Source organism: Jaculus jaculus, chromosome 13, assembly GCF_020740685.1.
Source record: "Jaculus jaculus isolate mJacJac1 chromosome 13, mJacJac1.mat.Y.cur, whole genome shotgun sequence".
In the NCBI taxonomy this organism is placed as follows: domain Eukaryota; kingdom Metazoa; phylum Chordata; class Mammalia; order Rodentia; family Dipodidae; genus Jaculus; species Jaculus jaculus.
Genome location: NC_059114.1, coordinates 1,044,555 through 1,187,914, shown reverse-complemented (window position 1 = coordinate 1,187,914; position 143,360 = coordinate 1,044,555). Strand labels below are relative to the sequence as shown.

At 45.3% G+C, this 143,360-nt stretch overlaps 3 protein-coding genes across 13 annotated transcripts in view; all 3 read right to left on the bottom strand.

Moving 5' to 3' along the window:
• Mapk1 (mitogen-activated protein kinase 1) overlaps window positions 1-47,017 on the bottom strand; it is a 70,883-nt gene extending 23,866 nt beyond the window's left edge. The window contains exons 1-6 of the mRNA XM_004670774.3: window positions 46,677-47,017; window positions 21,305-21,487; window positions 18,187-18,376; window positions 11,620-11,736; window positions 843-957; window positions 313-444 (exon numbers count right to left, since the gene is read on the bottom strand). Coding sequence (XP_004670831.1) covers window positions 313-444; window positions 843-957; window positions 11,620-11,736; window positions 18,187-18,376; window positions 21,305-21,487; window positions 46,677-46,795 — 856 coding nt within the window. The 5' untranslated portion in view covers window positions 46,796-47,017. The remainder of the gene's footprint in view (window positions 1-312; window positions 445-842; window positions 958-11,619; window positions 11,737-18,186; window positions 18,377-21,304; window positions 21,488-46,676) is intronic.
• Window positions 47,018-73,675: 26,658 nt separating this feature from the next.
• Ppm1f (protein phosphatase, Mg2+/Mn2+ dependent 1F) lies at window positions 73,676-115,854 on the bottom strand. Of its 4 annotated transcripts, XM_045132473.1 has the most exons (9): window positions 115,751-115,816; window positions 115,079-115,107; window positions 107,534-107,802; window positions 100,604-100,737; window positions 92,216-92,418; window positions 90,454-90,642; window positions 87,269-87,412; window positions 80,434-80,527; window positions 73,676-77,538 (listed from the first exon to the last, which is right to left on the bottom strand). In XM_045132473.1, exons 3-9 carry the CDS (start codon window positions 107,734-107,736, stop codon window positions 77,165-77,167), a joined length of 1,341 nt encoding a protein of 446 aa, XP_044988408.1. In that variant the 5' UTR covers window positions 107,737-107,802; window positions 115,079-115,107; window positions 115,751-115,816; the 3' UTR covers window positions 73,676-77,164. The 4 variants fall into 4 exon arrangements, with proteins under 4 accessions (XP_044988408.1, XP_004670907.1, XP_044988407.1 ...); XM_004670850.2 differs by lacking the exon at window positions 115,079-115,107 and having other exon boundaries at window positions 107,534-107,769; window positions 115,751-115,854; XM_045132472.1 differs by lacking the exon at window positions 115,079-115,107 and having other exon boundaries at window positions 115,751-115,841.
• Window positions 115,855-121,212: 5,358 nt separating this feature from the next.
• Window positions 121,213-142,769, bottom strand: Top3b (DNA topoisomerase III beta). 8 transcript variants are annotated; one of them, XM_045132765.1, is made up of 19 exons: window positions 142,729-142,769; window positions 141,304-141,418; window positions 137,572-137,753; window positions 136,677-136,808; window positions 136,324-136,430; window positions 135,346-135,420; window positions 133,849-134,045; window positions 133,038-133,194; window positions 132,103-132,216; window positions 129,788-129,878; window positions 128,346-128,500; window positions 128,105-128,210; window positions 126,924-127,070; window positions 126,644-126,817; window positions 124,633-124,761; window positions 123,591-123,740; window positions 123,162-123,262; window positions 122,558-122,759; window positions 121,213-121,781 (listed from the first exon to the last, which is right to left on the bottom strand). In XM_045132765.1, exons 3-19 carry the CDS (start codon window positions 137,639-137,641, stop codon window positions 121,300-121,302), a joined length of 2,589 nt encoding a protein of 862 aa, XP_044988700.1. In that variant the 5' UTR covers window positions 137,642-137,753; window positions 141,304-141,418; window positions 142,729-142,769; the 3' UTR covers window positions 121,213-121,299. The 8 variants fall into 8 exon arrangements, with proteins under 8 accessions (XP_044988700.1, XP_044988701.1, XP_044988699.1 ...); XM_045132766.1 differs by having other exon boundaries at window positions 142,735-142,768; XM_045132764.1 differs by lacking the exon at window positions 142,729-142,769 and adding an exon at window positions 142,490-142,694.
• Window positions 142,770-143,360: the final 591 nt, after the last annotated feature.

Sequence of the window (143,360 nt, the reverse complement as noted above, 5' to 3'; positions counted from 1 at the left end):
GTAGAAACTAGAGTCATTCATAGACTCTTCTACTCTTTAGTCAACAGTCTCAAATAAAAAGCGAGGGCAGGGGGATGGCTCAGAAGTAAACCACATGGCTAAGCATGCACTGGAGACCTGGGCATTGTCCTTAGCACTGAACAAAAGAAAAAGACCAATAAAGAAGAGACTGAGCACGCTTTGAATAAAATACTACTCAACAGTTACAGCTGACCTGCTATGTTCAGGCGAATGATCTAATAACTTAACAAATACAGCGCACAAACACAAAACTAAACCTATGAAAAATATCCTCAATGAAATACAATTTACCTTTGGAGTCAGCATTTGGGAACAGTCTATTCCATGGCACCTTATTTTTGTGCGGAAGAGAAAGCAAATAGTTCCTAGCTTTTAAATTTATTATACAATTCAGATCTTCTTGTGATGGTGATCCAAGAATACCTATTAGATAAAATATTAGCTGTTAATTATCAAGACAAAGGTAGGTAACTACACACCAAGTATGGGAGAGAATGAACTCTTATACTTAATATCTCACCACCACACCATGCTTACCTTTTGTTTTGTTTTTCAAGGTTGGGTCTTGCTTTAGTCCAGGCTAACCTGGAATTTACTATGTACTCTCAAGCTGGCCTCGAACTCACAGCAATCCTCCTACCTCTGCCTCCCGAGTGCTGGGATTAAAGGTGTGCGCCAGCACACCTGGCTTATAACAACTTTTAACAAAAAAGTCTTTAATATTTTAAATAAGAAAATCAAAATTTATGCTTACAAAGTTATTAGAACTTTTTACCATTTAATTATGTAATTCTGATATAAACCACTCTCAGGAACCTTACCCAGAATGTGATTCAGCTGGTCAAGATAATGCTTTCCTGGGAAGATGGGCCTGTTGGACAGCATCTCTGCCAGGATGCAGCCCACAGACCAAATATCAATGGACTTGGTATAGCCCTGCAGCAGAAAGAGAAGACAGACAACAGCATCTGGTTTACATGACAACCTGACAAGATCTTTGTACATGACAGACAGGTAGGATGATGGGAGTTGGAGCTTCTCCTTTGACTCTTTATCATTCAGAAACACAAAGACAATATGGAGAAACAGTAATTTGGATTTTTTTGGGCTTTTTCCCCCCCCCAAAGAAGGGTCTTATTTTAGCTCAGGCTGACCTGGGATTCACTATGTAGTCTCAGGCTGGCCTCAAACTCACAGTGCCCCCCCCAACTGCTGTGATAAAAGGCATGTATAACCACGCCCGGCTTCAAATTGTAATTTTTTTTTTTTTTTTTTCGAGGTAGGGTCTCACTCTAGCCCAGGCTGACCTGGAATTCACTATGGAGTCTCAGGGTGGCCTCAAACTCACAGTGATCCTCCTACTTCTGCCTCCCGAGTGCTGGGATTAGAGGCATGCACCACCACGCCTGGCTTCAAATTATAATTTCTAAAGTGTACTTTAGTTCTCTTCTAAATAACTCAAGATTTAGAATTACAAAGGTACTAATATCCATTGCTTTAGGACACCGTGACCCACTTTACTCATTTTTAGAACCCTGGAAATCAACTCACAGGGACACTGCAATGCGTCCAGATTATCTTTAAAATCTGTGCTACAGAGATGGCTTAGTGGTTAAGGTACTTGCTTGCAAAGCTTAAAGACCCAGGTTCAATTCTTCAATAACTACATAAGCCAGATGTACAAGGTACATGCAACTGAAGTTCATATGCAGTGGCTAGAAGGCCATGTGTGCCAATTCTCTCTATATGCCACCCTTCTCTCTCTCAAAAAAATAAGTAAATAAAAATTTTAAAATTTAATTATTAAAGGGGGGTGAGAAGAGACAGAGAGACAAAGGGAGAAGAGGGCAGAGAGGGACGGAGAAGAGGGGAGAGGGAATGAATGAATGAATATGGGCATGCCAAAGCCTCTTGTTACTGCAAAGGAACTCCAGATATGGCTACTTTTGTGACTCTGACTTTGTGTGGGTACTGGAGAATTGAATCCAGGTCAACAGGCTTTGCAAATAAGCACCTGTACCCACCGAGCCATCTTCTCGGCCCTTTCAGAATATCTTTATCAATCTTATAAATACTTTTCAAAAAAAAAAAAAAAGTAAAACAAAAATCAGGCCAAGCCAGAAATGGTAGCTCATGCCTTTAACCCTAACACTTAAAGGCTAAAGTAGGAGCACTGTGTGAAGGTCTGCCTGGGGCTACATTCTAAGACACTGCCTCAAAACAAACAAAAAAAGCTAGGTGAGATGGTGGGCATTTATAATTCTGGCAATGGGGAGATTTTCTAGGGCCCAGTGGAGTCTAGTCTAGTCTAGTCTTGGCAAGTTCCATGTCAATGAGAAACATGGCCTCAAAAATGGTAAGATGAGCCAGATGTGGCAGAGCATTCCTTTAATCCCAGCACTTGGGAGGCAGAGGCAGAAGGACCACTGTGATTTCAAGGCCACCCTGAGACTACATAGCGAAATCCAGGTCAGCCTGGGATAGAGTGAAACCCTACTTAAAAAAAAAAAAAAAAAGAAGACAGTGACTGAGTCTTGACACTCAAGATTGTTGTCTGGTCTCCACATGCATTCACATACTTGCATCCATGCACAAACACACACACAAAAAAAACAAAATTAAATGACAACAAAAAATATATTTGAGTCAACTGATACAATTTAGAAGAGTGAAATATTTTAGAAATCCTAAGAACCAGTGACTGGATCTGCAGTTATGATAAAATGGGTTGATTTTACAATAATTTTTTCTATAACCCTTGTAGTCTAAAATAGTTTGCTTTTGTTTAAAGTTAAGAAAACCACTGAAAACACACGTCCTGGAAGAAGAAATTACTGTTTAGGTCTGGGACAGTATACACGAGTCTGGAGCACTTAATGCCTGCCAGCAGGGAAGTGCTCCATACTATTGAGACATGTCCAATGTGACTCTCCAGCCAAATCCAGTACAAAATGGATTGTAAGTTATAGAAGAAACTAATGGTGAAGGTTGGAAACACAAGAGTTATGAAATCACCAATGTATGATGTGGTAGTTTGAATAGATGGCCCCCAATATATTCAGTGTTTTATTAGTTTGTAATTTGGATCTAAAGATATGCAAAGCGCATAGTTCCACCAGGAGTTCCTGAAGTGTGCTGTGTGGCTTCTAGCTCCTGTCTCTGCTTGCTCCTGTAAGAGCAGGCCAGCTGCTTCTGCCATTATGGAACTTCCCCTGGATCTATAAGCTTCAATAAATAACCCTTCCTCCGTAACTATGCCTCATCTGGAAGTTTATCTCAGCAGACCTGCAACTGTCTGCTACATATGGTCAGGAAAGTAAGAGTGAAGGTTTGATGAAAATAACTTATACAGTTTAATAGTTAATAATGTTTACTGGACAGGAATCACCTATGAGACAAACCTCTGTGCATGCCTATGAGGAAGTTTACGCACCAGGTTAATGAGGTAAAGGTGGTCCACCCTAAATGTGGGCAGCACCATTCTATGGGCTAGGATCCTGGACTGAGTACAAAGGAGAAAGTGAGCAGAACACCACTTCTCTCTGTTTCTTGACTATGGATATGATGGGACCAGCTGTCTCATTCTCTTGCCACCATGCCTTCCCCCATTATGATGGACTATACCCTCAAACTGTGAGTCTAAATAAAAGTTTCTTTCTGTAAGTTGTTTTTTTCTTGTATTTTATCTCAACAACAAGAAAAATCAATACAGAATATTGATACCGAAAGTATGACTATTGTGATAAACCTGATCAGGTGTTTCTTTAGCCTTGGAACTGGTTTATGAGAGGAATGTGAAAGACCAGAATGATGGAAGAAATGTGGACAGTGGAGGCCTAAGTTATGAAGTTCCAGAGGAAGCTAGGTTAAAGGCCATTCATGATATATTCATGATATAGTCTAGCAAAGAAACTGGCTGCTGGGCTGGGGAGATGAATCAGTGGTTAAACACTCGTTTTGAAAGCTTGCTGCCCCTGGTTTGATTTCCTAGTACTCAGGTAAAGACAAATGCACAAAGTGAGAAATGCATCTGGAATTTGTTTGCAGTGGCAAGAGGCCCTGGTGCAACCCCACTGACATTGTAAATAAATAAACATTTTTTTTTTTTTTAAAGGAAGCTGGCTGAATTCTGTCAGTATTCTGAGAGTTTGAGACTGATTTCAAGAGTAATGGGGGGCTGGGAAGATGGCTCAGATGTTAAAAGTGCTTGGTTGCAAAGCCTACATGCCCAAGTTCAATTCCCATGCTGCCCATATAAAACCAGATGCAAAAGGGTGGCGGGGCTAGAGAAATGGCTCAGAGGTTAAGGTGCTTGCTTGCAAAGTCTAACAAACGAGTTTGATTCCCAGTACCCACATAAAGACAAATGCACAAAGTGGCACATGTGTCTGGAGTCCACGTACAGTAGCTAGGGGCCATGGCACACCCATTCTCTCTGTCTCCCTTTTAACTCTCTCAGCTTGCAAATAAATTTTGTTTTGTTTTGTGTTTTTTTTTTTTTTTTGAGGTAGGTTCTCACCCCAGCCCAGGCTGACCTGGAATTCACTATGTAGTCTCAGGGTGACCTCAAACTCACAGCGATCCTCCTACCTCTGCCTCCCAAGTGCTGGGATTAAAGATGTGCACTATTGTGCACTATCACACCCGGCTAAGAAATACAAATTTTAAAATAATGTATTGATCTGTTTGGTAGAGGAAGTCTAAAGATAGGCTAGCATTCAAGTTGTGTTGTTATTGCTAACTGCTCTTATGCAGATCTGCAGTGACAGACAAGTGGAGAAGAAAGAAAAACATACCATTAGGAGTGGAAAGAAAGGAGTGAAGTTGCAGACAAGGTAGGTAGGTACTGATAAAGCAGCTGTAATTGTTAGAAAGAACCCTACTGGTTTGTTCTGGGTCAATATGAAAGGTACCCTGGCCAGGCATGGTGGCACACACCTTTAATCCCAGCACCCTGGAGGCAGAGGTAGGAGGATTGCCATGAGTTTGAGCCCACCCTGTGAACAGAGTGAATTCTAGGTCAGCCTGGACTAGAGTGGACCCTACCTAGAAAAAAAAAAAAAAATACTGGGCTGGAGAGATGGCTTAGTGGTTAAGAGCTTGCCTGTGAAGCCTAAAGACCCCGGTTGGAGGCTCAATTCCCTAAGACATTAGGCAGATGCACAAGGGGGTGCATGTGTCTGGAGGCCCTGGTGTGCCCATTCTCTCTACTTGCTTCTTTCTCTCTCTGTTGCTCTCAAATAAATAAACAAAATAAATTTTAAAAAATACTGATTGAGGGGGGAGGGGATATGATGGAGAGTGGAATTTCAAAGGGGAAAGTGGGGGGGAGAAGGGAAGGAATTACCATAGGATATTGTTTACAATCATGGAAATTGTCAGTAAAAGAAAACTGAAGGGAGAAAAAAAAAAAAAAAAAAAAAAAAGGCCAGGTGTGGTGGGGCACACCTTTAATCCCAGCACTAGGGAGGCAGAGGTAGGAGTTTGCCATGAGTTTGAGGCCACCTTGAAACCACATAGTGAATTCCAGGTCAGCCTGGGCTAGTGAGACCCTACCTCAGGGGGAAAAAAAAAAAGGTACCCTGAAGGCAAGATCCCACCCATAGAAGGCTCCATCTTGTGAAAATTTAAATTCACTTGAAAGGAGGGAGCCTAAACTGAGAATGCCACTGAAGAGATTACCTACTTGAAAATAGCCATTTAGAGGACTACTTCATCAGCCATAGCCTGGAAGGCACACAGAGGCAGATGAAATTGTGGGTATCTTTCTGCATGTGGTACTGTTTTTGCAGACATGAAAGATCCAAGAGTGAAGAGGTCATAGAGGTTTACAGCAAGGGTTCTGAGAGCTGCTGAGGACAGGAATGTGTGACAGGGTTAAAGGCCCTAGGAGGCCATCGTGTGACACTGTGCAGGTAAAGTCTAGGTTGTAATGGAGATCCCAGACAATGGGACATCCACTGAAGAAAGCTGCATGCATGCAGTGTAGCTGGCTCAACGAGAGGCTATGTGAATTCAAGGGGTACAACTACTGAAGCCTTTTGGAGACCAGATGATTTCATCAGGAGCCCTACATACCATAAATGGAGCTACAGGATTTGGTATTTGCTTTGCTGGGTTTTAGTCTTGCTTTGTTCCAATGTTTTGTTGATGTGTTCCCATTCTTATTTTTTGTGTCATTCATTGTATGTTCTAAATTTTCTTTTCAATTTTTTAAAAATGTTTTTATTTTTAGAGGCTCAAAGTTGAGAGGCTGACCGTGTCTCAAAAAAGACTCTGCAATTACAGTTTTGAACAGTGTTGAAATATTAAAAGCCTGTGAGTATTAAGGAAGACCATGTATTCAATGTTTCCAGATTATAATAGTTTAGATGGAATATAATCAATGTATCTATAAGAGATGTAAATGTACATAGGAATTAAAGTGAAGCAATAGGTGTTGCACTTGCCTCCTCTGAAAGTGAAGCAGGGGAGAGTCCTCTGATGGTAGTTAACAAGAACTCGGTGACTCTGAGCCTGACTCCTTTGGACAATGTATCTCATGAGACAGCTGCCTGTATTTAATCTTATTTGACAGAACCCTACACTTATAGATGTAAATCTTTCCCCTCTCCAAGTGGGAGAATTCAAAGGATTGTAGAAGGTATACAAGTCTAGCACAATCTGAGTTCAGCGCCTCTGTCAGGCTTTTGGCATGAACCAGCAGAGGTCCATGCGTGAATAAAGGCTCTCTCCCTCTCTCTGAAGTGGATTTTGCCTGATTATTCTCATTGACTCATTAATTCCTGTAACATGAGGACTTGGGGAACTAACCCTAGTCAGCAGACTTTGAAAGCAAGTGCCTTTAACTGTTGAATCATATCTCCAGAGGACTTTTGAAGTTGGAATGAATACATTTTGCATTATAAGATAACAGTGAAACTTGGGGGACAAAGAGAGGAAGGTTATGGCATAAAAGTGCATAGGTCTGGGGCTGGAGAGATGGCTTAGTGGCTAAGGCTCTTGCCTACAAAGCCAAATGATCCAGGTTCAATTCTCTAGGATCCACATAAAGCCAGATGCACAAGTTGGCACATGTTTCTGGAGTTAGGCTGATGGCCTTGGCATGCCCATTCTATCTGCCTTAATCTTTCTCTCAAATAAATAAATTACTAAAAAATAAAAGTGGCCTGGAGAAGATGGCTTAACAGTTAAGGCATTTGCCTGCAAAGCCAAAGGACCCCAGTTCGATTCCCTAGGACCCATGCAAGCCATATGCATAAGGTGGTACATGCATCTGAAGTTCATTTGCAGTGGCTGAAGGCCCTGTCGTGCCCATTCTCTCTCTCTCCCTTCCTCTCTCTCTCTCTCTCAAATAAAATGAAATAAAATTTATTTAAAAAGGGAAAAAAGGGCTGGAGAGATGGCTTAGCGGTTAAACGCTTGCCTGTGAAGGCTAACGACTCCAGTTCGAGGCTCGATTCCTCAGGACCCACGTTAGCCAGTTGCACAAGGGGGCGCACGTGTCTGGAGTTCGTTTGCAGTGGCTGGAAGCCCTGGTGCGCCCATTCTCTATCTGCCTCTTTCTCTCTCTCTGTCACTCTCAAATAAATAAATAAAAATGAAACAAAAAATATTAAAAACAAAATAAAAAGGGAAAAAATGGGCTGGAGAAATGGCTTAGCAGTTAAGGTGCTTGCCTGCAAAGCCAAAGGATCCGGGTTCGACTCTCCAGGACCCACATAAGCTAGATGCACAAGGGAGTGTATGCATCTGTAGTTTGCCTACAGTGGCTGTAAGCCCAGGCACACCCATTCTCTCTGTCAAATAAATAAATAAATAAATAAATAAATAAATGATATATATGTTTTTTAAAAAGTGAAAAAATAAAGTGTATTGGACTGGATGTCAAGCTAACAAGTGGTGGACTTGTGATGGTTAATCTCTGTTGTCAATCTGATTGGATCTAGATGAATCAAGAATCATTTACAAGGGCTGGAGAGATGGCTTAGCAGTTAAGGAAATTATTGCCTGTGAAGCCTAAGGACCTAGTTTTGATTCTGCAGTACCCACATATGCCAGATGCACAAGGTGGCACATGCATCTGGAGCTTGTTTGCAGTGGCTGGAGGCCCTGGGGCAACCATTCTCTCTCTGTCTCAAATAAAAAATATATATATATTAAAAAAAGAAGCATTCAGGAGACAAACCTCTGGGCTCATCTCTGATTGAGTTTCTACAATGGATTAATTGAAATGGGAAGAACAACCCTAAATGTGGGTGGTACTATTCCATGGGCTTGGATACTGATTTGGAAGCCAAAATAAACCCTTTTTTAGTTGCTTTTGTCAGACAGTCTGTTATAGCAACAAGAAAAGTAGTAATCCAATACTCAAAACTATTTTCTCTCAAATTCTATTAGTTATAAGGGTCAGGAAATGGTAATCAGAAGATCAGTGTGAACATATGCAGTTAACAGTATGAAATAGCTTTGTTTCTGATGCACAGTTCTAAGAATGAAAAATCTTTTTTGTAGTAATCATGCTAAAAAATGGATGACATGCTGGGCATGGTGGCACATGCCTTTGTTCATAGCACTTGGGAGGCGGAGGTAGGAGGATCGCTGAGTTCAAGGCCACCCTGAGACTACATAGTGAATTCCAGGTCAGCCTGCCTGGACTACTGTGAAACCCTACCTTGAAAAACCAGAAAAAAAAAAAGACAAAATTGAAGGGCATACTGCAAAATAAATGACCTGCAATCTTCAAAAACAGCACTTTGCATGTAAAAGCATGAAGGTCTCTTGGGCCAGTGACTACCAAATTCAACTCCCTAGAACCTATATTAAAAATGCTTTGTGAACTGGACATAGTGGCACATGCATTCCAGCACTGGGGAGGCAGAGGCAGGAGGATCACCGTGAATTCAAGGTCACCCTGAGACTATATAGTAAATTCCAGGTCAGCCTGGACTAGAGTAAGACCCTACCTCAAAAAAAAAGCTGTGTGTAGGGTTGGAGAGATGGCTTAGCAGTTAAGGCACATGAATGTGAAGCCTAAGGACCCAGGTTCAATTCTCCATATCCCACGTACGCCAGATGCACATGGTGGTGCATGTGTCTAGAGTTCATTTGCAGTGGCTAGAGGCCCTGGCGTGCCAGTCTCTCTCTTTCTTTCTCTGTCAAACAAATAAATAAAAATAAAATAAATAAATAAAAATGAATCTTAAAAAAAAATCAAGTGTTGGGCTGGAGAGAGAAGGCTCTTGCCTGCAAAACCAAAAGACTCAGGTTTGATTTCCCAGGATCCACATACGCCAGATGCATGAGGTGATAGTCATTCTGGAATTTGTTTGCAGTGGCTGAATGCCCTGGTGCGCCCATTCTCTCTCTCTACCCCCTCTCCCTCTTTCCCCCTCTTGAGTAAATAAAAATAAAAATTATTTTAAAAAAATGTTCTGTGTGGGAGCCAGGAATGGTGGTGCATGCCTTTAATCCCAGCACTTGGGAGGCACAGGTAGGACTGTTGTGAGTTTGAGGCCACCTTGAGACTACATAGTGAATTTCAGGTCAGCTTGAGCTAGAGTGAGACCCTACCTACCTTGAAAACAAAACAAAAATGTTGTGTGTGCCAGGTGTGGTGGTGCACTCCTTTACTTCCAGCATTCGGGAGGCAGAGGTAGGATCATTGAGTTCAAGGCCACTCTGAGACTATTCAGGTTGAATAGTCTGAACTAGAATGAAACCCTACCTTACAAACAAACAAAAAAAAAAGTGTTTGTGTCCCAGGCCCCAGTGCAGGTAGGGGAATTGGGACTCACTGATAGCAGCTCCGGGTTCAGGGTGACCCTGTCTCAAGGAAATACATGGATAAGCTATAAGAGAACATCTGATGCTCTCTGGCCTCTACATGTACACCTAAGAGGCATGTGCATCTGCACATACAAGAATACATCACATCACTTTCACACTCAAAAAAAAGGGGGGGGATAGGCATGAAGCCTAGGGAGATATGGCTCAGTGCATAAAGTGTTCTCCACCCAACCTAGAAACACCCAAGTTTGAACCCAAAATCCCATATAAAAAGCTGGAAGTGGGGTTGGAGAGATGCCTTAGTGGTTAAGCACTTGCCTGTGAAGTCTAAGGATCCAGATTCAAGGCTTGATTCCCCATTACCCACATAAGCCAGATGCACAAGGTGGTGCATGTGTCTGGAGTTAGCAGTGGCTGGAGGCCCTGATGTGCCCATTCTCTCTCTCTCTGCCTCTTTCTCTCTCTCTGTCTGTTGCTCTCAAATAAATAAATAAAAAGAAAACAAACAAAAAGCTGGAAGCAATAGTGGGCATTTGTAACCCCAGCATGCTGATGGCAAGATGGGAGATAGAGGCAGAAAAATTTCCCAGCATGTAGCAAGCCCAACAAAGAACAGTAAAGGAAAAATGCCTCAAATGAGGGGGAAAGGACCAACCTCAAAATTGTTCTCTCATTTTCACATACTTGCTATGACACAAGCACCCACATGCATAAATATCACACATGAACATGCATGCATGCATATACACAAAAGCAAACAAAAATAAGCAAGTGAATATACTGCAGAAGTAACATTCTCAAGTTAGAACTACTACAAATTAAGATTTTATATTCAGTTTTCATTACATAACTGTGGAAGTAGAAGGGAACAATAGACACCTGGAAGAATGTATAGCTACCCTCCCTCTACATCCCCCTGGAACACAACCAATGAAAGCAGTGGGAACGTATCAGCCAAGAGGCTATCAGAATAAAAGACCCATCACATCCTGCTTACAGCCAGCATTGCATACTTGCATGCCTATATTCCTTGTCTAGAATGGCTCTCATGTGGACCAGGATTTATTTACAATACAGAATTATAAAAATTAAAACAATATATATATATAAAATGCTTCCTATTCTTTCCATATCCATTTTTTGCCAAGTACAACTCTCTCTATATATATAGAATACATATTGTAATAAATATATAATATTATATTAAATTTTTTGTTTTTTTCAAAGTAGAGTCTCACTCTATTCTAGGCTGACGTAGAACTCACTTTGTAGCTCCAGACTAGCTTTAAACTCATAACCACCCTCCTACCTCTGCCTCTTTTCCTTTTTGAGAAATTTTATTTTAACTTTGTTGAAGAGATATTCATTGTAAGATAAAATCTGACCTTTGTAGAACAGTGTTGGTCGATGTGTAAAGAAGTATGTATTACTGGCAACTATTACCACTAAAACAGCCTTCAACCAACAGCAGGTATGGAATTTTCCACAGGCAGGATCTTAGGAGGGACACAGACCATTTATGGTCATTGTCACTGGAGATGCTAAGTAAAATGAAGATGGTACCCTGGCTCTGGCCAGATGGACCAGAGTGAAGACTAAAGTTTGCGGAGAGAGGTTTACAGCTACCATTTAGAAGCTTTTTTTACTTCCTAGTTTCCTTTCATTCCTTGCTGCCTCCCCTGTCTCCCCCCCACACTTCAGGCTGACCTGGAACTTACTCTGTAGTTTTAGGCAGGCCTCCTACCTCTACCTCCCAAGTACTGGGAGTCAAGGTGTGTGTCACCACGCCCATTAGTTTCCTTTTCTTACCTTGGAATTCAACATAATTTCTGGAGCCCTATACCAACGTGTGGCTACATACTCAGTCAGGAACCCTGTATGATCATGATCCGGATCTGCAACACGGGCCAGGCCAAAGTCACAGATCTAAGGGAGAAAAAATTGGGAAAGCTTACTATCAAAACATCATGAATGGCAACAACAGTAATAAGGACAAGCAACTACTACCGTTATGTCAGATCCTTTTACAAATGCATTATTTAATCCTCCCAACAACTAAAAAAGCAGTGATGACAATTCACATGCTAGAGATGAGAAAAAAGACTAAAGGGCCTCCTTCTCAGATCCATTCCACTGGAGCACCTGGGAAGAGCCTATTTCTCTGACTCCCCTTCAGCCAAGAAGGTCTGTGGGTTTGTTTATTTGTTTGCTTTTGTTTCTTTGTTGGAGGTAGGGTCTTGCTCTAGCCCAGGCTGACCTGGAATTCACTCTGTAGTCTCAGGGTGGCCTTGCACTCACTGTGATCCTCCTATCTTCTTTAAAAATATCCAGCTTCTAGCCGGGCATGGTGGCACACCCCTTTAATTCCAGGACTTGGAAGGCAGAGGTAGGTGGATTACCATGAGTTCCAGGCCACCCTGAGACTACAGAGTGAATTCTAGGTCAGCCGGAGCTAGAGTGAAACCCTAACAAAACAACAAAAAAAATCCAGCTTCTCATATTCTTTGGACTTTCATCAGAAGTACCTCCTAGGCTTTTATCACCTGGCCATCTATACTGTGGTGCCATTTAGGTTGGCTACCATACTTGACTCCAACATATATAAAATGTAGCTATAATCGATTTATTTCCACAAAATGCAGGTATTTTAAAATCTTGGGTCTCGGGCTGGAGATATGGCTTAGCGGTTAAGCCCTTACCTATGAAGCCTAAGGACCCCGCTGTGAGGCTCAATTCCCCAGGACCCACGTTAGCCAGATGCACAAGGGGGCGCACGCATCTGGAGTTCGTTTGCAGTGGCTGGAGGCCCAGGTGCGCCCATTTTTTCTCTCTCTCTGCCTCTTTCTTTCTCTGTCACTCTCAAATAAATAAAAACAAACAAAAAATATTAAAAAAAAAAATCTTGGGTCTCGCCAGGCATGGTAGTGCACACCTTTAATTCCAGCACTCAAGAGGCAGAGGTAGAAGGATCACTGTGAGTTCCAAGCTACCGTCAAACTACATAGTGAAGTCCAGGTCAGCCTGGGCAAGAGTGAGACACTACCTTGAAAAAAACCAAAGGGCCACTATTCAATGTAGGGGAAACAGTGATACCTCTAACCAATCTACTACTAACTCCAGCTGTTTCATTCTCAGTCTATACAACCTCTACTATCATCTTGAGTCTCTCAGAGATGGCTTGCTTGCCAATGATGTTCCACTGTGGGCACTCACGGACTATAAGCAATTTCTTTTTTCTGTGGCACTGAGGACTGAATATAGGGCCTTACATATGCTAGGCAAGCACTCTATCATTGAGTTACATTCCTAGCCTAGTCATAAGCTTTTGAGGACTACAATTTAGTTTGAAATTCTCCTAGACTGATCTTGAAGCTTTCAAGGTACATGCACCCTATCCGTTTTCTTTTTGAGGCTATTTATTTCTATTCTCTAGGTGTTTTTTTTTTTTTTTTTTTGAGACTTTTCTACCAAGTAGTTAGCTAAAGGAAGGGTTTCTAGTATGAGGCATTCTAGCAAAAAAGCCAAATGAGGGAAACAATAAACAATTAACTTCTTCCATCTGAAGGGGAGTATACTTACTTTTACTACTACTAATCTATTCTCATTCTGTGTAGCTTGAATTTTTCAACAGATGTGGGATTTCTGTGTTTGTCTTTTAGAGCAAATTCTTCATCTTAGGATCCATCTTTTACCAAAGCTCACCAGTAAGTCTGCCTTCTGCTGAATCACTGACATCTGAAGCCACACTCTGAACATACATTTAGGGCAGAAATACTACTACACCTTGTCAGCACAGCAAAAGCAGGGCAGGCCCTAAAGGTGAGGGCAAATCTGCTACTGCTCTTGGTGCCCAATGTCACAGACTGCAGGAATCCAGACTAAACACATAACTCTGTAGACATAAGTTGAATCACAAAACAAATCCCAGATAGACTAAAGGCAAAACCGGGGCTGGAGAAATGGCTTAGCAGTTAAGGTGCATGCCTGCAAAGCCTAAGGACTCAGGTTCGATTCTCCAGGTCCCACATAAGCCAGATGCACATGGTGGCACATACATCTGGAGCTCATTTGCAGTGGCTAGAGGCCCTGGAATGTCCATTCTTTCTCTTTTCCTCTCTCTGTCTTAAACAAATAAATAAAGAAAGAAAGAAAAAGAAAAGCAAAAGCGAACATACAGATGCACAAAACAAAAAGTATGTATAGTCGGGTGTGGTGGTATTCGCCTTTAATCCCAGCATTGGGGAGGCAGGAGGGTCACTGTGAGTTCAAGGCCACCCTGAAACTACACAGTGAATTCCAGGTCAACCTGGGCTAGAGCAAAACCCTACCTTGAAAAAAGATTAAAAAGCAAAAATAATAAGTATGTATTTTCCCCTTTCTTGATCCTCTGTTACCTGCTCTTATTCCCAGTCCCCTCCCACTGTGCCCCTTCTTCTCAAAATTAAAAAAAAAAAAATTAACAGAGAGAGAGAGAGCGAGAGAGAGAGAATGGGCTGCCAGGACCTCCAGCTGCCACAAAATGAACTCTAGATGCATGAGCCACCTTGGGCATCAGGCTAACGTGAGTCCTGGGCAATCAAACCTGGGTCCTTTGGCTTTGCAGCAGGCAAGCATCTTAAATGCTGAACTATCCCTATGGCCTCTCAACTTATATTTTTATTCCAAAGATCAATAGGGTAAAGTTTGAAATGGATATTTTCATGTTCCTTAGAGCATGGACAAAGAAATAGAAGTTGAATTTTAGAGGGTATATGGGCTGGAGAGATGGCTCAGCAGTTAAAGGCACTTGCATGTAAAACCCAATGACCCAGCTTTGATTCCCCAGTATCCATGTAAAGCCAGGTTGCACAAAGTGGTGCATGCATCTGGAGTTTGCAGTGGCAGGAGGCCCTGGCATGTCCATACTCACTATCTCTACAAGTGTTTCTGTCTCAAATAAAATAAAAATAAAAACAGGGCCATTCTCTGTCTCTCTCCTCTCTCCAATTAGTAAATACAATAATAGTATTCAAAAAAAAAATTTTTTTTAAGGGCTGGAGAGATAGCTTAGCAGCTAAGGTATTTCCCTGCAAAGCCAAAGGATTCAGGTTCGACTTTCCAGGACGCATGAAAACCAGATGCACAAGGGGGCGCATGCATCTGGAGTGTGTTTGCAATGGCTGGAGGCCCTGGCCTGGTGTGCCCATTCTGTCTCTTTGTCTCTCTCAAATAAATAAATTAAAATATTTTTAAAAAATTAAAGGGCTTAATAAGATTCCTATATATTTATCTATAAAAACAGAGATAATAAGTGCTATGAATAACTGCTGTGGTTTTAGCAGACTGTATTTTCTTTTTGTTTTTTCAATCATTTATTTACTTATTTGAGAGAGAGGAAGATAAAGAAAGAATGGGTGCACCAGGGCTTCCAGTTACTGCAAATAAACTTCAGACGCATGTGCCACTTTGTCCATCTGGCTTTATGTGGGTACTGGGGAATAGGAACTGTGACCTTTGGCTTTGCCAGCAAGAGCCTTATCCACTAAGCCATCTCTCTAGTCCCACAGACTGTATTTTCTAAAGAAAACCATACAAGTATAAGCCAAGTCGCATCCTCTTCTTACAAACTCTTTGGTAGAACTTATTTCAGGAAATGAAGTTCATCTACCTTTAAAAAAAATATATTTTATTTTTATTTATTTGAGAGAGAGGCAGAGAGAGAGAATGGACATGCTACAACTCCAGCCACTGCAAATGAACTGTAGATGCATGCGTTGCCTTGTGCATCTGGCTTATGTGACTCTAGAGGAATCAAACCTGGGTCCTTTGACTTTGCAGACAACTGCCTTAACCTAGGCTAAGCCAGCCATCTCTCCAGCCCTCATCTCTACCTTTTATTCCATTGAATCTGAGCAAACTTCTGTAACTTCCTGAACCAAAATATAGTAGAAGGGATACTGTGTGACTATATTAGTTTCTACTTGGTTTTCTTTCTACTAGGCACCTGGAACCCTCTGCCCGAAGTGTGAGGAAACACAAGGGCTCCCAGCTGACACCCAATACCAATTATCAGGTCCATCAGTGATGACTCCATGCCCTGCAGCTATATCTTATGACCAAGGTTCAAACACTGGTCCTTGCTGCACTGAGTGAAATTCCTGATATATCGAAACACAGGCAATACACAACTGTGTTGGTTTAGACTGCTATGTTTTGGAGTAATTTGTTCTAAAGCAAGAAAAACTAACAGTTGTACTGGACAGAGTGACTATGACAGGGCAACAAACCCCATGGAAGACCTATGTGAAATACTGCAATACTGCTGAAATACTAATTATGGGAAGAAACGGGAGAAGGCTAGAAAAATGACCAAGAGAAAAAGACCACCTGGGTATATTTAAGCAGCAGGGAGAAGGCACTGTGGCTAGAACCTTCCAAAACATCATGTATGTGCCTATGTGTGTGGAGGATAGAGGGCAACCACACTGTCATTCTTCATGCATTGCCTACCTTCGATTATTTTTTTAAATTTATTTAGCCAGGCATGGTGGCATAAGCCTTGAATCCCAGCACTTGGAAGGCAGAGGTAGGAGGGTCACTGTGAGTTTGAGGCCACCCTGAAACTACATAGTGAATTCCAGGTTAGCCTGGGCTACAGTGAGATCTTACCTTGAAAAACCAAAAAAAAAATTTTTTTTTAATTTACTTTTATTTATTTGTATGTGTATGTGTGGGTGCATGTGTTCCACAATGCATGTGTGGTGGTAAAAGGACAACATGGATATGTCTGTACTCTTCCTTCTACCTTCTATGAGACAGGGTCTCTTACCCCTGAAAACCAATACTAGTCTAGCTGGCCTGTGAGCTCTGGAGTCTCTTAGAACCTTGTCTCCCATTGTTGTAGGTGTATTAGGATCAGACACACTCATCATTTTGTGCCTGGCTTTACATGAATGCTGGGGAACTGAATACAGTTCAGCAGGCTGAGTAAGTGTTTTTAACTGCTAAGCCAACTCCCCAGCCTCAAGTGTCTACCTTTTCTGAGAATGGATTCTTTTATAGATGAAGTTTCAGATTTTGAGGAAATCCAATTTACTTTCTGTTGTTTGTTTGAGGCATGGACTTATGTAGCACAGGCAGGCTGGCTACGACGTAGCTGAGGTTGTTCATTTTTTTCTTTTATTTATTTGGTGTGTGTGTGTGGAGTTGGTCCTTGTCTTCTATCTCATTTCAGGCAGGGTCTCTCATTGTTCACTACTTTGACTACAAGCTTCTGGCTTTTACATGAAGACTGGAAATCTAAACTAAGGTACTGAGAGTTGCACAGTAAATGTTTTATTCACTGAGTCATCTCCTTAGCCTGACAAAGATGATTTTGAACTTCTGGTCTCCTGCCTCCACCTCTGAGTGCTAGGGTTACAGGCATATGCCACCATACCCAGTTTAAAGTTACTTTTTTTTGAGATAGGGTCACACTCTAGCCATGCATCTGGAGTTTGTTTGTAGTGGCTAGAGGCCCTGGTGCACCTATTCTCTCTCTCTCTCATAAACAAATAATATATAAAAGTATTAAAATACATATAACAAAAAAATAGCACATGACACTATCAATACATAAAATACATGTAAGTACATACATACGTTAGCAAGTACCTTTAACTGTTGAGCTCTAGCTCCATAAATACGTAAGAGATACACTAACTTACTACAATGGCTATTATCTCCGGAGAGGGGGACAGAATAGGATAGAGAAGAACTAAGAAAGGGCTGGAAAGATGGCAGTAAATAAAGTGTTTGCTATACAAGGGATGAAGATCTAAGTTCAGGACTTGCTGGCCAGTTAGTTTAGCTGAATTGGTCAGAGATTTTAAGCCAAAAAGTAAGGATCAGCTGAGGAGATGGTTCAGCTGCTACAGGCACTTGCTTGCAAAGTTTGCCTGGGTTCAATTCCCTAGTTTCCATGCTTTAAAGCCAAATGCAGAAAGTGGCACATGCATCTGGAGTTTGTTTGTAGTAGTAAAAGGCCCTGGTGTAACCATTTCATCTTTGTTTCTCTGCTTGCAAATAAATTAAAGAAAGAAAAAAAAGGCTGGGTGAAGTGGCATATACCTTTAATCTCAGCACTTGGGAGGCAGAGGTAGGAGGATCACTGTGGTACATGCCTTTAGTCCAAGCATTTGTAAGGCTGAGGTAAGAGGACTGCTGTTTAAGACCAGTCTGGGAGGTGAGTTCCAGGTCAGCCTAGACTAGCGTGAGACCCTACCTCAAAAAAGTAAGGTTTAGAGCAACTGAGGAAGATACATGACATTGACCTCTGGTTTCCACATGCACACACAAAAAGAAACCATTATTCCCAGTGAGCATTCATATCATTACAGAGGACATAATCTGGCTGACCTTGAGATCACAGGTGGTATTGAGAAGTAGGTTGGAAGGCTTGAGGTCACGGTGCAGAACATTAGCTGAATGGATGTATTTTAACCCTCTAAGGATCTGGTAAAGAAAATAGCAGATGTGGTCATTGCTGAGGTGCTGTGTCTTCAAGAGCTTGTAAAGATCTGTCTCCATGAGGTCCTGTACTATATATCTGTGTGACAGGTTAAGGTTAAAAAAAAAACAAACAAAACAGCTTATCATACTTAGCAAAACATTAAAACCAAATAGTCCTTGTTATACCATGAGTCTTTCAAGGGAAAGGAGAAACTAAGAAAAAAAGTGGTATACTTTCATGAAAGGAATCTTCATGAAGTAGATCATTTCTAGTTTAGGTCCTGTGGGGCATTACACCTTCCCAATGGTATAAGCCTAGAATGAGACTTGAAACAGAAACTTCTCATCTTGAATCTCTTTTTTTTTTTTTTTAAAGAGAGACCATGTGATTTTTTTTTACTTTTTTTTTTTAATTTTTATTTATTTATTTATTTGAGAGAGACAGACACAGAGAGAAAGACAGGTAGAGGGAGAGAGAGAGAGAGAACGGGCGCGCCAGGGCTTCCAGCCTCTGCAAACGAACTCCAGACGCGTGCGCCCCCTTGTGCATCTGGCTAACGTGGGACCTGGGGAACTGAGCCTCGAACCGGGGTCCTTAGGCTTCATAGGCAAGCGCTTAACCGCTAAGCCATCTCTCCAGCCCTCATCTTGAATCTCAACTTCCATGTTCTCTAGACTGTCCACCTGTGATAGTAAACTTCTCGTTACTGGGGTAAAAGACCCGATGGAATCAGCTTAAGGAAGCTTACAGTTCCAAGGGGAAGTCCATCATGGTGGGGAAAGCATGGCAGGAGCAGGAAGCTAGCATCACATTTTCATATCCACAGGAAGAACATAGACAGATGAATGTTGAATGCTTAGCTAGCAGTCTCCTTTTTTATGTACAGTCCAGGAACCCAGCCCATGACATGGCACAACCCATATTTAGGGTGTGTCCTCTCAACTAATCAAAATCTAGAAAATCCCTTGGCTGGGCATTGTGGCTCATATCTCAGCACTCTGGAAGCTAAGATAGCAGGATCACAGTTAAGTTCAAGGTTAAGTTCAGCCTGGAATAGAAACCCCATCTCAAAAAAAAAAAAGAGAGGTCCTTCACAGACATGACCAGTAATTGTTTCCATAGTGGTTTTAAATCCTGTGAAGTTGATAACCAAAGATTAACCATCCCAAGTCTACCTCCTCCAAAATTCAGAGGTGGCAGCCAGCAAGCATCAAGATCCTCATCTCTTTGGCCAAGGAACAACCTGGAATGGCACTATTCTTTTTCCCTTCCCACCTCCTTCCTATTCATCATCTTACAAACCAGTCTGGAAGTAAAGGCCTAGAAACACACTGTCACTAAATCCAATCTCAGTAATCTCGCACATTTTTTGGTTTGTCTGTGCAAGGCAGGGTCTCATTATAGCCCAGGCTGATCTGGAAGTCATGCTGGCCCCAAGCAGCAATCCTCTTGCCTCAGCCTCCCAAATGCTTGGACTAAAGGCATGTACCACCATGCCTGGGTTTTCTAGTATTTTGATTATTGTTATACTCCTATAGAATTAAGACCAAGGGGAGTTATGTGAGGAAGGGGTTTATGCTGGGACTTTGCTCATCTTGCTTGCTTACCTAGGTACTACACTTAATTAAGCACCTAAAATGTTTTAACTAAGCTACCTTATTTCTTATGGGAATTAAATAAGCCTTTTGTTTTTATCACCACCATATTATGATTTCATTAGGAATGTTTTCACATTTCTTTTATTATCTCTACATAAATCCCACAGATTCACACTCAATGAGACCAGGCATGGTGGTGCATACCTTTAATCCCAGCACTCGGGAGGCAGAGGTAGGATCGCCAAGGCCACCCTGAGACTACACAGTTATTCCAGGTCAGCCTGGACCAGACCTTACCTCAAAAAAAAAAAAAAAAAAGGTTTACTTTTTTTATTTTTGCAAGATCAACAGATGGTAGCAGCAGGAGGTGTTTCACTTAAATTATCACTACTACTTACTAGTCGAGCTATTTGAAAATGGAAAAGCTGCCTATAGACAGTGAGCTGCAGCTCCCCAGAGGTATAGAATTGCAAATGGGACATATTGCAAGGAATGTCACACTAGCCTAAAGGGAAACTTTCTCCTGTCTGATAGACCCTTATGCCAAAAGCTCTACCTTTCACACACAGCCCTTTTCTAGGCAGCATCCTTTGAACCTTCTCAGTACAAATTTCTCAAAAAAGAAAAAAAAAAAAAAAAAAAAAGGCTAGAGAGCTGGCTTAGCCATTAAGGCGTTTGCCTGCAAAACCAAAGAATCCCAGTTCAATTTATTTATTTATTTGAGAGACAGAAAGAGACAGAGAGAGAGAATGGGGGCACCACGGCCTCTGGCCATTGCAAATGAACTCCAGATACAAGTGCCACCTCGTGCACTGGCTTATGTGGGTACTGGGGAGTCAAACCTAGGTCCTTTGGCTTCACAGGCAAGTGCCTTAAGCCATCTCTCCAGCACCTCAGTACAATTTTCTAATGCTGGCCACTTATTCACATATTCCAAAACTAGGCCGGCCTTTAAGACCACCAGACCCACTATGTTCATTTTAAAGATGAGAAAGTTGATTTAAAGAAGAGTGAGCTAGGACAGTGCCTGAGATCTAGACAGCACTGAGTTAGCCAGATGCATATCTAAGGGCACCCACTTCCTCATGCTCTTCTTTTCCCCTTTCAACATCTCAACATGGTGGAAGGAAAACAGAAGATTGGATGTGACGTTAACCAAGACCTTCCATCACTACACTTAAAAGAAAATCTTTATATACTGACAGGGAAAACAGTGGACTTACCTAAAATATACTAAAATTAGTTAACAGCAACTGGTAAATGAATTAGAGAAAAAAGTTTAATGATTCAAGTACTAGCAAAATACAGTTTCTTTGTGATATGCTTTCTGCATTTTTCCTTGACTGTAAGTAGTCCAGAAAAATTATGTTACATTTACTCAGCAAGGTGCACAAACAGCATCAGGTAGCTGCCAGAAAAAGGATACACATCTTTCATTTGCTCAATGGTTGGTGCTCGAATAATATCATTGATGCCAATGATGTTTTCATGTCTGAAGCGCAGTAAGATTTTTATTTCCCTCAAGGTTCTCTGGCAATAGGTCTGGTGCTCAAAAGGACTGATTTTCTTGATAGCTACTCGAACTTTGTTGAGATTATCATAAGCAGAGCTAAAAAAAAAAAAAAAAAGAGAGAGAGATATTCAGTATTAAAAACAGCCCAAAGAATTACCTTAGCAGAAAGAACACAAATTGGTAAAGTATAATTTTTTGCCATCTGCTAAATACTTACTTCATACCTGTGAAGGTAGCACGCATACTAATTCACACACAAGAAGACTTAAGCCACTAAAGTGAGACAATAGATGTTATATATCTAACAGAGTGAACTTATCCCTTTTCACTAAAGTGAATTGTCCATTGCCTTAAACCAAAGAATAGTTCTAAACAAACAGCATTTTCCCACTGATTTAAAGAGCAAACAGTGGGCTGGAGGATGGCTTAATGGTTAAGACGCTTGCCTATAATGCCAAAGGACCCAGGTTCGATTCCCCAGTACCTATGTAAAGCCAGAGGCACAAGGTGGCACATCCATCTGGAATTCATTTGCAATAGTATAGGACCTGGTGAATTCAGTGAATTCCAGGTCAGCCTGGGCTACAGTGAGACCCTACCTCAAATAAATAAATAAATAAATAAATTTATGTATTTATTAGACAAAGACAGACAGGCAGAAAGAGAGAAAATGGGTATTAGGACCTCTAGCCACTGAAAACAAACTTCAAACTTCAGATGCATGTACCACCCTGTGCCTGTGTGTGGGTCATGGGGAATCGAACCTAGGTCCTTGAACTTCACAGGCGAGCACACCTTAACTATTAAGCAATCTCGCCATCCCAATTTTTTTTTTTTGTTAAACGCAAAGCTCATGTTTTTGGTCTCAAGACACTAAATCATGATCTCTCTGTAATTTTTCACACACAAAAAAACTACAAAATAGCCTGTAGACTCAGGTTCAATTTCCCAACACTGATGTCAAGCCAGATGCAAAAAGTAGTACAAGCATCTAGTGTTCATTTGTACCAGCAAGAGACCCTGGTATCCCTACCACCACACACACAAATAAATATATTTGAAAACAGAAATGTATGGAAGTCACATAAAAACCTACCACCATGTAAGCTGATTAATCAGAGGCCTGGAGAGATGGCTTAGCAGTTAAGACGCTTGCCTGGAAGCCTAAGAACTCATACTCAAATATCCAGGTCCCATGTAGCCAGACACATCGTGACACAAGCCAATAATGTTGCACATGCATACAAGCAAGCACACATGTCTGGAGTTCGTTCGCAGTAGCTAATGCCCTGGCACACCCCTTTTCTTTCTCTCGCTCTCTCAAAAATAAAGTAAAATAGCCGGGCGTGGTGGCACACGCCTTTAATCCCAGCACTCGGGAGGCAGAGGTAGGAGGATCTCCGAGAGTTCGAGGCCACCCTGAGACTACATAGTGAATTCCAGGTCAGCCTGAGCCAGAGTGAGACCCTACCTTGAAAACCAAAAAAATAAAATTAAAAAAAAATAAAGTAAAATAAAATAAAAACTTTTAGGGCTGGAGAGATGGCTTAGCGGTTAAGTGCTTGCCTGTGAAGCCTAAGGACCCCAGTTCAAGGCTCGATTCCCCAGGACCCATGTAAGGTAGCGCATACATCTGGAGTTCGTTTGCAGTGGCTGGAGGTCCTGGCACACCCATTCTCTCTTTGTCTCTCCCTCTCTCTATCTATCTCTCTCTGTGTCACTCTTAAAAAGGCCACCCTGAGATTCCATAGTGAATTCCAGGTCAGCCTGGGCTAGAGTGAGACCCTACCTCAAAAAACAAAAAAAAAAAAAAAAAGACAATTGTTCAACAGTTAAGGTACTTGCCTGCAAAGCCTAACACCTGAGTTTAATTCCACAGTACCTATGTAAAGCCAGATGTACAAGATGGCACATGCATCTGAAGTTTGACTTCAGTGGAGGCCCTGGAACACCCACTCTCTCACCCTCTCTGCCAGGTATGGTGGCCCACACATTTAATCCCAGCTCTTGGAAGACAAAGGCAGGAGATTGGTCTGAGTTTGAGGCCAGCCTGAGAATACATAGTGAATTCCAGGTCAGCCTGGGCTAGGGTAAGATGCTACTTCCAAAAACAAAATTAAAAGCTGGGCGTGATGACGCATGCCTTTAATCCCAGCACTCAGGAGGCAGAGGTAGGAGGATCACAGTGAGTCTGAGGCCACCCTGAGGCTACGTAGTAAATTCCAGGTCAGCCTGGGCTGAATGAGACTGTACTTCAAAAAAACAAAATCAAAATTAAGCTGGGCATGGTGGTACACACCTTTAATCCGGGCAATCGAAGACAGAGGTAGGAGGATCACCATGAGTTTGAGGCCACCTTGAGACTACACAGTAAATTCCATGTCAACCCAAGTTTGAGTGATACCCTATCTCATAAAAACAATAGAAGAACTGGAGAGATAGCTTAGCAGTTAAGGTGCTGGTCTGCGAAGCCTAAGGACCCATGTTCAACTCTTCAGATCCCATGTTAGCCAGATGCAAAAAGGTGAGGCAAGTACAAGGCTGCACGTGCCCACTAGGTGGCGAAAGCTACTGGAGTGCGACTGCAACGGCTGAGGCCCTGGCCCACCAATTCTCTATCTCGTCTCTCTCTCTCTAAAATAAAAAAACACACGCATGTACATGGGCTAGAGCAAGACTCTACCTCGAAAAACAAACAAAAAATTAAAAAAAAATTTAATATTAAGCAGTACTCATTCTGCACTCACTTTATAGTACACTGCATCACATCAGAGGCTCAACATTATTTGTGGATAATCAAGTTTGTCTAAAAAGAGGAGCTATCTTGCAAAAGCACCACATACTATACACAATGCTAAGCAACTAAAATGCTACCTATCAACTGTGAATGGGTTATTTATAGAGAAAGCTATTAAGTTGCTCTGTAGCTACCCATTTTGGTGAACTTTAATTATCTGAACATGAAACTACAGTACTTCATTTCACAGACAAAAATTAACTTGTCTTCAAATGCTAAGTAAGTGAGACTGATCCAAATTAGTGTTCCAAAAATAAGTAGGTAGATAATACTAAAGACTGGATTAAAAGAAAATGCACCTTTTACTTTAACTTGGTTCTCTCATAATTTTCTAAGAAAAGTCAATGCAACTGACTACACTACCTCAAAAAAAAAAGGGGGGGGCAGCTGGAGAGATGGTTTAGTAGTTAAGATGCTTTCATACAAAGCCTCAGGACCCGGGTTCAATTCCCTAGTTCCCATGTAAGCCAGATGCACAAAGTAGCCCATGCATCTGGAGTTCATATACAGGGGCTTTGAAGCCCTGGCATGCATACACACAAACACATACACACACACACACACACACACACACACTCACTCACTCACTCTCACTCTCTCTCCATGCCTCATTCTGTCTGTCTTAAATTTAAAAAACAATTTTTTTTCTAAATATGATGGCTAGTAGCTGGGATGGTGGCACACTCCTTTAATTGCAGCAATCAGGAGGCAGAAATAGGATAATCACTGTGAGTTCGAGGCCAGTCTGAGACTACATAGTAAGTTCCAGGTCAGCCTGGACTGTGAAACCCTACCTGGGGGGGAGGGGAGTCACTTTATAACTAAAAATGTAAGGATTTCCTTTTGTTTTTGTTTTGTTGTTTTATTTATTTATTATTATTATTATTATTTTTGTAGAGTTTCACTCGAGCCCAGGCTGACTGGGAATTCACTATGTAGTCTCAGGGAGGCCTTGAACTCATGATAGTCCTCCTACCTCTTGCCTCCCCAGTGCTGGGATTAAAGGTATATGCCAGCACACCAGACTAAATGTAAGGTTTTATGAGGTGCACTGTTTTTGTTTTTACTTTATTTGATAGGCGAAAAAAGAGAGAATGGGCACACTAGGACCTCTAGTCACTGCAAACAAACTCCAGATGCATGCGCCACCTTATATGGGGAATTGAACTCAGTTCCTTAGGCTTCCCAGGCAAGCGCCTTAATCACTACGCAAACTCTCCAGCCCCGTCGTGCACAGTTTAGGAAGAAAGAAGACCTCTGATACTATTAAACTTTAAGGTCATAAATATTCCAGCCTCAGGTAAGCTGATTTGCTCTTTGTAACATCAATGTTTTGCAATGTTCTTTGGAAAATAACTCTGTAGGCAATTATATCCACTAGGCTAAAAGTGAGTCAGATTCTATAGTAAAGCTTTTCTCCTCATGCTCTCTTAATTGATCCTGTCTTTCTATCCTGCCTTGGCAGAAGATGTAAAGCCTGAAAGACAACATATCTTCCACAAAAATAAAGAGGATTGAGCTAAGCATGGTAGCCTACACCATGTAATTTCAGTACTTGGAAGGTGGAGGCAGGAGGATGAGTTTATAGCAAGTTCAAGTTCAAGGACATCTTGGGCTATATGAGACCTTGTCTCAAAACAACAACAACAACAAAAAAAGGCTGATAGATGGCTCAGCTGTTAAAGGCGCTTGTTTGCAAAGGCTGATGGTTGGGTACGATTCCCAAGTACCCATGTAAAGCCAGCTGCACAAAGTGGTGCATTCATCTGGAGTTCATCTGTTGTGGCTGGAGGCCCATTCTTTCTTTCATTCTCTCTCCACTTGCCAATAAGTGAAATATTAAAAACAGTAAGCCAGGCATGGTGGCATAAACCTTTAATTCCAGCACTTGGGAGGCAGAAGTAGGAGGGTCACCATGAGTTCAAGGCCACTCTGAAACTACATAGCAAAATCCAGGTCAGCCTAGGCTAGAGCTAGACCCTACCTCAAAACAACCAAACAAGCCAGGCATGGTGCGCAAACCTTTAATCCCAGAACTCAGGAGGCAGAGGTAGGAGGAATGCCGTGAGTTCGAGGCCACCCTGAGACTACATAGTAAATCCCAGATCAGCCTGGGCTAGAGTGAGAACCTACCTTGAACAAAGAAAAAAAAAAAAAATGACAAAAATTCTCCATGTGAAAATCTACAAAGGGAGTAATATCAGAAAGAAATATCAGCATGCAAATCAGGAAGTCTGAGTTTTAGTCCTGACCTACACACATGCTTAGACAGTGCTGGCTAAATTACCAAAAGAAGTCTATTATTCCTGTTCAGGATTCCTCCAAATCTCAGAATTACAACAAAACAAAAACTCAGTAAGTATGTGATGAAAAAAAAAACCCAACCTAAAAACTTGGGTTTACCACCCTCCTGCCTCCTCATGGGCAGGAGCTCCTCATACTTCTCTTGTTTCCTTCTCATAATCTAATAAAGTATCTCTTAATTTTAAAAAAAATAACAAATGCTGGTTATAATGATACACTCCTTTAATCCCAGCATTCGGAAAGCAGAGGTTGAAGGATCTCCATAAATTCGAGGACACCCTGAGACTACATAGTGAATTCCAGATCAGCCTAGGCTAGAGACAGGTTTTACCTCAAAAAACTGACAAAATAACAAAAAGACCTCACTTAGTCATACATGTGTATTCATGGACACAGACACAGATGAAAGGCTTGTAGTGACCTATTCAGTAAAGGTTTTACAAACTGTTTGTCAAGCATACAAATTATAAAAAAGAAAAAATATTTGCAAAATTTCTTATACTCTGGATATGATGGCTCACACCTTTAATCCCATCTCTTGGGAGGCTAGATTGAAGGACTGCCTAAATTTGAGGTCAGCCTGATCTACACAGTGAGTACCAGGTCAGTCTGGTCTAGTGGGAGACCCTATCTCAAAAAATATATATATTTCTTGGCTTGGTGTGGTGGGACACACCTTTAAACTTAGGAGTCAGTGGTAGGAAGACTGCCCTGAGTTTGAGGCCACTCTGAAACTACACAGTGAATTCCAGGTCAGCCTGGACTACAGCAAGATACTATCTTGAAAAAAAAAAAACTTATTTCTTTGTGAATAGTAAAATTATTTTTCTGGATCTAAGATACTCCATCAAAACTTTATATTGTAGCTGGACGTGGTGGCACATGCTTTTAATCCCAGCACTTGAATTAAAGCAGAGGTAGGAGGATTGACATGAGTTCAAGGCCACCCTGAGACTGACTACACAGTAAATTCCAGGTCAGCCTGAGCTAGAGTGAGACACTACCTCGAAAAACAACAACAAAAAAGATTTTTTTTTAATTTTTATTTATTTATTTATTTATTTATTTATTTGAGAGAGACAGACACAGAGAGAAAGACAGATAGAGAGAGAGAGAGAATGGGCACGCCAGGGCTTCCAGCCTCTGCAAACGAACTCCAGATGCGTGCGCCCCCTTGTGCATCTGGCTAACGTGGGACCTGGGGAACCGAGCCTCGAACCGGGGTCCTTAGGCTTCACAGGCAAGCGCTTAACCGCTAAGCCATCTCTCCAGCCCCAAAAAAGATTTTATATTGTGAACATCTGTGATAGTATCTGCTATCAACTTAAAATAATTTGTAATTTCCATGGAAACAATATTTGAGCATGTCTATAAGGGATTTTCTAAATTAGGTTAATTGAAGTGGGAAGACCTACCCTAATGTGGTCAGCATCATTCTATGGGATGGAGGTTGTGGACTGTATAAAAATGAAAGGAGGGCTGGAGAAATGGCTTAGCAGTTAAGCACTTGCCTGTGAAGCCTAAGGACCCCGGTTTGAGGCTCGATTTCCCAGGACCCACGATAGCCTGATACACAAGGGGGTGCACATTTCTAGAGTTCGTTTGCAGTGGCTAGAAGCCCTGACGTGCCCCTTCTCCCCCCCCCCCCGCCTCCTTCTCTCTCTGTCACTCTCAAATAAATAAATAAAAATAAACAAAATCAAATTAAAAAAAGAAAAAGAAAAAAGAAAAAGCCAAGCATGGGTAACACACACCTTTAATGCCAGCACTTGGGAGGCAGAGGTAGGAGGATCGTCTTTGAGTTCAAAGCCACCATGAGACTTCAGAATTAATTCCAGGTCAGCATGAGCTACAGCAAGACCCTACCTCCAAAAAAAAAAAAAAAAAAAAAAAAAAAACAAAAAAAAAGAGAGAGAACTGAACATCAGTATTCACACTCTTTGCATCCTAACTGGATGCAAAGTGATCAGACCTCTCCCACACCTGCCATTCCATGCTTTCTGGGAGATGATGGACTGTACCCCATGGAACTGTTAACAAGCCCTTCCTTCTGTTTTCCTTTTTTTAAAAAATATTTTATTTATTTATTTGAAGAAAGAGAAACAGAGACACAGAAAGAGAATTGGCACACCAGGGCCTCCAGCCACTGCAAATGAACTCCAGCAGCTTGTGCCACCCTGTGCATCTGGCTCATGTGGGTATTGGGAAATTGAACCTGGGTCTTTAGGCTTTGCAAATAAGCGCATTAACTGCTAAGCCATCTCTCCAGTCCCAAGCCCTTCTTTCTTTAAGCTGCTTTTTTTCAGGCATTTGATCACAACAATTAGTAAGGTAACTATAATATCATTCATCAACCCAAAAACCTATAACCACAGAGTTGTTGTTTTGAAACATTCTAGAATTGACACACTGTCAGATTAAGTGTTGTTCCAACAGAAAGTAGTACTATTTAGAATTTATCTTTGTAATCTATGTTTTCAATTGTCATGAGAGAGGAAGGGGAACTTGTTAAAACAGATGAGCTGCCTACTTACTGACCATTTCCAGACATTTCCTTCCTCCTTAATTACTTCACTTTCTTCTCTGAATAAGAGTTTTAGAAGGGGGCTGGAAAAAGGGCTCAGCAGTTAAGGAGCTTACCTGCAGAGCCAGATGACCCAGGTTCAATTCTCCAATGTCAGATGTACAGGGTGGTGCATGTATCTGGAATTCATGTGCAGTGGCTACAGACCCTGGTGTGCCTATTTTCTTCCTCAATCTCTCTCCCTGCCTGTTGCAAATAAATGAAATAGTTTTAAACAAATTTTTTTAGGGGCTGAAGAGATGGCTCAGTGGTTAAGACACTGGCATACAAAGCTTAAGGGGGTTTTATTCCCCAGTGCCCATGTTAAGCCAGATACACAAGGTGGCGCATGTGTCTGGAGTTTGCTTACAGTGGCTGGAGGCCCTGGCACAGCCAACATCCCCCCTCAAATAAATAAACAAATAATATATATATATATATATATATATATTTGGTTTTCTGAGGTAGGGTCTCACGCTAGCTCAGGCTGACCTGGAATTCACTCTGTAGTCTCAGGGTGGCCTTGAACTCATGGCATTTCTCTTACCTCTGCCTCCCAAGTGCTGGGATTAAACACATATGCCACCATGCCTGCCTCTTCGACTTTGTTGATAGTAATTTTAGCTGTTCATATTGCTTAATGCTAGCCAGCCCCACCATACACCCTTCTAAAATTACACACACACACACACACACACACACACACACACACAAGCTGGGTGTGGTGACACATGACTTTAATCCCAGTACACGTCTTTAATCCCAAGAGGCAGATGTAGAAGGACTGCTGTGAGTTCAAGGCCACCCTGGGACTAGAGAGTGAATTCCAGGTCAGCTTAAGCTAGATTGAGACCCTACCTAGGAGGAAAAAAAAAAAAAAAAAACAAGAGTAGCAGCAGGGCTGGGGAGATGCCTTAGAGGTTAAGGCATTTGCCTATGAAGACTAAGGACTCAGATTCGATTCCCCAGTACCAACGTGAACCAGATGCACAACAAGGTGCATGCGTCTGGAGTTCCTCTGCAGTGGCTAGAGGCCCTGGTATACCCTTTCTCTCTCTCTTTCTCTCTCCCCCTTTCTCTTTCAAAATAAATATTTAAAAAAAAATAGTAGTAGCAAAGGCAGCCCATGTAGCTCTGAACATTAGCACAGTGTTAACTTTTGTTGTTTTTGTTTTTCGAATTGCTGGGGAGAGACTGTTGCAAGGAAAAACAGGTTGGTGAGTGATGGAGGGGGACACCCAATATTGCCCTCCGGCTGGAGCAAGGAAGCACACAGGATACTACATTGGTACATAAACCCGCATACAGCACAGATACCACACCATACACGGTACACACATGAAAACAAAATTTAATTGTGGGCTGGACAGATGGCTCAGCAGTTAAAGGCCCTTGCTTGCTAAGCCTGGTGGCATAGGTTCAATTCCCCAATTCCCAGATAAAACTAAATGCACAAAGCAGTGCATGCATCTGGAGTTCCTTTGCAGCGGCAAGAGGCTCTGGTGTGCCCATGCATGAATTCCACATCAGCCTGAGTGAGAATGAGACCCTACCTTGAAAAAACAAAAAACAAAACAAGTTAATTTAGCCATGTAAGCACAAGGTGGCTCAGTTGTCTGGAATTCATTTGCAGTAGCTGAAGAGGTCCTAGCATGCCTATTCTCTCTCTCTCTCAAATAAATAAATAAAAATAAAATATTTTTTTAAAAGAAAAAAAAGTTAATTTAGGCTGGGCAGGGTAGTGCATGCCTTTGTACTTGGGAGGCAGGCATAGAAGGATCGCCATGAGTTCAAGGCCACCCTGAGACTATATAGTGAATTCTAGGCCAGCCTGGGCTAGAGTGAGACCCTACCTTGGGGAAAAAAACAAAAAACATGACACTCAAAGAGATATAGAAGGATGATATTCATGTTCTCTGGCCTCTGCACATGTACATCAGGCACACACATCTGCATCTGCACACACACACATGAATACATTATACGCATACTATACTACACACATACACTATACCACACTCATTATACACATGAAAGAAATCTTCAAGAAGCCAACAGAGGGCTGGAGAGATGGCTCAGCAATTAAGGCACTTGCCTTAAAAGCCTAACAAGCCACCCACATAAAGCCAGATGCACAAAGTGGTACGTGCATCCGGGGTCCGTTTGCAGTGGCTGGAGGCCCTGGCGTGCCCATTCACTTTTCTCTCTCCCTCTTCCAAATAAGTAATAAACTAAAAGAAAAAACATAATCTGAATCCAAAGTTGAGTGTGATGGAGGCATGTCTGTAATGCTAACATTTGGGAAGGACAAGTCAAGGTTATCTTCTGTCACACAGGGAGTCAGAGGCCAGCCTGAGCTTTATGAGACCCTGACTCAAGACACCAAGTCAGCCTGAGCTAGAGGGAGACCCTGTCTTGAAAAACAAAACAACAAAACAAAGTCTGTGAGGCTGTATAATGTGACAGCCTCATTATTACTCAAGGATTCTTCTAGAACTTCATCCATTCCTCCATATAGTACTGGTATAGTCTGTATTACTACCCAACTACATCTTACTATCCAGAAAAATTACTAAAGTTTAAGGGAACATATGAATCCTGGCATACAGATGTGTTTGGTAAGCATTTTCTGAATAAATGACTTTATGTGAACAGTTTAAATAAAGCTAAAATGTGATACAGGAAAAGGAGATAACATTTTCTATTAATGTGTTTTCTCAATTCTATTCTTCCTCCCTCCCTACTTTTGTTTTGTTTTCAGCACTGCAGATAAAACTCAGGGCATGCTAAGCAAAAACTACACCACTAAATAACACTCCTAGCCATCAACTCTAATCTTTTAGTGTGTACATGTGTGTACTCAAGTGTGTATATGTTCATGTTAATGCAAATGTGCATGTTATAGCATGCATGTGGAAGTCAGAGGATAACTTCCAGGTTATTGTTCCACCGTATTTGAGGCAGGGATTCTCTCAAGCTCACTCTGCTGTTGTAGTTCTTTTTGCTCCAGTCATTCAGATTTTGGAAAAATTTCCTGTCTCTTCCTCCCACCTTACCACCACACCAAAGTGTGGATCAAAGAAGCCCAGTATGGCTTCCAGAATCAAATTCAGTACTCGGACTTGAGCCATTTCAGCCTTCCACTCTCAACTTTTGAATTATGCTGTATTATCAAAGGGAATGAGTTGCTTTGTCAAGACACTTTCCAGTGGGGCAAGTTACCAGAATACTCTGGTTTCCTCAACAATTAAACATAAAAGTGGGGGGGGGGGAGGTGGGCGTGGTGGTACACACCCTTAATCTCAGCACTCTAGAGGCTGAGGTAGGAGGATCGCTAGTGAATTCCAAGTTAGCCAAGGTTAGAGCAAGTCCCTTAAAAAACAAAGGCATTTATTTAAAAAAATAATATAAAGGAGACTGAAGAGATTACTCAGTGGTTAAATTGCTTGCCTGCAAAGCCTAAAACTCAGGTTCAATTCCCCAGTACCTACATAAAGCCAGATGCACGAAGTGGCACAGGCATCTGGAGTTCGTTTGCAATATCTGGAAGGCCCTGACATGCCAGTCTCTCTTTCTCTCTCTCTCTCTCTCACGTGCTGTTTGCAAATAAACATTAAAAAAAAAAAAAAAAGTGGTGCAGCCAGGCACGGTAGCACATTCCTTTAATCCCAGCACTTGGAGACAGGAGTAGGAAGATGGCTGTGAGTTCAAGGACTCCCAAGACTACATAGTGAATTCCAGGTCAGCCTGGGCTAGAGCAGAACCTACCTCAAAAAAAAAAAAAAAAAAAGTAAGACCCTATTGCTAAGGACTCCACATACTTAGGCTGTAAACTCACTGAGAAATCAGACTGGAGGTGAGCTAAAAAACTCCTCTCTCTAGACCAGCTGACAGAAAGCTAGAAAAAGCTAGGCTGTATACAGCCTTGTAGGAGAGAGAAGTCATCAGTGTAGTTAAACAACAGTGGACACTGGAAGTCTTTTTAAGTTTGGCCAGCCAAGCTAAATGAGCCAATGGGTACAAGAGTGGCATGTCTGCTAGGTGGGAAACCAAATACTCACTGGAGGCCCACTCCATGGGAGGGAATATATGCCTGGTACTGAGAACCTATGACGGGGAGGTCATGAACCCTAGGGGTATAATGCCTGCTAGTGTCTGGCTAAATGCATATATCATGCTTGCCAAACTGCCTGGTAAGCACTTCTCTTAATGTTCATATCCCTATATTAATGCTACCCACACTTTTGGTAAAAGAAGCTTCTCTTACCAAAATGGCAGTGACCTTAGGATGACTCAAAAGGCACCATGGTGCTGAGAAGAAGGCACAGAGGAATGGAATGCTCAGCACTGAAACATCCCTACCACACCTTCCAAGGCACAGGGTCCATTGCGGAAGAGTGGCAGAAAGTGGCAGAAAGAATTTAAGAGCCAAAGGGTAGGACTGCACTCTTCTAGACACAAAATGGCCTGAATATCCATGACCTCACAGTGCCTGACACTACCTACACAAGACCATCATAATAGGAGGAAATGATCATGATGACATTAAAACAAAAAAGAGACTGATTTGAGAGAGGGAGGGGAAATGATGGAGCGTGGAGTGTTAAGAATGTAAGAACCAAAGGAAGGGTAGTACTGCTTACAATGAAGTCTTCCAGGCAGAAAATGGCCTGGATATCCATGACTTCACAATGTCTGGTACACAAGACCCTCATATAATAGGAGGAAAAGATGATGACAGCAAAATAAAAGAGAGCCAGGTATGGTGATGCATACCTTTAATCCCAATACTCTGGAATCAGAGGATCACTGTGAGTTCAAAGCCACCTTGAGCCTACATAGTGAATTCCAGGTCAGCCTGGGTTAGAGTAAGACCCTACCTCAAAAAAATAAATAAAAATAAATAAAAATAAGCCGGGCATGGTGGCACATGCCTTTAATCCCAGCACTCGAGAGTAGGAGGTAGGAGGATCGCCGTGAGTTCAAGACCACCCTGAGACTACATAGTAAATTCCAGGTCAGCCTGAGCTAGAGTGAAACCCTACCTCAGAAAACCAAAATAAATAAATAAGAGACTAATTGAGAGGGGGAGGGGATATGATGGAGAGTGGATATGTGAAAGGGAAAGTGGGGGAGGTGAGATAATTATGGCTTATTCTCTATAATTATGGAAGTTGTCAATAGAAAAAGACACAGCACTTGGGAGGCAGAGGTAGGAGGCCACCCTGAGACTACACAGTGAATTCCAGGTCTGCCTGAGCTCAAGTGAAACCCTACCTTGAAAAAACAAAATAAAAGAAAATAAATAGTGGTGCATGCCTTTAATCCCAGCACTCGGGAGGCAGAGGTAGGAGGATCGCCATGAGTTCAAGATCACCCTGAGGCTACATAGCGAATTCCAGGCCAGCTAGAGTAAGACGCTACCTGAAAAAAACAAAAAAAAGGAATAAGAAGAAAAGTGGTGCAGAGCCTTTGGAAGGCAAAAGTAGAGGGTTACTATAAATTCAAGGCCAGCCTGGGACTACAGAGTGAGTTCCATATCAGCCTGGGCTAGAGAGAGAGCTTACCTTGAAGGAAAGAAAACAAATAAATAAAACGGCCAGACGTTGTATCATATGCTTTTAATCCCAGCATTTGGGAGGCAGAGGTAGGAGGATCCCTATGAATTTGAGGCCACCCTGGGACAAGACAGTGAGTTCCAGGTCAACCTGGGCTCGAGTGAGACCCTACTTCGAAACCCTTGCCCCCCCCCATCCCAAAAATAGTGGTACATGGATCTGGAAATTGTTCTGAGTGCATGCCCCTGCTCATTCACTCACTCGCTCTCTCAAAAATATTTTAAAATAAACAGGAAGTTGGATGGAGGGTTAACTCAGCGGTTAAGGCGTTTTTTTGCCTGCAAAACCAAAGGACCCAGGTTCAATTCCCCAGGACCCACGTTAGCCAAATGCACAAGGGGCGCATGCACTTGGTGTTCGTTTACAGTGGCTGTAGGCCTGATGTACCCACTCATTCTCTCTCCCTTTCTCTGTCAGATAAATAAACAACGAAATGTTTTTTACAAAAGGAAAAAATATTTTTATTTATTTGACAGAGAAAGGGGTGGAGAGGGGGAGAGAATGGGCACACCAGGGCTTCCAGCCACTGCAAACAAACTCCAGATGTGTGCACCCCCTTGTGCATCTGGCTAACGTGGGTCCTGGGGAATTGAACCTGGGTCTTTTGGCTTTACAGGCAAATACCTTAACTGCTAAGCCATCCCTCCAGCCCCCCAAAATAAAATATTTTTTTAAAATAAAAAATAAACAGAAAGTACAGAATAAATACTTTAACCATAAAAATATTTTTTAAACTAGGAGTGATGACACACAGCTTTAGTCCCAGTACTCAGGAGGCAGAGGTAGGAAGACCACCATGAGTTGGAGGCTACACTGAGACTGACACAGTGAATTCCAAGTCAGCCTGGACAAGACTCAAAAATATTTGTTTTTGGTGGTTTTTCAAGGTAGGGACTCATTCTAGCCCAGGTTGACCTGGAATTCACTATGTATTCTCAGGGTGGCCTCGAACTCGGTGATCCTCGTACCTCTGCCTCCTGAGTGCTGGGATTAAAGGTGTGCACCACCACCCCTGGCTAAAAATCATTTTTAAAAATTTGTTTGTGGGGGACTGGGGAAGTGGCTTAGTGGTTATGGCATTTGTCTGAGAAGCCTAAGGAGACAAGTTTGATTCCTCAAGACCCACGTAAGCCAGATGCACAAGACGACACATGTGTTTGGAGTTCGTATGAAGTGGCTAGAGGCCCTAGCGTGCCCATTCTCTCTTTCTTCTTCTTCTTTTTTTTTTTTTTTGTTTTTCGAGGTAGGGTCTCACTCTAGCCCAGGCTGCCCTGGAATTCACTATGGAGTCTCAGGGTGGCCTCAAACTCATGGCAATCCTCCTACCTCTGCCTCCCGAGTGCTGGGATTAAAGGCATGTGCCACCACGCCCGGCCCATTCTCTCTTTCTTTCTTTCTGTCTCTCTCTCATAAATAAATAAATATGTTTTAAAAATTTTTGTTTGTGGCCAGGCATGGTGGTGCACGCCTTTAATCCCAGCACTTGAAAGGCAGAGGCAGGAGGATCGCCATGAGTTCGAGGCCACCCTGAGACTACAGAGTGAATTCCAGGTCAGCCTGGACCAGAGACCCTACCTCAAAAAACAAACAAAATTGTGCGTGTGCATGTACATATGCACACGCATATGCACAAGCATATGTCATGGTCTCTTGCCACTGCAAATAAACTCCATCAGATGCATGTGTCACTTTGCAGTCAACTTTACATGGGTACTGAACAGTTGAACCCAGGCCAACAAACATTGCAACAAAGCTCCTGACACTACTAAGCCATCTCCTTAGGCCCCATAAAAATCTTAAAGAGCGGGCTGGAGAGATGGCTTAGCGGTTAAGCACTTGCCTGTGAAGCCTAAGGACCCCAGTTTGAGGCTCGATTCCCCAGGACCCACGTTAGCCACATGCACAAGGGGGCGCACGCATCTGGAATTCACCTGCAGTGGCTGGAAGTCCTGGCATGCTCATTCTCTCTCTCTGCCTCTTTCTCTGTCTGTCACTCTCAAATAAATAAATAAAAAAAGACAAAAAAAAAAATCTTAAAAAGAAGGCTGAAGAGATGGCTTAGCAGTTAAGGTGCTTCCCTGGGAAGCCTAAGGACCCATGCTCTATTTCCCAGATCCCATGTAAGCCAAACTAACAAAATCACACATACATACAAGGTGGCACATGTGTCTGGAGTTTGACTGTGATAGCTAGAGGCCCTGGCACACCAATTCTCATTCATATTCTCTCTCACTTGAGAGTGTTGTTTATGAGTAAACAACAAAAAAAATCTTAAACTGGGTGTGGTGGTACACACCTTTAATCCCAGCACTTGGGAGGCAGAGCTATGAGGACCGCAGTGAATTCAAGGCCACCCTGAAAATACATAATGGATTATGTATTCTAGCCTGGCTAGAGCAAAACCTTACCTTGAAAAACAAAAAATAAATAAAACAAACAAATAATCTTAAAAGGACAGACACATTGTACTATCGGGAAAATGACCACGGAATTTTGGTTGGAACCATCTTTTCCTTAGAGAAGAAAGTCAATCAACACAATAGCATTTTTTTTAAATATTTTTTTTGTTCATTTTTTATTTATTTATTTGAGAGCGACAGACATAGGGAGAAAGACAGATAGAGAGAGAGAGAATGGGCGCGCCAGAGCTTCCAGCCACTGCAAACGAACTCCAAATGCGTGCGCCCCCTTGTGCATCTGGCTAACGTGGGACCTGGGGAACCGAGCCTCGAACCGGGGTCCTTAGGCTTCACAGGCAAGAGCTTAACCGCTAAGCCATCTCTCCAGCCCCAATAGCATTTTTTTCACAGGGCATGTAGCACACGCCTTTAATCCCAACACTCAGGAGGCAGCTGTAGGAGGATTACTGAGTTTGAGGCCACCCTGAGACTACATAGTGAATTCCATGTCAGCCTGGGCTACAGTGATACCCTACCTCGAAAAACCAAAAAAAAAAAAAAGACAAAGCTTTTTTCTTTTCTTTTTGCCCTGTTAGCATTCAATATCCACCCCTTAATGACAACATCTCCAATAATATGCACTCTTGGTTCTTTGATATCTCTGACCACAGTTCCACTGTCCTTTTCTATAACCTACCTCTCACTGACACTTAGAGGCAAGTATCCCTTTGTCTCAGTTCTCAGATCTCATCTACTCACCAAGGCTTCAATGTGTCTGACCTTCAATTAGGGACTCCAACTTGTCTGTCACATACAGAAACATTATTTCAAATTAAACTTATCCAAAACAAACACTAAGACATCCAAGCATTCAGCTTCTACTTATTCGTTATTCCTGCCATTCATTCACACATGTTACCATTTCTTTGCCTGCTTTCTCTGCCAGAGTAATGTTTTTATTCTTTCTGTTCTACCTCAGCAATTCTTAACCATAATTGGACAATGAATCCCTTTCAGAATCTACTGAATGCTATGAATTACGTACATACATAGTCACATACACACATACATAATATATCTCACACTTGCAGTTTCAGCAAACCAATAATCCCAAATCAGAATATGAGCTCCAGGCTGGAGAGATGGTTTAGCGATTCAAGTGCTTGTATGCAAAGCCTAAGAACTTATGTTTGAATCTCCAGCTCCCACAAAACCAGATGCACAGTGATGCAAGCGCACAATGTCGCACATGCACACAAGGGATGCACACATCTAGAGTTCCTTCCCAGTGACTGAAGTCCCTGGTGCACCCATTCTCTTAAAAAAAAAAAAAAAAAGAAAAAAGAAAAAAGAAAAAAAAGGTCAGGCATGGTGGCACACACCTTTAATCCCACCACTTGGGAGGCAGAGATAGGAAGACTGCCATGAATTCGAGGCCACCCTGAGATTACATATGAAATTCCAGGTCAGCCTGGGTTACACCTACCTCCAGGGGGGAAAACTGAGCTTCTACATGCAAGATTTTTTTTTCTTTTTGTTTATTTGGGAAGGAGAGGGAGGGAAAGAGGGAGAGAGAGAGAATGGGCTTGTCAGGGCCTCCAGCCACTGAACTCCAGATGCATATGCCACCTTGTGCATCTGGCTTATGTAGGTCCTGGGGAGCTGAACCTGGGTCCTTTGCCTTAGGGGTAAGTGCCTTAACCACTAAGATATCTCTCAGCCAGGCTGGAGAGATGGCTTAGTGGTTAAGTGCTTGCCTGTGAAGCCTAAGGACCCCGGTTCGAGGCTCGGTTCCCCAGGTCCCACGTTAGCCAGATGCACAAGGGGGCGCACGCGTCTGGAGTTCGTTTGCAGAGGCTGGAAGCCCTGGCGCACCCATTCTCTCTCTCTCCCCCTATCGGTCTTTCTCTCTGTGTCTGTCGCTCTCAAATAAATAAATTTTAAAAAAATTTTAAAAAAAGATATCTCTCAGCCCTCATTGAAGATTATTTATTTATTTTGGTTTTCGAGGTAGAGTCTTGCTCTAGCTCAGGTTGACCTGGAATTCACTATGTAGTCTCAGGGTAGCTTTGAACTAATGGCAATCCTCCTACCTGACTCCCAAGTGCTGGGATTAAGGGTGTGCACCACCACACCCAGCTTATGTATGTATGTATGTATGTATGCATGCCTGACTTTACATGAGTACTGGAGAACTTAACCCAGTCCTTAGGCTTTGCAGGCAAGTGCCTTAGCCACTGAGCAATCCCTTCAGACCCCCAAGATTTTAACTATCATTCACTGTATACAAATTTTCATCTCCAGCTCCTAATCCTTTAAATTTTTTATAACATATATGTATGTGTGTATGTATGTATGTGCTTTTTTTTTTTTTTTTGGTTTTTCAAGGTAGGGTCTCACTAGCTCAGGCTGACATGGAATTTACTATGTAGTCTCAAGGTAGCCTCAAACTCACAGCAATCCTCCTACCTGTGCCTTCTGAGTGCACCACCATGCCCACCATGTTTTCTATTTTATTGAGAGAGAGGAAGGGGGAGGGAAATAGGCAGAGAGAGAGAGAATGGGTACTCCAGGGCCTCTAGCCACTTCAAACGAGCTCCAGATGCATGCGTCCCCTTGTGCATCTGGCTTACGTGGGTCCTGGGGAATCAAACCTGGGTCCTTTGGCTTTGCAGGCAAGTACCTTAACAGCTAAGCCATCTCTCCAACCCGTTTAATATAAATTTCAAGATGCTTTCATATAGCCCTGAATGGCCTACAGACATCACAAACTGACCCAAAGTTTCATTCCCCTGTTCCCATGTAAAGCCAGATATACAAAATGACTCATGCACTGGGCATGGTGCTGCACACCTTTACACCAGCACGTGGGAGGCTGAGGTAGAAGGATCACCATGAGTTTGAGGCCACCCTGAAACTACACAGTGAATTCCAGGTCAGCCTAAGCTAGAGTGAGATCCTACCTCCACAAAAAAAATATAATAAAAAAAAAGACTCATGCATCTAGAGTCCGTTTACAGCAGCTGAGGCCCTGGTACACCCTTTCTGTCACCTGTCTCTCTCTCTCTACTTGCAAAAATACTAAATAAAAATATTTTGGGGCTGGAGAGATGGGTTAGCGGTTAAGCGCTTGCCTGTGAAGCCTAAGGATCCCGGTTTGAGGCTCAATTTCCCAGGACTCACGTAAGCCAGATGCACACAAGGGTACGCAAGTGTCTGGAGTTCATTTGCAATGGCTGGAGGCCCTGGCGCACCCAATCTCTGTCTCTCTCTCTCTCTCTCTCTACCTCTTTCTCTCTCTCTCTCGCTCTCAAATAAATACATAAAAATAAACAAAATATTTAAATACTTTTTAAATTAACATAGGATGTCTTAGTGGTTAAGGTGTTTGCCTGCAAAGCCAAAGGACCCAGGTTTGATTCCCCAGGACCCATGTAAGCCAAATGCACAAGGGGGCACTCACATCTGGAGTTTATTTTCAGTGGTCTCTCTCTCCCTCCCTTCCTCTTTCTCTGTTAAATAAATAAATAGAACTGAGCCGGTCGTGGTGGAACACGCCTTTAATCCCAGCACTCAGGAGGCAGAGATAGGACAGGAGGATCACTGTGAGTTCAAGGCCACCCTGAGACTACATAGTGAATTCCTGGTCAGCCTGGACTAGAGTGAGACCCTACCTCAAAACAAAAAAAAGAAGAAGAACTGCAAAACTTAATGTAGGAAGCTGCCTTTAATTCTAGCACTCGGGAGGCAGAGGTAGAATTGCCATGAGTTCATGGCTACCCTGCTATGAAATAGTAAATTCTAGGTCAACCTGGGCTAGGCTAGAAGTGACACCCTACCTAGAAAAAAAAAAAAAGGATAACGTAGGGCTGGAGAGATGGCTTAGCGGCTAAGGTGCTTGCCTATGAAGCCTAAGGACCCAGGTTCAATTCCCCAGGACCCATATAAGCCAGATGTACAAGGTGGTGCCTGTATCTGGAATTCATTTGCAGTGGTTTGAGGCCCTGGCACGCTCACTCTGTTTCTATCTGCCTCTTTTAAGTTAGAAAGCAGGTGTGGTGGCACATGCCTTTAATCCCAGCACTTGGGAGGCAGAAGTAGGAGGATCACTATGAGTTCAAGGCCACCCTGAGACTACACAGTGAATTCTGGGTCAGCATGGACTACAGCAAGACCCTCCCTCGAAAAACCAAAAACAAACAAACAAAAAAGTTAATGTTAGCCAGGCTTGGTGGCACACACCTTTAATCCCAGCACTCAGGAGGCAGAGATGTGACCACCATGAATTTGAGGCCAACCTGGAACTACAGAGTGAATGCCAGGTCAGCCTGTGGTAGGTAGAGTGAGACACAGCTTGAAAAAAAGAAAAGAAAAAAAATGGGGCTAAAGAGATTGCTCAGCAGTTAAGGCATTTACCTGCAAAGCCAAAAGACCCAGGTTTGATTGCCCAGGACCCACATAAGCCAGATGCACAAGGGGCACATGCATCTGGAGTTCATCGTTTGCAGTTGCTACAGGTCCTGTCGTGCCTATTCTCTATCTGTCTCTCTCCTCCCTCCCTCCCTCCCTCTCCCTCTCTCTCTCTCCTTAAAAAAAAAAAAAAAAAAAAAAAAATTTTAAAAATGTCTCTCCACTGCACAAAATACAAACTCACTTTTGCTATTAACCTCCTCTATAGGGGAGGGGATATGATGGAGAATGGAGTTTCAAAGGGGAAAGTGGGGGGAGGGAAGGAATTAACATAGGATGTTTACAATCATGGAAGTTGTCAATAAAAATAAAAAAAATAAATGAAGTCCTGTATAGTTTGGCACATAAATATCTTTCCAGGATATTATACAACTCAAGCTCTCACTAGTTCCTTTTTTAAATTTTTTTTGTTTATTTTTATTTATTTATTTGAGAGCAACAGACAGAGAAAGAGGCAGATAGGGAGAGAGAATGGGCACACCTGGGCCTCCAGCCACTGTAAATGAACTCCTGACCCATGCACCCCCCTTGTGCATCTGGCTAACGTGGGTCCTGGGGAATCGAGCCTCAAACCAGGATTCTTAGGCTTCACAGGCAAGCACTTAACCGCTAAGCCATCTCTCCAGCCCTCACTCATTCCTTTTATTAGCCTGTCAAACTCATATTCACTTTTTTTGTTTTGTTTGCTTATTTGAGGTAGGGTCTCACTCTAGTCCAGGCTGACCTGAAACTCACTCTACAGCTGCAGGTGACCTAGAATTCATGTTAAAGTGCTGGGATTAAAGGAATGCTCCATCAAGCGTGGCAAAAATCACACCCACTCTTCAAAGTCCTACTCAAACCCCAGTCTCTTCTTTACATCCTTCAGATGATTAGAAAGGGAACCTGAGGGCTGGAGAGATGGATCAGTGGTTAAGGCACTTGCCTGCAAAGCCTAGCAGCCTAGGTTCGATTCCTCAGCACGCATGTAAAGCCTGATACACAAAGTGATGCATGCACCTGGAGTCCCTTTACAGTATCTGGAGGCCCTGGTGTGCCCATTCTGTATCTCTTCTCTTTCTGCTTGTAAATAAATAAATATTATAAAAGAGAAAAATAGGGCTGGACAGATGGTGCAGCAGTTAAGGTGCTTGTCTGCAAAGCCTAAGAACCTGAGTTCTATCCCTCAAGGCCCACATAAAGTCAGATGCAGGGCTGGAGAGATGGCTTAGCGGTTAAGCGCTTGCCTGTGAAGCCTAAGGACCCCGGTTCGAGGCTCGGTTCCCCAGGTCCCACGTTAGCCAGATGCACAAGGGGGCACACGCGTCTGGAGTTCGTCTGCAGTGGCTGGAAGCCCTGGCGTGCCCATTCTCTCTCTCTCCCTCTATCTGTCTTTCTCTCTATGTCTGTCGCTCTCAAATAAATAAATAAAAAATGAACCAAAAAAAAAAATTTAAAGTCAGATGCACAAGTGGCTCAGTATCTGGAGTGCACTTGCAGAGGCTTGAGGACTGGTGCACCCATTCATTCGTTCATTCGTTCATTCATTCATTCTCTCTCTCTCTCTCTTTCTCCCTCTTCCCTCCTCCCTCCCTCCTTGCAAATAAAATTAGAAAAAGAATAAAGAGGGCTGGAGAGATGGTTTAGCGGTTAAGCGCTTGCCTGTGAAGCCTAAGGACCCCGGTTCGAGGCTCGATTCCCTAGGACCCACGTTAGCCAGATGCACCAGGGGGCGCATGCGTCTGGAGTTCGTTTGCAGTGGCTGGAGGCCCTGGCACACCCATTTTTTCTCTGTCTCTATTTGCCTCTTTCTCTGTCACTTTCGAATAAATAAATAAAAATAATTTTTTAAAAAAGAAAAAGAATAAAGAAAGGGGACCTGAACAAAATAGACACAATTTCCAATGAACAACTGTTTCAAGAAATGAAGAAAAAAAAACTGCTAAAGAATAAATGAGCTGGAGAGATGGTTCAGCAGTCAAGGTGCTTGCCTGCAAAGTCTAAGAACCCTGGTTTGACTCCCCAGTACCCACAAAAACCCAGGTACACAAGATGGCACATGTGTCTGGAGTTTGTTTGCAGTTGCTAGAGGTCCTGGCATGCCCATTCTCTGCGTCATTAAAAAAAAAAAAAACTAGCCAGACGAGGTGGCACACCCCTTTAATCCCAGCACTTGGAAGGCAGAGGTAGGAAGATCACCGTGAGTTCAAGGTCATCCTGAGACTACCTCAAACCCCCTCCAAAAATGGAAAAGGATAAATGAAAATCTTTAAATCCTTCAGGAAGTATTAAGTTTTTAGAGATTACTCAAGCATTAGCATTTTAGCTAAGAAATATTCCATAGACCCAGCATTCATCAAATTTACCACACTTACCAAATGCTAATAATGTATAATTATTTTAATTTATTTACTCATTTATTTTTTTTTTAAGCAGAGTCTCAGGCTAGTGCATACTGACCTGGAATTCACTCTATATACCATGTTGTCCTCAAATTTATAGTGAGCCTCCTATCACAGCTTCCCAAGTGCTAGTCTTAAAGGCATGAACCATGCCTGGCCTGATTTTTATTTGTGTGTGCACACATATATGGGTGCTTATGTATGTGAATGTGGACATAAGTATACCAAGGTGCACATGTGTAGTTCAGAGGAAACCTCAAGTGTGGGTTCTCACCTCAGTTTCTCCACATGCCCCTTCTTACCCTCACTGCAGTTACAGGTCATCTGGACTGCAGAGCAGTTTAACCACTAAGCTGTTTCTCCAGACCAAAATGCATTTCAACTAGAGATTTTGAAGGTCAAATAACTGTACAGTAGCAATAACTCCCAGATATAAATCACCTATCTTAGCAAGAGGAAAAAAGGTTTCAAATAATATATCCCACAGGGCTTGGTTTTTTTTGATCCACATTTTAAATAAAATTTTTAAAGAGAATGTGAAGGCGGTCATGAACATCTCATCAGACAATTATTGTCACATTTACCAGCAGGTGCAAGAAAAAATGAGATGTGCAAGACAGAGATGAGATGTGGGCAGTACTTTCTCTCCACTGCTTTTTAGAGCCTTTCTTTTAGGCCTGACCTAATTTAATTTTTATTTTTTGACTTCTAGGCCTGTGAGTTCAAGTTAAATTAGCTAAGAAAAAATTTGTGCTGGGTGTGGTGGTGCACACTTTTAATCCCAGCACTTGGGAGGCAGAGGTAGGAGGATACTTGTTAATTCAAGGCCAGCCTGAGACTAAATAGTGAATTCCAGGTCAGCCTGGGCTAGAGTGGAACCCTATCAAAAAAAAAAAAAAAAAAAAACAGTACTGGGGGAATGGCTTAGTGGTTAAGGCGTTTGCCTGAAAAGTCAAATGACCCAGGTTTGATTCCCCAGGGCCCACGTTAGCCAGATGCTCTGGGAGTGCATGTGTCTGGAATTTGTTTGCAGTGGCTGGAGCCCTGGTGCACCCACTCTCTCTCTCTCTCCCTCTTTCTCTGTTAAATAAATAATAATTTTAAAAATATTGAAAAAAACAGAAACAAAAAAGATTTGTGTGCAGTGGTCAGAGGCCCTGGTGTATCCATCCATCCTTACCTATTACTCAAATATATATATATTTGTTTTTTGTGGTAGGGTTTCACTCTATCCCAGGCTGACCTGGAATTCACTCTGTAGTCTCAGGCTGGCCCCAAACTCAAAACGATCCTCCTACTTCAGCCTCCCCAGTGCTGGGATTAAAGGCGTACACTACACCACGCCCGGCTCAAATATATTTTTTTAAATGAAGGTGAAAATACTCATGATTCTATTAAAGTCTTTTAAAAAAGATTGTTAACTAAGTTCATCTAGTCAAGACGCTTGGCAGAATTTGTCTTTCCTAGCATTTCTAAAATTATGACCACTCAAATCTGAATGCATCCCTGAAATAGACTTGTTCACACAGTACAATTTGCTAAAGTTCTGAAATTATCAATAACATTAAGGAAAGGTATTTGAAATGACATAAGGGTTCCAACGTTTGATCTTTCTATAATCAAAGTTGAAAGAGTAGCTTGCCCTTCCTCAAAGTGGCTATCCAAGTAAAATTAAATAATGTGGGTCGCAAAGTACCTACCATGAGACATTCAATAATTAGTTTATTTCATTCAGCATAAAAGACACATCAATCTAGAAATAAGACAATCTATAAGTCTTCACCAGCACAAAACACTACAGTTAACTTGTTCTAATAAAAATACCGTCATCATCATTTCACAAACATATCTGAAGCATCTGTATCAAGGTAAGAATTTGCATACTATTGTGTAAAAAAGACCATTAAGGATGCACATATAGTGACCACTAAAGCATTAACGGGAAAAGCCCACAATAATTGTTTGAAAACGGTTGGATACATGATTGAGGTTAAGAGCTCGCTTGGGGTAAAGAAGGGAGAAAATGAGTCAAATTAGGCTCAACTCCAAACACATCTTTAATAAATCAAGAATGACGTTGTCTTATTCTTCTTGGAACGCAAACAATATACAGTGTTTAAATCCATCTTAAAACTTCCAAGTTAAAATATCCCGCAATCAACACTGGTGTTACGAATGCTTTTCAGAAAGCCTATGCAGGAAAGCACCATTAGCACCATGACACATTTATACAGAGATGAGCGGAGAGATAAATGATTATTCTGGGGCTGTGCACAAAAGCAGAGGAGAATGGCTTTCAAAGCCACCATGAACAGGCATCTGATGGAATTTCATGATTTTACTACCGAACGTCAAAAAAAAAAAAAAAAAAAAGGACTACGGTGCTAGCCAGGCCGAGGGGCTCGACCGCGCTTCCGTTCTTCCTGGGGGAGCGGCCTCCCGAAGTCAGGCTCCAGACCAAGTCCGGGAGTCCCCCGAGTCCTGGCTTCCGCCCTTTGTGCCCCTCCCAAAGGCAAGCGAGGGTTGGCCCGGGAGACACCCCGGAGCAGCACCGAAAGCTCGCCGGGCTCGGGGCCCCGCCCCAGGACTCTGGGCGCGAAGACGGGGGTGGGGGTGTGGGACGAGGGGACCAGCCTGGGGTCCGCAGCGCCACAGCGCGCCAGGGCGAGGAGGCCTCGGCCGCGGCGGCCACGGGCGCCGGCGCTGACCCCCAAGGCGACCGCGGCCTCTGCAAGCGGGGCGCCGACACTCACCACACCATGCCGTAGGCGCCCTCGCCGATGTACGAGAGGTTGGTGTAGCGCGGCCCCACGTCAAACACCTGCCCGCGGACCATCTCCGGGCCTGCGCCCGCCGCCGCCGCCGTCGCCATGTTGGCTGCTGGGCCGCCGCCGCCGCCGCGCTGAGCTCAAAGCTCCGCGGCAGCTAGTCAGCTTTCGGCCGCGTCTTCCGCAGAGACCGCGCCTCCGCCCGTGCAGCTGCCGCCGCTGACCAGGAACGGGGGGATGGAGGACAACACTCGACCCAGGCAGAGCCGTGACCACTGCTCAGACCACTGCCTCACTGCCTGACCGACCTGACTGACTGGAGGGCCCGCGGGCGGAGGGAGGGGCTCGCGCCGAGGTGGGCTCCGGGGCGGGGCCGAGGAGCGTGCGCGGCGATTGGCTGCTTTGGCCGTGGGGGCGGAACCTCGCGGGCCCGCGGAAGTAGTGGGGTCTGGGCCGAGCACTGCGGCAGTGCAGGAGGCTTGGCAGAGGAGGAGGCTTTCCATCGCCTCAGCCCGTCACGTGCGATCGCGGACGAGTCGCGTGCAAATTGGCTCCTAGAAGGCCCGAGACCTAGGCGCAGGTAGCAGGGCCCGCGGGGCTGGGTCTGACGAACGACCGCAAGGCAAGCGGTGCGAGCCGCGGAACGCGGGCATCACCGAACTAGAGAAGGACCCAGTGACCCACCGCACACTGATGAGCACAAGACTTCTTGACTGGTGCTGAAACCGAAAAGCTTGACTTGAGACTTAGAAGAAACAAAAAATACCTGTGGGACCTGCGAGATGCTTCAGCAAGCAGTTCAAGGTGGTTCCTTGCAAAGCCTGTCAGCCTGGGTTCGATTCCCCAGTACCACGTAAAGCCACAAAAGTGGTTCATGCAATCTGGAGTTACTTTGTAGCGGCAGGATGGCCTGAACGCCCATTCTCTCTTCCTCTCCTCTCATTCTGCATCCCCCTCAACAAAAAGTAATTAATATTAAAAAGTAATAAGATTGGTGCTGGAAAGATGGCTTAGCGGTTAAGGTACTTGCCTATAAAGCCAAAGGACTTAGGTTCAATTCCCTAGAACCCAAGTAAGCCAGAGGCACAAGGTGGTGCATGCATCTGGAGTTCGTTTGCAAAGGCTGGAAGCCCTAGCTCAATCTCGCTGTCTCGCAAATAAACAAATAAAAATAAAGTGATAAAGTGGAGAGCAATTGAGGAAACTGCTCAGCGTCAACCTCTGACCTCTGGGCGCACAGATAATGTGCCCATACACATACAAACTTACAACCAACACCACACATACACATGAAAAAAAAATAGAAAAAAGATGGGCAGATGCTGAGGACAGAAACAGTCACAAAACATCAGATATTGCAAAATAGAAATTGGAATCCTGAAGTAGGTGGATGCTAAGAAAAGTGAAGAGAATGAGATAGTAGGTGATTCAGTACTGCTCTGAACTATTTCCTCATAGTATCTGCAGGAGGAGGTATGAGTGACAGACCCTTTAGTCTCTGGCCAACACTAAGCTCTAACTTTTAAGACACCAACTCTGAACTTGATAGACATCAACTAGTTGATCTCTAAGGAAGATAAATCTTTATAAAACTGGGTGTGTAGGGCTGGAGAGATGGTTTAGCGGTTAAGCGCTTGCCTGTGAAGCCTAAGGACCCCGGTTCGAGGCTCGGTTCCCCAGGTCCCACGTTAGCCAGATGCACAAGGGGGCGCATGCGTCTGGAGTTCGTTTGCAGTGGCTGGAAACCCTGGCGGGCCCATCCTCTCTCTCTCCCTCTATCTGTCTTTCTCCCTGTGTCTGTCACTCTCAAATAAATAAATAAATAATGAACAAAAAATATATTTTTAAAAGAAAAGTAAACAAAATCCTGTGGAGGAAAAAGGAACAAAGAATTATAGCCTAAAATTAGTCCTTCAAAATATACTTAGACCATTCAGCAAAACTCAGTTTTAGAAAATACCTAATACTATGGCTCTACTAAGAGGATATCATATCTATTTTTTACGTTTGCAGCATGTGTGGAGTGGTGTGTGCAGCGTATGCATGGACACATATGCACAGATGTGTTCACAGAGGCCGGAAGAGAATGTTGCCTGTCCTTCCTCCATCACTTGCCTACATATTAGTCCCTCTGTACACAGAACTACATTTTTTGTAAGTCCCAGGAATTCTTTGTCTCTACTCCCCACAGGATTGGGGTTATAGATATATGTGGCCACATCCAACTACCTGCATGGAGTTTGGGAATGGAACTCAGGAGGTTTCAGGCCACCCCTTGAGCCATCTCTCCAGCTCTACGTCTTTTTTTTTTTTTTTTTTTTTTTTTAATGACCAAGATAGTCAGGGATGTTGGCTCATACTTATAATCCCAGCATTGAAAGAGACTGGGTTAGAATAGCTGTGAATTTGAGGCCAGCCTAGGGCTAGGGAGTAAGTTCTAGGTCATCCTGGCATGAGTGAGTCTCTACCTCGAAAAACAACAACAAATGACAGAGATGAGAAAAATTTTTAAATATGGAACAAAGTCATGGAATTCTCTCTCTCTTTCTTTTGGCTCAGGGTGGTCTCAAACTCACAGTGATCCTCCTAACTCTGCCTCCCAAGCAGAATTCTCTTTATATTTATTTATACATTTTTATATAATTTTAATATATATATATCATATTATATAATACATGTAATATAATATATATATTAATATATTTATCTTTATATTTATTTCTTTTCAAGCAAAGAGAGGAGAGAGAGACAAAATAGGCTTGGCAGGGCCTCTTGCCACTCCAAAAACAAAAAAAAAAACAAACAAACACAAACAAACAAAAAAACCTTCAGATACATGCATCACTCTGTGCATCTGGCTTTATATGGAAATTGAACTCTGGTTTTTAAGCTTTGCAAGCAAGCACCTTGCTGAGCCATCTCTTCAGCCCCTGTATTAGGTTTTCTACCTCTACTTCAGATCTTTTCACACTTGAGAGAAGTTTTCCATTATAGCCACTGCAAAGGAACTCCAGACCCAGGTGCCACCTTGAACATCTGACTTATATGGGTCCTGAGGAATCAAACCTGAGTCCTTAGACTTCACAGGCAAACGCCTTAATGCTAAGTCATCTCCCTGGCCTCCATAACATATATAGATACATTTTTTTTTTCAAGGTAGTGTCTCTCTCTTTAGCCCAGGCTGACCTGGAATTAACTATGTAATCTCAGGGTGCCTTCTAACTCACGATGATCATCCTACTTCTGCCTCCCGAGTGCTGGGATTAAAGGCATATGCCACTGCACCTGTCTGCCTTATATTTTTAATTACTTTTCATTGATTTTTTTTGTTTGTTTTTCGACGTAGGGTCTCAGTCTAGCCCAGGCTGACCTGGAATTAACTATGTAGTGTCACGACAAATGTTGGGATTAAAGGTATGTGCCACCACGCCAGGCTAAGATTTTTTTTTTAATTTATTTATTTGAGAGTGACAGACAGAGAAAGTGGTAGATAGAGAGAGAGAGGGAGAATGGGCCCGCCAGGGCCTCCAGCCACTGCAAACAAACTCCAGATGCGTGCAGCCCCTTGTGCATCTGGCTAGCGTGGGTCCTGGGGAATTGAGCCTCCAACCGGGGTCCTTAGGCTTCATAGACAAGCACTTAACTGTTAACCCATCTCCAGCCCAATTTTTTGTTTCCTTCTGACAATGTTTATAGTTTGAATTCTCATGAGGAAGAACTTGAGAGATTATTCACTGATTAAGGACCTTTGCTTGAATTCTTATGATGAAATTATCTTCTCTCTTAAAGAATTCCATGACTTGGGCTGGAAAGATGGCTCAGCCATTAAAGGTATTTGGCTGCAAAGCCTGACAGTCCAGGTTCAATTCCCCCATACCCACATAAGCCAGATGCACCAGGTGGCATATGCACCTGGAGTTCATTTGCAGTGGCTGGAGGTCCTGCCAGGCCCCCCTTTTTTCTCTGTCTCTCTCCCATTCTCTTTCTCTCTCTCTCAAATAAATAAAATAAAATACCTTTTGTAATAAGCTGAAAATGATGGGCCGGAGAGATGACAGAGCCAAACAACCAGAGTTCAATTCCCCAGTACCCACATAAGCCAAATGCACAAAGTGGCACAAGTATCTGGAGTCTGTTTGCAGCATCTGTGTGCCCATTCTTTCTTTCTGTCTCTCTTCTCTCTCCCCCTCTCTCTCTACTTGCAAATAAATTTTAAAAAAATGTTAAATGAAGTTTTAAATATCTATGGTTTGATGAAACATTCAGGGGGTATAAATTTGGAGGTTTAGAGGCATACCCAAAAACAAACTCAGAACATTTTAAATTAGACAAGCTAGGGTAGGAAATAAACCTTGTAAATAGGAAGTGTGGACAGAGGAATGGGAATTTTTCTCCCTCCTCACATTTTTTAAAATTATTTTTTGTTCATGTTTATTTATTTATTTGAGACTGACAGAGAGAGAAAGAGGCAGGTATATATAGAGAGAGATAGAATGGGCGCGCCAGGGCTTCTAGCCACTGCAAACGAACTCCAGATGCGTGCACCCCCTTGTGCATCTGGCTAACGTGGGTCCTGGAGAATCGAGCCTCGAATCAGGGTCCTTAGGCTTCACAGGCAAGCGTTTAACCGCTAAGCCATCTCTCCAGCCCCCTCCTCACATTTTAAGGCATTTAAAACTAGCAAAGATATAAACATGAATGGATAACTAGATGGCCTGTATTATGTTTAATATGGAAAACCCCTGAAGACATACTAACTTCTTAAAATTTATAGCTGTAGTCACATAGAGGCATCTTTTACAGTTTTTATTTTTATCTTTTACAGTTTTTAAATCAGTAATCTACACTTCTCTGAAAATGGCAAACTAAAAAAATGTGCTGTGCATCAATTTGGGTGGGGAAAACACAAGTTATACAAGAATGAAAATGTTCTGTTGCATAAACTTGTAAAATTTTCATTTAAAAAATTGCCTTATTGGGCTGGAGAGATGGCTTAGCGGTTAAGCGCTTGCCTGTGAAGCCTAAGGACCCCAGTTCGAGGCTCAGTTCCCCAGGACCCACATTAGCCCGATGCACAAGGGGGCACACGTGTTTGGAGTTCGTTTGCAGTAGCTGGGGGCTCTGGCGCGCCCATTCTCTCTATTTCTTTCTATCTGTCTCTTTCTCTGTTGCTGTCAAATAAATAAATAAATAAATAAATAAATGTTTTAAAAATTACCTTATTTTTCAGTTCACAAGTTGCTTTGTTCAAGTTTGTGGGCTATTGTGCCATACCATAAACTCCCCTTCATCCAAGCTGTGTTTGAGATAGGCAAACTTCATCCTATGGATAGTATTACTGGAGATTCTGTTTGATTGTTTATGGTACACCATCAGCAGCTACCAGATTTACATACAGTTCTCACTGAAGCATTTGAATAGTCAACATTTAATGAGTTAAATAGAATGAGGGTGAAGAAAGCCCTTCAACTTCTCTGATTTTGCATACTGTGAACACATTTCCATCAGCACTGATAGGATGCCAATGACCATTAATTGTACATGATTTATTTTCGTATGCTAATTGTTCATGAGAAAGTAGTCATTTGAAACCCTTAGGAAATTCAGGGACTCTGAAGCCCCTGTGTTATTTATTCTCTTGGAGTAAACATTCATCCTAGTTGTAAAAACTTTTTGTTTTTGTTTTGTTTTTTGAAAAGCTTAGTTGCTACATCGTTGACATTGCCAAATAAAGTGGTGGCTGTGGCTTTTTCTTCAATTGTGGAATAATTAGGGCTGGAGAGATAGCTTAGCCCCTAAGCGCTTGCCTGTGAAACCTAAGGACCCCGGTTCGAGGCTCAATTCCCCAGGACCCAAGTTAGCCAGATGCACAACAGGGCGCACGCGTCTGGATTTCATTTGTAGTGGCTAGAGGCCCTGGCGCGCCCATTCCTTCTTTCTCTCTCCCTCTTTCTCTGTCACTTTCAAGTAAATAAATAAACATAAAACAAAACAAACAAACAAACAAACAAAACGAGCAGCCATTACTTGCACCCTTGCATTTATTCTTTTTCTTCCTTTTTTAAAATTCTTATTTTTTTATTGACAACTTCCATAATTATAAACAATATCCCATGGTAATTCCCTCCCTCCCCACATTTTCCCCTTTGAAACTTCACTCGCCAGCATATCCCCTCACCATCTCAATCAGTCTCTCTTTTATTTTGATGTCCTGATCTTTTCATCCTATTATGATGGTCTTATGTAGGTAATGTCAGGCACTTTGAGGTCATGGACATCCAGGTCATTTTATGTCTGGTGGAGCACATTCTAAGGAGTCCTACCCTTCCTTTGGCTCTTATATTCTTTCCACCACCTCTTCTTGCGTTTATTCTAATCATTATAATTGTTTTAATCACACACTGTCTTCCCCAAGTAAGTTGGTGCTTTAAAGCATTGAAGAGGCAGTAGCAGGCTCTGAGTCCAGAATACTTTCTGCCTTAGATTGTAAAACTACTTTAAGATGTGTATTCATATTTGCATTCATTTCTTTTTTAATTAATTTACTTTTTGCATCCATTTCTTAAGATTTAAATATACATGTTATCTTTCACATTTCAGACTTTGTGCAAAAGCTCTGATGATATTTTTGCTAATCAGCTTGGTCTACAGAGTATTATTATTAACAAGGTCAAAATTATGAGTTCAGTCTCTTGTGTGCCCTCTTGTATTGTACAGAGAAAAGAAAATATCCTTCAAACTAAATCTGAACCCTCATGAAGCAACAGAAATGTGTGCCAACGGTCCAATATATAAACACTAACAAGGAAAATTTATAAGTAAATGACCAAATGCATATTTTCACATTGCCACTTACTACTATAAATTGTTCCAAGTATATTCTTCTGATGGTGAAGTTGTTTAAAAGCCATGTTTTCAGAATTTTAGATCTTGTCTGTTATGAAATGCTTTTCTGTGTTAAGTTCAAGTTGCTTGTCCTCATGATTTTATTTATGTAATTATATTCTAGTGAGTTGTTCACATGCTGACTTCCCCAAGGAGAAATACGCAGTTGACTCTGAAATGTTCATCTTTTAGACAGGCTTTGGCTGGCTCATTTGCAATCATGGTGCAATACAGAATAACATTCATTTGTTTTCAGTCCAGTTTTATTTTGTCATAATAAATAATTACTTTTCAAAAAAAATTTTTTAAAGTGAAGTGCCTGGCACATACTACAATATATACCCAATAAATGTGGTCTGTTACTGTTATCTGCCACACCCAGACCTGTTCCTCATCTTGTGTCTCTGGATAGTGTCATCTTCACCCAGATTAAGTTGGAAATTAGGCTTTTGGTAGAACATGTGACCAATAAGAAGTTCTACCTCATTCCTGACCCCATCACCACCTAATCACTCACAAATTACTATAAAGTTTATTTATTTAATATATATTAATGTACTTAATATTTATTTTTAATTAATTTATTTATTTATTTTGGCTTTTGGTTTCTCAAGGTAGTGTTTCACCATAACCCAGGCTGACCTGGAATTTATTCTGTAGTCTCAGGGTGACCTCAAACTCACAGTGGTCCTCCTACCTCTGCCTCCTAGAATGCTGGGATTAAAGGCGTGTGCCACCATGCTGGGCTTAATTTTTTTTTTAAGTATGAGAAGGCAAAATGGCCTGGTTATTCATGACCTCACAGTGCCTGACACTACTTACACCATCATACCTAGACCGTCATAATAAGAGGAAAAGATGATGACATCAAAATAAAAGAGAGACTGAGAGGGGGAGGGGATACGATGGAGAGTGGAGCTGCAAAGGGGAAAGTGGGAGGGGATTGCCATGGTTTATTGTCTATAGTTATGGAAGTTGTCAATAAAAAAATAATAAATTGGCTATTGACTATAGGATAACTTCTGGTTAAGATGGTGGCATAGGAACCACACCAAAGCAGCCTAAAAAACAGCAAAATACACTCTTCTATTAAAAAGTGAGGTGTGTGAGAAATTACCAATGGCAGCAGAGAAGTAGGAGAGATCCAGAGCATCCAGAGCCCACATAGGCAGGCAGAAGTGGCTCCAGCAACTGTGGCTACTCTCACTTTTAGTAGAGAACCTTCTCTTTTCAGATGGCAGTGACCTTGGGATGATTCAGAAGGCATCATGGTGCTGGAAAGAAGTGACCGCAGTGTTCAGCACTGCAATATCTCTATCATACCTTCCAAGGCTCAGGGTCTATTGAAGAAGAGGTGGTGCAAAGAATGTAAGAGCCAAAAGAAGGGTAGAACTCCTTATAACGTGCTCCCCCCAGACACGAAATGGCCTGGATATCCATCACCTCACAGTGCCTGACACTACCTACACAAGACCATCATAATAGGAGGAAAAAGATCATGACATCAAAATAAAAGAGAGACTGACCGGGCGTGGTAGCACACACCTTTAATCCCAGCACTTGGGAGACAGAGGTAGGAGGATCATCGTGAGTTTGAGGCCACCCTGAGACTCCATAGTGAATTCCAGGTCAGCCTGGGCTAGAATGAGACCCTACCTTGAAAAAACAAAAAATAAATAAAATAAGATAAAAAAAAATAAAAGAGAGATTGATTGAGAGGGGGAGGGGATATGATGGAGAATGGGGTTTAAAGGGGAAAGTGAGGAGAGGGAGGGCATTACCATGGAGTATTGTTTACAATCATGAAAATTGTTAATAAAAATAAATAAATAAATAAAAATTAACCTGGGTATGGTGGCACATGCCTTTAATCCCTGCACTCGAGAGGCCGAGGTAGGAGGATTACTGTGAGTTTGAGGCTACCCTGAGACTACATAGTGAATTCCAGGTCAGCCTGGGTTAGAGTGAGACTCTACCTCAAAAAAAAAAAAAAAAAAATCAAAACAAAACAAAAGTTTTTAAAAATTTAAAAAGTGTGTGAATGGGCTGGAGAGATGGCTTAATGGTTAAGGTGCTTGCCTGCAAAGCCAGAGGACCCAGGTTTGATTCCCCAAGACACACATAAGCCAGATGTACAAGATGGCACATGAATCTGAAGTTCATTTTCAGTGGCTAGAGGCCCTGGTGTGCCCATTCTCTCTCTCTAATAAATAAATAAAAATAAATATTTTTTAAAGTGTGAGAAACACTGTTTTATATGTAATCACTTCATCCTTATTGTCATTCTGCTAGTTATAGCCCACACATCATGTCGCCAAGGCAACTACAGTACCTTAACCCCTCTCAGTGGTGTGCCAGTCTTTAATTGCTTCTCCATCTACCAGATTGCCTCTCTATAACACTCCCCTAACTCTAATTTATTTTGTCTTTTTATTTTTTTTATTTTTTTTGAGGTAGGGTCTCACTCTAACCAAGGCTGACCTGGAATTCACTATGGAGTCTCAGGGTGGCCTCAAACTCACGGCAATCCTTCTACCTCTGCCTCCCAAGTGGTGGGATTAAAGACATGCGCCACCATGCCCGGCTTTTATTTTGTCTTTTTTCTGCTCAGTGATTACACATGCTAACACATGATCTACCACCTGAGCCACATGCCCAGCCCATTCCATCCCCTTCTTTGTGTGATAGTATGTGCGTTTATGTTCATGTTTGCAGGTGCAAATATGTGATATATGTCAGTATTCGTGGAAGGCCAGAGGACAACCTTGGATATCGTTCCTCAAGAGCTGTCTACCATTTTTTTGTTTGGTCTTTAGAGGTAGGACCTATGCTGACCTGAAACTCACTCTGTAGTCCCAGAATGGCAAGGCATGGACCACCATGCCTGGCTCTGCCATTTTTTTTTCTTCTTTTTCGAAGCAGGGTCTCTAGCTCAAGCTGACCTGGATTTCACTATGTAGTTTTAGGGTGCCCTTGAACTAACAGCAATCCTCCTACTTCTTTTTTTTTTTTTTTTAAGAGTTTTTTTTTTTAATTTTTTTATTTATTTATTTATTTGAGAGCAACAGACACAGAGAGAAAGACAGATAGAGGGGGAGAGAATGGGCGCGCCAGGGCTTCCAGCCACTGCAAACGAACTCCAGACACGTGCGCACCCTTGTGCATCTGGCTAACGTGGGACCTGGGGAACCGAGCCTCGAACCGGGGTCCTTAGGCTTCACAGGCAAGCGCTTAACCGCTAAGCCATCTCTCCAGCCCAATCCTCCTACTTCTGCCTCCCGAGTGCTGGGATTACATCCAGCCCATTTTTTATTTATTGTGGGATTAAAGGTCTTTGGCACCATGCCCGATTTACACACATTCATTTGAGAGAGAGAAAGAGGGAGGGAGAGAGAGAGAGAGAGAGAGAGAGAATGGGTGGGCATGTCAGGGCCTCTAACTACTGCAGACAAACTACCTACACGTGTGTCACCTGTGTATCTGGTTTACATGGGGCCTGTACAATCAAACCAGGATCCTTTGGCTTTGCAGGCAAGCGCCTTAACTGCTATCTTTCCAATCTTTTTTTTTTTTTTGCTTTTTGAGGTAGGGTTTCACTCTAGTCCACACTGACCTGGAAATTCACTATGTAGTCTCAGGGTGGCCTCTAACCCAGGGCAATTATCTTACTTCTGTCTTCCAAGTGCTGGGATTAAAGGTGTGCACCACCATGCCCAGCTCATTCGTTTTATTTATTTATTTTCATTTTGTTTTTTCGAGGTAGGGTCTCATTGTAGCCCAGGCTGACCTGAAATTCACTTTGTAGCCTCAGGGTAGCCTCGAACTCATGGTGATCTTCCTACCTCAGCTCCTGAGTGCTGGGATTAAAAGCGTGCACCACCATGCCTGGCTATTTTTTATTTTATTTTTTGAGGTAGGGTCTTTCTTGGTTTTTGCTCATAGTATATATAGCAGGCTTTCTGCCTGTAACATGATTATCACATTGACAGTCTCACACTTGTAGACCAAAACACTATGTACTTCTAAAGCCTGTCACTGGGTGTGGTGACACACACCTTTAATCCCAGCACTCAGGAGGCTGAGGTAGGAGCATCACTCTGACTTTGAGGTCACTTTGAGACTACATTCCAGGTCAGCCTGGGCTAGATTGAGAGCCTACCTTGGAAAAAAAAGGAGGGGGGATGCTGGAGGGATGGCTTAGTGGTTAAGGCACTTGCCTGCAAAGCCTAAGGACCCATGTTTGATCTCTCTTCAGATCCCACATAAGCCAGATGCACAGAGGTGACACAAGTGCAAGATCGCATATGCCCACTAGGTGGCACAAGCATCTGGACTTCTATTGCAGTAGCCGAGGCCTTGGTGCGCCAATTCTCTCTCACACTCTAAAAATATAAAAAGTAGGGCTGGAGAGATGGCTTAGTGGTTAAGGTGCTTGCCTGCAAAACCAAAGGACCTCAGTTCAATTCCCCAATACTCACTTATGCCAGATGCACAAGGTAGCATATGCATCTGGAGTTCATTTGCAGTGGCTGGAAGCCATGGCACGCCCATTCTCTCTTTCTCACTCTGCCTCTTTCCCTTTCTCAGTCAGTTCTTGAGACTACATAATGAATTTCAGGTCAGCCTGGACTAGAGTAAGACTACCTTGAAAAACCAAAAATAAATAAAATAAAATAAAAAGTAAATTAATAAGAAAAAAAAAAGCCTGTGAAAACAAATGCTGGGGCTTTCCACATGGCTTTTCTGACAAATTGGGCCCTTCACATGAGGTCTGTGTCCACATCAGTATCACAGTGAGTTGGGATCACCTGCTGTTGCACCCTTTAGCAGCCAGATCTGTGAATAATTTAGCAGTTACTGAAGTGGTGTAGCTCTGGCTTTGTTGATATGCCATCACTAGAGATTTCATAGAGGAAGTAATGCTGAGTCCTCAAAATCTAACATCACCAACCAGGAACCCAGATACACAACAGCAGCACTTTGATTTTTTATTTTATTTTATTTTGTGGCTGGAGAGATGGCTTAGTGATTAAGATGCTTGCCTGCAAAGCCAAAGGACCCAGTTTCAATTCCTCAGTACTCACACAGGCCAAATGCAGGTGACGAATGCATCTGGAGTTCGTTTGCAGTGGCTGAAGGCTCTGATGTGCCCATTCTTTCTTTCTATTTGCCTCTATCTTTCTCTCAAAATAAAATAAATAAAAGAAAAAAATATTAAAATATTATAGCCAGGTGTGATGGCATGCATCTTTAATCCCAGCACTCAGGAGGCAGAGGTAGGAGGATTGGCATGAGTTTGAGGCCACCCTGCAACTACATAGTGAATTCCAGGTCAGCCTGGGCTAAAGTGAAACCCTACCTTAGAAAACCAAACAAACAAATAAAAACAAAATATAGTAAGAGGGGCTGGAAAGGTGGCTCGGTGGTTAAAGGGGCTTGCTTACAAAGCCTGATGGGCTCAATTCCCTGCTGGTCATGTAAAGTGAGATGTACAAAGTGGCTCAGTGGCTCATGCTTCTGGAATTTGTTTTCAGTGGCTAGAGTCTCTGGTGCACCCATTCTTACTTTTTCTCTCGAATGAATGAATAAATAATTTTTTTGCTTTTTTTTGTTGTTTGTTTTTCAAGGTAGAGTCTCGCTCAGCCCAGGCTGACCTGGAATTCACTATGTAGTCTCAGGGTGGCCTCGAACTCATGGTGATCCTCCTACTTCTGCCTCCCAAGTGCTGGGATTAAAGGCATGTGCCACCATACCTGGCTGAATAAATATTTTTTTTTGAGAGAGGGTCTCACTCTACCCCTGGCTGGCTTCATGCATCTGGCTTACATGGGTCCTGGGGAATCGAACCTGTGTCGTTAGGCTTTGCGGGCAAGTGCCTTAACCACTAAGCCATTCCTCCAGTCCTTTCTTTTTCTTTTATTTATTTATTTATTTTTAATGAAGGGTCTCACTCTAGACCAGGCTGACCTGGAATTCACTATGTAATCTCAGGCTGGTGATACTCCTACCTCAGCCTCACTAGTACTTGGATTAAAGGCAGGTATCACCATGACTGGCTAGATGTTTTCTTTTGTCTGAGGAACTTTTGCTCCTGTTCTTTCCTTTCTTGCCCTTTGGAAATCCAGTTCTCAGGTTCTAAGGATTTTTATCCTAACCCTTGTCAGATATAAGGGAGGAAACAGAAGGAATAGCAGCCTATAATATTCAGGCTGATTAAAATTTTTTGTGTGTATGTCTTGTGGCTAGATGTCTCCTTGGTTGGTCAGGCTACACATGACCTCATGAACTCTTAAATTCTTTGGATATTCTCTGTGGCTCCGATCTGGAAAAAATTGTTTTAAACGTTAATGATAGGGCTGAAGAGATGGCTTAGTGGTTAAGCGCTTGACTATGAAGCCTAAGGACCCTGGTTCGAGGCTCCATTCCCCAGGACCCACGTTAACCAGATGCACAAGTGAGTGCATGCATCTGGAGTTCGTTTGCAGTGGCTGGAAACCCTGGTGTGCCCATTCTCTCTCTCTCTCTCTCTCTCTCTCTCTCTCTCTCTCTTTCTCTGCCTGTTTCTCTCTCTGTCTGTCACTCTCAAATTAAAAAAAAAAAATCAATGATAAAACGTTGGGCTGGGGAGATGGCTCAGCAGCAAGACACTTGTTTGAAAATCCCGCCTGCCTGGGCTCAATTCTCCAGCACATATGTCTGGAAGTAAGAGTCTGGGGGACTGGAGAGATTGTTCAGTGGTTGATGGTTCTTGATTATAAGACCTGACAGCCAAGTTTGATTCCCCAGTATACACATAAAGCCATATTGGCAAAGTGGCATGTGCATCTATAGTTTGTTTACAGTGTCAGGAGGCCCTGGCATACCCATTCTCTCTCTCTCTCTCTCTCTCTCTCTCTCTCTCTCTCTCTCTCTCTCTCTCTCTTTAAATGTTTCTTATTTTTATTTATTTATTTGAGAGAGAGAGAAAGAGGATGGGCACACTAGGGCCTCCAGCTACTACAAACAAACTCCAGATGCACATGCCATCTTGTGCATCTGGCTTACATGGGTCCTGGGGAATTGAAACTTTGTCCTTTGGTTTTATAAGCAAGAGCCTTAACTCCTAAGCTATCTGTGATGGTTTGATGCAGGTGTACCCCATAAACTTAGGTGGTCTGAATGCTAGGTTCCCAGCTGTCGGAGATTTGGTAATTAATGCCTCCTGGAGGCAGTGTATTGTTGGGGGTAGGCTTATGGGTCTTATAGCCAGTTTCCCCATGCCAGGGTTTGGCACACTCTCCCATTGCTGTTGTCCACCTGATGTTGGCAAGGGAGTGATGTCCACCCTCTGCTCATGTTGTTTTCCCTGCCATTGTGGAGCTTCCCCTGGAGTCTGTAAGCCAAAATAAACCCTTTTTTCCCCCATAAACTGCTCTTGTTTAGGTGATTTCTGCCAGCAATGTGAACCTGACTGCAACAGTATTGTTGGTACTGAGAAGTGGTGTCATTTGCTGCTAGACACCTGACTGTGTGTCTTTGGCCTTTTGGAGCTGATTTTCAAGAGGAATATGGAAGGATTTGAAACCTTGGCCTGAAAGATGCCTTGCAGTGCTGTAATTACAGCTTAATGGACTATTCTGGTCAGAGTTGAAAGACCTGAATGCAATAAGAACTATGGACTTGGCTGAGGGTGAGAAAGAGCTTTGTAGCTGCCTGGATCTCCACATGAAAGGCTGGACCCACTGTGCTGATCCAAGCCATTGAACTGTGGACAGGAAATGAGAGACATCTAGCTGGGCTTGGTGGCACATGACTTTAATCACAGCACTAGGGAGGCAGAGATAGGAGGTTAGCGGTGAGTTCAAGGCCAGCCTGAGACTACACAGTGAATTCCATGTCAGCCTGCACTAGAGTGAGACTCTACCTTGAAAAAAACAAGCAAACAAACAACAAACAAAAATGAGTGACATTTACCTTAACTCTAGGCATGCCTTTTTTTTTTTTTGAGGTTGGGTCTCACTCTAGTCCAGGCTGACCTGGAACTCACTATGTAGTCTCAAGGATGGCCTCGAACTCACAGCAATCCACGGACCTCTGCCTCCTGAGTGCTGGGATTAAAGGCATGCGCCACCATGCCCGGCTTTAGGCATGCCTTTTTGATTTTGCATATTCATGATTCCATTTGGAAGGTGAGGGGACCACTCAATTCCAATAAAAAGGAAATTAAACACCAAATGGAAAGTCCCCGGCCAGGAGGCTGTACATGCTCCTAAGCAAATGAATTGTTCTGCCCACCAAAAGGAAGGTGCTGAGCCCACCAGAGGAGACAATGTGGCAGGAAAACAGCCAAGGAAGATGCCAGGTACCCTAACTGGATGCTGCTTTTTCCTATGGTTGACCTGTTTGAAAGTGAGCCCCACTGTTTTGAGTCTGATGGTAGGAAAGGCTGTTGACTGCGAATTTGCTAAATCTGGATGCTAGAACTGAAAAAGAAACGATATTCCTTCCAGCCCACTCGGTGGAACAAATTGTTAAGTAATTACCTAAGTCTACCCATTTTGGGAGAGATGAGAGATGCTTTTGATTAATTACACTAAGCCATGGATTATAGGTCTGGGGCAATTTGACAATATACAGAAACAACAACCAGTTGTATAGTTTGTCAAAAGTATAATGAACCTGGTGTGGTGGCACACACCCTTAATCCTAGCACTCAGGAGGCAGACTACATAGTGAATTCCAGGCCAGCCTGAGCTTGAGCAGAAACCCTACCTCTAAAAACAAAAACAAAAACAAAACAACAACAACAACACAAACAACAACAACAACAACAAAAGTTAAAATAATAGCAAGGTCAATATCCATTGGAGGACTGGCAAGTCAACTTTATTCACATGCCAAAGACAAGAAGGGTCAACCTGCTGGGCATGGTGGCATATACCTTTAATTCCAGTACTCAGGAGGGAGGTAGGAAGATTGTGGTGAATTTGAGGGCAGCCTGAGACTAATTCCAGATCAGTCTGGCCTACAGCAAGACCCTGCCTCAGAAAGCCAAAAAAAAAAAAAGGGCTGGAGAGATGGCTTAGTGGTTAAGCGCTTGCCTGTGAACTGTGAAGCCTCAGGACCCTGGTTCAAAGCTTGATTCCCCAGGACCCACATTAGCCAGATGCACAAAGGGGCGCACGCATCTGGAGTTCATATGCAGTGGCTGGAGGCCCTGGCGCACCCATTCTCTCTCTCTCTATCTGCTTTTCTCTCTGTCACTCTCAAATAAATAAAAATAAACAAAAAGAAAACAAAAAAAAGGGGGGTCAAATACTATGTTGAGCTATGTTGACACTTTTGGGGAGTGGGTTAAAACATGAGAAAGCCACAGAAGTCAAGTCCTGCTAAGAGAAAGTATCTCTCATTTTTGGACTAATAGCATTCAGAATGGTATCAGACCTGCTTTTGTTTCTGAGATAACACAAAAGTTAAGCACTTAGCAATCCAATGGAGACTGCACATGGCCTGGAGACCCTAAGCCTCAGCTAAGGTAGAAAAGATGGATCACACTTTGAAAAAAACAATTCCTAAACCAGGCATGGTGGCACACGCCTTTAATCCCAGCACTTGGGAGGCAGAGGTAGGAGGATCTCTGTGAATTCAAGGCCACCCTAAGACTACATAGTGAATTCCAGATCAGTCTAGGCTAGAGTTAGACCCTACTTGGAAAAACTAAAAATGTAAAAAAAAAAATCTAAAAAAAAAAATTTCCTAACGTGTGCCAAGACGTTATCCATTGGGACCAAGTCTTGCCTATTGCCCTGCTGAGAGTGAGGGCAGCTCTCTGAAGTGGGCAACCATTGCAGACCATAATTAAACAGGGTGATTCTGTACAAGGTCAGAAAATTAAAATTATTATTATTTTTTTTTTTGGTTTTTTGATGTAGGGTCTCACTCTGGCCCAGGCTGACCTGGAATTCACTATGTAGCCTCAGGGTGGCTTTGAACTCATAGCATTCCTCCTACCTCTGCCTCCCGAGTGCTGGGATTAAAGGCATGTGCCACAATGCCTGGCTCAGGAAATTTAGTGGGGTGTGGTGGCGCACTCCTTTAATCCCAGCACTTGGGAGGCAGAGGTAGGAGGATCTCTGTGAGTGGCAGAGAGAGAATGGGAATGCTAGGGCCTCCAGTCACTGCAAACAAACTCCAGACACATGTGCTCCCTTGTGCATCTAGCTTATGTGGGTCCTGGGGAATCAAACTGAGGTCCTTTGGCTTCGCAGGCAAACACCTTAACTGCTAAGTCATCTCTCCAGCCCCAATAAAACTAGATTTTAGGAATGGAGAGATGATTTGGTAGTTAAGTCACTTGCTTGCAAAGTCTAACAACCTGGGTTTGATTCCCCAGTAACCACTTAAAGCCAGATGCATGAAGAGGCATATGTATTTGTAGTGCATTTGCAGTAGCTAGAAGCCTTGGTGTACCCGTTCTGTCTTTCTTCTGTCTATCTCCTCTGCTTGCAAATAAAATCAAACAAGCAAACAGATTTTTAACTTATCTAAGACTTATACATATATTAGAGATTCTGCCTCTCTCTCTCTCTCTCTCTCTCTATATATATATATATATATATATATATATATATGTATATATGTATGTATGTATATATATGTGTGTGTGTGTGTGTGTGTGTGTGTGTGTGTGTGTATAAAAAGTTATTTTTCAAGATAGGGTCTCTAGCCCAGGCTGACCTGGAGTTGATATGTAGTCTCAGGGTGGCCTCAAACTCATGGTGATCTTCCTACCTCTGCCTTCCAAGTGCAGAGATTAAAGGCATGCATCACTATGTCTATCTTAAAAATATTTTTAAATTTTTTATTTACTTACTAGACAGAGACAGACAGACAGACACACAGAGATAATGGGCACACCAGGGCCTCTAAACACTGCAAATGGACTCCTGACGCATGCACCACCATGTGTACCTGGCTTATGTGTATTCTGGAGAATTGAACCTGGGTCCTTAGGCTTTGCAGTCAAGTACCTTAACCTCTAATCCATCTCTACAGCCCAGAAATGCTTTTTTTTTGTTGTTGTTTTTAGAGGTAGGGTCTCACTCTAGCCTAGCCTGACCTGGAATTCACGGGAAACCAAGGTCTGTGGCAATAGCCTATAATGTTTTGGAGGCAACAGGGAACTCCCTGGCCAACAACTCACTCGAAGGTATCCCATCCCTTGCACTGAAAAATTTCTACTAGCAATCTATGGCTTCTGGGTGTGCCATTATTCAAGAAAGTAGATTTTTATATGTCTTATTCAGAATATCTTGAATTTTGATTGACCCTACCCCCACCCTTCTTTTATACAATCTCTTCCCCTGGAGGCCAGCCTGTGCCTGTGTGTATATATGTATGTGTGTGTGTGTGCCTGTATATAAGAGAGAGAGAGGGCAGAGCGTGGTGGTGCACACCTTTAGTTCTAGCACTTGGGAGGCAGAGGTAGGAGGATTGCTGTGAGTTCAAGGCTACTCTGAGACTGCATAATGAATTTCAGGTCAGCCTGAGCTAGAGTGAGACCGTACCTCGAAAGAGAGAAAGAGAGAGAGAGAGATTTAATTAGATTAAGTTTGGGGCTGGAGAGATTTCTCAGTGGTTAAAGGTACTTGCTTACAGAGCTTGATGGCCCAGGTTTGATTCCCCAGTACCCATGTAAAGCAAATGCACAAAGTGGCACATGTGTCTAGAGCTTTTTTTTTTTTTTTTTTTTTTTGCAGTGTTTAGAGGTCTACCTCTTTTTCTCTCTCTCAAATAAATAAATAAAAATATTAAAAAATAGGCTGGAGAGATGGCTTAGCAGTTAAGGCATTTGCCTGCAAAGCCAGAGGATCCCAGTTTGGTTCTTCAGGACTGACGTTAGCCAGATGCACAATTTGGCACATGCATCTGGAGTTGGTTTATAGTGGCTGGAGGCCATGGCGTGCCCATTCTCTCCCTCTCTCTGCCTCTCTCAAATAAATAAATAAATAAATATTAAAAAATATTAAAAATAAATTGTTGGAACCCGGACATGGTGTCACATGCCTTGAATCCCAGCACTTGGGAGGCAGAGGTAGGAGAATTGCTGAGAGTTAAGGCCACCCTTATGCAGGTAGTGTCAGGTACTGTGAGGCCATGGATATCCAGGCCATTTTGTGTCTGGAGGGAGCATGTTGTATGGAGTCCTGCCCTTCCTTTGGCTCTTACAGTCTTTCTGCCACCTCTTCCACATTAGACCCTGAGCCTTGGAAGGTGTGATACAGATATTGCGGTACTGAGCACTGCAGTCATTTCTTTCCATCACCATGATACCTTCTGAGTCGTCCCAAGGTCACTGCCATCTGAAAAGAGAAGATTCTCTACCAAAAGTGAGAGTAGCATTAATATAAGGGTGTGAACATTAACAGAAATGCTTAATGGGCAGTTTGATAAGCATAGTATATACATTTGGCCAGACAGCAGCAGATGTTACACCCCTAGGGCTCAAGACTATCCCTGTTTTAAGTTTTCAGTATCAGGGATGTATTCTCTTCCCATGGAGTGGACTGTTTTTGTTTTTTTTTGAGGTAGGGTTTCACTCTCATCCAGGCTGACCTGGAATTCACTTTGTAGTCTCAGGGTGGCCTCAAACTCAGGGTGATACTCCTACCTCTGCCTCCTGAGGGCTGGGATTAAAGGCATGCACCCCCACACCTGGTAAGATTTTTTTAATGTTTTTATTTTATTTTAATTAACTAATTTGACAGAGAGAGAGGGAGAGAGAAAGAGAGAGAATGGGCATGCCAGGGCTCCCAGCCACTGCAAACAAACTCCAGATGTGTGCACCCCCTTGTGCATCTGGCTAATGTGGGTTCTGGCAGATAGAACCTAGGTAACCTGGGTCCTTTGGCTTTGCAGGCAAATGCTTTAATTGCTAAGCCATCCCTCCAGCCCCCAATTTTTTTTTTTTTTTTGAAGCAGGGTATCACTCTAGCCCAGGCTGACCTGGTACCCAGGTTCACACTATAGTCATAGGTTGGCCTCAAACTCATGGTGATCCTCCTATCTCAAGTGCTAGGATTAAATGTGTGGGCCACAACCCCAAGATCAATGATTTTTTTTTTTTTTTTTTTTGGCTTTTTGAGGTTGGGTCTTGCTCAAGCCAAGACTGACCTGGAATTCATGCTGTAGTCTCAGAGTGGCCTTGAACTCACAGCAATCCTTCTACCTCTGCCTCTCAAGCGCTGGGATTAAAGGCATGTACCACCATGTCAGGCCTCAATAGATAATTTTTTTGGGGGGGTTCCAAGGTAAGATCTTGTTCTAACCCAGGCTGACCTAGAATTCACTATGTAATCTCCAGGGGCCCTTGAATTCATGGTGATCCTCCTACCTCTGACTCTCAAGTCCTGGGATTAAAGGCATGCACCACCACATCCAGCAAGAATTTTAATACTCAACAAAACCAAACTAACCCTCATGTTGAAGCTTAATTCTTCAATGTAGTGGTACTGAGCTGATTGTGCCTTTAAGAGAGATACTAGTTCAGGGGGCATCACTTTTGAGGAGTGGGTTAGGTCTCTCAGGACTGGATTATGTGTCAAAAGAACAGGTTGTGGGACTGGGGTGATGGCTCAGTGATTAAAGGTACTAGTTTGGGCAGGGAGTGGTGGTGTATGCCTTTAATCCCAACACTTGGGAGGCAGAGGTAGGGGGATCACCATAAGTTCGAGGCCACCCTGAGACTACATAGTGAAGTCCAAGTCAGCCTGGGCTAGAGTGAGACCCTACCTTGAAAAACCAAAAAGAAAGGGCTAGGGAGATGGCTTAGCGGTTAAGTGCTTGCCTGTGAAGCCTAAGGACCCCGGTTTGAGGTTTGATCCCCCAGGACCCACGTTACCAGATGCACAAGGGGGCTCATGTGTCTGGAGTTCGTTTGCAGTGGCTGGAAGCCCTGGCACGCCCATTCTCTCTCTCTGCCTCTTTCTCTCTCTGTCTGTTGCTCTCAAATAAATAAATAAAAATAAACAAAAAAAAAAAAAGAAAAAGAAAAAGAAAAAGAAAAAGAAAAAAAGGGTACTAGCTTGCATAGCCTGGCAGCCCACATTCAATTCCCCAGAACCCATTGTAAACCAGATGCAAAGAGTAGGTTGTTATAACCCAAGTCTCCTCCTTATGCTCTCTTTTGCAGTGGCTCACAGCTGCCTCTCTTCTGCTTTTGCAGAGGACCCTGGCCAGATCTCAGCACCTTGCTCTTGGCCCTCAGGAACTGTAAATCAAATATACCTCTTTTCTTTATGAAGTACTCAGCATGAAGAAGTTTTGTTATAGCAGTACAAAACACATACAGATAGCTCTTAGGTAACCAAGTAAATGCAACTTGTGAAACCACAAGATTGTATTCTGTACATTGACAAAAAATGTAAGTGTGAGGGTCCCAAGTGATGGTGAGGATGGGTAATGGCAAATACATGGCACACTGATGTCGGCGGCACAGGTCTTTTTCATGACTTAGTGGTGGGGATGAATATGCCAGAGCAGCCTCCACACCCAATGCAGAATAGATATCAATCACTGAAAATGTTTGTGCAAAGGGAATTGTCTAGATAATGCTTTGACACCATTTCTTATGGTGCTGGACAAAGGTGACTTTCATCAGTATGGACAATAGCTATGAAGCTCCTGGGACTTAAAGTGATCTGGGGATCTCTGGTAGTTTGAATGGGGACATTGACTCAGGCATTAAAATTAAAATTAAACTTATAACTTGCGTCTTGGGCCAGCAGGCTGAAGGTGGTGTCACTGAGGGAGGGCGGGTCCTAGAGTCCAGCCTAAGGGGTCACTGGGGGTAGATTTGAATTCCAGCCAAAAGGCATAAGAGAGCAGTCAGTGCTCTGGCTAGCTGTGTGTGCTGGTACTGGTGTTTTGCTTGCTGCACTGGTTTCTCTGTGCTTGGGTCTGTGAAAGGGAACCCAGCTCCTTCTGCCACTGATGGAACTTCTCTCGGATCTGTAAGATTGAAATAAATCCCTTCCCCAAAGTGTGTCTGGTTGGATATTACCCAGCAACGGAGGAACTGAGTACAACCACGACAGGGTTCCTTTGCTCAGAGTGCTGAGGGATGGGAGGGAATAGACCCAGGGACAGATTTGGAACTTGCTTGAGGTGGAGGAAGCAAGTTTCACTCTTGAGGTCAGAATGACTGTCCAGGACTACGATGTGAGGGCCCTGTTTGGGTTGTACTGCAGGGCTCCCAGATCTGAGGAGGGACCTGTCTGGGATGTCTGCTTAGGACCCCTTATGGGGTTCAACAAATCCTCAGGGCTATTTTCCGGGAACTATGCTCACTCCTCGCCTTGAACTACAAATAAGTCCAGTATTCTGACAATCGGAGGCCTAGGACCAGAGGCGCCTCTATACCAAGGGCCCCTGCTAATGCCCTCTCCTTGACCTGTCCTTGACTGACTGAGCCCAGCCAAATTCCAGATCCACCTATACAACTGAAAGGGGCATATAGGACTAAAAGGGGGCATCACTGAGGTCTGGCATTAGGCTAGGCAGTAGGAACTAACCCTGCTTCTTTCCTGGCTCTGTCACATCCCAGTGCCCAGCCTGGGAGAACTTTCCCCAGGCAAAGACCTTCATTGGCTGGGCCTGAGGCCCAATCCCACCTCCCCTAGCCCAGTGTAGCCTCAGCATTGTGTGCTGCACTCAACTTGTCCTCCTTGCAGTCTAAAGCTGACCCCACCCGGTCATGTGGGTGACCCACCTGCAGCTTCCAGGACAACTTGAGCCTCTGCCCATGACACCCTTGACTGTCCTTCAGATCCTGCCTCCATCCGGCCCCCCCAGAGAGGGTGTCAAGCTACATGAAAGTGTGGGAGTGGGCGGGGGGGGGGGCGCAAACCACCATCTGGAGATTCAGACACACAAGCCAGCTCCTGAGGGAACAGTAAGACAGCATATACTTAAGGAGTTTCTGCCAGGAGCTCTGGAGGAGCCGAGTGGGTGAAGGAAGGGGGAGGACAGTGCTGGGAAGTCTGGCACATTGCCTGGGCCACTGTCTGCTAAAGGACTGGACTAAGTTCCACTATTAGCTGCTTCTCAGTCATGTGAACTTGAAATGATAGTACTGACCCCTGAGGGAACCGACCAGGCTCTAAAATTCATCTTGAAGAACAGTTTCCTGCACTTGGGCGGCCACAGTCTCTTTGACTTTGCACATGTGCACAGCAAGGGAGTTGGGAGAAAACTCCCCACCCCAAAGCTTGCAGGTTGCTAAACCATCAGCCATACAGTGTTTGTACTGTGTGGTCAGAGACTGAGCTGGAGGTCACTGGGGAAGGCAGTCTTCAGGTCTGGAGCTAAATGGGGTGAGTAGGCACATGGTGCAGGGTATTCCATAAAGTTGATTCGCTGTGATGGTCATGAGGCAGGTTTCCAGCCTCTCATCAGGCAGCTCCAAGGGTCCAATCCCTTGGGCCACCGGGGAGCTGCAGACCCAATCCCTTTTGCCAGGATGGTGAACCTTGTCTACCACTAAAGGCCACCGTGGGGAGGGGTTGCCCTAGCTGTTACCCTACGTCCCCTCAGCTGGCCTCCCTGGCCTGTGAAACTGCTTGGCTATCTTGGTTATCTCTAGGTCTCTGGCATCACCCTCTCCAACTATTTTTGTTTTGAGGGGGTTACCCCAGGCTGACCTGGAATTCACTATGTAGTCTCAGGGTGGCCTTGAACTCACAGCTGGTGATCCTCTTGCCTCTGCCTCCCAAGTGCTGGGATTAAAGGCGTAAGCCACCAAGCCCAACCTTGCTTCTCCACCTTCAAAAAAAATTTTTTTTTAATTTATGTATTTACAAGCAGAGAAAGAGAGAATGAATGGGTGCACCAGGGCCTCTAGACACTGCAAACAAACTCTAGATACATGCACCACCCTGTACATCTGGTGCTTTATGTAGGTATTGGGGAATTGAACCTGGGTCATTAGGCTTTGCAGACAAGTGACTTAATCACTGAAACATCTCTCTAGACCTTCCAGCTTTTTGTACAAAAATTTTTTTTAGTTTTTTTTTTTTGAGATAGGGTCTTGCACTAGCTGACCTGGAAGTCAGACTGGCCTTGAACTCATGGCAATCCTACCGCTGCCTCCCGAGTGCTGGGTCTAAAGGTGTGCACCATACACCTGGTTTGTATAAACATTTATATTTTATTTTTATTATTTTTTCGAGGCAAGCATAACAGACTGGCCTTATTATGAGAGAGAACTGGCACACAAGGTCCTCCAGCTACTGCAATCAAACTCCAGATGCATGCACCACCTTGTGTGCACGTGTGACCTTGCATGCTTGCATCACCTTGTGCATCTGGCTTAAGTGGAACCTGGAGAATTGAGCATGGGTTATTAGGCTTCACAGGCAAGCGCCTTAACTGCTAAGCCATCTCTCCAGCCCTAGAAACTTTTTTTTTTTTTTTTTTTTTTTTTTGAGGTAGAGTCTCACTCTAATCCAGGCTGACCTGGAATTCACTGTGCAGTCTCAGGGTGGCCTCAAACTCACGGTGATCCTCCTACCTCTGTCTCCCAAGTGCTGGGAATTAAAGGCGTGTACCACCATGCCTGGCTACAAACATTTAAAAAATTATTTATTTATTTTCAGAGAGAGAAAGCAGAGAGAGAGAGAGAATAGGAATGCCAGGGTCTCTAGCCACTACCAACAAACCCCAGACGCATGCGCCACCTTGTGCTTATGGCTTATGTGGGTACTGGTGAGTGCAACATAGGTCCTTAGGAGGATCACCGTGAGTTTGAGGCCAGTTTGGGACTACAAAGTGAATTCCAGGTCAGCCTGGGCAAGAGTGAGACTTCGCCTTAACAAACAAAATTCAGTTCTTTGTTAATGAGTTCACTTAACAAAAGACTTGGGAGTGGTTTATAATTATTTTAGTATTTGAGTCTGGCACCTTAGACCACTCGGCCATCCTGACACCCTGTTCTGGTATTTGAGATAATATATTTACTGAAATTTTAACACTGATCTGCTGCTTTATTAAAATTTAACTGAAAATGAGAGCTGGAGAGATAGCTTAGCGGTTAAGCACTTGCCTGTGAAGCCTAAGGACCCTGGTTCAAGGCTCAATTCCCTAGGACCCATGTAAGCCAGATGCACAAGGTAACACATGCATCTGGAGCTTTACAGTGGCTGGAGGCCCTGGTGTACCCATTCTCTCTCTGTGTGTCACTCTTAAATAAATAAAAATAAACAAAAAATCAAAATTAATTGAAAATGAAAAAAGATGCTATTGTATTAAAAATCAGGATTTGAAAGCTGGGCGTCATGGCACATGCCTTTAATCTCAGCATTTGGGAGGCAGAGGTAGGTGGATCACTGTGAGTTCAAGGCCACCCCGAGACTACATATTGAGTTTCTGGTCAGCCTAGACAAGAATGAGACCCTACCTTGAAAAACCAGAAAAAAAAATGTTAGGATTTGAAGCCAGGCGTGGTGGCACATGCCTTTAATCTCAGCATTCAGGAGGCAGAGTAGGAGGATTGCCGTGAGTTCGAGGCCACCCTGACAATACAGAGTGAATTCCAGGTCAGCCTGGACTAGAGTGAAACCCTGCCTTGAAAAACAAAACAAACCAAAAGAAAAAAAAAATAGGATTTGGGCTGGAGAGGTGGCTCAGGAGTTAAGGTGTTCACCTACAAAGCCTAAAGTTTAATATACCAGTACCCTCATAAGCCAGATGCACATCTGAAGTTCTTTTGTAGTGACTGGTGGCTCTGGTGCGCCAATTCTACCTCTTTCTTTCAAATCACACACACACACACACACACACACACACACACACACACACACACACACACACATTGGCTTGCCAGGGCTTCAGCCATTGAAATTGAACTCCAGATGCTTGTGCCACCTAGTGCGCGTGTGACCTTGTACTTTCCTCACCTTCATGCATCTGCCTTACAGGGGATCTGGAGAGTTGCTAAGCCATCTCTTCAGCCCTAAGTAAATTGTATATATGTTTGTTTTTTTGAGGTAGGATCTCACTCTAGCTCAGGCTGACCTGGAATTCACTAGTCTCAGAGTGGCCTCAAACTCTCAGTGATCCTTCCACCTCTGCTTACCAAGTGCTGGAATTAAAGATGTGCGCCACCACGCTTGGCAAGAAATATTTAAAAAACAGGACAAAACTCACAAATTTTTTTTTTTTTTTTTGAGGTAAGGTTTCATTCTAGTCCAGGTTGACCTGGAATTCACTATGTAGTCTCAGGGTGGCCTGAACTCTTGGTGATCCTATGCCTCCCCAAGTGCTGGGATTAAAGGTGTAAGTCACCACACGTGGCTAAACACTTCCTTTTGTAGTCTCTGGTTGGCTTTGAAGTAAACAGTCATGTCATGCAGTCAGTCACATGCTCTCACCATGAAGTCCTAAGTCATGGGCTCAAGCAATCATTGTAGACTGAACCTTTTTTTTTTTTAAATAAAAAATATTTTTATTGAGAGTAGTACAGAAATAGGCAGGGAGGGAGAGGGAGAGGGAGAGGGAGAGGGAGAGGGGGAGAGAGAGAGAGAGAGAGAGAGAGAGAGAGAGAGAGAGAGAAAGAGAGAGAGAGAGAGAGAAAGAAAGAGAGAGAGAGAGAAAGAGGGAGGGAGGGAGGGAGAGAGAGGAAGAGAATGGGCATGCAAGGTCCTCTAGCCACTGCAAATGAACTGCAGACACATGCACCACCTAGTGCATCTGGCTTACATGGGCCCTGGGGAGTCGAACCTAGGTCCTTTGGCTTTGGAGGCAAGCACCGTTAACTGCTATGTGATCTCTCCAGCCTGGGCTGAACCTTCTAAAACCACTAGTCAAAATCTTTTGAGCTGGAGAGACAGCTTGCCTGTAAAGCTTAAGAACCCTGATTTGAGTCTTGATTCCCCAGGACCCATGTAAGCCAGATGCATAAGGTTGTACATGCATCTGGAGTTCGTTTGCAATAGCTGGAGGCCCTGGTTTGCCCATTCACACACACACTCTTTCTCAAATAAGTAAATAAATCTTTCTTTGTTTTACTCAATACTGTACAAGTAGCGCATATAAATGCTCACAGGTGAGGAAAGGACTCAAGATGCGTTTCTGAATTTGTGTTTATTGACACTTCAGCAGGCGGGCCCTGGGAAGAGACTGCCCTTCTGGACTCTTCAACTTAGCGCTTGTCCCGAAGATCAAGGAGACAGTTATGTTTTGGGACAAGACTGTTGCACAAAAACATGACTTCCAGGAAGCCCATTGTGGTATGTACAGATAAACCCTTGGCAAGGACTGCATGGCAAAACTTTGTGCATTTGGCAAAGCTGTGGAGCCCTGGCAAAAACAGGACTCCAGGGACTGCTCCCTGGGAAGTGCTATGGAGGCAGAACCAAACCAGAAGCACAGCTTAATGTATACAGGCTTCCCTAGCTTCCACAGTGTGGGCCAGAACCAGGCCTTGGGATGGACAGAGCTGTCCCCTGGCTCTGGAAAATACTGTTGAGGTAACCAGAACATCCGTGCTGAAACTCACATGGCAGGGTGGGGTGGTGACTGCTGCCACAAGAAGGCAGAAACAGAGCCCATGGTCAATGGCAGGGGTTTACTAAAGGCCTCCGGTGCCTGTGCTTCTCCCTTGGGGCCTGAGACCCCAATAATTATGCTACCAATACTATGTTTCTATCTCCCATTACAATATATCACTGCCTGTGCTGACTTCTAAGTACCCCTGAAGCCGGGCTGTGCACTCCCACCCCCACAGGCCTTAGTTGGGAGTCAGCTGTACCTGCAAAAACAGCATCTGATTGCTCCTGCTTTTGTATTCCATATAAGGTGTTGGCATCTGTAACTTGGTTTTTTTCCCGCCCACTTAATTTTAAGAATAGACATTAATAATACTTAATCTTTCCTCCCCAGTGGCAGTGGGGGAGGGGCCCTTCTGTGGCAGGAGTAGCTCCTCAGAATGCTCACCTGTGCTTCAGGATTCTAGGTTGGAGCTGCTGAAAATGCTATGCAACCTCCATGCTTTGCCAAGGGAAACTGAGGCCAAGAGAAGTGCAATGACTTACTGAGCTCATGGCAATGAACCGATGGCAAAGCTGGGACTTGAGAAGGAGAGTAAGAGTTCCAGAAAAATGTCCTTGGCTGGGGACCCTTCTGGGACAATGGCTTGAAGGGGAAGCAGCCATAGAATCTTGAAAGCTGAAGACATCTCACAGACTTTATGCTTGCCAGGTAAGAATGGGGATGTAGCTCCTGGTAGAGTCCTTGCCTAGCATTTCTGAAGCCTTGGGTTCAGTACCCAGCACTGGGGAGAGAAGGGGGAGGTAATGTTTGCCAGGCAGGGGCTTGGCTATGCCATTGCAGCCTTGCTCAGGGGTAGGGGGAACTGCTGAGACAAGCCTGAAGGGACTTTCCTCTATGCTGAGGCTGAGATCTACCACAGCCTGGTACTTGGGCGTGAATCAGACCACCAAGAGGTATGGTCCACACCTCTGTGTTGTGAAAATTCCTCTCTCAGCAACAATAAACAGAATAAAATTAGCAAAGAAATAAAAACAGAAAAACAAAGCCCCAAGTAGAAACCAATAGCTCCCTTTCTCTTTCAGTATCACTGCCATGGGCAGGAAAGGCCAGTAACCACATCCCTATGCTGAGATGGCATGAGCGGCCCCGGTTTCTGGCTCTTAAGTTCAGCAATACCCAGTCATTGTTAGTGACCATTAATTCAGAGCAACCATGTGCTTAAGCTACTTCCTAATAGGAGACCTTGAACAAGGAGCTGACTGTGGAGCCCTTACTCCATCTCTGCTGTAGGAATGAGGTGAACTCAATGGATTCCTTCCCTTTCTGCTGGATAATAGACTCACAGAAAATAGGGGCACTCACATGCCTGACCCTTCTATGAGCTAAGAGTGGAGGTGCTTCAAGCATAGCTCTATAGGCTATACTGAGACCCTGGTCTCTGCAGGAGGACTCTGATCATCTTCAGGGACCTGACAGCCAAGTTTCCTCCAAATCTCTGCTAAGCCACTCATTGCCTTCTGGACCTGCCAGTATCTGTTCAGAGTAACTCCCCCCGACTCCCCCCCCCCACTCTTGACCCTTCCCTTAAAGGCTTCCCTGCTGTCTACCTGTCTTTCTTGCCTACCACATGCCATGTGAGCTCAAGGATCCTAAGCACCATCATTGCGAACCTCCTACCCACTGCTCATGAAGCATGGTGGTCTCTCACACTTCTCAAAGAGCAGAGCCCAGCAGGGGAAGATGCCAACCACATGAGCCAGATGGAGGCTGTAGCTGGCACAGACAGACTCTTAACAGTCTTCCCAAGGAGCTGGGTTGCTCTGGCCTTGCTAGAACCCTTAATTAAGCATTTTCCTTAATGAACCTCATATCCAAAGATATTCTGGGATATTCCAGTCCAAAAGCAGTGGTGTCCCTCTGTCTGGGATGCAGCCAGCCTCCAACAGTGGGACAGAAGGTCATCCCGGATGTCTAGGCCATAGGCTCCTGTAGCCTTGACCTCTGCTGAGCATTTCAAGGATGCAAAGGGAATCTCAGGAACCACTTTCCTAGCACAGCAAACATTGCCTTTTTTGAAAATCTCAACATGTCTAACCATCAGAATCTATGGTGGACCCAACAGTTTTCATCTTCCTCAAAGCTCTTAAGGCACTTAGATGGCTTGTTAACACCATCCAGAAAAGTTTGTTTCAATCCTGACTTAGGAAAAAAATTCAGTAATACTGCAAAAACATTTCCATAATAATACAAAGGTAAAATACTTGTTTCCTAAGAAATAAAATAAATGCTAAGCTCTGGTTAAATGACATGACACTGTAGACTTATCTTGGCACTGACAAAATAAAACCTGAATACTGTATCTGAATTAGACTTCTCCCTGGAATAAATGTGAGCACACACGACACAGGTGCATCCTGTCACTATGGGTTCTGACTTCACCTTCCCAGAATACTTGAGGGAAAAAGTTCCTAAGGCTCTGGTGAGTCCCAGCACATCACAGTTGCAGTGGGCCAGTCCCCTGGTACTCTTTCCAGCCAGGCCCATCTCCCCTCTTTAGGAAACCAGCATGGTCAAGACAGGACCACAAACTTATCTGTCAATAGGAACCTTCCCCAGCCATGGCATGGGCACAGGTAGACACCATAAGAACCCAGGCTGGATATCTGCCTGCTAGGCCCAACCCTAGGATGGACTTCAAAGTTCTGCATGAGGGTGCCTCATGACACACTCGTCTTTGGTGAGGTTGCCACCAGGTGCCTGTGGTTTCTGGTCCCAACACGGCAGGGAAGTGGGAGTAAGAGCTGGCCACCGCCTGGCCATCTTTTTCTTTGGTGAGGTCATTTTCCTATGCTCCCTTGAGATCCACCTGCTGCCTATCATCATTTTACAGCCATCAGGACAGGCTGTGGCAGGCACCATGAGTGGCTAGGGTGCTGGAGGAGTGCTGTGCGGGTGAGCACCCCTGTCCACTACATCTGCTGGGTCCTACGTCTCTGAAGGGAAGGATCACAAGGGCAGGGGGAAGGGTAAAGATGGCACAGGGGAGCCTGGACCATCTAGCTTCACTGTGAGGGTTTGGTCTCAAGCTCTGAGAGGCCAGAGGACAAATCCTGGCATCTTACTTCTGTCTGGACATCCCCTGCCCCCTGGGCTCCACCCTCCAGGAGCTCCTTGGGATCTCTGAAGAAGACAACCATGACTGTGATGTTGTCATGGGAGCCCCGCTCCCGGGCTTCAGCCACCAGCTCCTCAGCGACATGGAACCCACTGCCCTTCTGTTTGACCAGATGACTGTGGACAAGGCTGGTGACTTCCTGGTGAGAGACGACATCAAAGAAGCCATCGCAAGCAAGCAGCAGGTAGTCCTCGGCGCCTGTCAGCTCCCGGGAAGCTGCATCTGCCTCACCAGACACGTAGGGCTTCTGGAAGATGTCCCCTAGGAACAGACAGAGGAGCCTCATCTCCTGCTTCCCACACGCCCAGGTCCAAGCTCACCGTCCATCACCTTCCCCAAGGCCTGTGGGTACAGTGCACAGCTGGCTCTTACAGGGTCTCCGTCCCAAACCTAATAGTCTCCCCACCTTCCTTGGAGCAGAGTTCATTCCCCAAATCTACTAGAGAGGGTTTCTCTTACTCCAGCTCTTGTTGCTCCCATCTCCCTTTACCTTCCCACCTTGTATATCCAGAGATACAAGGGTAGCAACAGTTTGAAGACAAGCTGTGGGAAAGGTACCAATGACAGAGCACTTCAGGAGGGTGAGGGGCATATTTGTCAAACCCCCAACAGGTTAGTGGTGGACAAAATGACTTTTATTAAATTTTTAAATTTATATTTGAGAGAAAGAGAGGTGAACCACGGCCACTGAAAATGAACTCCATGCTGCATGTACCACCATGTGCATCTGGCTTATGCGGGTTCTGGGAAGTCGAACCGAGGTCCATAGGCTTTGCAGCTGAGTGCTTTAGCCGCTAAGCCATCTCTCCAGCTCTGGAACAACTTTTTTTTTTTTTTTATTTGGTTTTTCAAGGCAGGGTCTCACTCTAGCCCAGGCTGACCTGGAATTCACTATGGAGTCTCAGGGTAACCTTGAACTCACAGTGATCCTCCTACCTCTGCCTCCCGAGTGCTGGGATTAAAGGCTTGCGCCACCGTGCCCAGCTAGAACAACTTAAGTACTTGGAAAGGGCAGGTGTGGTCTCTGGGTTGAGTCCCAGCAGTAACAGGACAGAGAAAATGGAAGCTATTCTCCAAGTGAAAAAAAAAAAAAAAAAAAAAAAAGACCTTCTACATTGCATCTGTTTTTCCCCCGAGGTAGGGTCTTACCCTAGCACAGGCTGACCTGGAATTCACCATGTATATCAGGGTGGCCTCAAACTCATGGAAATCTTCCTGCATCTACCTCCTGAGTGCTGGGATTACAGGTGTGCATCATCATGCCTGGCTTACATTATATTTTTTTGGGGAAAATTCAATAGCATGAAAGGATTAAGGGAAGAACATTTATAGAATATTTAAAACTTGTATTCTGTGGTGGATGTGGTGGCACATGCCTTTAACCCCAGCACTCAGGAGGCTAAGGTAGGAGGAACCCTGTAAATTCAAGGCCAGCCTAGGTTATAGAGTTTTAGGCCTGCCTGGGCTACAGTGAGACCCTGCTTCTAAAAAAGAAAAAAGAAAAATGGTGGGGCAGGGGGTAGGCTGGAGAGATGGCTTAGCAGTTAAGGCACTTGCCTAAGAACCCAGGTTCAATTCTCCAGGACCCATGTAAGCCAGATGCACAAGGTGGCACATGCATCTGGAGTTTGTTTGCAGTGGCTGGAGGCCCTGACGTGCCCACTCTCACACTCCCTCCCTCTCTCTGTCTCAAAAAAATAAAAAATAATCTTGGCTGGAAAGCTAGCTAAGCAGTTAAGGCACTTGCTTGTAAGGCCTAAGGACCCAGGTTCAATTCCCCAGTACCCACAGAAGCCAGATGCACAAGGTAGCACATGTGTCTGTAGTTTGTTTGCAGTGGCTGGAGGCCCTGGCACACCCATTCTCTCTCTCTCTGTCTGTCTCTCTCAAATAAATAAATAAAAATAAAGTATATTTTTAAAAATATTGCCAAATTTACTATAGTAGCAACCATTTTGCATCTGGTATTAATTTAAGATATTGGAAATTGAGCCCAGGTAGGCAAATACCTTTAACCTCTGAGCCATCTCCCTAGCCCAAACACACCTAATTTTTATATGGGTGCTGGGCATTGACTCAGGTCCTCATGCTTGCACAGAAGCACTCTTACCTGAGCCATCTTCCTGTCCCCTAGGAACACCTGCTTTGAGTTAATTATATGTGTTAATAATATAAACTTAAACTGCAATTACTGGTGGGAAATGGAAGTTTCTTAACTGCTTGAAGCTACAGTCTGCAAATCTGCTGTCTTCTATTCTAGTTATAACCCATGTATACAGTTCCTGACTTATAGCAGCTCATTTTTTTTTTGTTTTTTTGTTTATTTTTTATTTATTTATTTTAGAGTGACAGACAGAGATAGAAAGAGGCAGAGAGAGGGAGAGGGAGAGGGAGAGGGAGGGAGAGAATGGACACGCCAGGGCTTCTAGCCACTGCAAACGAACTCCAGACACGTGCGCCACCTTGTGCATCTGGCTAACGTGGGTCCTGGGAAATCAAGCCTTGAACCAGGGTCCTTAGGCTTTACTGGCAAGTGCTTAGCCACTAAGCCATCTCTCCAGTCACACCCCCCACCCCTTTTTAAAGACAGGATCTATAGCTGAGGCTTGTCTCAAATTCTTCATAGCCAAAAACAACTTTGAACCTGGGATCTTCCTGCTGCTACCTCCCCAGTGTTGGGATTATAAGACAAGCACTGCCATGCCTGGTTTGTGTGATAATGGGGACTGAACCCAGGACTGTGAGCGCTAGACTAGTAGGCTACCAACTGAACTCCATCTCCTTGATGGTCTGACATTACAGTGTGTGAAAGTGATATAGTCAGAACAAACTGCACTTCAAGTTTTGATCTTTTCCTGGGCTGGAGCATCACAGTCCAATTCTCTCTCAGAGCTGGGGACAGAACGGTGACGGGCAGTCAGGCAGCCTGGGACAGCAGCCGGCACTCCTGTAGATGGGCGCTGATCTGCAGGTGTGCTGGGTTAGGTGGGTCTTATCATGAATGTTAGGGGTTTTTCAGGTTTTTGGAGGTTTGTTTGGAGACAGCTCCACTCTTAACTTGAGTAGGTCCTACATGCTGCAAATCCCTTTGGATACTTGACTCTGTCCTAAGTCACTGGGTGAACCTGTGGCTTCCAAGCTCTCAGCCCTCCTCACCGATGGCTCTAGAGACAGCCAGGGTCCCGTTGACTCTCCAGCAGTCCATGAGAGAGACAAAGCCACCCAGTGCTTCAATGCGTGCCTTCTCATCCTGTGGAGAGACATCATGAGTTGGAGAGCTGAGTGAGTCCAGGAGTAGGAAGTCCTGTATAACCACATAAGTAGATACTGAGTTGGGTTTCTTTCTTGGTGTTTCAAGATAGGGTCTCGCTCTAGCCCAGACTGACCTGGAATTCACTATGTAGTCTCAGGGCAGCCTTGAACTCATGGCGATCCTCCTACCTCAACCCCCCCCCGCCCCCCCCCCCCCCAGTTCTGGGATTAAAGGCATGCACCACCATGTTAAGTTCTGAGTTGGGTTTCTAAGACACATTTGAAGCCACAGCACTGGAACCAAGTTGGAAAACTCAGCTACACAGCCAATTAGGCATATAATCTAACAGTCCTTCAGCTGTTAGAATGGCTAAGGAAGAGATGGTACCAGCATAGAGGGTTACCTGCACAAACCTTGGTTCATTACTAATGGTTGAGGAAGTGCTCCTGGGGCAGCAGAATGGTGCCAACTTAGACCCAGAGGGCAGATACCCCAGCTGTCTTGAGTTTAGCCTGTGGAACTGCTAGGACAAAGTGTGTGATGTATAGGTGAGGCCACATGGCAGGGCTCATATGCCCTGAGGCAGGACTTGAGAGAAGGATCTGCACCTACCTCTTCTTCCTCCCCACTTACCATCAGAAACTATTCCTGCTTGGCAGTGGACCACAGTGCACCAGCCCTCACTGCCTGAGGAGCAAGCAGGCGTGGCCCGGCCCTGAGTCCCTTGAGACCTCACAGTGCTGCAGCCCTCACTGCCTGAGGAGCAAGCAGGTGTGGCCCGGCCCTGAATCCCTTGAGACCTCACAGTGCTGCAGCCCTCACTGCCTGAGGAACAAGCAGGCGTGGCCCGGCCCTGAGTCCCTTGAGACCTCTTTGGGTCTGTCAGTACCTTCTTTCGCCCTGGCCTGGGAGAGGTGGCCCAGACACAAGCCTGTCTGCTGAGGGCTGGTGACAATAGCTGAATGCCCCCTATATGTTCCTCCTGGAGGAGATAGAAGACACCCATATTCCTATTTTACTGACTTCACAGAACACTTAGGGTAGGGTCTCCCCAAGGAGGCTCTACAACAGGGAGCCAGGCCCTTCCAAGCTGCAGAACCTTCCTTCCTGCAGCCCGGGCCCTATAATCCTGGTTCCTATGCCTATGTGTCCTTCTCCCATGGCTCCCTTTGTAGACTGCATTAATCATGACAGCCTCAGCCCATTCTATGCTTGTCCCAAAATTGTTTCCTTAGGATCAGGGTATCTGTACTGCCTAACACCCATCTGTCAGTGGCAATTATTTCTGTTCTTCCTGTCTCACCCTCCTCACCTTCCTCAAATAGCTTCTCTGCAGCCAAACCCCCAAGCAGATGGACCAGTAGTTCCCACTCACAGCAACTTCACCCTTTTCCTTGGGATAAGGGTTGTGCTCAACAAGGCCTCTGCACCACTCATAACATCACTATACTTTTGGATACACCAGGCCCTCTCCATGTCACCATATTCAAAGCCTAGGCTCTCTTGAGGCCACCTTATATAGATGGATCCTTGCTGCAGCCAACGTGCCACAGCCTATAACCTATGAGGTGTTCTGCACCCCTCCCAGTTTCACTCCAGGGACCAGCCCTCAGCTTGCCCTGTGGTGGACTGGAGATTAGAAGAGCTTCTAGTGATTCCTTGTAGACTTTTTATTTTTTATTTTGTTTTTTAATTTAATTTAATTTTTTAAATTTTATTTATTTATTTGCCGGAGAAAGGGGGGGATGAATGAGCACACTAGGGCTTCCAGCCCAAGTTCTTTTCAAAAAAGTGCAATAGTGCCGGGCGTGGTGGCTCACGCCTTTAATCCTAGCACTCGGGAGGCAGAGGTTGGAGGACTGCCGTGAGTTTGAGGCTACCCTGAGAATACATAGTGAATTCAGTTCAGCCTGGGCTAGAGTGAGACCCTACCTCGAAAAAAAAAAAAAAGTGCAACAGTGGCATGTCTATTATGGTGGAAACCAACTGCCCTCTAATTGGACGGGAGGCCCGCTCCATGGGAGGGGAGGAAATACATCCCTGATACTGAAAACTTAAAACAGGGGTAGTCATGAGCCCTAGGGGTGTAATGTCTGCTGCTGTCTGGCTCAATGTATATACTATGCCCATCAAACTGCCCAGTAAGCACTTCTCTTTAATGTTCATATCCTTAAATTAATGCTACACTCACTTTTGGTAGAGAATCATCTCTTTTCAGATGGCAGTGACCTTGGGAGGACTCAGAAGGTTTCATGGTGCTAGAAAGAAATGACCACAGTGCTCAGTACTGCAATATTTTTATCACGCCTTCCAAGGCTCAGGGTTTAATGTGGAAGAGGTGGCGGAAAGAATGTAAGAGCCAAAGGAAGGGTAGGACTCCCTACAATGTGCTCCCTCCAGACACAAAATGGCCTGGATGCCATGACCTCACAGTGCCTGACACTACCTACACAAGACCATCATAAGAGGAGGAAAGGAACATGACATCAAAATAAAAGAGAGACTGATTGAGAAGGGGCGGGGATATGAGGGAGAATGGAGTTTCAAAGGGGAAAGTGGGGGAGGGAGGGTATTACCATGGGATATTTTTATAATCATGGAAGTTGTTAATAAAAATTTGAAAAAAAAAATTACCAAAAAAGGCGGGGGGGGGGGGGAGACGACTGCAGGGATGGCTTAGTGGTTAAGGCACTTGCCTGCAAAGCCAAAGGACCCAGATTCAATTTCCCAGGACTCATGTAAGCCAGATGCACAGGTGGTGTACGCATCTGGAGTTTGTTTGCAGTGGCTGGAGGCCCTGGTGTGCCCATTCTCTCTCAAATAAGTAAAAATACCTTTCTCCCAAATAAGTAAAAATAAAAAATAAAATAAAAAATTGAAAGAAAAAAAAGCCGGGTGTGGTGGTGCACGCCTATAATACCAGCACTGGAGAGGCAGAAGTAGGAGGATCACCATGAGTTCAAGTCCACCCTCAGACTACTCAGTGAATTACAGGTCGGGCTAAAGTAAGACCCTATCTTGAAAAACACAAAACAAAACAAAATTTATTTATTAGAGAGAGAGGGAGAGATAGATAGAGATAGAGAAAGAGAGAATGGGCACGCTGGGGCCTCTAGCAAGTGCAAATACCAGATGCATGCATCACCTTGTGCATCTACCTTATGGGGGACCTGGAGAATTGAACCTGGATCCTTAGGCTTTGCAGGCAAACACCTTAATTAACTACTAAGCCATCTCCCCAGCCCCTTGTAGAATTCTTTTTAGGCACTGCCTTCAGGGTGCTGGCAGGGTGTAGGACTGGATCCAGCTTTCTGGGCAAAGGTTGGCACCTCATCTAGACCTGGCTAGGGGAAGGAGGGCCTACAAGGCAGCAGGTCCCTGTCCCCTATGGTGGTGGTGAAAACAGAGTGGCTGAGACTATCTACCACTTTGGCTCTGTGCTCTGGGCAAATGACTGAACCTTTTCCAGCCCTAGTTCTTTCCACTGTATAATAGGGTGAGCATGTGTGACACAGACTATGGGCTGTGTCTCTTATCATCCCTATGGTCAACATCATGGTATGTCCCACTTCTCCATCCCAGAAGCCACAAAAGGGAAGAAGACCAAAACCTCCTCCATGACTAAAGCCTATGAACACAAACAGAGGATGAGTGTGTGGGGAAATGTACAGATCATCAGGCCAGAGCCAGCTTCCTGAACACGGCTAGTGCCCACAGGCTAGGATGGGCAGAGTGCTCACAGGAAAGGATGCAATGATTTCAAGCTTCTCAGAAGATGTTCAAACTTGCTCTGGAAGAGAAAGAAAACCAGACAGCAGTACTGAGATGTTCTCATCCTTCAGATGGTGTGCAGCCATGGCCTGAAGGAGAGGGAGAAGCTCATGTGACTCAATGCTTGGACACTTATGAGAATCACAAGGCCCCTTCCTAAGCGGTTATAAGCAGGAACAGCTGCTGTGGGAGGGGAAGCACTCTTTCCTGCCTGAGATGGCTGCAAGTTGTGTGGAGAGAGGCTGGAGAGATGGCTCAGCAGTTAAGGCACTCGCTTGCAAAGCCTAAAGATCTGAGTTCAATTCCCCAGTACACACATAATACCAGATGTACAAGGTGGCACATGTGCCTAAAGTTTGTTTGCAGTGGCTAGAGACCCTGATACACTCATTCTCTCTATCTGCTTCCCCCCAAATAAATAAATATATAAAAAATTTAATGTTTTATATTTTCTTATTTATTTGGCAGAGAGAAAGGGGAGAGGGGAGAATGGGTGTGCCAGGGCCTCTAGCCACTGTAAATGAACTCCAGATGCATGTACCACCATATACATCTGGCTTACGTGGGACCTGGAGAATCAAACCTGGGCCCTTTGGCTTTGCAGGCAAATGCCTTAACTACTAAGCCATGCCTCTAGCCCATAAAAAATAGTTTTTAAAAAGTTGTGTGGGACAAAATGGCCTGGATATCCATGACCTCACAATGCCTGACACTACCTACAGAAGGCCATCATAATAGGAGGAAAAGATCATGACATCAAAATAAAAGAGAAACTGAGATGGGGAGCGGAGCGGAGAATGGCATTTCAAAAGGGAAAGTGGGGGGAGGGAGGGTATTATCATGGGAGTTTTTTTTTTTAATAATTATGGAAGTTGTTAATAAAAAAATTTGAAGTGCTGGGCGTGGTGGCGCACGCCTTTAATCCCAGCACTTGGGAGGCAGAGGTAGGAGGATTGTTGTGAATTCGAGGCCACCCTGAGATTACAGAGTGAATTCCAGGTCAGCCTGGGATACAGTGAGACCCTACCTCAAAAACAAACAAAACAAAACAAAAAGTTGTGTGGGGAGCTCCAGGGGTGCAGCTTCCATGAGTCTGGGGTGGGCTCTGTGGAATGCAACTGTATTTGAGTCACCCATATTCCTGTAAGGAACCCCAAAGAACTCACTGATTCACTAAGGTACACTTGGTTGGAACTGTTTCTTTGGTCTGCCATCAGTGCCCTATCTGGGGCAAACAGATCATTGTTCACCACTCTAGGAAAGTCACACAAAAGAAGGGCAGGTTCTATGGGCTGGTGGGACCATGGGCTCAGATAGAGGGAAACCCTTCCCTATCACTCAGGTTTGTGTGGCTCCATTAGCTTTGCTATTTGTCCCTGTTTGCACCAGGATGACCTGGGAGTCCCAGGGAAGCCAGGGAAGAGCCGCTGCTTTGCTCAGTTACAGGCTGACCCAGCCTATGGACATCAACTGGACAAATCTGCAACACTAGTGTGTCTAATCTGGCTCTGTAGCCTTGCTTGTAGAGACCTGTTCTATAAATACACTTGATCCTGACTGTCATATGCAGGTATATATTGCTGCCATGTTTTATTTTTTCTTTTTCAAAGTAGGTTCTCACTCTAGCCCAGACTGATCTGGAATTCACTACATAGCCTCAGGCTGGCCTTGAACTCACAGCATTCCTTCTACCTCTGCCTTTCAAGTGCTGGGATTAAAGGCATGTACCACTACACCTGGCACTGCCATATTTCTAGCACTAAAAGAGAAGGCTCTCAGTGTCCATTGGACCATAGCAGAAATTCATGATGCCATGCACCTTCAAGAAAGGGTGGAAGCTCTTTATATGAAGATGTGGCTTCCTAGGTACATAGTTAGGTGACAAAAGCCCACAAGGAACAGCATGTAGGGAAGGAGGAGCAGTATGTAGGTAGGGAAGGTAAGGTGTGGGAGGTGCACAGGCATCTCCTGATCCCAAGGATTCCCTTTCTTCCCCCAGAAAACAATAGACAGCCAGGTGTGGTGGTACACACTTTTATGTCAGCACTCGGGAGGCAGAGGTAGGAGGATCGCCATGAGTTTGAGGCCACCCTGAGACTACATAGTGAATTCCAGGTCAGCCTGGGCTAGAGTGAGACCCTACCTCAAAAAACCAAAAGAAAAGGAAAGAAATACACTAGAAATATTTGTGAGATAGGAGGCTTAGGTCAATGAATGACCTCACACTTCCTTGTGTAGTATCATCTACTGAAGCCCCAGGCCTGGGCCCTTCCACGCCTAGTACAATGTTGATCCCAGCCAGTGGCTGTCCACTCATTGTCTGTGTGGGTTGCAGTACTCAGCAGGGCTAAATTGGCCTTAGTTTTTGAGCTGTCTATTGAGGTTGTAGGTCCAGTTCTTGCTTAAAGCTCTGGACTTCATGTCACTGTGGCTACAGTGTGGTTGGTCTCTGGGCCACTTAGTAAGGATGAGAGCCTTCTCTCTGCAGGAGTATAAGGACCCTTTGCACTTTTTTTTTTTTTTTTTTTTTTTTGAGGTAGGGTTTTACTCTGGCCCAGGCTGACCTGGAATTCACTATGTAGTCTCAGGGTGGCCTCAAACTCACAGTGATCCTCCTACCTCTGCCTTCCAAGTGCTGGGCTTAAAGGTATGCACTACCACGCCCGGCTTCTTTGCACTTTTTTTTTTTCCCCGAGGTAGGGTCGCACTGTGGTCCAGGCTGACCTGGAATTAACTCTGTCATCTCAGGGTGGCCTTGAACTCATGGCAACCCTCCTACCTCTGCCTCCCGAGTGCTGGGATTAAAGGTGTGCACCACCACGCCTGGCTTCCTTTGCACTTCTTGATGCTCTCCAATAATCTAGTGGGACCTCCTGATATTTTGCTTCCCTGTGAGGCCCCCAAACTTGGGTTCTCTACATGGGCCCAGCACAACAGGTACCTGGAATCATCCTGGGAAAGCCTTACCTGTCGTTCGGGTTTATGTGGCTCCATCAACTTCACTACTTGTCCCTGTTGTACTAGGATGACCTGGGAGTCCCCGAGCCAGGCAATGTGCAGAGTTGTTCCTGCAATGAGTGTGCACACGCCTGTGGTGCCACTCTGCAGTCGCTGCAGGGAAAGAGAGCCAGGTGGGGTGAGGTGTGACCTCACCACACCCTCACTGAAACAGCACTTAGTGAAGAGGAGGCCTGATGGAAAGTCAGTTCCCTGTGATAGAATTGCACAGCCACAAATGTGGATCATGAGGTGTTTACTGCATGGGAGAACATGTCTTTATAGGACCCTGTTCAGACATAACTCTGGAAATGGCGAGCTAGTCTGTGATGGCTGAATGAGGCTGTGGAGTAGGTGTGGAAGGCAGGAGGGGGCAAGGATGACACAGGACAGGAAGATTTGGGCATGATGAATATATTCACTACACATATATGTATATATCAAAACCTATCCAAATGCACACTGTAAACATGTGTACCTTACAATATGTCAACTATATCTCAATGAGTCTGTTTAAAGGGAATAACAGAGCTGGGTGTGGTGGTGCATGCCTTTAATCCCAGCACTTGGGAGGCAAAGATAGGAGGATCATCATGAGCTTGTGGCTACCGTGAGACTACATACTGAATTACAGGTCAGCCTAGGCTAGAGTGGGACCCTACCTTGAAAAACAAACAAACAACAACAAAAAAAAAGAAAGAAAGAAAAAGGAAAAGGAAAAATGAAAAAGAAAATAACAGGCTACAGGTGTATAGGACCTTATATTTGATTCCCGGGAGGGAAGGAAAGAGGGAGGGAGATAACTAAACTCTTTATTTTATTTTATTTTTAATTAATTATTTAATTATTTTGGGGGGGGGAGAGTAGATAGAGAAAGAGAGAGAGAGAATGGGCGTCCAAGGGCCGCCAGCCAACGCAAACTCCACACACATGTGCCACCTTGTGCATCTTGGTTTACATGGGTCCTGGGGAATTGAATCAAGATCCTTTGGCTTTGCAGGAAAACACCTTAACAGCTAAGCCATTACTCTAGCCCTAAACTCTTTATTTTAGAAACTCCACTAAGTTCCACTAAGGTCTGTGATGAGACTGTGTGATGACTGGGTCCCAGAGCAGGTCTCAAGCCATGTAAGTGTCAGTCTAAATGAGTACAGTAATGTCTAAAACAAGTACAATACTAGGATGATCTGCTCTTGGGGTTGCTCTGAAGGCCCAGTGAGGTCAGGTTCAGTGAATTAAGTCCACAGAGGAGCAGAGTGTCTTTTTTTTCTGAAACAAGCGCCTCATCCCTACATATGGCTGTCACACCAAGAAATAGTCCCCTGGCAGCTTGCTAGGACAAGGCTGAATGAAGAGACATTGGGACAGTATGTTAGCCATATTTTGCATGTCCTGTATTTATTTTGTGATACTTTGATATCTTGGGCCATAAGTATTTGGGAGACTGTCCCTCCTAAGGCTGGCTAACTCCTTAAGATACAAATATCTGCTCTATGAGTGAGTGCACCTTTCAAACCAATTATTCTGGAGTGCATGACCCCTTCCTCCCCTACTGATCCCAAGAATTTCCTGCCCTAGATGGCTTCAGGTCTGATGTGGATGGCTAGGGGCCACACTTGTAGCTCAGGACTGACAGGGGTTATTCAAACTACAGCTCAGTCAGGACTTGCCTGGCTGGCCATGCCTAGGACTCCCCAGAGACCTTATACGCCCCCATCTCTTGTGCTTCCTGCTTGTGAGAGCTGTAAGTAATAAACTCTTTTTTAAAGAATGTGCTGCACCATTCCCAGCCAAAGCATCTGAAAGCCGGCTGCCCTTCCCCTGGTTCGGCATACTGGCTGAAGGTCTGTGTCAGAGGCTTGGCATGATGGCTACAGTTTGGGTTTGATTTGCATGCCCCCTCCCCAGCTTCTTGTCCTGAAATTTAATTCCTGCTGTGAGACACCAAGGGAGTAGAAACTGAATCCAACTATGGTATTTGGGGGAGGGGGCTTTGTTGGGGGCAGGCTTTGGGAGGTGATTGGGATTGGATGAAGCTGTCAGGCAGAGAATGATTCGATCCTGGAAGCTTTATTAAAAAAAAGGAAAGGAGTCCAAAAGACAAAAGGACACACATTCTCCTTGTCTCTTGCCACATGATGCTCTGAGCCACATTAGGTCCTGTCAGCAACATCATTAACATTTGCATCTCCAGAACTGGGAGCTAAAATAAACCTCCTATTTTTAAATGATCCATCTTCCCTTATTTTGTAATTATAAAGAAAAACAGCCAGACATGGTGGTGCATGCCTTTAATCCCAGCATTCAGGAGGCAGAGATAAGAGGATCACCATGGGTTCGAGGCCACCTTGAGACTACATAGTGAATTCTAGGTAGCCTGAGTTAGAGTGAGACTCTACCTCGAAAAAAAATAAATAAAATAAAATAAAGAAAAAAGGGCTGATATGAGGGACAAACTATTTTCATTCAAATGAAAAATGAGGGCTGGAGATGGATCAGAGATTAAGGCACTTTCCTACAAAGCCTAATGACTAGGGTTCAATTACCCAGTACTCACATAAATTTAGATGCACAAAATGGTGCATGCATCTGGAATTTGTTTGCCCATACTCTCTCCCCCCTCCTCTCTCTGTCTATATATATACCTATATGTATATGTATGTATGTATGTATGTATGTATGTATGTATGTGTACACACACACACACACACACACCTGCTTGCAAATAAACAAATATTTTTTAAATTAAAATTAAAAGGGCTGGAGAGATGGCTTAGCGGTTAAGCGCTTGCCTGTGAAGCTGAAGGACCCTGGCTCAAGGCTTAATTCTCCAGGGCCCATGTTAGCCAGATGCACAAGGGGGCGCATGTGTCTGGAGTTCGTTTGCAATGGCTGGAAGCCCTGGCGTGCCCATTCTCTCTCTCTCTCTCTATCTGCCTCTTTCTCTCTTTGTCACTCTCAAATAAATAAAAATGAACCAAAAGAAAAAAAGAAAAATGAGCTCTGCTCCTAAAGGAATGAAACAGCGTGAGTGACAGGAGTACCCAATGAGGCCCTTCCTGAGCCACCAACCATTTTAGTTTCTTTCCCTCCACAGAGACCAGGACTCTGATGCTAATGGCTACAGAACTTCAGATGCAGGTGCAAGTTCTCACCTCTCTCTTGGCTTTGCAGAGAAACATTTCATCGGTGCGCCTGAAGGCTTCTTTGAGGGCTCCTGTGGGGTCTGTGGACAGCTCCGGATGATGGGCAGCATTAACGTGCATGTGGACAGCAGCATACCTTGCAGCATCTACACCTCCATGACCATCAAACACAGCAAAGTAGGCGCGGTCTACAGAGTCCTGATGGGAGTGCAGTGCGAGTCACAGATTGACTGACCTTGTACCTAACAAAGGCTGGACCCCTGCTATGCTGCTCATTTGGGGAAGGGTGGATGGTTTCACAATTTGTCCCCAACAATTCATGTGCTGGAGACCTAATCCTCAAAGTCTTAATTAATAAAATTTGTAAAGGGAACCCTTGAGAAGTAACTTGGATTGATCCACTTGTGATTGAATGGACTATTACAGGAGTGGCTGTGTTATAAAAAATGAATTTTTTTTTGAGGTAGGGTCTCATTCTAGCCCAGGCTGACCTGAAATTCACTAAATAATTTCAGGGTGGCCTCAAACTCATTGTGATTCTTCTACCTCTGCCTCCTGAGTACTGGGATTAAAGGTGTGCACCACCATGCCTGGCTATCTTTTTTTTTTTGAGGCAATGTCTCACTCTAGCCAAGGCTAAGCTGAAACTCACGCTGTAGCCTTAGCTAGCCTTGAACTCATAGTGATACTCCTACCTCAGTCCTTAGAGGGCTGGGAATAAAAAAGCATTAGCTACCATGCATGGCCTCAATTTCTTTATCTTGCCAAATGATGCCCTGCACTGTCCTGGAACTCTATAGAGTCCCTACCAATAAGAAGGCACTCACCTTGCTTGTCGTTGGACCTCTCAGTCTCCAGAATCATTAAGAAATAAATTTCTGTCAGGCGTAGTGGTGTACACCTTTAATCTCAGCACTTGGGAGGCAGAGGCAGGATTGCTGTGAGTTTGAGGCCAGCCTGAGACTATGTAGATAAGTTCCAGGGCAGCCGGGGCTAGGATGAGACCCTACCTCGAAATACAAAAATAATAAATAAAAAGCCGGGCATGGTGGTGCATGCCTTTAATCCCAGCACTTGGGAGGCAGAGGTAGGAGGATTGCCGTGAGTTTGAGGCCATCCTGAGACTACATAGTGAGTTTCAGGTCTGCCTGGGCTAGAGTAACACCTTGCCTCAAAAAACAAAAAACCATACAAAACAAAATAATAATAATAAATAAATTTATTTATAAATGATCTAGTCTTGGCCATACTGTTTTAACAAAGCAGATCCAAGACAGATAGGGTCTAAAAAAATCAGCATGGCCCTCATCAGGCTAGTCAAGTGGGCTCAACAATGAGCCCGCTATGAACTATGAGCAAGAAATGAGGTGGAGGACAGTCCTCTGAGCTGCATTTTCATCATCTGTTCCAGGCAGCCACAAGCAGAACATGAGGTGATATGCAACTTCTATGGAGGCTGAACAGGGCTCAAAAATACAAGTCTAAACCTGGGGAGGCATTTGGCCCTCCTCTTATGCAGATGTAGGCCAATTGTTTCCTTTGTTCAATCTTCTGCTATAGAAAGCAGAGTGCCCAGCATCCTGGCCCACAGGTACTGGTGCTGTGAATTAAATTCGTCAGGGTAACTCTGAGAACTGCCTAACACTCAGGCCCAAGGCATAACTGAGAAGTACTTCCCCTGGCTTGGCTTTGCCTGGCAGCTCTCTTGGCACCTAGAGTTCCCCCCTCCTGCTTCAGTACCCTTATGCTATCTTGGTGGCAAAATACTCACCGACAAGCCAAAGAGGTGGTTGAAGGTAGGAAGGGACACGTGTCGATCCTCCATCTTGCGGCGGGTATTCCGGATGGCATGGATGGAGACCAGCCATTGCCGCTGTGGGGTCTGGGCAGTCAATGGAACCTGCTTCTGCCAGTGGCTACATACTTGCCAGAGCTGGTTAAAAAAACTCCATGCAAGGCCTTTGGCATCTAGTACTGATGGGTATGATGGAGGAATTGTTAGCCAAGCTCAAACCATGTAAGTGAAGTTTTGCTGGCTTTCCTACACCCCTTTCATCTCTAAGCTTTCAAGACAACCCCTCCCAAAAGCCAGCATGGGCCCCACTAGTGACTCATTTTTACCTCCCAGGGCACGTTGAACATGCCAACTTAATAAATTATGCCCCAACAGTCTGTCATCAGCTATTAGATATGTTTGGTATGGGGCTGGAAAGATGGTTCAGAAGTTAAATATACTTTCTGTACAAGCATGAGAGCCTGAAGGATTGAGACTGCCTGGGTCTGGATCTCTAGAACCCACTTAAAACAGCTGGGTGTGGGCTGGGAACATGGCTTAGTAGATAAAAGAACTTGCTTGCAAAGCCTGTGGCCTGTGTTCAATTCCCTACTATCCACATAAAGCCAAAGGCACAATGTGGCACATGCATCTGAAGTTCATTTGCACTGGATAAGAGGTCCTCACATGCCAGTTTCTCCCTCCCTCTCTCTCTCTCTCATACACATACCAACAATTAAAAAAATATTTTATTTCTCTATTTACTTACTTGAGAGACAGACAGACAGAGAGAGAGAGAGAGAGAGAGAGAGAGAGAAGGAGAGAATGAATATGAACGACTATGAATGGGCACACCAGGGCCTCCAGCCACTACAAATGAACTTCATGTGCCAGCCACTCTGTGCATCTGGCCTACATGGTCCTGGGGAATCAAACCTGGGTCCTTAGGCTGAACAGGCAAGCGCCTTAACTGCTAAACCATCTCTTCAGCCCAACAAAAATATTTTCTTTCTTTCTTTGTAGATTTGCAATCAGAGAAAGAAAGAGAGAGAAGAGAAGAGAAGAGAAGAGGAAAGGAGAGGAGACTGAGAAAGAATGGGCACATTAGGGCCTGTAGGTAATGCAAATGAACTCCAGATGTATATGCCCCTTGGGCTTACATGGGTCCTGGGGAATCGAACTTGGGTCCTTTGGCTTCACAGGCAAATGCCTTAACCACTAAAGCCATTTCTCCAGCCCCATAAATATTTTTTAAACCAGGCGTGGTGGTACACACCTTTAATCCCAGTGCTTGGGATGAAGAGGTAGGAGGATCACTGTAAATTCAAGGCTACCTGGGCTACAGTGAGATACTACATGGGGGGACACTCTGGGTATGGTCAGGTATGTCTGTAACCCCAGTTCTGTGGGGGAGCAGAGACTGGAGAATTACTGGGACTTTTGTAAAATCAGCTCCAGAATCTGCAAGAGACTACATCACGAGAAAAAAAAAAAACAAAAAACAGGCAGTGAGTGACAGAGACAGAAACCTGGTGTCTTCCTCTGGGTGCCCCTGGCAAGCCCACATGGCACCTGAGGCAAGCATATAGTGTGCCCATATCTGTGAATACACAACACACACACACCAGCACACCACACATACTACATACACGCAAAAACCAATGTTTGGTAACTGCCCATTAATTGGAAATTATGCCCAATGGCAGAAGAAATAAGTGAATTCTGATCTATGCCACTGTGTGTGTGTTGGGGGCAAGCACATGTGTGTGGTGTGTGTGTGAGTGTGGAGCTCGTGCAGAGGCTGATGACGATACTGGGAGTCCTTTTCTACTGCTCATCAACATATTTCCTTGAGATAGGACTGTTCACTGAAGTCAGAGCTTCTGTTTTTGGTCAGACTAATGAGCCCTAGCAATTCTCTAGTCTCTACATTCCACAGGACTGGTACTATAGCCATGCATAGCCATGACCAACTGTTTATGTGGGTTCTGGGAACTCAAACTCAGGATCTATTAGGCCCTCTCAGGCCTTCATGCTTATGTATGTAGCAAGCACTGTTACTGCTGAGCCCGCTCCCCAGCCCCTGATATATTTATTCTCTTGATGAAGGATTAAGCTGTTTTTTTTTTTTTGTTTTTTGTTTTTTGTTTTGTTGTTGCTTTTTGTTTTTCAAGGTAGGGTCTCACTGTAGCCCAGGCTGACCTGGAAACCTGGAATTCACTATGGAGTCTCAGGGTGGCCTCGAACTCATGGCGATCCTCCTACCTCTGCCTCCCGAGTGCTGGTATTAAAGGCGTGTGCCACCGCGCCCGGCTTGATTAAGCTGTTATTAAAAATGACTTTCCAGCTGGACATGGTGGCGCACGCCTTTAATTCTAGCACTTGGGAGGCAGAGGTAGGAGGATCGCCGTGAGCTTGAGGCCACCCTGAGACTCCATAGTGAATTCCAGGTCAGCCTGAGCTGGAGTGAGACCTTACCTCGAAAAAAAAAAAAAAAAAAGACTTTCTGGGGCTGGAGAGATGGCTTAGCAGTTAAGGTATTTGCCTGCAAAACCAAAGACTCAGGTTCAATTCCCCAGTACCCATATAAGCCAGATGCACAAGGTGGCACACGCGTCTGGAGTTTGCTTACAGTGGCTTGAGCCCTGGCGAGCCCATTTTGTCTATTTGCACCTTCCTCTCTTCAAATATATTAAATAAATAAATAAAAAATTTAAAACATGATTTTCTGGGCTGGGGAAGTGGTTGAGTAGTTAAAGACATTTGTTTGAAAAGCCTGCTGGCCAAATGCAGAAAGTAGCACAAGCATCTGGTGTTTTGTTTACAGTGGCAAGAAACTCTGACCTGCCCACATACACAAATATATCTATATATCTATCTCTATATCTCTATATCTCTATATCTCTATATCTATCTATCTATCTATCTATCTATCTATCTATCTATCTATCTATCATCTACCTATCTATCATCTACCTATCTATCATCTACCTATCTATCATTTATCTACCTACCTACCTACCTACCTACCTACCTATCACCTGTCAGCCTGTGTGTCTAGATTTTCACAACTAAGCTTGTAACTTCCACATAACCCACAACTGTACTTTTGGGCATTAATCCCTGAAAAATGAAGACTGTTCACACAAGACCGACTACTTGTATGTTCATAGCAATTCATCTGTCATAGCCAAAATCTGGACTCTGCCCAGATGTCCTTCTGCCTGCAAATAGTTAAAATGTCATCGAACCATACCTTGGGTTAAGATTCTATTAAAGCTGGATGTGGTGGCACACGCTTTTAATCCCAGCACTTGGGAGGCAGAGGTAGGAGGATCACTGTGAGTTCAGGGCCACCCTGAAGCTCCAGAGTGAATTCCTGTTCAGCCTGGGCTAAAGTGAGACCCTCCCTTGAAAAACCAAAATAAATAAATAAATAAATAGATTCATCAATAGACTAGAATAAACCACTGACAAGTAGAACAACCTAGGACCATCTTCATAGAATTAGACTGAGTGAAAGAGGTTAATCCCTAAACTTGACATGTAATAGGATTCTACTGACAGAGATTCTTTTTTCTTTTTGTTTATTTTTATTTACTTATTTGAGAGCGACAGAGAGGGAAAGAGAGAGAGAGAGAGAGAGAGAGAGAGAGAGAGAGAGACAGAGAGGGAGAGAGAGAGAATGAGAATGGGTGTGCCAGGGTCTCCAGCCACTGCAAATGAACTTCAGATGTGTGCACCCCCTATACATCTGGCTAACGTGGGTCCTGGGGAATCAAGCCTCGAACCAGGGTCCTCAGGCTTCACAGGCAAGCACTTAATCACTAAGCCATCTCTCCAGCCCTCTTTTTTTTTTCTTCTTTTATAAGCATTTTATTTATCACTGAAGGAAAAACACAGCAGCAAGTTCTGTGTTGGCTTCAATGAGACAAAACAGTTCATGTCTTTTTTTTTTTTTTTCCCAGAGGTAGGGTCTCACTCCAGCTCAGGCTGACGTGGAATTCACTATGTAGTCTCAGGGTGGCCTCAAACTCACACAAATCCACATACCTCTGCTGGGATTAAAGGTGTGCACCACCACACCCAGCTTCTTACTCTTTTCATCTGTCTCTCTTTCTCAAATAAATAAATAAATAGATAAAAATATTTTAAAAGAATAGAAAATTGTTTTGTGATGCTGAGGGCTCCTTTGTACTCTTAGAAACCATTGGTGCTTAGGGCCGAGAGCACATGAGGCACCTGGACCTGGGCTTCCTGTTCTTCTGCCTTAGGCTGAGGCAAGACAGAAAGGGAACAATTGGGGAGGTGGGAGCTGGGGGGGGGGGCGGAGAATTACCATGGTTTGTTGTCTATAATTATGGAAGTTGTCAATAAAAAAATAAAATTATAGGGCTGGAGAGATGGCTTAGCGGTTAAGCGCTTGCCTGTGAAGCCTAAGGACCCCGGTTCGAGGCTCGGTTCCCCAGGTCCCACGTTAGCCAGATGCACAAGGGGGCGCATGCGTCTGGAGTTCGTTTGCAGAGGCTGGAAGCCCTGGCGCGCCCATTCTCTCTCTCTCCCTCTCTCTGTCCTTCTCTCTGTGTCTGTCGGTCTCAAATAAATAAATAAAAAATTTAAAAAAAAATTATAAAAGAAAGGGAGAAATTATGGGAAATGAAAAGGGAGAAGAGCCTTTTGCCCAGGGATCTGGCTGAAGCCTTTAGCCAGCACAGAAGCAAGAATTCCAGCACAACTACTTAGGCCTCTTCTCTTCCCAGATATAAGCCTGAAGTCCTGGTTTTATTGTATCAGTTTATAATTCCATCAAAGACATCTCCAGAGCCATGGTATATTCTTACTTATCAAAAAGAGGGCTGGACAGATGGCTTCGTACTTAAGGCACTTGCCTGCAAAGCCTAAGCACCCAGGTTCGAGTTTCCAGGTCCCACGTTAGCTAGATGCACATCGTGGTGCATGTGTCTGGAGTTCATCTGCAGTGGCTAGAGGCTCTGGTGCACCCATTCTCTCTGTCCCCGTTCCTCTGTCTCCAATAAATAAATAAATAAAAATGATTAAATTTTTTCAAAAAAATTTTTAAAAAGAGATGAAAGGCTAGGCGTGGTGGCACAAGCCTTTCATCCCAGCACTTGGGAGGCAGAGGGAGGAAGATTGCCATGAGTCCAAGGCTACCCTGAGACTACATAGTGAGTACCAGGTCAGCTTGAGCTAGATGAGACCCTACCTCAAAAAAAAAAAAAAAAAAAAAAAAAGAGAGAGAGAGAGAATGAAGGGAAAATAATGTTTGAGATGCTGGAGAGATGACTCAATGGTTAAAGGTACTTGCTTACAAAGCCTAGTTAGTGGTCCAGGTTCAGTTCCCCAGCATTCATGTAAAGCTGGATGCAATCTGAAGCTCATGGTTTAGGCAGCAAGAGACTCTGTCTCAGAAGGTGAGCCCAAATACCCTGAGGCTGTTTTCTGCCCTCCACATATATACTGTGACTTGTGTACACCCCCCAACACGAAGTTAATGAATAAATGAATTTAAAAGTTTCTTAGTAGGTTTTGGAGATGTAACTTGAGAGCCACCAAAGTGATGTATGTGGATAATATAACTGCAAGGCTCTTGGGAGGAACCCATACTCATACTGCACTATGCTCTATTTCTCTTGGGGACTCCACCTTAAATCTCTCTTAAACCAGTGAGCTACTGGCTCTACCCCAACTTCAGCATGTCTTAGTTTTTCAGAATGCCTCTAGAATCCCACACCCATGCTTTCTTTTCTTTCTTTTTGAGTCCCTCCCACCTATAGTAGAAGAAAGCCTATATTAAAATATCTTTTTTTAGCTGGGAGTGGTGGCGCACGCCTTTAATCCCAGTACTTGGGAGGCAGAGGTGGGAGGATTGCCATGAATTCGAGGCCACCCTGAGACTCCATAGTGAATTCCAGGTCAGCCTGGACTAGAGTGAGACCCTACCTCGAAAAACAAAAACAAAAACAAAAAACAAAAAACAAAATTAAATTAAATTTTAAAATATATATCTTTTTTGTATTTTTTAAAAATTTTATTATTATTTTTTAATTAATTATTTATTTATTTGAGAGCGACAGACACAGAGAAAGACAGATAGAGGGAGAGAGAGAGAATGGGCACGCCGGGGCTTCCAGCCTCTGCAAACGAACTCCAGATGCGTGCACCCCCTTGTGCATCTGGCTAACGTGGGACCTGGGGAACTGAGCCTCGAACCGGGGTCCTTAGGCTTCACAGGCAAGCGCTTAACTGCTAAGCCATCTCTCCAGCCTTTTTTTTTTGTATTTTTTTATGAGAGAAAGAGAATTGGCACAGGAGGGCCTCCGGCCACTGCAATTGAACTCCAAATGCATGCGCCACCTTGTGCACATGTGTAACCTTGCATGCATGTGCCACCTTGAAAGTCTAGCTTATGTGGGATCTGGAGAGTAGAACATGGGTCCTTAGGCTTTGCAGGCCTTAATTGCTAAGCTATCTCTCCAGCCCTAAAATACCTTTAATAAAATCTCCAACCCTGCTTAATTTAGGCTAATCATGAAATTCTTTTCAATGTTGAAGCCATGAACCATGGATTTGTGGGATTTGCTTTTTTTTTTGGTTTTTCGAGGTAGGGTCTCACTCTAGCCCAGGCTGACCTGGAATTCACTATGGAGTCTCTGGGTGGCCTCGAACTCATGGTGATCCTCCTACCTCTGCCTCCTGAGGGCTGGGATTAAAGGCGTGTGCCACCACGCCCAGCTGGATTTGTGGAATTTGAAGGGAACTCCTCAGGAGCTGTGTGTGTTCCCTCACCAATGATAAGGTTATAGTGCCGCTATTTCCATCAACAGTTTGAACTTGAGTCTTACTCAAGAAAAGGCGATTACAAATGAGGATGACAAGCCCACAAGAAGTCTGGCCGTGTGACTCCTGAAACCTGGGTCAATTGTGCTGGCCAAGGCCTGTGGTCCTGAGCCTTAGAACCTGCCTGGAGATCTGCCCTTAACAAGAGTCATTGGGGAGGGTCTGGCAGTGGGCACAGAGGCACTTCAGTCATGTCTCTGCCTGTGGCAGTGAGTCTAACAGTCTGTGCTGATGCTTTTGGGCAAGAGTAGCTTGGAGACCACCGACTTGCATAAATGCTCAAGGTCACTAGCCCAGACTACATGACACAGCTCTGGAGTAGACAGGGAAGGCAGTGCAGGCTTGGAGTTCCCTCCCTTCTTCATAGGCACCAGGTGTAGGGTGTGGCTTTGCCAGCAATGGCAGTTATCCTTCCCACCAGTGGGTGACACTGTGTTCTGTCTGGAAGTGGAGGTGGGGGTGCTCTCTTTGTGGGACCCTGGTGGCAGCTGCCAGAAGCCGGAAGCCTGCAGAGAACAATGGCTGCCTGTCACTGAGGACAGACGCAGGGAGACAAGGCCATACTGGGATGTAAGCTAGTAGGGGAACTGGAGGCGGGATCAGCTGGCATGTGCAGGCACTAGAGGCTTCATGTATTTTTCTCTTCTACTGTGTTCCTTAGCTCTCCACCCATGTATTAATGTGGACTTTAAAGTGACACAGAAAGGAAATGACAAAAGGGAAAACTCTGTTTCCTACAGCTGGAAAACAAGCTGCACTGGGCCCATCATGGCATCTCCCCTGCAGCTTCTCTTTCCCTTCCAGTACCTTTGGTCTAACACAAACCAACACCTTGGTGAAATACAATAAAAACTACTAGTTAGGAAACAGAATCATGCAGAATAAGAGCTTTGCATTCTTAGAATCATAGAATCAGATCTTCTGCCAAATGGCCTTGCAGGCCTCCTGGCACTCATTCAGTTTTTTTTTGTTTTTTTGTTTTTTTCCTGAGAGGGAGGGGGTAATGGGCATTCCAGGGCCTTCAGCCTCTGCAATCAAACTCTAGACATGTGCTCCACCTTGTGCGTCTGGCTTAAGTGGGTCCCAGGGACCCAAACCTTGGTCCTTTGGCTTTGCAGGCAAGTGCATTAACCACTAAGCCATTTCTCCAGCCCATCATTCTCTGTTTCTGAGCTCTTTTGGCTGTGCCTTGACGTTCTAGAACCTGGCCCACTAACCCAGGAGCACTTAGGCAGGCAAGCCTCTATTGTTGCTAGATTTCTCATATGTAAAATAGGACAAGCATAATTCACTTCCAATGGTTCTGAAGCTTAAGTGAGATAGGACCTAGGTGGTGTATGGTGCCTATCCACCTCACTGGTCCATTCTGACCTGAGCATGGATGGTCACAGTTTTCCTTTCTGGCCTCCAGCCTCTGTGTTCTGCTTTCTCTGAACCTGGATCCTGATAAGCATGCTGCCCACAATGTCAGCCTGAGTCTGTCATGCTAAGAAGCCCTAGGTCCATCTGAAAGAAAAAGGCACTCACAGGTTACAGGAGCTTTCTCTTCCTCATCCTCCTCTTCTTGTTTGGGCAACTTCTTAAATTCAGAAAGGTTTGTCTGTAGCAGCTGGGAAATGGCTTCATGGGTCAGAGATGCAGCTAATTGTGATGGAGCATTCCTAGGGAGAAGTGAAGAGGAGCTGTGTAACTTACAGCTAAAGCTAGGCCCAACACTCATACTACTGTTCATAATTATGAACAGCAGGCAATCACTGCCTTCGGAGAAGTGGGATGGATGTTCATATGCACCAAAAGGCAGACACATATCATGCAACATGATCTGCTGGGAAGAGGGATCTATAAAGCACACAAGCCTCAGTGGCCAGGAATCTCCCCTGGCATTCAAACTGGTATGGGACCTGGCCCTTGTGCCTCAGGTAGGGAGAGAGGTATCAGTGCTAGCTGGGGATCCTGGGTCCAAGCTGTGGTATAAGCTCAATTGTACTCCAATATATATATGAAGGCCAAAAACTCCTCAGATGGAGTTTGTAATAAAGTCACAGCAGATATCAGTAAAGATGAGGGGACAAGGTAGTGGAATGAGCCTTGCTTCAATGTGACTGACCCTTTCTATAAAAGTGGATATGCAGTCACACATAAACCTGGGATGGGGGTGAACCTACACTCTAGGGAATACCCAGGACTGTCCAGACCACAAGGACCCAGCCCTGCTCATGCCTTCACCCCGCACAGCTAGCCTCAATCCTGAGAGACAGTGGTGACTGTTGTTTAGGGTTTGCCGTCTTTGTGCTTTGTTATAATGGCCCCAGGGGCTAACCCCAGAGTGTGGGAGCCAGGTGTTACATTTTGACAGATGATCTACACTTGATAAAGGTGGTGCTATGTGCAGCTCAGGGTTACTGGGCAAACAGAGTGGGAGAGACTCAAGCTAGGGGTGGGCAATGCTATGGCCATAAGGAGCCTCTGGCATTGGTACATCTTGAAGAGGGACAGGGCGAGCCTGGATTGAGTTCTCAGACCACTGAGCCTGCAGAAGATGGGCTGAAGGTGAATGTTGGTGGGGTGGTAGTGACCACAGTCCAGAGACAAGTTAAAGTCAGTGTGAGCTGGGCAGGGGTTCCTGGTGACAGAAGTGATGTGTTAGCCATTAAGGTGCTTGCCTGCAAAGCCAAAGGACCCAGGTGTGATTCCCCAGGAGCCACATAAGCCAGATGCACAAGGTGGCACATGCATCTGGAACTCATTTGCAGTAGCTGGAGGCTGTGGCTCATCCATTCTATTTGCGTCTTTCTCTCTCTCTGTCAAATACACACACACACACACACACACACACACAACTTGCGATCCCATCTGATCCTCCAACCTGGTTTTTGTTTTTTGAGGTAGGGTCTCACTCTAGCTCAGGCTGACCTGGAACTCACTATGTAGTCTCAGGGTGGCCTTGAACTCATGGCAATCCTCCTACCTCTGCCTCTCAAGTACTGGGATTAAAGGTGTGCACCACCATGCCAGGCTTAAATAAAGTATTTTTTAAAAAGAAGCCAGGCATGATCCTGCTACTGACAGTCTTTGGAATCTCAGAGTAAACACCTGATTTTTGTTTGTTTTGTTTTTCAAGGTAGGATCTTGCTGGCTTCGAACTCACAGTGATACTCCTACTTCTGTCTCCCAAGTGCTGCCATCATGCCTTTTTGGTTTTTTTTAATGAGAGATTGAGAAGCTTCTGGATGCCTTTGACATACAACCAGCTGAGGTAGGCCACAGCTCACTGATAGAGCACTTGCGTAGCATGCAGAAGGCCTGGCTGGGTCCCAGAAACCCCCTAAAAATAAAAATCTATTTGTGCACAAGCCAAGACATGAGAAGCCAATTCTTTTGCCGTTGGGTATTTCCTTCCAGCCATGGGTTTTCCCTTTGTGAGGCAGGAAGGCTCCTGCTCTTGGTCTGGGTGAGGTCATACTTCGGCTTGCTGCCCACTGGCTGCTGCTGCTACGATTGGGGGCAGGAAAGAAGTTTCCAGCCACGGAGATGGAGACAATGCCTGACCTATACCCACTAGCACCCCCTTCCTGGAAATGGCTCACACCTCACCCAGGGTCATACCCATGGATATGACTTGGAGGCCCTCAGTCCTGCTACTACACCACGAATGCCTACCCTGATTCTGCTCCTAAACTTGGTCAGAGGATGCTCTAGAAAGGTACCTTGGGGTTACAAGGAGTCAACAAAATGGTAAGAGAGACGCCGGGCGTGGTGGCGCATGCCTTTAATCCCAGCACTCGGGAGGCAGAGGTAGGAGGATCGCCATGAGTTCAAGGCCACCCTGAGACTCCATAGTGAATTCCAGGTCAGTCTGGGCCAGAGTGAGACCTTACCTCGAAAAACCAAAAAACAAAATATATATATATAAAAAAAAATAAAAAAAAATGGTAAGAGAGGAAAACCACAACTAGATAATTATAACATATGCTGTGCACTGCTTGGGGATGCAAAGATGCCACTGCAAATGAACTCCAGACACATGTGCCACCTTGTACATCTGCCTTACCTGGGGACTGGGGAATTAAATCTGGGTCCTTAGGTTTCACAGGCAACTGCCTTAACTGCTAAGCAATCTTTCCAGCCTATTTTCAAAAAAATTTTTGGGCCTCCAGCCACTGCATACTCCAGATGTGTGTGCCCCCTTGTGCATCTGGCTAATGTGGGTCCTGGAGAATCAAACCTGGGTCCTTTGGCTTTGCAGGCAAACTCTTTAACCACTATGCCATCCCTCCAGCCCATCTTTCTTTCTTTCTCTTTTTAATAAAAATTTTGCTGGGTGTGTTGGCACACACTTTTAATCCCAGCACTCAGGAGGCAGAGATAGGAGGATTACCATGAGTTCGAGGCCACTCTGAGACTACATAGTGAATTCTAGGTCAGCAGGAACTAGAGTGAAATCTTACCTCAAACCCCCCCCCCCAAAAAAAAATTATTTGAGAGAGAGGGAGGGAGGAAGCAGCATATATATAGAAAATGGACACATCAAGGCCTCCAGCCACTGTATATACACAGAGCTGAGTGTGGTGGACATGTCTTTAATCCCAGCACTTGTGAGGCAGAGGTAGGCAGATTGCCATGAGCTCAAGGCCACCCTGAGACTACCAAGTGAATTCCAGGTCAGCCTGGGCTCTATAGAGCAAGACCCTACCTCAAAAAAACAAACAAGGGCTGGAGAGATGGCTTAGCACCTAAGCGCTTGCCTGTGAAGCCTAAGGACCCTGGTTTGAGGTTCAATTCCCCAGGACCCATGTTAGCCAGATGCACAAGGGGGTGCATGTGTCTGGAGTTCGTTTGCCGTGGTTGGAGGCCCTGGCACATCCATTCTCTACCTGCATCTTTCTCTGTCACTCTCAACTAACTAAATAAAAATGAACAAAAAACAAACAAAAAACCATTTATCTGAAAAAGGCCAGTCATAGGAGCATATGCCTTTAATCCCAGCACTTACTGGGGAGGATGAAGTAGAAGCACTGCTGTGTTTGAAGCCAGTCTGACCTCATACAGAGTAAGTTCCAGATTAGCTTGGATAATGAGACTCTGCCTCAAAATAATATTTAAAAAAATAATAAAATGTTTAAAAATCTGAAAAGGAGCCATGGACCAATATACTCAAAGCCCATTAATACACACAAACCTAACTTGGTCTGTTGGGACAGGAAACAGAGAATGAAGATCTGTGAGGCACACATGACCCTGTGTTATGCACACGTGCCAGTGAAAGTGCTTGTGGTTAGTTGTACATGATGTAGATTATATATGAGGTGCAGACCCCAAGTGATGACGACATCTACCCATGTCTACATGAAAGAGAAAATGCTAGAAAAGAATAAAATGAAATAGAAGACCTTGCAGGACGTGGTGGTACACGCCTTTAATACCACACTCGGGAGGCAGAGTAGGAAGATCGCTGTGAGTTCAAAGCCACCCTGAGACTACACAGTGAATTCCAGGTCAGCCTGGGCTAGAGTGAGATCCTATCTCAAGAAAACAAAAACAAAACAAAAAAGAAAAGAAGAGGACCTTAAAAATACTACATTTTTTAGGGTCTGTTGTCACAGTAGATGCATAGAGTCTAAGGAGGACCCTGAGGAGCTCTGTGTCACCCCTCTAGCTTCCAACTCAGGGAGCTTTGCCCCTTACCCATTAATTACTAGTGTGTACCTCAAACATGTCCTGGTTCCTCTCTCATCACTTCCAAGCTCCACTGACGTCTGGTTCTGCAATATTCTCCCCACATCTTAAGCTGTAACTCCAGCTTAGCCCACCTCTGAAGCAGGTCACCTGCTGTTACTGGTAGCTAGCAGTGTCCTCAGTACCCCTCCTCCTCCCACTTCACTGAGGTAAAGGAATACCAATCTCTTTCATATGTGTCCCCTAAGCAAGTCCCTCGTCTGCCCCCTCCTGCCCACAGAAACAAAGGCTTATACCAGAGTCCCTTTCAACCTCTGCTGCTGTGGCTTGTCCCTCTCCTGCACTGAGGTCCCACTTTACAGGTCCTGTGATGCCCTGGGCTCCAATGATGTTCATATGTCCCCAAAGTCCAAGATCTTTTATTTATTTATTTATTTTTCTTTGAGGTAGGGTCTCACTCTAGCCAAGGCTGACCTGGAATTCACTATGTAATCTCAGGGTGGCCTTGAACTCACAGCGATCCTCCTACCTCTGCCTCCTGAGTGCTGGGATTAAAGGCGTGCGCCACCATGGCTGGCTTGTCCAAGATCTTTTAACTGAGCCATAATATCAAAAAATAACCTCAAAAAAACCCATAATGGCACAGAATAAACATTCACACTGCAGAAGGTGGCACTGGGCATAGCAAAGAAACATCCAGCCAATATAAGATTTAAAACAATCAAGGCAAACATCAGACTCTGTAGCTTCAAGTCCAACAACACTAGCCAGTGACAAATCGCCAAGTCCAATAATTCTAATCAGCAACAAGTCTCTGGAGTTCCATTTCCACTCCTCCAGCTAGGCTACTCACAGTACTGAAAAACTTCACTGGGGCCAGCAGCTCTCTTTGGCCGCCATCTCGGGGTCCCAGCATCTTCACTGGTTCTCCACTGAAAGTCACAGTTCATCCTCATGGCCCCATGGGGCCTCCATGCAGGCAACCAACAAAACCTGCTTCACACTGCCCATGCCATTTCCAAAACACAAGACTGTGTTGCAACCTCAATGACCCTCTCTTTCCTGCATCTCTTATACTCCACAATACCAGGTAGGGTGCCAATTTGTTAATTCAGGGGTGAATAAAGCAGACTTTGAAGAATAGGACACTCCTTAGGCACTCAGACCCCTTCCTGTTGCCCCAGCGCAGGTCAGCTAGCCCAGTCTCAATCTCTCAGTTGCAGCTGAATGGGCAACAGTTCACCCAAAGATTTTTCTTTTGGTGCCATATCTCTCTGCTCACACCAGTTCATTTCTACACAAAGCAACCCTGTACAACTTTTCAGGACCCAGGCATAATAGCAAGTCTCACACAAGCTGCTAGCCCAGTCCAGGCAAAGCTCCTTCTTACCCTCATAAGCCAAACCTCACAGTCCATAGTTCTTACTGCATTCAGGCCTTTCAACTCTGACCAGAACAGTCCATCAAGCTGTACTTACAGCACTGCAAGGCATCTCTCTTAGGCCAAGGTTACAAATCCTTCCACATTCCTCTTGAAAATCAGCTCCAGAAGGTCAAAGCCACACAGTCAGGTGTCTAGCAGCAATCCCAATCCTCAGTACCACTTTACTGTTGCAGTCTGGTTCACATTGCTGGTTGAAATCACCTGACCAAGAGCAGCTTGTGGAAAAAAGGTTTATTTTGGCTTATAGGCTTGAGGGGAAGCTCCATGATGGCAGGAGAAGACGATGGCATGAGCAGAGGGCGATATCACCCCCTGGCCCACATAAGGTGTACTGTAGCAACAGGAGAGTATGCCAAACACTGGCATGGGGAAACTAGCTATAACAACCCTAAGCCTGCCCTCAACAATACACTCCCTCCAGGAGACATTAATTACCAAATCTCCATCAGCTGGGAACCTAGCATTCAGAACACCTAAGTTTATGGGGGACACCTGAATCAAACCACCACAGGCAGGGAAAGGCCCTCCCAAACCCTGACTTTGGACTTCTGGCCCTCATAACTGCCAGAGGACAAATTTCTACTTTCAGTGCTCAGTTTGTGGTACTTGGTTATGACAGCCACAGGACAGCAATCAAGCAACACCCTCCTCAAGAGTTATGCTTTCTGATGTCTCAGTTATTTATGACCAACAATGGTCTGAAAATACTAAATGGAAAATTTCATAAATAAGCAATTTGTAACTTCTAAAGTGTGCACCATCCTAAATTCTATGAAGGACGTGTACCCTGTGTTTGTCTCTCCTGGAACATGACTCATCCTTGCCAGTATACACGCCTATTAGTCATTTAGCAGCTGTTGTGGTATGGCAGTACTCAAGAAACCCTTATTTTACTTATTAATCGTTCCAAAGCACAAGAGTAGTAATGCTACAATTCAGACATAGCAAAGAAAAGCCATGGTGGAGGTTCTAGACTTAAGGACAGAAGAGACTATGATAAGACTGCTAAGATTTATGTAAGAACAAATCTTTATCTGTTGAGATGCAAAAGAGGGAAAAGGAACCTGGGCTAGTGTTGTTATCACATCTGAAAGAGCAAAAGTTGCAGCCACAGTGGGAGTATGTGCTTACTTAGAAGGAAATGTCATGGAATTATAGGGCTCAGCACTTTCAGAGCTGTCAGGACTCTATTAGGTACCCTGGAATATACCCTGCCCCCATGTGTGGATAAGAGAACAACTACATTGCTTTCATGGTGGATTCAAGGTCTGCATGTGACACACTACACCCCATGCCTCCCAGCCCAGCTCCTCCCTTCCAAGGCAGCTCAGACCTACCTGCTGCTCAGGAAGCCCATTGCCAGTTCAGCCAGCTCGCCTTCTACTTCCTCCTGGCTCAGTGCTGTCCCAGGGGCCTTCCATGGCAAAGGACTCTCTGGGCTCAATGGGGCTGGGAAGTCTTGGAGGAGTGTGTCCAGGAAGTCTGGAATCTCTGCACCAAAAGCCTTCTGGCTGCTGTTTTCTGAGGCTCCCGATGCCATGCTCAGCGCATTCCAGCAGGGCTTGCAGCCAGGCTAGGGTAAGATGGTCTCCAGTCAGCCTTCACTCTGGAGATAGATGTTAGTCAGCAAGATCACAGGGTGACAGGTGCCACACAGAGCAGAGTACAGGTGTCCTGCTCTGTCTCATTCACCTGTGAACAATATTTTCAGACACCTTATCAAGCCCTGGGCCTCACTGGTCAAGGAGAAGTAGTAAGTGGAGTGAAAGTCCTTGCTAGCAATCTTACATGGGTCTACCCAGGGGAACATGTGCAGGCTGAAGAACAGTCTCAGGAGACGGTTAAAGGAACACTCTATGTGGACAAGTAAGGAAGTGGCAGAAGGCAAGCCTTGGTGCTAAAATCTGTGAGATGAGGAATTGATCTATAGTGCTTTAGGCAATACCAAGGGTGTGGATACTACTAAGTTCTCAGCATCTCTAGGGATGCACGAGGAAGGCAACTGTATTCCCAGCAGACGGTGACTGTTGTGACTAGAGGCAAGCAAGAAAGGGACACCAGAACCAGGTCACTGAGGCATGTAAAAGGAATTCAAGTAGATCCAACAGCCACGAGGGCTCAGGGTTAGAGGTGATGTGGCATGTCTATGTGCTTGGAAGTTGATCAGATGAGAGAAAGGACATGTCCTGGGCTAACAAGATGGTGGGGGAAAGAAGTGAACATACAGGGCCATTAAGGCAAGGCAATTTGGGAGATGGAGCAAAGCAGAAGCAGGAAGATTCCTCAGATGCCATGGGGCTGCCTGAGGGAAGGTGGGGAAGCAGAGGGTCAGCCTAGGATGGGGGATGTTTGGCAATGTAGTCAAACCTCTTCAATGTTCTCCAATAAGAGGAGTGAACCATAAGCTTAGAAAACCTCAGAGCTCTGACCCTGGCTAAGGACATGGGCTAAAGCTTCTTCTTGCATCTTTAGAGATGCTGAGAGCTTAGTAGCTGCCAGGCCCTAGGTGTTACCCAAAGCACTACAGATCAAGTTCTCATCTCACAGGGGACATTTTGCTTTCAAACCACCACAGTAAGCAAGTAAAAAGATAGAGTATAAAGGCAAAGAATAGGATGAAGTGGGCACATGGTGGTGCATGCCTTTAGTCCCAGCACTCAGGAGGCATAGGTAGAAGGATCGTTGGGGGCCTGGAGAGATGGCTTAGCAGTTAAACACTTGCCTGTGAAGCCTAAGGACCTCGGTTCAAGGCTCGATTCCCCAGGACCCACATTAGCCAGATGCACAAGGGGGCTCATGAGTCTGGAGTTTGTCTGCAGTGGCTGGAAGCCCTGGCATGCCCATTCTCTCTCCCCCCCCATCCACTCTCAAATAAATAAAAATGAACAAAAAAAATTTATTTTTTAAAAAAGAAGGATCGTTGGGAGTTGAAGGCCAGCCTGAGACTGCATAGTGAATTCCAGGTCAGCCCAGGCTAGAGAGAGAGACTCTACCTCAAGGAAAAAAAAAAAAAAAAAAAAAGGATGGTATGACCCTATTGCTGAAGACTCCACATACTTGGGCTGTAAGGCCACTAAGAAATCCTGCTAGAACTGAGCTGATAACCTCCTCTATGTACACCAGCTGACAGGAAGCTGGAAGAAGCCATTCTGCATGCAATTCAATGGAAGAAAGAGAAATCACCAGTAAAGATACTCAACAGGGGACACTGTAAGCCTTGTATTTGGCCAGCTAGGCCAAATAAGCCAACAGGTACAATAGTGGCACATCTGTCATGGTGGAAACCAACTGCTCTCTAATTGGACTGGAGGCCCACTCCATGGGAGGGAATATATCCCTAATACTGAAAACTTAAAACAGTGGTAGTCATGGGCCCTAGGGGTGTAATGTCTGCTGCTGTCTGGCTAAATGTATATATTATGCTCATCAAACTGCCCAGTAAGCACTCTCTTAATGTTCATACCCTTATATTAATGCTACTCTCACTTTTGATAGAGAATCATCTCTTTTTAAATGGCAGTTACCTGGGAACAACTCAGAAGGTATCATGGTGCTGGAAAGAAGTGACCGGAATGCTCAGTACTGTAGTATCTCTATTATACCTTCCAAGGCTCAGGGCCTAATGTGGAAGAGGTGGCAGAAAGAATCTAAGAGCCAAAGAAAGGGTAGGATTCCTTACAATGTGCTCCCTCCAGACACAAAATGGCCTGGAGATCCATGACCTCACAGTGCCTGACACTACCTACACAAGACCATCATAAGAGGAGGAAAAGATGATGACATCCAAATAAAAGAGAGACTGATTGAGATGGAGAGGGGATATGATGGAGAATGGAGTTTCAAAGGGGGAGACTGGGGGGAGGGAGGGTATTACCATGAGATATTTTTTATAATCATGGAAGTTGTTAATTAAAATTTGAAAAAAAAAAAAGGAAGGGACTGGAGAGATGGCTTAGACGTTAAGGTGCTTGCCTGCAAAGCCAAAGGACTTCAGTTCCATTCCCCAGGACCCATGTAAGCCAGATACACAAGGTGACACATATGTCTGGAGTTTGTTTGCAGTAGTTGGAGGCCCTAGCTGAATCCATTCGCATGTGCATGCTCTCTCTCTCTCTCTCTCTCACACACACACACTCTGTCTCTTTCCCTCTCTCAAATAAATTAAAAAATAATTTTTTTTTAAATAAAAGGACAGGATGAGAAGAGGTCAGATGCATTCTAGTCAAAAGGTAAGACTGAAGCCGGGCGTGGTGGCGCACACCTTTAATCCCAGCACTCGGGAGGCAGAGGTAGGAGGATCACCATGAGTTCGAGGCCACCTTGAGATTCCATAGTGAATTCCAGGTCAGCCTGGGCCAGAGTGAGACCCTACCTCGAAAAAAAGAAAAAAAAAAAAAAAAAGGTAAGACTGGGGGTTGAGGAGAAGGCTCAGTGGTTAATGCTGTTGCTGTACAAGCCTGACAACTAGAGTCCAGTTCCCCTGAACCCACATAAAGCTGGACACAGGGGGGCCCATGGATCTGCAATCCCAACATACTGATAAGCGACGGAAAGTAGAGTCAGGCAAACCCCAAACAAGTCTGTGGCATTCATGGTGCCAAAAACAAGAGACGCTGTCTCAAACAAGGTGGAAGGAAAGGATCAACACTCCAAGGTTGTCCTCTAACCTGCCCATGTGTGCCATGGTATGCACACATCTATAGACACAATTATACACACACGTAAGTAATAGGGAAAACAAAGTAAGACTGAAAAAGGGGAACTAAATGCAGCTGTGAGCCCTGGCCAGGGGTGTCAGGAGGGCAAACAAAGAAGGGGAAGCCAGCAGTGCTGCAGAGCATAAAGAACAAGATGGTGTGAATTTCCCAGCAAGCTTGGCACCTGGGAGCACAGGACTAGGCTAAGTGTCATGTTGTGCACTCCACCCACCACCAACTGCTATGGCCTCCTGGTGTAAAGGGATGGAAGTGTGAATAATACAGAGCTTCCCTCAAATGCATCAGCATTTGGAACACTCTGTAATTCTACATTACTTAAAGGCACTGAACTCTCCAGCAGCCTTCAATGAGCTCACATAAACTTGTGATTGGGCCAGAGTGAAAGGACAGCACAGCCATACCCAGACTATACACAGAGCCCCAACTGGTAAAAACTCTACCCACTGCATAACGTCCTACCTTCATGTACAGAATTCAAGACCCTCCATGTTTCATCCCACCTGCTTCTGACATACCTGCTACCTTTGAGGGTGTTTCCTGCCCTCGGTCCACCTGTTTCCCCTGAAGCCCGGTCCTCTCCTCCTTGCATTTGAGTACTACAGTCCCAATGCTAGCAAGCCCTACACGTGTCGGGCTCTCCACCTGCTCACTGCCTTGTGCTCCATGCCTGAGGTTAGGACCTGGCATGGCCCCTAAGACTATCTGCCCTATTCATGGTGAGGTCTGGATGGCAAGGCTATTCAGCACAACATGACAATGCTCTTATGTAAGGCTCTGCCTGCATCTGCTGGCTTGCTCTCAGGATCTGCACCAACTGCTCACTTCCACTAGAAAGGCAGACTTCCCAGAGCCATTCTGCCAATTCTGAGGCCACCTAGACTCATTTCTGCATCATGTGGCTTGGGCCAGAGGTAAGGAAAAGAACAAAACCATGGTTTTCATTCCTTGGAGCTCAGCTTAGTATTATTATTTCTTGTTCTTCCATTTCTCCAATAAACTCGCAAATCTGATGTAAGTCTTGTGGACAGAAGCAAAACAACCCTGCCCTGACAAGGCCATGATGTGCAGAAAAAGGCATACAGACAGTGGAGGAAGGAGCATCAAGTGACACTGCATTTCTGGGATGAACTGAGGTAGCTGGCTGGTAGGAAGCAGCTGGACAGAGGAGTCTGTGGAGACACAGGTCTAGGGTAGGAACGGAGGGCATTGAGTCTGGCATAGAGCTATTTGATTTCACTGGGGTCCCATAAAGAATTCAGAATGGGAGGGACATGAGTATAAGCCACCAGTCAACAACCTGTGGGTTATGGGAGGGATGAGCTCTTGATCTCTCTCTACTGCCTGTCTTGACTGGTCGGGCCAAATGTGATCCTTGGATAGTTTCTATTGGCTACAGGACTGGCACTTGTCTGCACTCCTCATCAGCTGGGAGTGATGGTGATGCCAGGCATAGCGAGCCATGAGCCTCCTGAGGTGCTGTTTCTGCTCTGAGCACTCACCTCATATTACCCCTTTTAGTCTCCTAATAGCTTTGCTTGGTTATCTCCACTTTAAGGTGCAGGCTGTGGCATAAAGGTTAAGGAGGCTTGCCAAAATTTCTAAGTGGGGCTCCTAGTGGGGAACTGGCCCCTGAGAGATCATTCTATCCTGCCTAACCCTGGTCCACCCCTTACTGGTCACCTGCTCTCTTGAAGGCCTTGGCTCTCTTGAAGCCCCTCCTTTCATCTCTATGCCCACTGCCCCAGGACAGCCCCTCATCTGGACTAATACTGAAGTTTCTCTGGTCCTGTTCTATAACCCTTGTAAGATCTTGTTGCAGAAGGCTCTGCTGACATCTTTGTCAGCCCCTTAGAAGTACAACAAATTGTCCTCCGTGGGTCTGTGACTCTTTGGCTGGCACCTGACAAAAGCTTTATTTATCTTTTGTATTTTTAAATCTTAAATATTTATTTCCCTCTACTTTATCAGTTTGGAATTACAAGCTCAAAGAACACACTGGTATCATGGCATTTTTCAAGTGGTACTAAGACAAAGTACTTACCTTATTTAACTTCAGAACCTGAGTAATGAAAAAAACAGCAATCCTGAGAAAAGGAAATTGCATCACTGCTGTTGCAAAGCATTGTACTCACTGTTTATATTTTTCTACCAATGGGAACTCATTTGTTTCTTTTAAAAAAAATTGGGCTGGAGAAACGGCTAAGTAGTTAAGGTGCTTGCCTGCAAAGCTAAAGGACCTAGACACATCTGGAGTTCATTTCCAGCAGCTGGAGGTCATGGTGCACCCATTTTTTTCCTCTCTCTCAAATAAAAAAAAATAAAATATATTTTTAAAAAGTTTAAAAATATATATATTGGCCAGGCCTGGTGATGCAATGCCTTTAATCCCAGTACTTGGGAGGCTGAGGTAGGTGGATCATGGTGATTCTGAGTCCAGCTTGAGACTACACAGTGAATTCCAGGTTAGCCTGGGGTAGAGCAAGACCCTTCCTCAAAAACAACAGGGCTGGAGAAATGGTTTAGCGGTTAAGCGCTTGCCTGTGAAGCCTAAGGACCCCAGTTCGAGGCTCGGTTCCCCAGGTCCCACATTAGCCAGATGCACAAGGGGGCGCACGCGTCTGGAGTTCGTTTGCAGAGGCTGGAAGCCCTGGCGCGCCCATTCTCTCTCTCCCTCTATCTGTCTTTCTCTCTGTGTCTGTCGCTCTCAAATAAATAAAAAATTAAAACAACAACAACAACAACAACAAAAAGCAGGGTGTGGTGGCGCATGTCCTTAATCCCAGAACCCTGGAGGCAGAGGTAGGAGGATCGCCTTGAGTTCGAGGCCACCCTGAGACTACATAGTGAATTCCAGGTCAGCCTGAGCCAGAGTAAGAACCTTCCTCAAAAGACCATAAATAAATAAATAATAAATAAAATAAACAATTTTTGACAGATCTCATGTAACTCAGGCTGAGCTCAAATTTGCTATGTAGCTGAGAATGACTTCTGATCATCCTGCCTTCACCTCCTGCGTGCTGGGATTATAGGCATATGTGCTACCTACCACTCTCAGTTTATGGGGTGCTGGAGTTCAAACCCAGGTCTTCAAGTATGCTAGGCAAGCACTTTATCAACTGAGGTATATCCTTAGTCCTGGGTACTTTTATTCCTTACGCATACATAATATAATAATAGATTGGGAATAGTTTGATGTAAATCCTTCAATATCTCAATTAGGTCATTTCCCCCATATATGGAAAAATAGAGTTTATATATATTTTGTACATATATTGAGGGAAAGGGAAATTTATTATTTTAGGGCTGGAGAGATGGCTTAGCAGTTAAGGCGCTTGCTGGCAAAGCCAAATGACCTAGGTTAGATTCTCCAGTACCCACATAAAGCCAGATGGCACATACATTTGGAGTTGTTTTGCAATGGCTAGAGGCGCTGGTATGTCCATTCATATTCATTCTCATTCTCTCTCTCTCTCTCTATATATATATGCATATATACACATAAGATATATGTCTCTTTCTCAAATTAATAAATTAAAAAAAATATCATTTTAGCTAAGTGTGGTGGCTCATGCCTGTAATCCCAGCACTTGAGAGGATAAATCAGAAGAATCACAACCACTTTGAGGCCAGCCTAGGCTACATAGTGAGTTCCATGCTAATGGGCTATTGAGTGAAACCTGCCTCAAAAACACAAAACAGCCTTGGTGTTGTGGTGCACGCCTTTACTGCCAGCACTTGGAAAGCTGAGGTAGGAGGGTGACAGTGAGTTTAAGGACAGCTTGGAGCCACAGAGTAGGTCAGCCTGGGCTAGAAATGCGATTGTGCCTCAAAAAATGTAAGCCTAAGGCCTTATTCATACTAGGCGTGCACTCTATTCAAGTTATACCCAATCCCTCCCCCCCCCCTTATTTTTGGCTTTTTGAGGTAAGTTTCACTCTGGCTCAGGTTGACCTGGAATTCACTATGTAGTCTCAGAATGGCCTTGAACTCTCTGTGATCCTCCCTCTGCCTCCCAAGCGCTGGGATTGAAGGCAGGCATGCGCAACCACGCCCGACCCAGTCCCCTCTTTAACCATCTCTAATGTATACTTCTGTGGCACGAAGCACACGCAATCATGCAACCATAATTTCTTTAACAGGCTTGATATTTTCAACAGATCCTACCTAAGTCCCTTGTGGTGAAAGTCTCTGGCCTTTTGTCCAGGTGACAAGCATGAAGGCAGAAGAAAGACGGAGTGGTCACTGTGGGCAAGCTATGCAGCCTGAGGCCTGGCACATAGTGGAAGCTTTGGTGTGATCTACTGCTATCCACTGGGCCCCACCAGGTGTTAGGTCCTGTGCAAAACTCCCTACCATTTTCAGTACCATTCTCTAACTGCAGATAGGTTAGGGGCTTGGGTGGGATTGCACAGCTGCAGTGGTGGAGCCCCAGGCGCCTATGCCTGAGGCTCTAACACAATGGAGCTACACCAAGCGGGACGTTGAACGAAACACCCACTGTGAATACACTCGGGCGCCAAGGGCCAAGCATTCAGAGTTGTGACCCCGGCCGCGGGGGGGGGGGGGGGTCGGCGGCAATGGACCTGGCCACAGGTTCCCTCCCGGTGGAGCCTCGAAAATGGGGGTGTGTCACCCCTCAGCAGTCTTCCCTCCCCGCCCTCGGCGGCCCCTACTCGGCGGACCTCCCGGTCCTCGCTCTACGGCCCTTAGCCTCTCCCGAGCTCCCTCCGACTGCCTCGCCGCCCCGTGCGCGACCCCCTCGTCTGGGCCTTCCTGCCAGCTCGCACCTCGGTCTCACTTTACCCTCGCGCACCCCGGTCCCCACAGGACACTCACCCTCGTCCTCGCACCTCCACCCGCAAGTCCTCTCTGCCTCACCTGCCACCCTGCCGCGGCGTTTGCCACGAGCAGTCCGGGCCCGTCCCGCCCCGCCCCGCCCACTTCCCGTTGGGAGCCGCCGCCGGCTGTGCGCAGGCGCAGTCGGGCCACAGCGCGGGCGGGGCGGGGCCGCTGCTGCCCCCTGGCGGGCGCGCGGCGCTCTTGTTTTAGTTGACACCTGTGCCCCACCCTCACTAGCGGGGCTTCTCCAGAGCGGATTGAGTGGGCAGCTAGGCAGGGGAAAGTCATCTTAATCTCACACGGTCCAGAAATCAAGCAATTTGCGCAGTAAACAGGTGGCAAGCGGCAGAGCAGAGCTGCTACCCCAGACAGCCCAGTGCTGGCAGGGAACCCATCACGGGCAGGAGGTGCAGTTCTAGCCCAACTGTGTTAGCATTAATTTTCAAACTTAAGAGGGTCACAGAAATGTTTTCTTTGAAGGTCATAAGGTAAAAAACAAAACAAAAAGAGAAAACTTTTAGTTTTTTTTTTTGTTTATTTTTACTTATTTGAGAGCGACACAGAGAGAGAGAGGCAGAGAGAAGGAATGGGCGCGCCAGGGCTTCCAGCCACTGCAAACCAAACTCCAGACGCATGCGCCCCCTTGTGCATCTGGCTAACGTGGGTCCTGGAGAATCGAGCCTCGAACCGGGGTCCTTAGGCTTCACAGGTAAGCGCTTAACCTCTAAGCCATCTCTCCAGGCCCCAAGAGAAAACTTTTAGGTCAAAGAAAATAACTTAATATATATTATGAAATTTTCACATCAAAAATATTTTCAGGACTGGAGAGATGGTTTAGCAGTCCAGATGCTTGCCTGCAAAGCAGAAGGTCCCAGGTTTGATTCCCCAGGTCCTACATAAGCCAGGTGCCCATGGTGGCCCATTCTTTTGCAGTGGCTAGAGGGCCTGGTGTGCCCATTCTCTCTCTCTAATAAATAAATAAATAAATAAACAAAATCTTTAAAAAATATTTCAGAAGACGGGCATGGTGACGCAGGCCTATAATCATAATCCTAGCACTCGGGAGGCAGAGGTAGGAGGATTGCTGAGTTCAAGACCACCCTGAGACTACATAGTGAATTCCAGGTCAGCCCAAGCTAGAGTAAGACCCTACCTTGAGAAACAAAACAAAACAAAACAAAAAATTCAGGGCTGGAGAGATGGCTTAGCGGTTAAGGCACTTGCCTGCAAAGCCAAAGGACCCAGGTTTGATTCCCAGGACCCATGTAGTCCAGATGCACAAAGTGGCGCATGATTCCTTCACTCTATCTGTCCCCCTCAAATAAATAAACAAAAATAAAATACTTAAAAAGTGTGTGTCATCATGCCTGGCTCATACAACTTATTAGAACATTTTCACATCAATGCCAGTGTGTGCATGTAGTTGGATTTTTTGAGGCAGCAGTCATCAAACTCAGTATGTACCTGAGGATGACCTTGAACTCCTGATCTTCATGCATTCACTTTCCAAGTGCTTGCGACTGAATACAGGTGTGTATCACCACACCGTTTATGTGGCGCTCAGAATTGAACTAGGCTTTGTTCTTATTAAGCCAGGACTCTGCCAACTGAGTTTACATCCCCTTCCCCTGCCATTAATTTTTAATTTTCTGTGAAGAACAAGCCCTCAGGTCTTACTGTGTTTCTGCCCACCTAGCAGGTCTTCACATGGTTCTGAGTCCTTCTCAGGATCTAAGGTCTCTCTTCGGGAGGCTTCACTGACTGGAGAGTTTCAGGGAAGCCAGGAGTCTGGAGAACCAGCAGATGGCTGGTTTGAAAGAAAACCATCTGGGCTGCAGGATGGGTCCGCTAGGCAGTGACCAAGCAGGGTCCTGGTTCACCCCTCTGTAGATCTCTCAATGTGGTGGCCACTTCTTTTTTGGGGGGGTTGTTTCAAGGCAGGGTCTCACTCTAGGCCCCCCCCCCCCCCCCCGCTGACCTGGAAGTCACTGTATTCTCAGCATGGCCTTGAACTTACGGCAATCCTCCTACCTCTGCCTCCTGAGTCCTGGAATTAAAAGGCATTCACCACCACGCCTGGCTAATGTGGTGGCCACTTTTTAGAACCCATTGAAGCACCAATTCCTTTTGAGGTTGGTGGCTTAGAGATGATGACAAAGCTGGGCACCAGGAAGTGGCCTGTGTTGAGCTCCAGGACAAGGACATGCCAGTGACATTACCAGGGCTGAGGTTGCTGTCAGCGCTGTCATGGTCTCCTTGTCTGTATCTCACTTCGCCTCAGCTCCTGCCTTTCACGCCTGTGAAAGTCATCTCTGTGCCACCCACTCTATCTAGCCTCGTTCACATTTCTTTCTCCAGCACAGTGTCCCCCTGGGTGTGTGGACAGTGCCTGGAGCTCAGCCCCACGTCCTCCACTCTGACAGGACTACCCTTAAATACTCTTTTGCAGGTGTTCTGAGTCCTCTGCAGGTTGATGCAAATACCTCTTTCTCATTACACCAACCCACATCACCTATCTTAGAGATAGGATATATCATTCTTGGGCTCTAAAAACCTTAGTAATGGGCTTGGGGTGATGGCTCAGCAGTTAAAGGCACTTGCTTGCAAAGCCTGCCATTCTGGATTCAATTCCCCAACTGCCCACATAAAGCCAGGTATTTGATTACAGCACCAAGAAATTCTGGTGCATCCATACATACAGGGGCAAATAACCTCAGGAAGCCCTATTCCTCACTTCTCAGGCTGCTTGCAACAAGGTACTCATCTGGCAATGCTGCATTTTATTTTATTTTTTGAAGTGGGGTCTTACTCTAGCCCAGGGTGACCTGGAACATACTTTGTATTCCCAGGCTGACCTCAAACTCACAGCAATCCTCCCACCTCTGCCTCCTGAGTGCTGGGATTAAAGGCTTGCACTGCATTTTGATATTTTACTTTATTTATTTATTTGAGAGAGAATGGGCACATCAGGGCCTCCAGCTGCTGCAAATAAACTCCAAACGCATGTGCTACCTTGTGTATCTGGCTTATGTGGGTTCTGGGGAGTTGAACCTGGGTCCTCTGGCTTTGCAGGAAAGCACCTTAACCACTAAGAAATCTCTCCAGACCATTTTGCTACATTTTAAAGGAAGTCGTTATGATTTGAATCAAATGTATCATGAAGGCTTGGACTTTTGAGGAAGTGATTGGCTCATCAGATCAATCCATTGATGGATTTCATATTGAATTACTCAGAGGTGGTGGAAACTAAGAGGCAGATCCTAGTTGAAGAAATAGAGCCATGAGTAAGAGAGGGCTGGTCTGTGAGATCCTACCTGCTTCCCCTAGACCAAGCCACACTGCAACCACCAGTCTTACCTATTTCCAGGGCAGAAGGGACAGTTCAGGTTCAACAGACCTTATTTCTTCCTTGTCCAGTTGTTCCCACAGGGTAGGTTAGCACACAGTGGGACAAGAAGTACAGAATGCAGCTTGGACAACTATGGGGTCTCCTAGAGGGGGGTTCCACACAAGGGACAATTGCAGAGAAAGGCAAAGGGACTTTAATAGTTCAGTATGGTTAAGACTTCAGTGTACGCTACTCTCACTTTGGGTAGAGAATCTTCTCTTTTCAGATGGCAGTGACCTTGGAACAACTCAGAAGGTATCACAGTGCTGGAAAGAATGACTGGAGTGCCTGAGTAACATCTCGATCACACCTTCCAAGGCTCAGGGTCTAATGCAGAAGAGGTGGCGGAAAGAATGTAAAAGCCAAAGGAAGGGTAGGACTCCTTACAACGTGCTCCCTCCAGACACAAAATGGCCTGGATATCCATGACCTCATAGTGCCTGACACTACCTACACAAGACCATCATAAGAGGAGGAAAAGATGATGACATCCAAATAAAAGAGAGACTGATTGAGATGAGGAGGGGATATGATGGAGAATGGAATTTCAAAGGGGAAAGTGGGGGGAGGGAGGGTATTACCATGGTATATTTTTTATAATCATGGAAAATGTTAATAAAAATTGAGAAAAAAAAGAAAAATAAATAAAATAATAAGACACTAAAAAAAAAAAAAAAGACCTCAGTGTAGAATTATGGTAAGGATAGGTTTAAGGCCTACAAGACAGTCTTCTTATCTAACCCCAAAATAACTTTAACTGAGCTGTGCTCCTTGGAAGAGCCCTGGAGTATATCAGGAGGCCAGGCTGCCTTCCTGTGGATAAAGCCAGGGTCTAGTGGTGATGTGACTGAGTCATATGGGTAGAACAAAGCCACAGCCTTGTGCCATGTACTACCCTACCTGCCAAGAGATGTGGCATGTTACTGTCCCAGAATCTGACTGGGGTGGAGAGAACAGAGGCTTTGAGTGAGTGTTCCTTTCTTCCTAGAGTAGGGTCTTGCTCTAGCCCAGGCTGACCTGGAATTCACTATGTAGTATCAGGGTGGTCTCAAACTCATGGTGATCCTCTTACTTCGGCCTCCCCAGTGCTGCCAGTGCTGAGATTAAAGGTGTGTGCCACCATGCCCAGTTGGTTTATTCTTTTAGTGTCTCCCCAACTGTTCCAGGAAACCCTTTGGTTGGTGCAGGGCCTGGATAGGGTATCCTGGTGGGGTTGTGTGCATTGCTGTATGAGCTATGGGTTTCCTTATAGCTCTTTGACTCTATCTGTCCTGGTGTAAGTATAAATCTATTGCAGAGGGAGAAGTTCATGTGAGGAACGTTTCTGGCCTGTCCCTCAAACAAGTGTTCCATGAACAGTCCTAAGAGCTGTTTTGCTAAGTTCCTGCCATCACATATTGAAGCACAATCGGAGGGTGGGGTCAGTTTCCAATATACCTCAAAGAGAAACCAGCTTGCTGGATGGCTAAAGAAGGGAGTCAAGGATGAAAGCTGTAGTAGTCAGAGGTCTGGCTACCATGGTGCTGTCACTTGGTATGTTACTAGCTTCAACAGAGTGCCCAGCTACCTCTATCTGAAACAATGAAAATGGTAGTCAAAATAGGCCCAGGAAGTTGCCAGAGTCCATATATGGGCTCCACATGCCAAGGCTGCATGGAGTTTGAGTGGTAGTCACAGCATACAGGAGGAGGCTGCAGCCAGTACCAAAGGGATTCAGAGCTCAGCTAGTCACTCATAGCCCTATCAGTTCCACCTGGCTCTCCAAGACACCTGCAGGACACTCATGCCCACTTTCCTGCCAGTCTTAGCAGGTCTCCTGCTTGGGCAAATGGCCACATCTGCGCCTGTATAGAGGTGATGCAAGCAACAGAGCAGTTGTTCTCCATGGCTCCAGACTTGGTGGCTTTCCTGCAGTCACTGTCAAGTGTGGGCAGAACACAGTGCACTTCAGACATGTACAAAATGAAGGGGGAAGAAGAACTCTCATAGATTCCCATGGGCATAGAAAACCTCTGACTTTGTTTCACCAGCAAAAGGCCCCAGGCTTTTTGTTCCAGAGAACACACCAATAAAAGCATTTTAATGGTTCATTGTTTCAAAAACAGCTACTATGATGTGTCTGCATCAAACTGAAGCCAGGGTGAGGGAAGACTGGGTGTCATACAAAATAGGCAGCCAATGCTGACATCTTGTCCTTTGGCCGCCTGGGATTAGGCTTCCCTGGGGGCCTCCGGCCCCGGGCCCGCCCACGGCCCTGCCTCCTCCCAGGCCCACCTCTGTGCATGGGGTGACAGGAGGCTGCATGCTTCAACTCCACTAGCTCCTGGAAAACAGGGTCGCAGAAGACACAACCTGTGTGTTGGGTCTCATCACCAAGGAGAGGGGACTTGGCCTTATTGAAGTCCACATCAAGCAGGGCAGCCTCACAGGTACTACAGGTTTCCGCAGACACCCGCACACGGTGGGCATTCTCAAAGCAGTGTGCCACCACGTTGCACTTGTTGCAGGCCACCTTCCACTTGGGGCCAGAGGTGGGATCCAGCACCAGGACCCCGTTCTCACACTCTACACACTGGCCAATGCCTAGCATGCTCAAAGAGTGTTGGCAGGTGGGGTGTGTGCACTCATTGCAGCCCATACCTGGGGGAAGAGGAGTCCCATGACACACATCTGTGTTGTTCTCCACTTCCACCTGGTCTCAGAAATCCCTGTCTCAGCATCAAGTGGTACTTTCAGCCTGCTTTGGGGGATCTTCTTGATCACACTAGCCTGGGCTCTTTAAGTCGCCACCACCTGTTCTCTGCTGATCTAAAATCTCTCATATTCGATGTGTCCTGGCAGAGTCCAGCTGACTGCCACCCTCCCTCACTTTGCTTCTGTAGCTTATTACAGGCCGCTCTACGAGGCCCTCATGCCACCTAGCACTTGTCTTCTGCTCTGGAAGGGCAGGCTGGACAGAGATTTCAACCATAAGGGTTCTTTCCAAATGTCATGAACAATACAGGTGCTGGATCGTGATACCTGAGTAGATGGGGTGTGACCATCAGAACCAGGTGAGTGTAGTGGGCACCGGGTCTTGTAGACTCCTGGCTTGGCACTTCTGCCAAACCTGAACACATGCTCTTTTTCTAGTGACAAAAATAGCAGTGGGTGATGGCTGAGGGTGCCTTGCTTGCTAGGTGGCCCTATCTGGTGCTGCTTCTCACTTCTCACAGGACATGGGGATCATAGCTCAGCCCTAACTTAGGAAGATAGGCTAGCTGATGCCTGAGCAGTGTCTCAAGTATTCCCTGGGGTCCTTGTCTTAGCACTAGTGAGTATGAGAAGAATAGGATGAGGGATCCCCTTTAGGTGACAAACGTGAGACTGGAGGCAATGAGGCTGGGAGAGGATTCGGGGCCAGGTGACACACTCACCTTTCTTCATGTCTCGGAATGGGGGGTGGTTGTAGCAATAGGGACATAGTGGGTAGCTCTTGCCCCTGGAGCCTGAAGACCACAGAACCAGTTCAAAGTCATCCAGAGGGCAGCGCAGCTCCTTGTACAGCTTGATGGTGCCATTCTGGGGGAGGGTGTAGGTCTCATCGCAGTGGGAGCAGTGAAGGCGGCTTGGCTTGGCCTACAACAGCAGCGAGAATGGACATGAAGACTATTTGGTCTAGCTCTCCTGCCTACCCTCTTCCCCCTGTAACACAGAATAGGTAATGCAAAATACCTAACACATCACATAGAATGTGGAACTCATTGCCAGACAAGGACCTCTCAATTCCTGGTATGAGGCTCAGCACACTTGTCCCCACAACAAAGGCAGAGACTTCTAAAATCCATCATGCCAGCAATATCCACAAGAATAAGAAAAACTTGGTGGTAGGAAAAAAATGGACCATATGTAGATGTAGTCTGGTGGTTTGTGTGTTCTTAGTGCTGATTCTGGCCTTTCAGTCATTCAAGGGGACGTGATTTGCTTGAGGCAGAACATAAAAGTCAGGAAGGGTGGCCTCGGCCCTTTCCACCTACACACCTGGATATACTTCATGAACCGGTGACACTTCCCACAGCGTGAAAGGGGCTTGCCTGTGGCAGCCAGTGGTGAAAAGGACACCTCCATCAACTCGTCCATGCCTGAGAACAAGCAAAATGTCTGAGAATCATATCCCTCCTGGTCTCTAGCAGCCATTCTTCCAACAGGTGGTTCACTGGCACTGGGTAGTCTGAGGGAGAAACTCTCACACATGGTCAAGTATCCAAGGGTAACCATGTCCCTGCCAGTGACAGAGTGCAGAGTTGTAGCTCTGCTTGTCAGTGCAAGTGTTCTTGATTGTTCATTTACCTGCTCTTGAGAATAGCTAATGAGGAGACATTGCCACTGTGGCCTGGGAAGGCCCTGACCCTGAGACCTTGGACTGGGTCTCGGAAAGCATGTGGGGAGGCAGGGAAGAGGCAGCCTTACCAGCAATGGAGTCAACGAAGTAGTGGAACTTCCTCTTGAAGATGTCCAGGGTGTGTGCCAGAACCTGGCGGTAGTCGGCCTTACCCTGGGCAATCAGGCTCAGCTGCTTCTCTACTGCGCTGCGGATGGTGGGGAGCACCAGCTCTGCATCTGTGAGCGGGTAGGCACATGCGGCTGCGGCACTGGAACCCAGAGCTCCGCCACGTCCCCAGGCAGGGTGAGAACTACTGCGCTACTACCCTGCTCATGCTTTCACCTCTGACTAAACCTCCCCATCTCCCCTGGGCTGCTTGTTCAGAGTTGGAGGGCACCAGATGGTTCCTACTGTGCCAGACTTTGCAGTTCTGAGTGAGAAAGTCTTGTGTGGAGAAATCTTGTGCAGAATGGCTAGAGATGTCCTGTGTCTAGGACATCACAGATATGTTTTTGGATGTCTTTGGACCATGTTGTGGTTTGATAATGTAAAATATCCCTCACAGGCACATGTGTTTGAACATTTGGTCCCCAAATGTCAGTGGCACTGTTTGGGAAGGCTGTAGAACCTTCAAGAGGTGGAGCTTAGCTGGATGAAGTGGGTCACTGGGGGCGGATCTTAAAGAAGTTTATAGCCAGCCCCACTTCCTGCTCATCTACTTCCTGCTTGGTTGAAATGGGATGAGCCAGCCTGCCATGTCTTTCCTCTCCATGAAACATTCCCTTAAAATGAAGTCGTCCCCCCCCCCCCGCAAAAAAAAAAAAAAATCCTTTCTTTCTTTGTTTTTGGTCAGGCATTATATCCCAGCAATGAGAAAGTAACCAATACTGGCCTGGAGTTAACTTGAGGGGGGCAGAGCTGGCAGGTACCACAGGAGGAACTCAGGCTAGGACGACAGTAAGAGCCCTCTGTTTCTCTGTTGGAGCCATTACACATGTGTTCTTTCATCAGATGTGCCCCGGGCAGCACTTCTACAGGGCTAGGGCTACCTACCTGTGGCAGCAGAGCCATAGCCTAGGGAAAAGTTGAGAAGCCCAACAAACCTAGGAAGCAGGGTGAGGGACTCACCAATCTTGTAGTAGCCATGCACCAGCACAATGCCAAGGTTGGTGGGCTTGAGCCTGCGGCCATTCTCCACAGTAACATAGTTGCGCTGACAGATATTGTTGATGTGCACAGGAATACTGGCATCCGTCCCTGGAATGCACAGCATAGCCTTGGGTCTTCCTCAGCCTGCCCCACAAGATGCCCTGGGCTGGCAATACTAGTTTCACCCTACCTGTCACAGGGACCTTGCTCTCAGTCCCTCCTAGCTATACACAGTAGCGAGGGAGGGCTGTCTCACAAAGCTAGCCTCATTTTGGCCACTAGGTCTACATCACTATCTTATGCATGGCTGCTTTGACCCATGATGAAGAAAGGATTCCTAAGACAGAGAAGGACTGTCCTTGCATGGCACCCCAGAAACCTTTCACACACTGCCTTGGGGATCCAAGGATGGCCCTCATGGAGCTGGAGCACTCGCTCTCAGGGACACAGACTCAGAAAGGTTAAGGGACTCTGCCAAAGTCACAGAACATTTTCTGTTATTGGCACCTCTTAGCTGAAAACTATGATACAGTAGCCAGGACCTTACACCCTCCAAGGAAAGATGACAAAGCCAATGACGAACCAGGCTGGTTTCACCCATTTCCTATGTCCCACCTCCTCCTCCTCTCTGGGGTGTCTCATAATCATTAAGGCAGATTTCCCACTCTAGGAACACAGCTTACTGCACCTTGAAGAGCCTTTTCTGCCAAGAGAAGCAGAAAAGTGAGGCACTCTGAATGTGGGTTGTTGGCCAGAGGGGTGGAAACTTATGAACACTGCATACTTGCTAGTGCTGGTAGAGACACACATCTTTCCAGTACACTTTGAACAAGTTCCACATGGGAAGCAACTGGGATTGGAGCCTAAAGAGGCTGCTAAGGTCCCACAGCTCAAGCCAAAATCAGGAGCTGGGGCCCACAGTGATATGTAATGCTGCAGTGTGGAGCTCTAGGTTCCTGGGTGGCTATTCTAGTCAGGCCTTTTTTAAAAAAAATTTGAAAAAAAATTTATTTTTATTATTTATTTGAAAGTGGGTGGGGGGAGATGGGCATGCCAGGATTTTCACCTGCTACAAGTGAACTCCAGATGCATGTGCCAACTTGTCCATCTATGTGGATCCTGGGGAACTGAACCTGGGTCCTTTGGCTTTAAAGGCAAGTGCCCCAAATGCCAAGCCATCTCTCCAGCCCCCAGACCCTTTTTTATTTTTATTATTTTTTTTGAGGTAGGGTTTCACTCTAGCCCAGGCTGACCTGGAATTCACTATGTAGTCTCAAGGAGGCCTGGAACTCTTGGTGATCCTACTACTTCTGCCTCCCAAGTGCTGGGATTAAAGGCGTGCACCACCACGCCCTGCTTCCCAAGTACTTTTTATATTGCTCTGTGGACCTCAGCCAACAGGGCTGACTTCATCCATTTTCCTGTTCAGGAAGTCACATGACAGCTCTATCTTCACTGTCCCAAACTGAAGCTAGTGTTAAGTCACTGGGTCCAGACAGCTGTCTCATGCACGGTTACCAAAAGTCAAGACGTAGAAAGGGATCTTAGCCAGAGTAGGGCTGTCCCATAGATGGGAAGGGGAAAAACAATCTGGCAAGCAGCACTTACTCCACAACAGCCTAAGGCTACTGTCAGAACCCACAGTAGGCTTTGGGAGAAGCAGGTCCAGACTTCAGTTCCAGGACAGGACTTCCTGGATGTGTGGTCTGGAGATTTGACCCATGAATCCTGATCCCTTTGGCATTCTGGATCCACCCCGAGCTCAGTGGGCACTAGTCAGTGTGTGCTTCACAGGAAAGGTCAAATCCTATCAGGATGTTTTGCACAGTGGGCCTGCCCAGATCTATGGGTCTCACATGGGGACACCAGTTACCAGACATAGGTCAGTGGACCAGCCACATATGTACAGGGTTTCTGGGCACCTTTGTAAGCATTACCTCCTGACCAGGCTCTTGAACCCTGGATCTGGAGTGTGGACAGGCACACCTACCAATGCCATGCTTTTCCATGAGTGTGATGAGCTCGGCCTCCGTCAGATAGTCAGGTGGGCTTGTCTGTTTCTCCAGCATCTTTACCTCGCCCACATTGAAGATGTCACCCTGCTGGCAGGTGGGCAGGCTCTCTTCTAAGGGTATACTCTGCCAGGGCATGATCTCTGTGAAACCTAGAGAGACAGCACTGTCACTTGGAGCCCCCACCTTGGGCTTCCCAATCCAACATCTGTCTGTAGAAATGAGGACAGAGGGAGCCCCTAGGACTGGCTGTTTTACCTGAGGAGATGACAGTCTTCCCGGAGCAGGTAAAGAGCTCAGGGCCAATCCTAAAGGAGATGGTGCTCTGGAGGTACTTGCAGTCATGACTCAGTGTAGCAATGAAGTGCCTGGTGATGTACTCATAGAGCCGCCATGCGTCACCCCCTGTAAAGGACCAAATGTCACCCAGGTACCTGGCCAGCTTCTCTAAGGAGCCCAAGCAGCCTGATAAAGGTACATGTGTTTATGCACACATGTGGTTCTAGTTAATAAACCCAGCGCCTTAAGCACATGCCCCAGTGGTGCTGTTCTACTGAGCTATAATATCCCAAAGGAAAACACAAGCAAGAGAAGGCTGCTGCTGCCTGGGCAGCCTTGTCACAGCATGCTTCAGTGGACTGCTCTCTCAGGTCCATTTGTCCTCCCACCATCTAGTAACATACCACCCTTGCTTCATACCAAAATGTGCAGTGGCTCCTGCTTCCACTGACATTGTTCTCTCTTCCCTACAGGCCTTCTTTTGACCCATGGGTCACCACCACAAGGGCCAGGTAAAAAACAAAGTCTACCTTTGGGCTCTGTCACCGCTTTATTCCCTCAAAACAAGACTGCCCGAACATTGCCTCTTCCTCACCACCTACCACCACTCACTTTTTTTTTTCTTTTTAAATTTAAGAAAGAGAACGAGGTAGGTAGAAAGAGAGAGGAAGAGAAAGAGAATGGACATGGCAAGGCCTTCAGCCACTGTGAATAAACTCCAGATGCGTGCACCCTCTTGTGCACGTGTGAAACTGCATGCTTGTGCCATTGCATCTGGCTTACATGGGACCTGGAGTTTTAAACATGAGTATGTAGGCTTCGCAAACAAACACCTTACCTGCTATGCCATCTCTTCAGCCTTTTTTTTCTTTTTAGGTAGGGTCTCAATCTAGCCTAGGCTGATCTGGAATTCACTATGTAGTCTCAGGCTGCCCTCGACCTCCCAGTGATCCTCCCGAGTGCTAGAATTAAATGTGTGCACCACCATGCCCAGCCATCACTCACTTTCATCCCAAACCTATAGGAATGAATGCCTCCCTAAGCCAGGAATGGAGATGGAAGAGTGGAAAGCCTGGCTTTAGAAGCTTATTCTCCCCACACTGGAAGCACTGGAAGCTAGAGGCGTATGTGAGGACAGTGGCAAGAGGAGCATCTAATACCTAATTCAGCCTCTGTGGCAGACCTCATCGGCGTGATAGGAGGGTGGTCACCAGCATCATGGCCTTTCCGTGGGCGGTTGATGCCTTCTGCTAATAACCGCTTCACCTGAGAGGAAGCAAAGCAGAATTGAGGGGGGTGAAGTAGCTACTTCCCAGTGGTCCTAGCTTTGACCAAAGTTCCTGAGTCTGTCCCAAAACCTCAGCAGCAGGGTCATACAGGGGCAAGGCCCACTCTGCTCACCGTGTCTGCCCAATAGGGGTGGTTGGCCTGCTGTCGTAGAGAACCTTTCAGGTCAAAGTTTTCAGGGTAGTGGGTGGTCTCTGTCCGTGGGTAGCTGATGTAGCCCTGTGTGTACAATCGCTCGGCTGTTTGCATGGCGTGCTGTGGTCCCATGCCTGTCAAAGACAGGAGGCTCAGGGGCTTAGCAGGTGGCCAGGGACCTGTTCAGAGGCATGGGAACCCCTGATCCACCCATAATCCAGCACTTCCTGGGAAGAAGAATGGCTCTGGAGGAGGGCAAGTATGGCTAGGGCTCAGAGGTACTGGCTAGGTGGACATTCAAGCCACAAAGCCTGTCCAAAGCTGAGGTCCTGAACCTGTAAGGGTGGTTTCAGGACAGGGAGATGCCACTCACTCTTCTCCACAGTGCCGTTTCCAGTGCTCACAACGATGATGATGACACAGCCCTCAGAGTCCCTTTCCCTGTACTGTGGCCATGGAACAATGACCAGACCTGAGCTGCTGGGCCTGCTAAGACTACACCACACCCTCAGTTCTCTGTCCTCATGGCACTCTGGGACAATGGAGGGCTTGTCCTGTTGCTCCCTGACCAGCTGGCACTCAACTAGCAATCATTTGACCACACTGTTGCACCCTGACCCTAAGGACAAGCTTTAGAGGTTACTGTCTGAGGCTAATAGCCCAACCTTCTCACAGCTAAGGAAGCAAGACTCAGAAAGATGATGCTTGCTGAGTGTGGTAGCACACGCCTTTAATCCCAGGACCCGGGAGGCAGATGTAGGAGGATTGCCACTCTGAGACTACATAGAAAGATGATGCTTACATCAGCCTATAACTCAGAGACAGAGTTCCCATCTGTGTCTAGATGGCTAAGCAACTTGCTTATACCAGCCAAAGGTACACAGGGATTCTTGGGTAGTAGCCATTGTTACTATTGCTTTTGTTAAAATGTGACATTTTACATCAGTTAATCTGTATAGCAACCCAAAGAAACAGGTAATATCATTTTCTCATTGAAGCTCAGGACAAGAAAGGCAGTGACCAGTTCGGCTCTGGAGTGGAACCTCCAGGTGGAATGCTCTGGGGTTAACCCAATGACCCAGGGACATGTGTGGGTCCCATCCTGAGGGAAGATACTGTTTGATCCCAGCAGAGGCTGCTAAGATATTAAATACTAGGAGGTGGTCCATACTTTTCCCAAATAAATTCAAAGAGGCTGTTGAGTTTCAACCAACAATCCTACAGAATGGCACTTGTTCTTACTTCAGAACTTAGAGAAATGAAACCCACAGGGGGCTCAGAGCCCCTCCCCCCCAAGACTCAGACATCATAGCACAAGTGGTGCTTGGCATGGGTATCGGCAATGCTCTGCATCAGGATTGGAAAGGACTGCTATATGACTGCCTCAAGGTATCCTCTTTTAGGGAACTGCCCCTACATACCCAGAGCTGAGCTGGCCACACGCAGCATCTCCACAGTGTTCAGAGCCAGTGGCCTTTGCTTGGCCTTTTCTTTCCTGCTTGTGGCTTCCACCTGAAGAAAGGACAGAGTGGGGGCTAGAGAGATGGCTTAGCAGTTAAGGCACTTGCCTGCAAAGCCAAAGAACCCAGGTTCGACTCCCCAGGATCCATGTAAGCCAGATGTACAAGGGGGCGCATGCATTTGGAGTTCATTTGCAGTAGCTAGAGGCCCTGGCGTGCTGATTTCCCCCCTCCACCTGCCTATTTCTGTATTTCTCTCTCTAATAAATAAATTTAAAAAAAGAGAGACAGTGGCTTTTAGGAGGGAGAAGAGGTTATAACAGAATTAAGATGTGTGGGATAAAGGTCTGGGTTCATTAATTTGATCCCCCTCTTTTGAAATTCACTTTCCCCAGCAGACTGAAGACTGGATTAAATATATGTTTAGTATCAAGAAAGCAAAAAAAAAAAAGCAGAAAAAAAAACACCCCAAAACATTCTTTTCTTAGGTAAGAGAAAACCCAGAGAAATAGGGAAGAATTGAGGAAGGGGCTATAGATGCAAACCCCATGGAAGTTAACGTTGGCCAGGCTGGGAAGTAATCTGTGGCCGCGTCAGGGCAATGGCTGCTGCTATGAGGACTGTCAACTCTGCCGCTAGCACAGCATGTCTTCCTATTGTTCTTTTTAAAATGTTGTTTATGTACTTGAGAGAGAGAGAGAGAGAGAGAGAAAGAGAGGGAGGGAGGGAGAGGGGGAGAGAGAGGGGGGAGGGGAGGAGAGAGAGAGGAAGGAAGAGACAGAATGAGTGTGCCAGGGCCTTTAGCCAATGCAAATAAACTCCAGATGTGTGTGCCACTGTGTGCATCTGGCTTGCGTGGGTACTAGGGAATCAAACCTGGGTCCGTAGGCTTCACAGGCAAGTGCCTTAACTGCTAAGCCATATCTCCTGCCCTCTTTCTCTTTTGCAAGGGAAGCTGCATCAGAATTTTTATATGAAATCTTACAGGTTTTAAATGGTAATCATTTAGAAATTTTTGTAAATACTACATTGGTTAAATGGAAGACACCTGTGGCAATGCTTGGCTTTGGCCAGCAAACTGGTAAAGAAATGACTGTTCTACCTATTGGAAAAACAATGAATAAGCCAGGTGTGGTGGCACATGCCTTTAATCCCAGCACTTGGGAGGAAGAGGGGGGAGTATCACTGTGAGTTCGAAGCCACCCTGAGACTACATAGTGAATTCCCGGTCAGCCTGGGCTAAAGTAAGCCCTACCTCAAACAAACAGACAGACAGATAGACAAACAAAAAAGCCTTTAATCTCAGCACTTGGGAGGCTGAGGTAGGAGGATGACTGGGCTGGACTGAAACCTTACCTCCAAAAAACAAAACAAATAACATTTTCAAATAATTTAGCCCAGCCCCTAGGATAGCACATTCTGGACTTCAGACCAACAAAAGTGGGTGCTGATGATCAGGACATTTGTGTATGGAGGTTGGAGTCACTTGGGGTGAGGTCTGCTGATAAGGGTATCAGCATGGAGGAGCTTCACAAGAAGTTCCAAATGTGGGAGTCAACTGAAGCCTGGACAAAACAGCACCTCAGCAAGGTAGGAGAGGACAAGTAGAAGGGACCTGCAGGCCAGGAAGCACCTCAGGGATGGACCACGGCAGCCTCTGCTGCAATGGCAACAGACCTGGCCCTGCCCTATGCAGCCCATCTTTACCAAAATGTGTGATTCTCCTCCTACGAGTCAAGAAGCTGGTCCTGAAGCCAGGTGTGGTGACGCACGCCTTTAATCCCAGCACTTGGGAGGCAGAGGTAGGAGGATCATCGTGAGTTCAAGGCCACCACATACAGAGTGAATTCCAGGTCAGCCTGGGCTAGCGTGAGACCTTACCTCGAAAAACCAAAAAAGAAGCTTGTCCTGATTCAGAAAGTCCCCCCATGCGCAAGTCAGCACTGTGAGGTGTGAAAGCTGAGTGAATAGGGCCTCAGAGCACAGCGGCGCACTACTCTCTGTGGGAGCCATGTGCACACAGATCTCTGCAGCTGGCAGCTTCCAGTACTGGACAAAAGGCACAACTGTGAAATGGACTCCTGCCAAAGGATAAACCCCATTTCTGGATCTGGTGGAAGACACAGTGCTTTGTAGCTGCTGCACTGGGGAAAGTATCTTAGAAATTTACATGTAAGAAACCACTCCTCTGCGCAGCGCCACAGTGATTCCTGTCATAGGTTTCTACGGCCACTTCACACAGGTCAGATAGGATACATGTGAGCTAAGCAGCACACCTGGGCCTCCTTCTCCAGCTTTGTCACGTTTAAAAACATCTGTGCGATCTCCCGGTCGAACACTCTCACGCGGTCCCAGTCTAAGAGGAGAGACCCCTCTTTACCAGTGTGAACCTGTTGGAGGGACCAAAGGTGAGTGAGTGCTGGGGAAGAAGAAACAGAGCCACTTCAGGGAGCAGAGCTAATGTCTCCTCCTGAACTTGTTGAGCTGTGGATCTGTGAGCTCCAACCTAGCTTTCCTCATCCCTGAAAGAAGTCAAGAAAGTGGCTGAAGTTGAGGCTGGGCCCTTAAGGAGCATCTGAGCAGAGTTCTGCCTCTCACTCCACCCTGCCCCCCAGTACCTGGACAGCCAATTAGTATCCCCCTACTCTCAAGCCCAGTCCCTGGTCATCCATACCAACTCTGTGCTGTGTTTTATATCTTATGCTGTGCTTCAGAGGAATTGTTTGTTTTTTGAGGCAGGGTCTCACTCTAGCCCAGGCTGACCTGGAATTCACTATGTAGTCTCAGGTTGGCCTTGAACTCATGGCGATCCTCCTACCTCTGTCTCCCGAGTGCTGGGATTAAAGGTGCGTGCCACTACGCCTGGCTTGCTTCAGCTTTTAAGTGAAGGGTTCTGAAGACTTCAATAGTTGAAGGCCTATGGCTTCAAGCTAGTACTTCCACTTGATTATGACAGCTACTGTCCTACAAAAGGTGACCTCCCCTTGCACTGACAGAGTGGAGCTCATTCCCATTTATCCAAAGTCAATGCACCCAGGCCTAGCTCTACTGCTCCCATGAAGGCTGGGGCCCCTTTTCCTGGGTACAATGCACACTTGTACTCTTAGAATGAGGCCTGCAGGATGCTGCTGCTGAAGAAGGAAAACGCTGAGTCATGTCATGCCCTAACCCTGGAGCAGTGATACAGCAGCAATGCAGAAGGGAAGAGAACCTTAGCCTGTAGCACCCAGTAGGTCTCTGGTTTGAAGGACTGGATTTTGTCATGTCTCTCCACACAGAATCCCAGGGTAGGAGTCTGACATGGCCCAAAGGAGATGAGAGAGCTGTCTAAATCACCGTATTTCCCCTGAAAATACTTCGTTTGAAACCTAGAAGGAGCAGGGTATGGGAAGAGAAAGACAGCTGGTCAAAAATTCATTCTAGACAAGCCACATGTGAGTCAAGCCTAGGCTTAGGGTGTGTGCAGCGAGGTCAACAAGCAGCTGCTCCTTACTTCAGTGTAAGAGGCAGAGGGCACGGGGCTATCATAAGATGAACGATGTGTGTGGGATGGAGGAGAGGGTTCCAAACAGCTTGGGCAAGGATGCCCTTCTGTCATAGTCCACCCACTGTCCTCAGGACCCCAAATGCTAACAAACAGACTCTATCAACTTCTGGCCCATGTGATCTACATCTGTAAATATCATTTTCTTCAGAGTCTTAAATGGGGGCTGGAGAAATGGCTTAGTGGTTAAGGCATTTGCCTGCAAAGCCAAAGGACCTAGTTTGATTCCCCAGGATCCACGAAAGCCAGATGCACAAGGGGCACATGCATCTGGAGTTCACTTGCAAGTGGCTAGAAGCCCTGGTGTGCCCATTTTCTCTCTGTCTCTCTTCTCTCTCTCTCTGTTTGCAAATAAATAAATAAATTTAAAAATGGGAGCATCTTTTGTTTATGTGGGCTCACAGAGAACCAGGGGCCACAAGGGGGTCCAGGAAAGGCAGTGTTCAGGCTAATAGGTGAGTGTTGGGGACAGGGGCACCTGGTGAATGCACAGCCAATACGCAGATCAAGCTCCTGGCGGGCATCCACTGACAGCGCCTCATTGTGATCTGGCTCGCCCAAGTGGGCCATGGCATTACAGATGTCTGTGTCAGTGATGGAGCTGAACCTGGCACGGAACACTGTCTTCTCACCACCATGGGCCTTGTTCATGACAGGCAAAACAGCATCAAGGACCTGTATGGAAGGGATAGGATGACTGACCTAGGCCCACCTCCTCCCAGGGTTAACTTTTCCCCACCTCTGAGCTCTGACAGACCCTCCTTCATCCCTCTACCCTTCCAGAAGCCTCTGTCTTTCCATACATCCCTTGCCATCTGGCTCTTTCCTCTGTACTGCACATCTATTCAGACACCACCCCTCTTACTGCTTGCCTGAACTGCCACCCTTGCCCTTCTCTTTTGCTCTCACCACACTCAACCAACAAATGCTAGTGGCAAGCATGAGAGGGACCACATGGCTCAGATTTCTTGTTTTTGCCCTCTTCCCTACATCTGGGAGCAGGGGATGCTTGGAAAGTGGGGAAAATCTTTACATGACTAGAAAAAAGACGGGGAAGAAAAAGGAGAGGAAGGGGAAATGAATAAGAATGAAAAGACCATGGGTGGGCCTGGTATATGGATGGGGTCTGGGTATGGTGGGAAATCCTAGAGTTGAGACTCACTAAGGCTTTGGACAGTCACTATAGAAGCCAGGGCATGTAGTATCCTTATGGGAAAACTACAGCTTTGGTTCTGAAAGAAGGAAGGCCCCATGAGCTGGCATCATTTCTACTCCCAGAGGTAAAGGCCCCCTGTAGGGTAATCCCTGTGAAATTGGAGAGGGCAGGAGAGGGAGAGAACATCTGGGAAGTGACAGAGTGAACTCAAGTTGGCTGAGGGAGCTGGGTGAGAATTCTGGGTGCCCAGAGCACCTATCTCATGGGAGTCAACTCTTGCACTATGGCATGTCAGGCCTCAGGTGAGGGCTGTGGCCCAAGGACACAGCAGAGCCACAGCCTGAAGGGTACCAGTGAGACTAACAGGTACAACCAGTAGCAGTAATGTGCCATGGCCAAGGGCACATGGGCAAACTCCACCTGCCTCCCTGCAAACAGGGCTTCTTGAGAGGAGGGTGCATGGAGCTAGGAAGTAAGGAGGCCTGGGAAAGTAGTATGGTTCCAAGGTGATCAACCACATCAACTGAAGGTCCCTAACAGGCACAAAGCTTGGTCCAAGATTCCCAAGTACTAAAAACTGTATCCACGTAGAAAATTCTGCTACTTGTATCATGTCTCCAGAAAGTGAAGTGAAAATCATTCTTGGGTCTATGCATTTTAAAGTATCTACAGAGTTTCCAAAATAAAGGGAATAGAGGAAGACATCTTTCAAAGCTGCTATACTCCATATCTTAGCCCTGGAATGGTGTGACAGTGTCAGGTCAGGGTGGATGGCAGAAAGGCCCACACAGAACCAGATGCTACACACTATACACTCACCTCAAAGCAGATGTTTTCCCCTTCTTTATCACAGTCCAGCCACAGCACAATGTAGTCACAGCCTCTGCCCTCCACCTGCCACACAGTACACATTAACTTGCATCCCTTCTGGTGACAGGCAGTGGAGCTAGGCCCTGAGCCTTGGGTAGAGGGACTAAGCCCTAGGTTGAGCAAGAAGACGGATGCAGTGAAGCTGGCTTAGCTGCTCAGAAAGCACTTGGGCTCAGAATTACTATACTTGGACTGGAGATGGATTAGCAGTTAAGATGCTTGCAAAGCCAAAGGACTCAGGTGCAATTACTCAGGACCCATGTAAAGCTGATGTACAAGGTGGTGCATGCAACTCGCTAGAGGCCCTGGCACGCCCATCATGGGTACTGGGGAATTGAACCCAGGTCATTAGGCTACTGAGCAATCTCTCCAGCCCTTCCAGTTTTTCTTAATATGTGTATATTTGCCTTAAAATTGGGAAAAGCCCTCAGCCAAACAAGCAGAATGTCTGTTGGTGGCCAGGACATGAAAAGCAGGGAGTGCTCACAGAAAGGTGGGCCCAGGGCTGCCAATAAAGACCTCTGTATCACAAATGAGTGTGAGGAGCTGGAGAAATGGCTTAGCAGTTAAGCAACTTGCTTGAGAGGCCTACAAACCCAGGTTCAATTCTCCAGGTCCCACGTAAGCCAGATGCACAAGGTAGCACACGCATCTGGAGTATGTTTGCAGTGGCTAAAGTCCCTGGCATGCCCATTCTCTCTCTCTTTCTTTCCCTCTCTCTGTCTCTAATAAATAACTAAAAGTAAAATCCTTAAAAAAAAAAAAGGTGTGAGGACTCACATAATGGTGAGCCAAGACAGCTGTGGCCACCTGCAGTGCGGGGACTGGGGAGGTCTCCTCAATGGCTTATGCCCCACTCCTTGGTGGCTTAAGCCCCAAGCATTTGGGAACTGGGAAGGCCTCCTTGGTGGCTTATGTCCCACGCACCTGTAGGAACTTGGTCATGCTCAGCTTGGGGTTAGCTTCCTTTTTCTCCGTTGGAGCTTGGCTGAATAGCTCTGCAGGGTCCACTTTGTCCCATTTGTTGTATTTTCCTGCAATCCATATCCATGGAGACATTGAATTACACTTCACAGCTCACAAAGTTTTGTTTCTCTGACTTTCGTAACCCTAGCAAAATGGCAAGACAGCATCAAGCAGGAATAAATGGACACCTCACCCAGGGGCCCTGAGTCACTAACCACCCCAAGATTTGTTGGAAGTAGACGCTAGCTGGATCCTGGGCAGTGCTGTGCAGGGCTCTCTTCAGTAAGACTGACGCAAAAGGGATGGAGTCTCACCCAGGAAATCCAGGGTCATCACATGACCACAGACAGATGTCATCTTGAAGGAGACAGGCTGGCCAGCGAAGGTCCCTGCATATTCATGGACTGAGCATGCCCCATTCAGCCCTTTGTGAGAGGACATGTTCCCTGGGAGGTGGGGGGGGGGGGAGAAGCATGCACACAGCTGTGAGGCCGAGATTAGATACAAATGTTCTCCCTCCACTTCCCGAAGTCTCAGCCCATGGGTGATATGAGTGCAGAGGATGTAAGTGCAGCCACATCAAGAGCTCAGCAGGCAAAGGCAAATATTCAGTGATGACCATGCTCATGATATGATCCTGTTGACTCCCTTTCCAGGATTGCTTGTGATCAATGCCCATAACTGGTCCAGTGAACCTTTCACTTTGATCTCGGAGGCCCTGGCCCTGGCCCTCCATGAATGAAAGTAAATACATCCCAGGTAACTGCCACTGAAATGCTTCGTGAAAGCCTGCTGACTGGAAATGAATCTATCCCAGCAGGGTGATGGTGCACTTGGGAAATAAGATGTCCTAAAAAGCACAAAAGGGGAGTAGGGTAGGTGGCCTAGCAGTTAAGAGCACATAAGCATGAAGACCTGAGACCTACTAAGTCTGATTCTCCAGCATACATGTAAACAGCTGAGGCTGGCACACATGCCTATAACCCCAGTCCTGTTATGAGCAAAGACCAAAGAAATTTCTCCCCTGCCTCCACAGGAAAAGAGCATCTTCACCACACACACACACACACACACACACACACACACACACACACACACACGTACGTGTATACTTACACATACATAATACACACACATTAAAAATAAAGATACAAATGACTATATTTATAAATCAAAGCAAGAAAGTGGCTTAGTGTTTATTTTTCCTACCTCGAGAGAGGATTCTAGCAATGGACTGTGCCAGAGAGGGCTTCTCTGCCACCATGAGCACCGTCTTCATTTCTGCACCAGGCAGCCAGGGCCTTCAACTCTCACCCAGACCAAGGACAACAGTAACAGAAAAGCTCAGGCACAACTCCTCTGAAGATTAACACAACTGTCAATGTGGGCTCCTAAAAGGGGGGAAAAAAGACACTCAGAAAATAGCAATGTTTCCAACAGACCTATGCTATAAACAAGACTCACTTTTCTTTCTTTTTGTTGGGGGAGAGGGTAATTCAACTGAGACGGGGTCTCACTCTGGCCCAGGTTGACATGGAACTCACTCTGTAGCCCCATGGAGATTCTACATCAGCTAAAGATATGTGCCACCACAAGCAGCAATCCCTTTCCTTTTTTTTTTTTTTTTTTTTTTTTTGCTTTTTTGAGGTAGGGTCTCACTCTGGTCCAGGCTGACCTGGACCTAACTATGTAGTTTCAGGGTGGCCTCGAACTCATGGTGATCCTTCTACCTCTGCCTCCCGAGTGCTGGGATTAAAGGCGTGCGCCACCACGCCCGGCCCTTTCCTTTTTTTTTTTGAGACAGGGTTTATTGTCCACTGTTCTTTTTGCAAGATTCCAAGAAATTCTGCTTCCTTTCTCGCTGTTGTAGGCACAATGGAATTATAGAAGCCCACCACAACTTCCAGCTTTTATGTGGGATCTGAACTCAAGTAGTCAGAATAACATGGGTAGTAATTTATCCACTGAACCATCATCCCTGCTTTGTAGTTTTTGTTTTTGTTGTTGTTGTTTTTCGAGGCAGGGTCTTACTCTAGCTCAGGCTGACCTGGAATTCACTATGTAGTCTCAAGGTGGCCTCGAACTAACAGTGATCCCCTACCTCTGCTGGGATTAAAGGTGTGCGTCACCACGCCCACCTCCTATGCTATAGTTTTAACTACAGTTGATTTTCTCTAATTAATGTTGACGCCTCTACATTTTGTATTAAGGCACATCTTCCATTCCAAAATAGAAGTCAATGAGAATACCTGAATACAACTGCTTATAGACATTTATACATCATTTCCACAATTTTGACTTACAAACATTATTCATGTAAGTTTTTTTTATTGTTGTTGTTTTGAGACATGGTCTCACCAGGCATGGTGGCACACACCTTTTTTTTTCCTACCCAAATTTTTTTTAATTACTAATTTATTTCAGAGCAACAGACAGACAGAGAGAGAAAGAAGCAGAGAGAAAATGGGCATGCCAAGGCGTCCAGCCACTGCAAAAGAACTCCAGATGTGTGTGCCCCCTTATGCATCTGGCTAACGTGGGTCCTGGGGAATCGAACCTTGAACCAGGGTTCTTAGGCTTCACAGCAAGTGCTTAACCGCTAAGCCATCTCTGCAGCCCCATTTTTTTTTTTTATTAACAACTTCCATGATTATAAACAATATCCCATGGTAATACCTTCTCTCCCCACACTTTCCCCTTTGAAACTCCATTCTCCATCATATCCCCTACCCATCTCAATCAGTTTTTTAATTTTGATGTCATGATCATTTTCTCCTATTATGATGGTCTTGCATAGGTAGTGTCAGGCACTATGAGGTCATGGATATCCAGGCCATTTTGTGTCTGGGGGGAACACATTGTAAGGAGTCCTACCCTTCCTTTGGTTCTTACATTCTTTCTGCCACCTCTTCTGCAATAGACCCTGAACCTTGGAATGTGTGGAACACAACTTTTAATCCCAGCATTTAGGAGGAAGAGGTAGGACTGCTGTAAGTCTGAGGCAGTCTGAAACCATATAGTAAATTCCACTAGGTCAGCCCAGGCTAGAGAGACCTACCTCAAAAAACTAAAAAGAAAGACATGGTCTTGTGTTGCCCAGGTTGGCCTCAAATTTCTGTACAATGGCCAATGGCCTTAAACTCTTTTTTTAATCTTTTTTTTTAAAGTTTTTTTTTCTGATTTATTTTTTACTTATTTGCTAGAGAGAGAGAGAGAGAGAGAGAGAGAATGGGTGTTCCAGGGCCTCTAGCCACTGCAAATGAACTCCAGATGCATACACCACCAGGTGCATCTGGCTTATGTGGGACCTGGAGAATTGAACCTGAATCCTTAGGCTTCACAGGCAAGTGCCTTAACCACTAAGCCATCTCTCCAGCCCTTTATCTTTTTTAAAAAAAATATTATTTATTTATTTTAAAGAGAGAAAGAGGTAGAGAGAATGGGCACGCCAGGGCCTCCAACCACTGCAAACAAACTCCAGATGCATACGACCCTTGTGCATCAGGCTGACGTGGGTTCTGGGGAATCGAACCAAGGTCCTTTGGCTTTGCAGACAAGTGCCTTAACCACTAAGCCATCTCTCCAGCCCCCTTCCCCCACCCCAAGGTAGGGTCTCACTGCATCACAGGCCTACCTGGAATTCACTCTGTAGCCTCAGGGTGGTCTCGAACTTACAGTAATCCTCCTACTTCTGCTTATAGGGTGCTTGGGATTAAAGGCGTGAGCCACCATGCCTAGCTAAGCTCATTTTTTTAAAAAAATTATTATTTGAGGATTGGAGAGAAGGCTTAGTGGTTAAGGTGCTTGCCTGCAAATCCTAAGCACCCAGGTTCGATTCCCCAGCATCCATGTGAAGCCAGATGCACAAGGTGGCTCAAGCCTCTGGAGTTTGTTTGCAGTGGCTAGAGGCTCTGGTGTGCCAATACTATCTCTCATAAATAAATAAATATTATTTGAGAAAGACTGGGCCTTACATTCTTGATCTTCTCAGCTCCATCTTACAAGTACTGGGATTATAGGTTTGTATTTATTTGTTTTTTTTTTTTTGTTTTTTTTTTGGTTTTTCGAGGTAGGGTCTCACTCTGGTCCAGGCTGACCTGGAATTAACTCTGTAGTCTCAGGGTGGCCTTGAACTCATGGCAATCCTCCTACCTCTGCCTCCCGAGTGCTGGGATTAAAGGCGTGCGCCACCACGCCCGGCTTATTTGTTTTTGTTTTTAATTTTTTGAGGTAGGGTCTGGCTCTAACCCAGGCTGACCTGGAATTCACTATGTAGTCTCAGAGTGGCCTCGAATGCATAGTGATCCTCTACCTCTGCCTCCCGAGTGTTGGGATTAAAGGAGTGTGCCACCATGCCTGGTGATAGGATAAATTTTTATCTATTTAAAACTTTGCATGCATATGTGTGGTGTGTGTGTTGGGGTATCTGTGTAGAGGCCAGAGAACAATTTCAGGTATTATCCTCAGGAATATTATCTACTTTTTTTTTTTTGCCACAAGGTGTCATGTATTCCAGCTGATCTTGAACTCACTGGCTATGTGTTCAAGGATGATCTTGAACTTCTGATCTTCCTACCTCCACTTCCTGAGTGCTGGTATTGTAAGAATACATTACCACATCCAGTTTATGTGGTGCTAGGAATCAAACTGGGGCCTTCATGAATGGTAAGGCACTCTAACTGCTGAGTCACATGCTCAGCTCCCATCTCAGTCTCTCAATGTCCTGGAGGTCATAAATTAAGCTTAGATTAGCTCCAGGGATCCTCTTGTCTCCACCTCCTTGGCACTGAAATTACAGGTACACAGGACCACACCTGGCATCAAACCCATATCCTAATGCTTGGGAGGCAAGTACTTTATCCACCAAGTTATCTCTCTAACTCTAGTTTCAACATTTTTAAAGCTTAAGTATGTTAAATAGGCTGTTTAATGGTAACCTACATAATACATCAAGTTCAATCTTGTTGCCAAAGCTGAGAGTGCAGTTTGTCTTATTCCTAAGAGGTAGATAAGCAATGGCTAATCAGATGTTGACTGCAAACATTCCAAATTGGGCCTGTAATTAGGAAGAAAGAGGATAAATTAGAGGTAGGAACAGGTACTCTGTTAATACCTTGTCAACTCTCATCAGCAAAGCCACCATCGTTATGTAGCCTTTAAAAGACATTGTAAATATGGAAATACCCTTTTATCTTGTCTTATGAACCAGCGGATTTAGGAGGTCTAGCAGGGAGTTGAGAAGCACAGAGTCCTAGGATTTACCATGTCAGTGACTTCTCTAAACACCTCTAGAACCTGGAAAACAAATGCTGTATTTAAGCGTCTTCTATTAGACGTGCTACAGCTCTAATACTACCAATTCTATACGACAAGCAGTTGGGTTTTTAAATTTTTATTTTATTTATTTGAGAGAGAAAAAAATGGGTGCACCAAGGCCTTCAGGCCTGCAAACAAACTCCCAATGCATGTGCCATCTTGTGCATCTGGCTTATGTGGGTCCTGGGGAATTGAACCTGTGTCCTTTGGCTTTGCAGGCAAGCACCTTAACCACTAAGCCATTTCTTCAGCCTAGGCGTCAATTTTTTTTTGAGGAAGGGTCTCACTCTAGCCCAGGCTGACCTGGAATTCACTATGTAGACTCAGGGTTGCCTTAAACTCATGGTCATCCTCCTACCTCTGCTGGGATTAAAGGTGTGCGCCACTAGGCCTGGCTCCCAGACGTGTAGATTTTAAAGCCGAAGTAACCTGGCTCAGAACCATTCAGACTAGTTACAGCTGACCTTGGGAAAGTGGATTTCTTTGCCTCCTTGGCTATCAAGCCCAAGTTGCTGTGACCTCTCACAGCCCCGATCCCAAAGGCAGAAGGGACCCAAGGAAAGAAGACGAGACCACTGTCTTTTCGTTCACTTCTGAGGTTGCTGTCTTGGGATGCTAACTCATTTGCTGACAAAGTTTTCTCCCTAATCTACGGACGGAAGCAGCGGTAGCATTAAGATGGAGAGAGGCCCACGAAGTAGCAAGTTGGATGGATCCTTTGGCGTAGACCTGTGCGGCCCTGGGCTTCTGCCAGCTGCACAGCCTCCCAAGAGCTCAGTTGCCCTACCTGTGAGACTGGGAAACGCCTTACCTGACAGCCGTAGCGAACGCGGGAGGGAGAATGCGCGGCACGCGCTCCCCACCACGCACGAGCTATGCGCGGGCCCACAGCCACCCCAAGCCCGCAGCCTTCGGGGGGAGCGCGGAACCAGGCAAAAGCCCTCCCCCGTGCCCCGGCCGGGGACCTGAGCGCAGGTACCATTCCGGTAACGCCCGGGAAGAGCCCGCGCCTTCCGCTTCCTAAAGCAGTCTGACGCTCCCCAAGCTCACCCGCACCTCGGAGGCAACTATCGTTCAGGACAGGGTCTCGGTGCGGCTATCCGCAACCCCACTTCCGGTCCTGCTGCCTGTGGCGTCCCCTCTTCTGCTCTGTGTGTTTGCAAGTTCCGGGGCTGGTTGAGTTCCGCACGCAGGACCAGCTCTGGTCATTTCTCGCTATGGCCTGCTGGGTTGCTACTCTGCCAGAGCACCCGGCTTGGTGCCACAGGAGTCCCCATGCCTACGCTCTGCCCCCCTCTTAAGTTTATTTTTTTTGCTCGTTAGTTCATTCATTCATTCATGAGACAGCTGTTTTGTATTTTTTTTTTTTTTTTTTAATGGAAGTGGGAGAATGAATGACTGACTGTACGCAGGCCAGGACCTTCCACCGCTGCAAACGAACTCCAGATGAATGCACCACTTTGTGCATCTGGCTTTACTTGTGTACCGGGGTCTCTAACCAAGGCCTTCAGGCTTTGCAAGAAAGTGCCTTTAACTGCTGTGCTCTCTCTCCAGCTGCACCTCTCTCTTGCAGCCCAAAGTGGTCCCCCAAATCTCCTCCAGCAAGGACAGTAATGACGATTATCATTACTAAGATTATGAAAACTGGTATGAAAACACAGATGCTAGTAATCATTCAAAAA

Coding starts and splice junctions, on each gene's coding strand:
- Ppm1f (XM_004670850.2), bottom strand. CDS start 107,736: ATGGCATCGGGAGCCTCAGAAAACAGCAGCCAGAAGGCTTTTGGTGCA. Junction 90,643..92,215: donor ACCACCTCTTTGGCTTGTCG/GTGAGTATTTTG, acceptor CACTCCCATCAG/GACTCTGTAGACCGCGCCTA. Junction 87,413..90,453: donor TCTGCAAAGCCAAGAGAGAG/GTGAGAACTTGC, acceptor CTTTCCCTGCAG/CGACTGCAGAGTGGCACCAC.
- Top3b (XM_045132765.1), bottom strand. CDS start 137,641: ATGAAGACGGTGCTCATGGTGGCAGAGAAGCCCTCTCTGGCACAGTCC. Junction 122,760..123,161: donor GGTTCATGAAGTATATCCAG/GTGTGTAGGTGG, acceptor CTGCTGTTGTAG/GCCAAGCCAAGCCGCCTTCA. Junction 121,782..122,557: donor ATTCCGAGACATGAAGAAAG/GTGAGTGTGTCA, acceptor CTCTTCCCCCAG/GTATGGGCTGCAATGAGTGC.